The sequence below is a fragment of the Polypterus senegalus genome, chromosome 16 (genome assembly GCF_016835505.1).
Source record: "Polypterus senegalus isolate Bchr_013 chromosome 16, ASM1683550v1, whole genome shotgun sequence".
Classification (NCBI taxonomy): Eukaryota; Metazoa; Chordata; class Cladistia; order Polypteriformes; family Polypteridae; genus Polypterus; species Polypterus senegalus.
Genome location: NC_053169.1, coordinates 24,387,011 through 24,531,189, shown reverse-complemented (window position 1 = coordinate 24,531,189; position 144,179 = coordinate 24,387,011). Strand labels below are relative to the sequence as shown.

The 144,179-nt window shown below is 38.1% G+C and overlaps 3 protein-coding genes across 5 annotated transcripts in view; 2 read left to right on the top strand and 1 right to left on the bottom strand.

The window, feature by feature from the left end:
• The window catches only part of kcnq5a (potassium voltage-gated channel, KQT-like subfamily, member 5a), a 581,699-nt gene extending 545,473 nt beyond the window's left edge, over positions 1 to 36,226 (top strand). For 2 of the 3 annotated variants that reach the window (XM_039739028.1, XM_039739029.1), the window contains 4 exons: positions 2,424 to 2,532; positions 23,953 to 24,084; positions 30,462 to 30,588; positions 33,672 to 36,226. In XM_039739028.1, the coding sequence (XP_039594962.1) occupies positions 2,424 to 2,532; positions 23,953 to 24,084; positions 30,462 to 30,588; positions 33,672 to 34,499 (1,196 nt within the window). In that variant the 3' untranslated portion in view covers positions 34,500 to 36,226. Of the gene's footprint in view, positions 1 to 2,423; positions 2,533 to 23,952; positions 24,085 to 26,541; positions 26,656 to 30,461; positions 30,589 to 33,671 lie in introns of all 3 variants that reach the window. The other variant, XM_039739027.1, reaches the window with a different exon arrangement.
• A 5,728-nt stretch (positions 36,227 to 41,954) lies between these two features.
• On the top strand, positions 41,955 to 106,350 carry ddx43 (DEAD (Asp-Glu-Ala-Asp) box polypeptide 43). The gene is made up of 16 exons (XM_039738369.1): positions 41,955 to 42,295; positions 55,516 to 55,571; positions 62,176 to 62,293; positions 63,718 to 63,843; positions 64,567 to 64,648; positions 66,004 to 66,160; positions 70,385 to 70,503; positions 72,558 to 72,668; positions 73,369 to 73,510; positions 75,035 to 75,135; positions 82,195 to 82,282; positions 86,204 to 86,331; positions 98,026 to 98,135; positions 98,256 to 98,394; positions 98,501 to 98,588; positions 104,887 to 106,350. The coding sequence occupies exons 1-16, from the start codon at positions 41,998 to 42,000 to the stop codon at positions 105,058 to 105,060; spliced, it is 2,037 nt and encodes a 678-aa protein (XP_039594303.1). The 5' UTR covers positions 41,955 to 41,997; the 3' UTR covers positions 105,061 to 106,350.
• An 11,481-nt stretch (positions 106,351 to 117,831) lies between these two features.
• On the bottom strand, positions 117,832 to 139,047 carry cgas (cyclic GMP-AMP synthase). The gene is made up of 5 exons (XM_039738580.1): positions 138,048 to 139,047; positions 135,550 to 135,769; positions 133,043 to 133,315; positions 132,364 to 132,463; positions 117,832 to 120,550 (listed from the first exon to the last, which is right to left on the bottom strand). The coding sequence occupies exons 1-5, from the start codon at positions 138,759 to 138,761 to the stop codon at positions 120,208 to 120,210; spliced, it is 1,650 nt and encodes a 549-aa protein (XP_039594514.1). The 5' UTR covers positions 138,762 to 139,047; the 3' UTR covers positions 117,832 to 120,207.
• Between the last annotated feature and the right edge of the window lie 5,132 nt (positions 139,048 to 144,179).

Here is a 144,179-nt window from a genome sequence, read left to right as displayed (position 1 = left end):
CTTTAGATTGTCCAAACTATTACACTGCTAGATATCCTCAGGCGACATCTTTCTGTCACAGTAATTATGGTAAAGACCATTAGAGTGTCTGCCAATTCTGAGTTTGTCTTGGATCAAACCTTGTCACCTAAAAGAAAGGAACATGGAAGATTTACAGAATATACTGAAGGTATATTGCACAAATGATTTATTACACTTTAGTCTTCTCTAGTGTGGCTTCCCAGTAGACATATATGGTTAAGGGATGAACAAACATGCACGTGCATCCAAATGATACTACAGAGACACTGTGCAATTAAAGAACTCTTGCAAACCCATTATGATCTCAGTGGCCTATTCTGCTTTTTAGTGAAGCGCTGTTTCAAGGGGACACTTACAAATAAAATCAGATAAGTCTATTGAGCTAATCTTAATAAAAATGTGCTATGGTTTAATAATTCTTCAATTGCACAGTTATAGTACACCTTAGCTATGTCTTAGATGAGTTAAGGAGCTCCATTGTCTTTTACATGATGTTTTGTACCCACTGAAGCCACTACTCTGTGTTTTGGTTTTGACTTCCTAAGGAAATTTCCACATTTCTGCACTTGACACTTACTCACTTCCTAACTGCTTTTTTGGGTAAAATATGTGCACACTCCATCATTATCTACTTTTGTTATTTTGCTCATCAATATGTTTTTTACTCCTGTGAGCTGGTCATCCAGGGTGTTTTAGCAGTGATTTAATCAATAAGCACAACGAAAGTTTTAAATGGGTCCAATATAGGCAGGTTAATTGAACTGTCAAAAATTAAGAAAATAAAATAACATAATTAAACCTGCTTAATCAAATTCATAATGGTTGGGGATAGGGGTCTATCATGGCAACATCATGTTCCAGGTTTCAGGATTTAAATGATAACACTTTGCTTATCTTTACCATTTTGTTTTTTCATTTGCTTTTCTGTTTTTTATTGGGCATCGCTAATTTGTTGCTATGACATTTTGTGTTGCTAGTGGTGCTCTGTGCAATGTACTACATCACAGCTGTCCAAACTTTGTGCTAATAAAGGAACAACCTCAAAAAAAAGAAAAAACAAAGGATTCAAAGATAAATAAACTTAGGTTTCTACTAGGGGTAGTTTTACTTTGCCCCTGATTTTTTTTCCAGGCTCCAATCAGCATCATTTCCTTCATGCTGACCCTCAACACAGACTCTCCACAGGGTAGTGTGCCAAGCTCCCTTCTCTACTCTTTGTTCATCTATGACTGTGTTACCAGAGCCAGCTCCAAATCCATTGAATTTGCTGATGAGATCAGCTTCATAGACCTGATTGCTAACAATTAGGACATGAAAATAGGATTGACTTGTAACACAGTTAGAATAGGACATCAATCTCTCCTTTAATGTCAGCAAAACCAAGGAGCTGGTCACAGGTGACCAAATTTGCACGTGTAATAGAAGGGATTCCATGGAGAGAGCCATTAGCTTTATATTTCTTGGGGTTGCCTTCACTGATGTCCTGATGTAGACACTGTACCCTCTATCATCAAGAAGTCTCTAGAAGTCTAGAAACCTCCATCTACATTCACCAACTTTTACAAGTGCATAGTAGAGTCCTGACAGGCTTTATCACATCCTGACATGGCACCTGCTCAGTTTCGAATTAAAAATCTCTGCACAAGGTGGAGAAGACTGCACAGAATATTACTGGCAGACAACAGCCTTCTGTTCAAAATATATACAATACATATTGCCCTAAAAAGACAAATGGCACTTCATCCAGTCAGTATTCACCCTCCTCCATTCTGACAAATGATACAGGACCACTGGGATACCTTTTACCCTCTGATTATAAAGCTCTTCACAGACTGTTCTACTGATACTACATGAGCAGACCTTACACTTACTCAACCAGGCTGCCTTCTGTCTGGTGTCAGTTTCTTTTCTCCTGTTAATTTCACTTTCTTCCCAAATTTCTAAGATATGTTGATTGCTGCAGATAAATCAGCCCAATGTTCAGAAAGTGGCTGAATTGGTCAATTAGCAATAACAATTGTGTTTTCTATTTTGCTCCATGGAAGCACTCTTTTTTGATATACCTTTATTTAAAGTTTCATTTTGAAAATGTCATTTTAATGCTGGCAAATGTAAAATGATCATTTCCTTTGATGGAACATATTACATATTATAGGACAGCTCACAATTCAAAGGAGCTGCCTTTGAATTACACTACAGATTGGAAGTAATGGAGATTGTAAATGATCCATTGGTTCTTAATCATACAGTTTGCAAGTGCCTGCAAGGTTAAGTGTTTAAGAGCCCATTAGAGACACTGTTATAGTGTTCGGAGCAGAAAATAAATGACAACAATCAGGCATTGTTTTACACACTTTGAAATGACATTACTGAGTTATGATCTTTTTTTTTTTATCTTCCAGCTGACACCAATCTGGGAACGGATGATGGATTTGATGAGAAAGGATGTCATTGTGATGTATCAGTGGAGGATCTCACCCCAGCTCTTAAAACTGTCATTAGAGCTATCAGGTGGGTGAAGGGGTTAGGCAGCAGTGCCGTGTCTAGGAAACAAAGTGAGCTGTCAGGATTTTCCTGTGGCACTTTATCACTTGTGAGACTTTCACTATAATATAACCCTTTTTATTTTTCTCTAAACATAATTTGCTTAATTGTAAATCTGCCTCAATTGTTCTTTTGACACAAAAAGACACGTTTGTAAATGTTACAGGACATAAGGTGAGAAACATTATTGTATACAATACCAAAAAACTGTCTTTATTAGACATTTGTAGACACCATGTCATAAACCTTAGTCAAAAAAACTAGTTTTCATGCTCGATGTCAGTTGTGATGATTTAATAGTTTACTTAATAGAAAGGACCAGACTCCCTGTGCCAGGGCTTGCTGCTGTTTTCACAGCTGTCAGCAACTTCTTGTGCTGATGCACAAACCTGGGGAAGTCTCTCTCCATCAGAAGGGTTATTTATTTATTTAGCCAACACCTTTATGGGAGATGACAAGATGGCAACTTATACAATTCATTTAGTTACATTACTTTGTCATTAAAAGAAGCCACATTAGATTACTTTGCAAGCTTATTGGCACATTGTGAAAAAGTAAACGAACGTAAAATAAAATATAACAAAATGTTCCCAACTATCTAACCAGAACTATTCAACAACTGCAGCAGTGTTCAATTTATACTATTTGGAAAGTCAGATAGAACCACTTAGGAGTGTAAGGAAGAAACAAAAATTAAATAGTAGAATCACTGGCTACCAAGTGTTGGATCAAGCAGGGCTGAAAAATGAATGAATGAGGATAAACATCTTGTCTTAGTCAGTCTTGATTTTCTGCAAGTTCTTTCATAGTACATATCATTAAGGCTACCAAGGACATACATAAAAAGCAATAAAACAAGTTCTGAATGAGATAAATTACAAGAAAATATATTAGATGATTTAGGTAGCGTGTGATAATATCTTGACATCAAGTCAAAATATAAAGCAGTGATGTGGATGCAGACAGGAGTCGGCTGAAAGAAAGATCTGACCAACAGTACAGCAAAAAATGCAAATCAGAAAAGAACTTGGGCCAGAAATACAAAATACAAAGGAAGTCACCTTCAGTCATGATTGAAATAATCTGATAAATGCACTAACAATTTACACTTACATTAAACAAGAAAAAAAAACTTACTAAAATAATACATTCAGTCATCTGAATATTGCTGTAATTTTGTACCTGCTTATTTCCTGATTAGGACCACTAAAAGTGAGAGTCTATCCTGGCGATAAAGACAAGGCAAACTCAGGATTATATGACAACCCATCCAAGATTATCAATGTTTATGTATTGATTATTCAGATTCCAAATTGCAGAGGTTCACACATATCTACACTGAAACAAATAAAAAAAAACTTTCCAAAATGTACACAGATTGTTAAGTGAAATTTTGAAAAGTTTCATTGTCAAATACAGTTTGAATAGAAATAGGCTTCTTTTAATTTAGTTTTACACTCTTTAAACATTTTCCAATAAGATTAGGACCAAAATTTCACTAAATTGAATTGAGAGAGGTTTGGAAACTTGCTTTTTAGTTTGCAGCCATCAATTAATCAGACTGCCTTTGGACTACAGGGGTGGAAAGAGTCTCTCTATCTGTTAAGGAAGGACATGCAGAGTGCTTAAGGACTATTGTGAGCAAGAGATGAGCAGGACATGAAAGGAGAGCATGAAATTGTGGTCAAAAGGAAAAGGTGAGGGTCAAAAAACACCAGTGACAAAACGGGATTGAGCAACACAGATCAACAAGCAAAACAAAGCTATAAATGAAAATCAAAAACAGTCAAAACAAAAGAAAGGGCCTACTTGAAGTAGAAACTAACTATCACTAGACATTAAAAAAAGTATGTGCATACCCACTGAGGTATAACCCATTTATGCAAGTGTTTATAGAGAACTTGAGGTCACTAGCATGACAGCCATGTTGTGTGACATCAGAAGACAGTATTGCATGAATACAAGATAACAGGACAGTAATAAAATTAAAAAAAAAACCCTAAACAAACAACAGATTCAGAATCTGCATGTATCAAAATTCAAAAATAATTTAAAAAATATATGCATATATTTGCATGTATGTGACACTAGCAAACAGACCTTCTAGTTGGGCACTGACCCTTATTAGCATATTACCATTGTCTATGTATACAGCCAAAAGGACTCCCCCACATTACAGTTCAAATTGCCAAGAGGCTAGCAGTAGAAAAAAGTTTTAGAACCACTGGAATAATCATAACTGGCAAATCTAAGACATTTGTTGTTTGAGAGTCAGACTTGTCTGGTGAGCCCTGTAGTTAAGTTGTCTTGAAATCTCACCTTCAAGGTTCCTGGCTAGAATTCACTTCCCTGCACCCTGGACATATTATTTCTTAATGGCATTGAAAATGACAGGAAAAGGCATAGCTGAATTGACTACAAGTTTTTCTTTGAATGGATTATTTGTTTTTTATATCTGATTTTTGCATATTACACATATGCTAGTTAATGACGTGTTATTTTAAAATGCATGCTTCTACTCAAAAGTTCCTGGAAACTTGTGTTTTTTCCTTATTTTTCTGGATATTTTATTAAAACAGCTACTAGATTGTAGCACACAATAGGTGGGACAGCTGCATGCTAGCTTGATTTTTACAGTTCAGTTTTAATTGGCTACTAGGATTTCAGAAATATGTTTTTAAATATTGGACTTGAACCTTAACAAGCATATGATCAAAAAAAATAACTGTAATTACTAAGCCGACCTCTCAATAATAAAAGCTGAAACAGCAATAAACATTAATATGAATTTAATACAGAGGTAAAGCAAGGGAGCCAGATTAAGCCATCTAATTAAATGATATGTTCCATTAACAGCAGGAATCAACTTCTAATTAAACAACTGGATAGAATCTGTATTCAATGCAACCCTTTTAAGAAAAGCAGTATGATCATGGCTTTAAGCAGCATAACAATGCGTGCACAATAGCAGAATTTAAAAAAAATGAATTGAACTTTACACACCTGTACTGATCGCAGGCACATATGCTTTATTATCCATCCCTTGGTCTATTTTCTAAAAATGGTTTAGTCATGTCACGCAGGCACCTGTCTAAGTAGCAATAGATGTAAAGCAGGAACCAGCCTTGGACAAAGGAGTCTGTCCATCACAGAACATACAACTAAACACACACAGAGTACTAATTAAGATTCAGCAATTACCTTCACATACATACCTGCAGGATGTGAAAGGAAGTCAGAGTACATAGAGAAAACACACATGAACACAGGTACCACCTGCCAAAAACACCCAGGCAGTGACCAATGTGGTAACTGAACCTGGTTTAATAAGAGTTGGGAGGGAGCAACAATGTTTCTTTATAAGAATTCAGTATCAGTGACTTTAGTAATTGGCATTCATCTTCCTACTGCATTTCTAAAATTAAATTTCTGTTCATTTATCAGATAACCTGTGTGTTTAAAATATTCAGAACTCTATACAGTATAACCATGCTTGGATTGCATTCAATCTTTGCAGCTCCACTTGACTATCACGGTGAGCGAATTTTTTCAGTTTCATATCCAGAATACTGTCTTTTTTTGTGGAACATTCCACATGTGGGACACTCACCTACAGAAAGCTTTAGTATGCCAAACCTATTTACATGGACTCCCAGGACAGACTACTGAGATGCATGTGTTTCTTTCTGCTTTTGTGACCATTTTGAGTGTCTGTCACCAGCTAGATGAACTGATACCATCATTTTTCTGCTGCATGCAAATCAATCAAATCAAACCAGCAAATTAACAGCAGTAGGTATCCCAGAATAATAAAGAAATGGAGCTAGGCTATGACACCTTGACAAGTATAACAAGTATGCGGTGGATGCAAGATGCTGAATCTGTTAGTATTTCACTGGGGCTCTGCTGCTAGGCATTCTTTTTTCCTACAAGTTATCCTGGCCAATCATCACTGCCTGGTGCTGTACAACTTTAGCAAGGCTACACCAGAACAGAGAGCGCCTGAAGTAATTACCTTCTGATGGGAAATTGAAATAAAAATATGCTATATACTAAAATAATCTTACTCAGTTCTAAAAGTAAATGGGACTACAGAGTGGTAAAAATGCTTAGTCAGCCATAGGTGCTTGAGAACATAAAAACTAAGAAATCTGACAAACAAGAGACCTTTCAGTCCATTAAGCTTGTTTGTTTAGCTTATAGGTAAGTTGTCCCCATATCCCATCCGGATACTTCTTAAAGGTTGAGGTTTCTGCTTCAACTTCTTGTCTCTGTAGTTTGTTCCAGATTCTCACATGAAATGCTTCTTGGCTTCAATCCTAAATTCACTTCCTCTTAATTTCCACTGGTGTCCTTGAGTACATAGTTCACCCTTTATTTGAAAGTATTCTGCTGTATCTACTTTATAAATGCCTTTGAGGATTTTGAAGGCCTGGATTAGGCCCCCACGCAAATTCCTCTGCCCGAGACAAAACAAATTTAATTCTCAGTCATTTCCTTAAGTCCTAGGATGTTCCTGGTTTCCCTTCTCTGCACAGCTTCACATGCTGTTATGTCTTTCTTAAAGCGTGGTGACACAGTGCCACATATGCTGTCTCACTAGTGCTTTATATGGTCCAAGCATAACATCCCCCCGTTTATATTCAACAGTTTTTACAATATAATCTAACATGTTACTAGCATTTTTAATTACTTCTGTACATTCATTGGTCAATGAAAATGTTGTGTTAAAATAAACCCCAAAATAGACCCCTGTAGCTCAGTGGATATTTGTAATTGGTGTTCCTTTTGTCCAGGTGTAGCACTGCACTTTTCTATATTAAACTGCATTTTCCAAGTCTTTCCCCAGTTCTGAGGCTGGTGCAGGTCTGCCATTCCTCCAAATTTAGTGTTATCTGCAAATTTGACAGGTTTACTAACTATACCAGAAATTGTGTCATTAATATAAATCTGAAAAAGTAAAGGTCCACGGACAGACTGAGGGCCCACTCTCCACTCTTGAGGGAGCTTTCTCCTCTTATCTGTACACTTTGTCTCCTGTAGGTTCACCAAACTTAGATCTTCATTTAATTATCAAATTTAATAAGGTGCCTGTGATTAGTGTGTGATCATAAAAAGTGAGCTTCTTTAAAATCTATACAAATAAATGTCAGCAAAACATTTCAAAGAACACTCGCATAATATGATATAATTCTCCATGTATACTCCACAAGATATATCTCTTTCAAATATTTAAAAAAGAAAGCACACAGTTTGGTTTTTTTGACATAACAGGTTAATTAAACTAAGTCAGCTAAATACAAGAATTCCCATCTGCTTACAAAAATAGAATAACACAAAAAACATTACAGAACAGAGTCTCCAAGGATTGCAGCCAAGAAACACTGATCTGTATTATTATTTTGCCATGTTCGTAGATCACTGGCATTTAAAAGAGCAGCCTTGACAATGTCTGGGGTCTGGTCCCTCTCAATGACTAGGTTAAAATGGATTTCTTCCAACAATTGTGGATAGACTGTAAAGAAAGATTTCCTGATACCTATCAGAGAGTTGTAGTTGGGAGGAGGTGGACAACACTTGATTGAGAGGAGTGGAAGCATTGAAAAGAAGAAGGAAAAAGGGAATTGTGCATATCATTGTACTGAATAGAAGGAGAAGAGCATGTTAAAAGGTACTGTGTTAAACAAAATAAGTATATTTGAACCCAGTACTGTGTTTGTGCACTTGTGTCCTAGGCTCTGTGGCACCCAACAGAGTCACCAAAGAGAGAAACTGCTCTTAGGTAAAATGCAAATAGACATTCAAAAGGCTGTAAAAATGGACTATTGAAGGAAAACCAACCCAAGGGTTGTGACCAGAGTTCCTCTTTCCTACTACTGTAAGTCTGCCGCTTCTGTCTTCAAAGTCAAAAGACCACAAAAGTGTGATACAAAAACAGATTTTATTGTTGCATAGCTGGGTAGGACAGTGACAGGTACTGATCATGTCAAACTAGTAAAGGCATATTGTCCTATTTCTTGGTAGATTTATTCCCATCCTGTATGACTTTAAAACAGTTCATGTATAAGTCATCTGGTGGTCATGTTTGTGATACTACCTTCAGGTACTGTTTTACATTTGACAATTGAGTTGAGGCCACAAATGTACACCAAGCATGAAAGAGTTTTGAGTACAATGAAACTCAGCTTGTTTGTATTGGTTGCAAGAGAGTGTGCTCTGCTATTAATGCAGTGCAAGATATGAAGTTCATTGAGATTGACTAACGGGTGTTTTGAATGCTGAAGGGGCTACCGAATAGTAAAACAGAAGTGAAAGTTTAAAGAAGAAGCCAGTCTTTTGGTATTTGGCCTGATTACTCTTCCCTGGCCTGTGTCTATATCCCAAAATGTGAAATATCATAATTATTTTGTTAGCTCATAAAAATGTTGGAGGGCGAGAGAACCCCATACTTTCTTAGTATTTCATAAACAGGTCCAGGCCTCAGCCAGCATGGTAAAATGGAAAAGAATGTGAAAGTCTCCATACTCAGTAATATGAACCCATGCAAATTTGTGTATGCCTGTCTTGACAATTTAGGTGTTTTTTTTTGTTAAGTTTTAATTTTTAGTCTGTAGTTGACATCATTTTACCTGAAGCAGTAAATAAATTTGATGCTATTAAAAATATTTTGTACATAAATAGGGCAGAGTCTGGTCATGAAGTAGCAGAGGACTTTTGCCAAGCCGTATTTATTTGAGCCAGGCTAGACACACTTACTGCAGACAACTGAATAAATATATCCCTCAAAGCCACTATACACAGAAAAAAAGCCCCAAAACTGCCCTGTTATTGAAATTAAATTCCTTATAGCAGGAGGACAAAAAATAGCACAGACAGCTAAAAGAACCAAAGTAGTGCCTGAGAGCTAAAATATTATTAGCTCCCAAAATAAGGACATCAAAAAAAAACGTTTTTGTTGGGAAGTTTAAGCCAGCACACTGCCACTCGAATAGCCTAAAGAAAACATCTGTGCATTTTTAGAGTTTAAAAGTCAATGTTTAGAAATCTCTATCTATTATATAGTGCCTTTCATTCTAGCTGTCTATCTTTTTATCTATCTAGCAAGCTTCTACCACCAGGTTTGATTGGTCGCAATGATTTTAATATCGATGGCCTTGAGATCTTAACGACATTTCGTTTGCCAGGTCTTAAATGGCCATCTTTGTTTTCTTTCTTCAGTCCAGTTAATCACAGCCATGGGAATCCAATGGTCAGGTAATCTGAGCATGTGGGGTGTTAAGTACATTCAGCAGCCAGTGACCATGTCTTCCAACTTTGCCAAACTCGGCTGTAGCACTACATCATTGGCGACGCACTTGCGGCACACAATGCCATTTATTCGCTGTAAACACACCTTTGACGGAACAAGTTGAGGTATCAGGACTTATCCTTTGTTTCTCTCCTCGTCTTGCTGGCATATCCAGCAATTGGCACCACAATGCTGTTGTAAAGTAGCACTTTTGCCATGTGTTGGTATGACACCTTTGGCCATATTCAATGCACTCACTGGAATACTGCCACAGCTTGACCAATCGGTGCACATCTTCATCTGCACTAATGTTTCTGCTATGATAGTACCCTAATATGTGAATTCAGTCACCATGTCGACAATTTTATCTCTTACTTCAATATGTAGTTTTGTAGTTTGATTGACCTGCATAACCAGTAGAGCTTGTCTTAGCATTGGTTTCAATGTCAAATTGATTCAAAAATTCTTCTTCAGTCTTAACACAGAAGGTCGAATTTTGGTACAAGTCCTGAAAGATATTAATATAACATTGCAGGATGCCATAATGCTGCACAATTTGCCACATGGACTTATGCTATATACTGTCGAAAGCCTTCTTGAAATCTATGAAAGTGATCATGAATGGCTCCCGATAGTTGATACACTGCTCGGTGACTTTTCGTCACACAAAAATCGTCCCAGACCACGATTGGCCTTGTTGGAAGCTGGCTCTAGTCACAGCAGAATGTTGACCATGTTGCAAAAGTGCTGTAGCAGTATAAGCAAGAACACTGCCCAGGGACAGAAATGGATGTGAGACTAAAACTGAAGTATATAGGGTGAAATCCTGTGCAGGCCCAGTGAAAATGTTTAAGCACCACGCACATGATAACTGCATGCTGATTGCAAACCTAGCATGCTGAATCCACGAGACTGCAGCACTAACCACTGCACCACCATGCTGCACCATCATTAAGCAAGTGTCTACCTATAACAGGTCACATGAAATGTAAATGCTTAATGAAAATATTTCAGTTAATAAGATCATTTGGAAACCTGATAAAGTATGCCAAAAGAATTTTAAATCCTTTTTTAAAGCAACTATAATTACCAGACAGTAGAACCCTGTTTAGAGAAGCTCAGGTTTAATGATTGCATTGGAATAACTTTCTAGGCAAAGTGACAGGAACCAAGCAGAAATATAAACTGATTTGGTGTGTTTGTCTTGGCATATAGTGTGGATGTACTGGTACAATCTTATGTGTGCTGATAAAATTATTATGGAATTGAGCATGTTGTATAAAGGAGGCCCCTGGTGTTTGGATTGTAAATGATGAAATATGCCAGTGCTTGCATTGAGATTTACTAATAACTGCCTTAAAAATGGAAAAATGCTGTTCTGTACTTAGTGGGCTTAGGTCATCTAAGGCATGTCAACAACAAACTACATACTCACCAAACTGTTACACAGAAGCTGTTCCACTGGACATGGAGAAAACTAGCTACATGTCATGTTTATTTATTCATCTGAATTGTATTAGTATATTCATAATTTATTAAGCTGCATGATTTGGGTTTACAATGAAAAACAGCTTTGAAGGTGTTATGTGGCGTCTTCAATATTGTACAGCCTGATTTTATGGGCCATTATCTAAAAATGCTGTAAAATTTAACAAGACAATTATGGATTCCTTCTTCCTATATAAGAGAATAATTGTGAAATTGTGTTTTGGATATCACAGTACCGTATATTCCATAGAAACTTTTTTAATGTTAAAACATAATTTACATAACTTATAAGCACACCATATTTCTTATTGTGGCTGTGGTAGTCTTTGTATATTAAGTCTCAAATGCTCTGCTGATGACATTATAAGATGTAGAAAATAACAGCATGTGAATGAATGACTTCCAATGTGAGTACGTTACCTGGTAGTGACAAACCTTCTTATTTTCTGTCTTGAAGACCAGTGCTATTAGCTGCTGCATTGTTCTGCCTCTTAATGAGTGTGAAATAAAATCGCTGAAGAATAATATAGTAGACTAGTGCTGACAAAATGTAGGCCTTTGCTTTTTCTTAAACTGCTCACACATATTTTTTAATGTAATGCTGAATTTCAGTACACTTTGCCTGCTACAGGACAACATTAGACTGTGGTAGAATCATGGATCCAGCATCCTAGGTTTGAGTCCTGTTCATTTTCATGTTTTCATCCCAATCCAACACCGTCAAACAGTTCAGATTTACTGTCTACCCTATCTGGGCCTTGGATACACTGGTGGGCTGTCCAGAGCTGGTTCCTGCCTTGCATCAGATACTGCCAGCACAGACTCCAGTCCCAGTGACCCAAAGTTCGGTTAAGAGGGTCTGATAAGGTTCTGTCATGTCAAATTTACACGGTAGTAAACCAATGAGATTTTAGGATACTAAAAAAACATTTTCCAAATGTACTGTACCTGCAGTTGTTTTTACTTGAAATAATTTTAAAAACAAAGTCAGGATGCTAATTAATGTTTGCATTTAATATTTCACTTATCATCATTGACAGGAGATGGCACATCATTAAGTTATTGATAAAAAAATAAATCTATTGATAATCTATTTTGTGAACAATACACTTGGATCATAGCTGTGACTTTACTTCTTCCATGTAGATGAAATGTTGTTGATGTGTGCTACTGGTATGTGCTAAATGTGACTATAAACATCTTGTTGACTTTTGTTGTAAGCTCTGTACGTTTTACATGTTTGGCACCTAGGCCATGTTCATCTATTTATGGCATTGCTCAGTTTCCTTTTTTAGTCCACTATTTCTACCTGCTACTTTGTTAAACAACAGTGTGGACAAATCAGAGATTATTAATTCTAGTCCTTAGAAATGACCTATTATCCAGACTTTTTTTTACCCCATACATTATCAAACTTTTATCCAAAAGTAAAACTTTATATTTAAACAGAATTATCAGTTAACATGTTATTTTGTTACAAATTTCTAAACAAAATTACTATTAGATGTTGCCAAGAACTAAAGGTGAGAATTCCTTTCCTAAACATTAACTTATCCTGCCATCTGGAAAATTCTCACTTTTTGGCCTTATGTCTCATTTTTGGGCCAGTAAATCTTTCTCTTCCAGACAGCTAACTCTGACATTCTTGGTTTAATCCAGACTTCACAAACCTATATCAAAGATAGTAAGAGCACTTTGTTTCTTCTAAACTGTGAAAACAAGAAATGGCCAAGTCAGCTGCTATTAATTCTTGAAGCTATTAATACTATTAATTCTTAATTTACTGAAGCACATTATGTTTACCTCACTAGGCTGACCCGCCTTTTAAGGCGACCGACTTTTAAGTTGACCACTTCTTAAGGCAATTCAACATATAGATCAATTTGATATTTTATACAAACTCATTAATTTGGTTATATTGCATTTGAGCAGTATTGCTTTAATACTCGTAGTTTCTGTTATTTTTGTGATGACATTTAAACTTTTTTTCTATATTGAGGTCTCCCTTTTGAATCCCCCTGATATTTACTACGCGGTGAGGCATTTGTACTCCATCAACATGAATTATTTCCAGAGACATAATTTTGTCTATTTTTCCAGCGCATCGCGCACAAAAGCAAGGGAACGATGGGAGCACCAGAACTCTGCTCACATAATGTTGCTTCGTACCGCAAGCTGCAAGTAGTAAGTCTGTGATAAGCGGAATACCACTACACTTTCCACTCACAGGACGGAAGGACAATCCTGACCGTTTTTATATAGCAAGAAAGAAGAAGAAGATATCACACAGTCTGGAGTAGAAAATCATCTTTTACCTGGAAAAATGAAACTACAAATCCCAGCGTGCATTGCAAATTGGACGGGGCGTGTGAAACTCAGCCTGCGTAGCACACACGGGACGAAAGGACAATCCCGACCGCTTTTATATAGAAGGATAGGGCAACTGGCGTCATAAGCTTCTGTTCTCCTAACATAACACCATCCTTTAGAGGTGGACTTCTGTGTGACAAATCTAATAGATCTATTTACACTTTCATTATCAATAGCCATTATAATCATGTCCTTGTTTAATTTTACCAATACAACTCTGCCTGTTTATAATCAGACTGTGTTCACTACCACTGCCCGAACCATATGTAATCATACAAAATCTAACAAATATATTACTGTTCTTTAAAGAACATAATATTATTTTACAATGTCTCTTATTCCCTTCTGAGTGTTTAGAATTAAAATATTTTGCTATATATTTTGCTCTTCAGTCCTGGAATCTGCCAGGTAGGTTTTCTAGAGTTCTCTACCATTGCCTTGTCCTTATAATTATGGGGACCTCAACAGCCAAGAGTATTACAGTTAAGGTGTAAAATTTACTTTTGATCTACACTGTAACTTATTTAGCCATTCAGGTTGTCTAGTACTGGACACTGATGAGTTTACTAGCACTGCCACTATTCTTTCTTATATGGTGGACCCTCTGATCCTCAGATTTTTTTGTGTTCATAATAGTGCTGCTCACCCTCTAAATAGCAAGTATGAAGATGAGTGTGTAGTTTGTCTACTATTTTGTGAAGTCTAGGATTACTTCCTTGGTTTTCCTGTCCAAAAGGATGAGACTGTTGTCCTGTCACCTCTTAGCCAGAAGGTAAACCTACCTCCTGTAAGCCATTGTTGGTGAAAAGGTCTGTGACATCTTCAGCGCATTTATTGGTGGGGTTACAACTGCATGTGGCCACATAGAGTAAGTTAACAAGGAACACTGAAAGGTGCTTAGCACTGAAAGCTCTATTGCAGTGGTGTCAATCTGAGAGGGCTGCAACGGGTCCTTTTTTTTCCTGGCACTTTTTTAATTAGTATCCAATTGTTGTTTCTAATGGAGCAGACTTCTTTCGCCTTAATGTTAATTGACTTGCTATTTAAGACTCAGGGCCCTTATTTCTCTCTTTTTAACCAACAGCCAAACAATTAGATACAAAGCAAGAAACCATATGCGAGTTACATTAACAGGTTTAGGCATATGTGCCCTGTGGTGGACTGGCAACATAGTGTCATGCCTGCAGCATCAGGGGTAACCTTGTCTGTAATAGAAACAATGAGTTTACAAAATGCATGGATAGACATTTGTTAAACTGGCCTGCCTACATGTAATGCTCCAACAGGCAACTGAACCCGGCTACTGAATATTCAGAATTACATTGTATTAGAAAAGCTAATAAAATTACCAGACATCCCATTAACTTTGAATGAGACTGTTTTCTTGTTTATGCACACAATATCAGTTTTCTTGATAAAAATAAGAAAAATTAGTCTATTTACAGAAACAAGATGGCATCAAAAATACCATAAAGACATTTTCAGTTGAGCCACAGTGTGTGGAAATACATGTAAAGTAATAATCGTCTCTCCTTCATGACTAATTCTGTTTTTCATACTGCTCCAAGCTGGAAGTGAAGAGACTTCTTCATTATGATGTATCGTTTGCTTTTTATTCAAAGCTTTTGGTGCTTTATAATCTTGCATTCTTCATTCTCTGCAAAAATATATATTTCATGCTGTAGATACAATGTCAAGATCTAGTCTGATAAAGCCCCTGTGGCTTTCGAAGGTATATCAGCACTGAGTCAGATGAAGCAGAATGGGAGAGTGGCAGAATGCCTCCTCAACAAAGAAAACTTACATACAGTATCTGCACATGGCAGGGGGCTGCTGAAGTGGGTGTTCATGCACTAGAAAGCTCAGTAAATGTATCCACATTGTCACCTTTTGCTGTAACTTGAAACATTTGGCTCTATATAAGCAGACATCTAATTAGCCTCCTTACAGTTTATGAGTGCAAAAGCTGTTTCTTTAAAAAAAGACAATATTGTGCACTAAACAGTATGTCTTCTAAAGTCAGGCATGGTGTTGGGGGTGGGGGAGTGTATGAGTGTGCACAAAGAAGCCCTGGCACTGCTACACCATATAGTGTTGGTGTTCGCCTTGTACTTGATGTTGTCAAAGTAGGCCCTGTGACCATGAAATTAGATTAGATTGAATAAAATAAATGTATGAGTCAATGGACATGCTGACCAAATTATGAAAATGCATTACCTGGGTGGATCTTCTATGAAATTAATGAGGCTTAAACTTTGGGGCCCCTAATCCCAGTGGGGACCCAGAAGCGACTTTAGTCTACATTGCTTAAACATTTTGTGTGTCTTCTGTATAAAAAGGGGGGTTTTAAAACCTGTACATGTGGAGGTTAAATTAAAAAAAATTGTTGCTGTGGGACAACCCCACTGAAGAAGGTAAAAGTCATTACCCAGACCTCATTGCTGGTTGCGAACAGGCACCCCATAACTGTCCAAGTTTCAAAGCTCCAAAAATGTAGGTATGATGAAGGCTCCACACAGAATCATGTTCACTTTTCCCACCTGCCCACCCACTGTATTGAATATTTCAAGGTTCCCTCATTTAGGAAGGGATTGCTAGGGTACAGGTTCAAGTTCAAGTTTGGCACAAGAAAAAGAAAAAGTCCATCATAGTTAACTTGTGCTCTGTTGGTAAAAACTGCAACCAGTGTTATAGAATAAAAATGTACCGTGAAGGATGACATGGATGGGCTAGCATCCCGGCATGGCTGGAAAGAAAACCTTTACCTGGCTGGGAAGCTAGTATAATTGAAGGACTAGGGGAGATAGTCTTTCAAGAGTATATGCTCCCCCAAAATTATACGTGGAAGCATTGCTGGAACGGTGCAGCTATGCATATACCTGCAGGGCATACTGGGAACCATAGTCCCATTGGGCAGCCTTAATCGGTTATATGGGTTCTACCAGGGACAGCTGCAGAGATGCCATATCCCTACTTTGAGAAGCTTCTGCATGATCCAGAAGTGCTTCCTTTGGGCAATGTCCTGGCACCAGAAGTACTCCCAGGTCCAGGATTAAAAAGAAGCCCTTCACCTCACCTCAAGGAGTTACAGTCAGGAGCAGAGGGGTCAGTCTTGTATTGTGTTAATTGTGGAAGATAGACTGTCTAAAGGTACTTTACCTAATTAAATAAGCTCATTTAAACACAGTAAGTAAGCAAGTAATAACCCATCAAAATAAGTAATTGCTATATTTTTTTGTAAGTAGAGTTTTCTTCTGTTTATTACTTTTTGTTTCAAATGTTATTATTTTAGTTGAGTGTATGGCCTTATATGGCCTCTTCTTTTGCTCTATGATGACTCCTGTGAATTCTGACAGCTGTAACGCCTCACAGGACTACTGCCGTTGTATTCACACTCTCTCATTTCTGTACTCTGTATTTAGTTGATTTTTAGTTTTATAGGGCTCTTTCCTATTTATTTTAAAATGTACGAATCTATAAAAACAACTGTAAGAAATGAGTACAAAGATGATAAAAGTTTTATTGTAAAAGTTGAGATAACTGTGTACTATTAATTATGATAACCTGGGTTTATAAGATGAACTGAAGTAAATCGGCACTTTACTGGCAGTTAGTCGCTAAGCATAGGTTAGCATCAGGTGGATTTTTATCACAGCTTTCTCGGTCTTGGTGAAAATAAGTGATATAAAAATATCTGACATGTATATGACCACATGATATATTTGCAAATTCCATTTCAATAAACTTAGTATGGCATAGTTTTAAGGACCATTAAAATGCATCATCATTGACTACTTAAGTTTTTAAAAACAAAACAGAACATTAGTATATAAGGATTGGGAATAGGATGAATGAACAACACCCCCATCTTCTGGACATTTTCATATATTGCTACAGGTAATGCACATGAACTCACTGCACAACGTAAATTCCATTTCAATAAACTAACCAATAAAATGGCTCACTTAAAAAAAACACACACACACACACATTTCAATCCATCTTCTGCATGTTTCAAGGAGCCTTAGAAAAAATCAACCTATACAGGATGATAGCCACAAATAAAAACAGCTAGGGAGGTCACCCCATAGGTACCATATGAGCCCTAAATATGAATACAGTGAGTACACTAGCAAGACAGAGATAGGGATTCAAAGACCAGCAGGGAATGGCCCACTTAAAAACATGGGCAGATTAGAATTTACTTTCAAGTCCTGACCATTTCAGAGGCATTGTGGGTGTAGTGTTGCAGTTAAATGAGGGGCCACTATATGAATCTCTAATCTGATGGCATTGTAGCTACATAAGATGTTACATTTCGACAACACCCTATTAAAGAAAGAGACATCCTTTAACAGGACAATTCAGTAATCAGGCAGGAGAAAAGCTGTTCATGGTATCTTTTAATTACCCCTTAGCAGAATACCTTGGAGGGAGCATTCTTCAGAAGCAGTCCATTACAGCATGGTCAGAGAAACAAAGAATAGAGGTTCATTTTATAAACTGTGGAATTTACATACAGTGTCAATCAATGTCATCTCTTAGTCATCCTTCAGTACATTTTGTATATTACATCATCCTTTCTTCTGGTACATTCTTTATTTACTTGACCATCTCAGTATTTTTCCAAAACCAATTGTTATATTTAAGTGTACATATTGTTGTTCACTTGATCTTTATCTCATTTCCGACATTTCTTAAAGATGAATGCTATGTTACCCTAAAATTATTCTTCCACAAGGTCTGACACTTACTTTATAACTGCCAGAGTTATGCTTAGAGTCAACCTCAAGATTGGAGGAAAGGCAAGTTTGGAGTCATGAGTTGAACTAAGTGAAAGCTCAATGATCGAAGGAACAAAAATGGGCGTCTGTTGAGGGAGAGTCAGACAGGACTTTGTAGGATACCACCTTACCACAGAGTTGTGGTGAAAAACCTATGTAAGGAGGCCTAGTGTTACAGTAGCATTTCTTATAGTATTTAGTTTCTGTTGTTCCCTTCTGTGTTTTGTCAATTGAATATGCCATTTTTATGCTGACTCAGTATGAATTATCCTAGGTGGGAAAAGCTGATGCTAATGAGTGCTTCCTAATCATCTCTGCTTTTCAAGATGCTTTTCCTGGAAAGGGTGACGGCACTTCCCAGTCATGTATGTTTAAACTGGGTGCTTAGTAAATAGAAGGAAAAACATTGCTTATAGAAAAAACGTTTGTGTCAATGTTAGAATGACCAATACAAAACCTCAAAAAGGGAAACTATGAATTAAGACAGTGCCTTTCCATAAAAGTAGATTATCCTGGTGAGATTGAGAAAATTAAGAATATATAATTTGTGGTTTTCTGTTACCCAGTGATATAATAGTTTAGTGTCTGTGGTATTTCAAGTAAACAGGGTGTAAAGCAGCATTATAAAATGTCTTTCAGTAATGAACATTATTCCAGTGTAATTTACAGATAAAGTAAAAATGTTTCCATGTTTCTACATTTATTGCTTTGGTAACCTTTTGCTGTACAATTCAAAGCCTTATCCACTAGGGGGCCACTCTGGCCCATCATTATTATTACCATTTGCTGCTCTGCCTGAGGCACGTTCAAGGCTAGAGTTCTCTCTGCCCATGTAGGTGCTCTTCATTTTTACATCACTTATCAACATTATTCTTGGCATTTGTTTTTCCTTCTAACTTATTGCAGAGTATTGCATTCACCAATATTGCTATTAAATAATCAAAACTAAATATTGGTATGGTAAATATTTTTAAAGAATATGGCTAGAATGGAATTAGCACCATGATGTTACTGTTTGTTAATTGTGCTTACATTCTTCTTCCCAATTTTTAAACCTGTAACTTCATCTGTAAATCCATTATAGTTATATTTAGTAACATTTATTGCAAAACCATTCAAACAGAAGCAGACAGTATTGTGTGAAAAACGGAATGTGTGAAGTTTCACAAGTCCCCATTACAGCCTGCTAGTGGTGGACATGGCATACTCTTTGTGCTTTATGTGCTTGCTTGGAGTAACTAATACCTTTTAACAAAGGGTCATATTGCAGTAAGCAGCATTTAAACGTAATATTATGACTATGAAAATCTTCTGTAGTGTTAACTGTGAATTAAGAAATAGAACTTGATATAACTATGAATGCTTTGCATGCACTTACAGTATGAGTGTTGCAGGTGTCTCTTGGCATAATATCACCAAAGGTTTGATCGTAAAATACATTTAAATTACTGATATCAAACTATTAGCCATATTTTAGGCAGTGTGGCATAGTGTGGCAAAGTCTTTGGAATCTGGACTTCAAACCCTGAGTTTTGGGGTTCAGATTCAACTAAAAGGTAACAATGAGCAAGTCACTTTACCTGCATGTGCTCCAAATTGAAAAAGCAAAAGAAATGTAACCAATTGCATCTCACATGTTGTAAGTTTCCGTGGATAAACGCGACAGGCAAATAACTAAATATAAATAAAAAAAGCTGCTTAGTGTCAGCAACTAACCTGATCTTGGCAGGCAGTGTAGCCTAGTGAGGATGACCTTCATCTTCAATCCCTTAAGGTTGTGGTTTTGAAACCTGCTATTGACACTGTGTGCCAATGAGCAAGTGCATTACACCTTCCTGTGCTCCTACCAGAAAAAAACACAAAGAAATGTAACCAATTGTATCCCAATTGCCATGGATAAAGGTAACATCCAAATAAGTAAATTATAATAAGGATGCAATACTTTATAAAATGAGCTTTAATCTAAACAAAGAAGATGGTCAACTATTTCATTTTTACATGCATGAACCATGTCTCGTTCTCTTGTTTTTTCATCCTCAAGTCATAGAATACTGAAATGCAGGAGTAAATCATACAATCAATGAAAAATCTCAAACTACATGGTATATTGATGGTTCCTGACATTTCCAGTAATTTTATTTGTTTTGCATTGTTTAAATAAAGACTGTAAATCACTATATGTTAAGTGGTTGGTTTGGGCATTTCTTTCTTTTCTGACTTTTTTGGTGTCTGGAATTACAAACTATCGAATGATTGTGCTGTCTCTTATGATAATGAACTGACAATCCCTTAAGCCTCAAATCATCTACAAGAGAGTGGTTGTGCTGCCAAAAAGTCCTCTGGGATTTTGATTCACAAGTAACCATCTCTTAATGATGTAAGCAGTTTATAGACCTGTTGCCTAATGAAACCAGCTTTTGGGATTGGAGGAAAATATGTACACAGCCTGGGGCACCAGAAGAGCTAAATCGCCTCCCTTCTTTGTCATCAGCTACTGATGGAAACTCAGAAAGTCAAAGCAGAGTGACAATATACAGTGCAAAATGTGAACGTGTGAAAGGTATGCATTAAACCAAAGAAATTTGTTACCTTTATTGTTATCATAATCTTTAGGAGCAAATAGTGTAGTATATTGATGGACACTCCAGGCTGTAAATCACAAAACCTGCTTATCCAGTCACTGCCACATTCTCACTAATTATCCCAGAGTTAAGGTATTTAAGCTGCAGGTGCTCCAGTAATACACGTATAAAAACACTTCACGAAATATTCCTGATAAAATTATAACTTTTTTCATAAATTAGAAATAGCTTGCCACAAGAACTGCATGGCTGTATTAAGCTGGTTGTCATATTGCTCTGATATCCTAACTGTACTATGTTTCACAATCATGTCTGTGTATACAGTATATTAAAATTTCTGAGTCACACTCTATTTCTGGCTATCATTTAATGGTGGTGATCATTTGAAAATTGATTCTTTGTCTAGATTCTTCATTCATCACTTCTGATTTGCAAATATCTGACTTTACACAAACTGGTTTTGGAACTGTAGAATTTACACAGTGCCCTCTAGTAGAACCTGAGTCCCTTTTATTAAAGTAACTGTTTGGAAAGGTTTTGCATTCAAAACAGACAGAATGGAAAAATTCATCTGGCAAATGAAAGAAGTAGCTTGTAGTATGGACTACACAATTAGTCTCAACAATAAAGCCCAAACTTGTGAAGCCATTCACAGTTTTTGTATTAACAATTAAACTGTGTCCTCATTCATACAATTCATCTCCAGAATCTCTTATTCTAAAACATGGTTGTGAGGTGCTGAAGCCCATTCTGGCATTATCAGGAACAAGGCAAGAAACACCCTTGACCTGCATGCCAGTCCGTCACACTCACGAACTACGATTCACAAAATAAAATACCAAGAACATGCAGGCTGCATGTACATAGGGCCCAAACCAGGATTTCATTCTGGGACCCTGGTGCTGTGATGTATCAAAACCAGCGACACTGCCCATGATGTATTTATGTAAAGCACTTTGAGCTACTGTTTGTATGAAAATGTGCTATATAAATAAATGTTGTTGTTGTTGATGATTATGTATTGGTAGATAGAATTAATCTTATTAATGTGAATGCAGTAATGGTTATATGTCACTCTGTCCAGGCCTGATTCTTTTCTTGTGTTTAGTGCTGCCAGGGAAAGCTGTGATCCCTGCAACCCTGCATTGGATTAAGCAGGTTTGAGGATGTTGTAACCTTAACATCAATGCAACTTTATGCAAGAGAATTTATATCTTGTAACAATATTCAGAAAACATTGGAAAATATGCCATCAATGCCTCACTCAGTCATACAGAGCTTTGATTAAAATTATTAACATGTCTGTAGCCATGCATGCAGAATTTTCATATTTAAAATTAAAATTTGACAGTCTGTACTTGTCTTGTTATTTTAATGTAATTCTCCCTTTGTCTGACTCAAAAAGTGTTCATGAAGTTTTACATAAATTAAATCAGTTAGGTTCTGGAATAATTTAATGTCTATTGTATTTACATATACTACAGAATTAAAGTATTTGCTCCAGCAATGCAATTTTAGTTTACCAAAGGCCTTTAGTTTTGCCTGCTCCTGATTTTTTTGTCTTTTGTCTACATAGAACATTGTATATTTATAATTTAATATGCTCATAATAGTGGACAAACTTACTTGATTTATATGTACTGTAAATCATACACAGTAGGATGTGGTGCTTTCTATCATTTAGGATCAGAATGTCTTCTGAATAATATTACTGTACTGTGGTACTAGTTTGCCCTCTTGTGGTCATCATTAGGGATAGCTTTAATAGATTTCATTGCATTCAAGTAAATTATGGGAGACCAAATGTTGCCTATAATTCCTTTTTTAGGTGGTTAATTTATTTTTGCTCTCAGCTTGTAAAGTAAGAAATACTCTTTTATATAAGAAAACTAGAATGCCATTAGTTATTCTTTTTTAATTATGTTTTTTGTCTGCTCCACTTTAACATATCAGTTTCTTTTGAGTGACACAGTTGCACCACAGTTAGCAACTTTAAGTTTTGAGGACTTTGGTTCAATTCTAAGTTCATTCACTTTCTGAAATTTTTGCATGTATATTATTCCAGTGCCTGAGAAAGCGGACTGTAAGTTTTTGAGTTTTTTTCTGGCAGTCCTAATATGTGCATGATGAGAGAGTGTAGGTCTGTGCATGAAAGTACCTGATGATGGACTAATGTCCACTTCAGAGTGGTTCCTGCATTGTGTCTGATGCTTCTCGGATTTGATCCATGCTTCTGCAGCTCTGTAATGGAAAAAGAAGGTTCAGAAAATAGGTGAATGGATTGTAGTATGCTACGGATTTGCTGCTTAAGTTTAGAGATTTTAACAGCAGCATCATGCATGTTTTGCTCTTAAAAGATAAGCCAAGGACATTATACTTCTGTGATATTTAAATGTGTCTGCACTACTTTTTCCAAGTATCAACAGTTTTGTCCTTTGAACTATCTGGGAGTGTTTTAAATCAAAAGCAAACACCCTACATTTCATCTTTGTCGGCTACTGTTAACAAAATTGCATAGATGAAGGGTTTTCAAGCTTTAAATTGAGGCCCCCCAAAATGTTGTCCTAAGATATAAGTATATATGACCTTCAGTCACTAAAAGATTAGCTGCTTTTGGTTTTTTTTTTAACTTATTATATTGCACTGTGGGACCTTCTGCTCTCAACTCATAATAATACTCCCTACTCTCAAAATAATACTGGGCACACCGGTTGGCCAGTATTTGGCAAGTGTTTTTGGGTTGAATAGCATGTTCTCATCTAAATGTTTTATTATATTACATAATAAAAAGTAAGTAAAATATCAGTTTTCTGTAATGCAATTGTAAATATAAGATTGTAATTTTATTTTGTATTCTTTATTTCATTCTTGTTAGAATAATGAAATTTCATGTTGCAAAAAGAAAATTTAAAGAAACGCTGAGGCCTTATGATGTAAAGGATGTGATTGAGCAGTATTCTGCAGGCCATCTAGACATGCTCTGTAGAATCAAAAGCCTCCAAACCAGGTGAGTCAAATTGGGATAAGATTTCATTTCAATGTCAACATAGGTACAACATTTATACCTTAAATACATTTATGGAGAAATTAATGCTTCAATTCAATTGTAACTGAAGTGGTACTTTGCCAAAATGGATTCTTCACAGTTTTTTTTATCTTGTATTACCAGCAAAGTTCTGTTTGTGTTTTATTATTTCTATACGCCTTATTATAATATGGAATATTTTGCATAGAAAGTCATTAAAATGTAAAACTTGTATAATTTACTACCTAATGGATTTTGTGTCGATGTCTGCAGTCAGTTTGCTACATCAGTTTGAACCGCTGCATTACCATGCTTAGACTCTATGACCAATTCCCAGGTGGATAGCTTTCTGTATGGAGTTTGCATGTTCTTCTTGTGCACACTAACTTTACAGAGCAGTTCAAAGATGGTATGGTTGTTCATACACCTGCACCTGCAGTGGGCTGGCACCACAAAATAAGTTCAGAAAAATGAAAAACTGTATTTACAGTTATTAATATTGCATTATTTATCATCTACAGGAATAAGTGTATATTAATATAGAAAAGTATTCTTCAGTTATTTTACCAATATAGTCCTATATGGTGTATGCGTTTTATGCAGGTTTACAAATAGGTGGACATTGTGGAATTGTTTTAACATGGCAATATATCCTTTCTTGTACAGAAAACCTACCAGAGGGTGAGCCTTTCAGACTAAGGTTCAGACTTGCTTTTCAAGACAGATGGTCATAGGAAAGTGCATGGAGTCTAGGGGCCAGAGCCTAACCTAGCAGCATAATCACACAATTATCAAGCAGCCCTGAAGAGTGCACCACTTTACTGCAGAGCATACTTGCAAACACTAACTTAAACTGGGCTAAGTAAAAGTTACTAGCAGACTTCATTTATTTAATATCCATCCATCCATTTTCCAACCCGCTATATCCTAACACAGGGTCACGGGGGGTCTGCTGGAGCCAACACAGGGCGCAAGGCAGGAAGAAATCCCGGGCAGGGCGCCAGTCTACTACAGCATTTGTTTAATATGTTATATGAAAACAGAAGCAACCAAAGAATATCTCATGCAGATACAAGAAGAATGTGAGAACACCACAGCACACACCCCAAGTGTGCTGGAGCTTTGTGACAGCAGCACTAATCAGAGGTCTATAGTGCTGCTCTTCACAAGTACAGTAAAAGTCAAAAGTTTGTGGTATGCGCAAAGCATAAGCACAGCTATATTATTATCTGCATATTTTTAAATATGTCTAAATCCTAATTATTAGGAAATCATCCTGATAGAGTGCACTTGAGCTTGTAGGATTAAGTTGACCAAAGCCTAGGATAAGCGGACTCCACTGAGAAGGCACCCCATCCCTCAGATGCTTTTTACCTTACAGCAAATTTGCCATCTCTGTCGGTTGTTGTTGTTTTTCTTTTCTTTCTCATTGACTTTATTGCCCCGCAGCACAAATACTGACTCTGCTGTGTTGTTCATCAGCTATTAGCGTCAATATACTGTAATCCTAATGTATGTTCAATTCTTTTTTTAACACATTGATCTTCTTATTTAATGTATTTTAATTATAAAGAAATGTATTGTATTGCTTCTTCAAACTATAAGGAAATATATAAAATATAGGCCAGTTAATTGATTGATCCCAAAAAGACTCAGCACTACAAGTCAGGGAAAAAACCATCAGCCTAATGTCATATTATAATGCTGATTTACAGTCACGCTGGTTGAACATTGTCATATTTATGTCACTATTTTTAAGTTTCAGTTTTTCTTAAATAAGTATAAATTTTACATTGGAATGCATTGTACAGGGTTGTCCAGATCTAATTATGCAGATCCAGATCGTCTGGATGACTTTGATTTATGCGGGGACGATTCCGGTTCGGCGTGAAGACGATTCTTCGCACACTTCTCGAAGGTCCAGGATTTTTGGGGTGATTTTCTATGTAATAAACTTAATAAGTTATAGCATAATGAAAATTGCGTAATTAGTTCTGGACCACCCTATACAAAACACAATGTGCTACTTGTGTACTTTGTAATGCATAATACTGACAGATTCCTTAATTTTATTATTTGTCCGCTTGTATTAACTTTTTTTTTTTACTTTAAGTATTTTATGATTGCAATCTTTATTGTATCATAATTTTAGGCTTTTGAAATGCCACTTATTGTTCATTTAAATGAAAAGGTACATGTATTCAGAAAATATTTTTAAAGGCACAAAATATTTTATCGAACATAACCTTGTGCAGAGTGGCTAATACACAGCAGTATGGTAGTCATCAACTGTAATACTTTGTGTATGATTTTTACATAACTATTAAATAATTTTGAAGTATTCAGTTGACACGCCGAGCACAATGCTGTTCTTCAAAGGTTGCCTGCATGTTTTCTTTTTTTGTTTTGCTTTGTTTCATGTTATGTTTCTTCATATAGGTTGGATGCCATTGTGGGCCCACAGCCTCCACTGAACGCCAAACTCAAGACTTTTTCTTCCCCCTCTCTGCATTTATATTACAGTCAACATGGCAGAAAGCAGTCCACACCAGGGTTAGGCTCATTATTATAATGCAGCTGTACAGCATTAACAATACCTGAGATATCTTGTGAAAACGTTCTAACCGTCTTCTATCAGGAGTCAACATCTCTAAAGATTGCTGGTTTAAAAGATGAAATGGTTTTTACAATATGATCATTCTAAGCTGCAATAAAAACAAAACACAGAAAATCATGGTATGGTTTATGATTTTCTGCTACACAAGAAAATAATCAGTTTTTAAATACAGATTACAGCAAAAAAATGTAATCTCTCTTTAAAGTAAATGTTAATTTAAAATTTAAAGTATACACTTTGTCACATGCTAAAGGTGCTTTTTACGGATACCATTGGGCAGTTGCACAGTTACGTAGACAATTGACTTCTGTTTCAGCTGAAGTTCTCAATTAAACAAAGCAACATTTCAAACCAGAAAAAGGATTTTGACTCCCAGATAGCACCAATATGAACACTGGCATTGATGAAAGGAATATTCTGTTGCTTAAGAGATGCATACATTGTTGAAATACATGAAAAGCAAAAACAAAAAAAAATGCAAACATATCATTCAAAGCTAGAACATTGCTTTTTTAACAAAAAAGAAAGAAAAATTTTCTTTTAATGCTTACTTTATGATCATATGAAAGACAAAAATATGGGTCATAGGGTATAGCATCCTACAGTATGTGAAGTATGTTGGCATGCATACTGTATCAGACATTAGTGACATTTCCCAGCAGGGCCTACCAACAATATTGTGAAAGGACAAACAAAGATGAGCCCTCTTTAGTTAGAACTCTATAGACAGGGGACTCAAACCTTTTCCCCCATGCCTAGATTCACTAATTCATCATAAACTAAGATTTTAAATGAATTCACAAAGAGCTTTTTATCAATTTGTGGATACAGTAAATGTAATAATGAATACAGAGAAAGGCATTTCAACTCTTGGACTTCTCACGGAGCCCATTTTCTCCAGTGTCATTCCTCACATGACCAGAAATGAAATTACAGATCATGACAAAAAGAAAATAAACTGCTTTAAGGTTTGGAAGACATAAAAATCTTATGCATGTTTAACAGGTCTTAACTAAAAATATTCCTTAAGTTATTGCCATTGTCGTTTTGACCTTTTATTAACTACAAATTGACTTACAGTAGGTGTGCAAGTGCTCCATTCTTTGCTTTTCATTCTACAGAAGTCTGCATTTCTTAATTCCAAAAACAATGTCATCATGAGCTGAATATGACAAAGTGACTCACCACTTTAGTTGTCAGCCCAGAAACAGCAATTACCCTGCCAAATGATCAGAGAGTGATTAATCAGTTATATGTCTTCAAACATGAACAGCTTTACCTCTAATATTAAATTGATTATGTACTTTTTTCTGATAACTCTGTTAATCATTAACTTTGATAGTAATTAACCAATCTCATTCAATACATTCACCTCCCCTCCCGAGTTCTTTCAATCTTAATAAGCAAGCTTTGCTGCATGTTAATCTTAATTGAAGAATACTTATAATTTTACTAAACTGCAATTCTTCTCTACATTCCTCTAATAGAAACTCTGAAATATGTACCTGTTTCAATAATTAAGATGAGTGTTATATATAAGGAAGTTCCATTTATCTTTTCACCCTGATCAAGTTGTATAGCTCACTCCATGTGTTTAGGTAATTGAAAAACATTTTGATTTGGATTGTACCATTGAAAATTTGTATTTGGAAATCAATGTACATATAAAAAGATCTAATGCTACTGTATATATAAATATTTAGCTATAACATTAAATCTAATTCCATCCATCCATCCATTTTCCAACCCGCTGAATCCGAATAGGGTCACAGGGGTCTGCTGGGTGCAATCCCAGCCAACACAGGGCACAAGGCAGGAACCAATCCTGGGCAGGGTGCCAACCCACCGCAGGACACACACAAACACACCCACACACCAGGGCCAATTCAGAATCGCCAATCCACCTAACCTGCATGTCTTTGGATTGTGGGAGGAAACCGGAGCGCCCAGAGGAAACCCACGCAGACACGGGGAGAACATGCAGACTCCACGCAGGGAGGACCCGGGAAGCGAACCCGGGTCCCCTAACTGCGAGGCAGCAGCGCTACCACTGCGCCACCGTGCCGCCCTTAAATCTAATTCCAAATTACATTAATGAATTAGCCTCTAAATGTCCTTTTTTATTGGATTTTCTTTTAAAATATGATTTTTAATTTCAGTAGCTTTTTCCAGGGCATACAGTAAAAATTACATCTCAGCCATACCTGTATACAAAGAGTAACAATTTTGAAGTACAATGCATTAACACAATTGAAAAGCACCAGATTCTTCACACACCCTGTGACCTTTATTCCACTGTCATGCCATTGAACTGGTACATGTGTGTGTTTCTGTCATGTCGTCTTACACCCCATACAGTCAGCCTTTCAGTCTGTTGATATTTTCTTGTTTGCAGGCAGTATGGTGGTGAATTAGTTTGTGATACTGCTTCACTGGTCCTGAGGAGGGTTAATTCGGCCTGTGTCTACAGTACGTGAGCCTGGTTAATCTGTAGCAATATGCTGGCCTGGTGTGAGTAATTGTGAGTGGCTAGATGAAGATGTATTTGATCTTTTACAATAGTTTGAATGTAAACCATACTTTTACTAATTTTAGAAAATTTAAACACACAACACACCCTTGGGCATTTCTGAATCAGTGCAAACCCTGAATAACTACTATATATTATGGGGGTTCAGTAAACAGGTGGATTTGGTTATTGGTGTTCATGGATTGTGTGGAGATATTATGAAATCACAGATACAGATATCTTGTGTTCTGACACAGTCTCTCAAGCAAGCTGTTTTTATTGCACACTGACTACTTGGCTTTGACTACCTGATGGATCACACAAATTGTTGCTGCATGGTGCAAGCTTAGGCTCAGTTTATAGATAGATAGATAGATAGATAGATAGATAGATAGATAGATAGATAGATAGATAGATAGATAGATAGATAGATAGATAGATAGATAGATAGATAGATAGATAGATAGATAGATAGATACTTTATTAATCCCAAGGGGAAATTCAAAAAGGCTTTTTGCTGGGATTTCCCACTTGATGTAGTTAAGGTGCTTCTGCTGCATTATTTAGGCAGCCCACCGTCATTTTCCTCTGCCTATCCAGGCACATGGAATATTCCCAAAAACAAGCATGTGACCCCAAATTACATTAAGCAGGTCTGAGAATGCTATGTTATCTCAGTGTACCTGGAGATGCTATAACACATTTATTCAAGTTGCATTATAAGAGTTGGACTACTAATGCATTCAGTTTCAAACCAATTACTACATATTTTTATATAGATATTAACAGAACACTTGGGGAAAAAAAATGCCACCCATGAACAAGCCAAGTGATACTTGATCAGATGTATAGGTACAGTGTAATAGGACACTGGAAAAGGCTATTACAGTACACTGGCCACACAGTCACAGGTCCACTCTTGATACCAAGCTGAATTTTCTTAATCCAGTTTAAAAGAAGATTAACTTCTGTGACCTCATGTTTATAACACTTCCTATTGCATTTTGCATAACCATTATTATTTCTGAATTGATTCTCCTAACTCAGCTTTCCAAAATAAAGGCAACTACTTGGACAAAGCCTGACTTATGGTGAACATATGCTGTTCTACTGCTGCTTTCTTTTCCTCACTGTAATCAGTAGATGCCTTTACTTACCTCAGAGTCTCATATGGGTGATTGTATGCTTTGGTTTTCCTGTTGCTTTAGTTATGACACTCAATTTGTTCTCCAGGGTGGATCAAATCCTTGGCAAAGGGCAAATCCCAGCTGATAAAAAAAACAGAGAAAAAATTCCCCCAGAGAATGAGGCAGTTGAAGACCTCAGCATGCTTGGACGTGTCTGCAAAGTAGAAAAGCAGGTAAAGTATAAATATATATTATGAAAGATATATAATATAATATAATATAATAGCGTGACTGCTATGCAATTGGAATTTCTGCATCATTACCATTTAGGACATCATTATCGTGTCCTGTCTGCTCATGCGATTACAACATGGGTGCATAATTTCGAAGAAACGGGTTCAGCCTTAAAAAGGATGTCCCCAGGTGGTGTTTGGTCGGCCCAAACACCAGAGAATATTGAGGCTGTTCAATGATTGTTTGGAAGGCGCGTCTTTTCACGCAACAGTGACATTCCATGGCCTCCACTGTTTATGATTTTTTTCTGTGGGGACATTTTAAAAGCCAAGTGTACTGCACGCGTCCTACAACCATTGCTGAACTAAAAAGGAGGATTGAAGAGGAAATCGCTGGCATTCCCCTTGACATGTTACATCGAGCAATGCAGAACTTCCACAACAGACTGTCAGAATGTGTACTGAGAAATGGACAACACCTTCATGATGTTTTCTTCAAAACATAAAATGAATATTGATTACAATCATTAATTGCATATCCTGTACAATACATTTCATCATTAAATTTATTTTGTAATGTGTTTACCGTATTCGTGCATTGAATGTGAATTGAAAATTTCCCATTACCCTGCGCCACCCTGTATAATACAAGTATATTATGCATTTTAATCAGAACTCTATGTACCACCATTCATTAAAGTGAAGTTTAAATTTTATTAAAACTAATCACAAGCTACTGGAAAAAGTGTTGCTAAAGGTGTATCAAAATTAGATTCATGTCGACCACTACCTGTCTCAGGGTAGTATAAGCCATAACTGAAGTTCCTTATTTTTGATGTTTTTCACTTTGCTATAGATCATCTCAGATTTGATTTATATTTCTACTTTAAGCTATGTTAAATAAAAGCATTTTCATGCTGTACAATTGCAAACCAAAGTAATTTCCAAAAGTATTATGAAGAAGTGGACTGCAGACTATAAAAAAAACTCTTTAAGAGATCAGCAATCTTCCAATAAACAAAATAGCCAGCAGGTTACATGTAACTTAATTAATCTCAGACATTTTGCCTTCATTTTTATCATCCTGATGACTCATGATAAAAAGGTGATTTGTATGTTACGGCATCATGTACTTTATGGATCAAGCAATCAAATTCTCACAGCCCTGGCCAATAATATAAATTGCCTTTCAACTGCCAAAATAAGCAAACAGAAATTAGAGACAGAGCTTTCTTTTAATAGGTCAAAATGTACAGAACTTTTTCTGTTTCAAATTTCTGCTCTTATCTATTATTAGCTATTTACAAAGTAGTTCTAATACATGTGAGGAGTGTATGAGAGAGCTCTGTTTCAACTTCCTGACACCAGAACTATGAAGAGATATATACAATTTATAAATAAAGTTCAAATCTATCTATCTAAATTGGTGAAAGTGCACATTAAATATCTTTCACTCTCTCTGTATGTGGGTCAGTTGTGGTGATGAACTTTTTTTAACAAATAACCCAAACACGCTTACTGCAATAAACCAGCTAATACAATTTTTTCATAACAGAAGGATAGCGGAAGCTGGCTATATGCAAATATATACAGACAAAGGACAATGACAACATAAAACATAAATCTGTGCTAGCATAGATTGATCTTTTCACCACATAACATGAATTCTATTCTTTCAATTAACTGTGATGGTAGCGTTGATTTGCTTACAGCTTGTTCGCATTGGTGTACCCCCGCCCCCCCAAAAAACACACAGCTCCTCTGTGTGTGGGTGTGAAAGATTCTGCTCTCTGCTTTCCTGCTGAATTTAGGAAGAGAGATATATGTTAGCTAAAGACATATCCTTCACACAGGTTATTACTTTTCGATCACGGTGATGCCAATAACCACAATACACCAGCTGACTTTATCATAACTACTGTTAGTTAAATTAGTTCAGAGTGGTTGTACTAATGGTTTGGTTCCCATTGACTTTGGAAGCAGGCGATGCTTTGTTCCATTCCTTCTAGGTGGGCTTTTCCTGGCACCTGTGGAACAATGTTCAGCAGGCTTTTTCTTTCTTTGTTCAGGAATTCTTCTTCTTCATTTTGGTTGCAACGGTACTGAAGTTTTCTTAGATGTTTTGTACACAGCGGTCCTCATTTATTAGCATTACATCTGCTGTAGAGTCGGTGATCAGTCGACTCCCATCTTTAGCAGATGAACATGTGGCTTTATATAGGTTCCTCTTGCTTGTACACCTTACTTTACTTTAGCAAGGTTTGAACTTGTGGCATCGTCACCCACATCTGTTAGAGATGCTCTTCCACTCTTACAGTCCGGCACCAAGTTGTCCTTTGGAGTAAAAGGGATGGCTCCAGCCATTGTTGCAGCCACACCATAGCCAACGGGGTCTTCCAGTGGAGGAGAGTTACAACTAGGCCGAGAGCAATGAGCATAGTGAGAGCACAGATCCAGTGCTGGTATATAAAGTTGCTTGGTTATAAAGGAAGCAGTGGAGGTTTTGCCATTAGCTTCTTGGGAACACACAAATCCAACATTTTGTTTGGCAATTGGTACAATGGTTTGTCCATTATGGTTGCCAATTGTTATGTAATTTTGTTTACTGATCAAGTGTTTAAATGTTGCATCATAGAGACGTCTCTGCATGTCCGCTTGTGATTGGTCATTCTTATCAGATGAGACCCGGAAACTAAATTACAAACGTAAGCCCAGTGAGGGGAACTGACTTTTGAGCTGAAGTTAAATATCAGTGAGAAAGGGGATCTAGCAGTTGCTTCTTAAGCAAAGAACTTGCGTGCCAAAGCAAAGCAGAATGGGCAATGCCAGTCTGTCCTACACATGCTTTTTCTTTCCTTTTTCACGCTATCCTAAATAGTCTGTGTTGAGAAAAAATCCATACAGAGTTCATTCATTATACTGACTTATCTCTCAAATTGAACTTATTCTTTAAATGGCCAAATGTAAGTTTAATTTATGTAAAATAGAAAACTGGCTGCCTTAACCCTCCTCCTACCTTCACAAATGTTTGCCTTATAAAGTCAACAACCTGAACCTTTTTGTCTTTTTGTCATACACTGCAGGTACAATCTATTGAAACCAAGTTGGACTCGCTCCTGGAAATTTACAGACAAGTCTTAAGAAAAGGGTCAGCTTCTGCTTTCACGCTGGCCTCTCTGCAGACACCTCTATTTGAGTTTGACCAAACATCTGACTATCAAAGCTCTGTAGACAGTAAGGAGATGCCAAATTCAGCTCAGCTCAGTGGATGTGTGTCTCGATCTGCCAGTGCAAACCTACCAAGAGGTCTGCAGCGAATTCTGTCGCCAAATGAACTGAACAATACAGCTTATTACTCTTTTTCACCAACTATGCATGGATTTCCCACACAGGTGCAGTTGAGCCAGAATGAAGGGGCTGTCCCTGTCTCCACTCCCAACAATTTATCAAGCCAAATAACTCAGCCATCTAAGCCAGCAGCTCCAACTACTTTACAGATCCCCTCTCTGACATCACTCAATCATAACAATAGGTCTGTAAATATTATTCCCGTCACAACACAAGAGAGTGTTGATGATGTCACCTCTTGCCTTGTTGCTTCAACAGATAGTGGACAGGTTGGAAAACCAAATGCAAAAGAGGAAGGTTCATGGAGAAGACACCTTGAACTGGAAAAGGATGCATTGGTTTCCATGTCCCCCGTGAATGAAAGGGAGCTAGAAAAGTCTCTCTCTGTGCAAAACCTAATGCAGTCGACAGAGGAGCTAAACACACAGCTCTCAAGTAGTGAGTCAAATGGATCTAGAGGAAGTCAGGAACTCTACCCAGACTGGAAGGGGTCCAAGCTGTTCATATCAGACAAGGAACTGGACACAGAAAAAGAAGCTGAGAGTTTTGAGTTTCTTTCCTAACCCACCATAGAAACAATACTCTCCACACAGACTGGAACTGGAAGATCATCTCAGAGTACTGGCAGAGACAGGGACACTTCGGATTCCCTCAGCCTGCCACATGTCCTGCTAAATACACACAGGTTTTGTTTGCAGACTTCCTTTACTCATACATATCATTGCATGTATAATTCTGAAAAGAAAACAGAAAAAGTATAAATTCTTTGAAATCAGAAAAATGTGCAAGAATCTGAAAGAATAAGAAAGGCAGTTGTATGAGCCCATATTCTCTTAGCTGCATGTAAAGTGCATGTTTTCAAATAAAAGTATTATACACAGATTGAGCCCTTCCAAATAGCAGTGGCACATGGAAACTCTAAACGGCAGTAAACGTTTTGCTAATCAAACAGGGATATGCCAGATCTAATAATTGGACTAACGTAAACCAATGCTCATGATTGGCTACATCCAACTCTAAAGAACATTACTATTTTACTTGGGCAATGACCGTAGCTGGGTAATAAATGATGTTTACACTTATAAATACCTTAAGTCCAGCTGCTATTAGCAAAGGATCGAGGAAAACAAATATTCAAATAGTATGGCTGCTACAAACAAAATGCATTAGGTCATTATTGATCTGTCAATGGTTATATTTCTTTTGAATGTTCATTTCTGTATATTTTTGTAAATCAGAGTTGCATATAACACAGCACTTTCAAGTCGTCCTCGAGAAACATGCTTTTTTAGTACAAAACTTTTGAATTTGTTACACAGCCTTCAAGAGGAACTTACTGCAGTCTTAACTGAGGTGAAATGCTTTGAATTGTTTTGAAAAGGACTCAAAACTGGTGTAATCTCCCCTTTTAATTACCAAACTTTCTGTTCTTAAAATATTCATGTGTGTTACACAGCAGCTTTGCAAAGTTAATGACATGTAGAATGTCTATACTTTTATTATCATATGTATGAGAGTACAGATTCCAAGTTATAGTGGGCTGTAGTTGACGCATAAGAAAAGATTGCAGGAAAGCTGTCTTGAAGCACAATTTGCTAGACGTACCGAGTGTACCAAAAGAGACAACGGTGCATATAAGTTTTCTAATGATCTGCTATGAACTGTGTACTGTGTTTACAAAGCCATCTTACGACCCCCCCTGCCCCAACATAAATCCAGAAGATTCCCAGGCTGGTGAAAGCAGTACAATAATCTCAGAACTGCAAACTTTTACATACCGTGGATGTTGCAAAGATTCAGATGAACTTGAATTTTTACATTTAACCAAACAGTTCATAAAACTGAAGTAACACACAGTACATGATGTAATTACTAATTTATTTTCCTTATTTTAACAAATATGCTTTTACAGTGCCTTTTTTTGCATATTATTTTTGTTAATTAAACTGTTACAGGTCGGCATTTGACTCCAGTAACTTGGACTTGGCTTCATGAACTGTGATATCAATCAATCTGTTATGTGTTAGGAAATACTTTTTATTTTATTTTTTTTCTAGCAATCCTAAACCAACAAGTGTTTGTTAATCTTGATACACATGTAATGATTTATTTGGTAATTTGTTATACAGAACTGGCCTTAACTTACATGCTTGAGAATGAGAAGGTTCTGTTTAGTTGTATCTAATTTATTTCAAACCTTTGTGCACATAACAGAAAGATTCCAAAAACTGTAAGACAAAATGCAAAATGACCTTTTTTCTCATACTTCAATAAACAAGAAAAAATAAAATGATGGTTTGTGTTATTTCTAGATTTTACTGAAGGATACTGCAAAAAATGAATTCAGTGAGAAAACTGTGTGGGCTCCTTAATGAACTGTGATAAAAAATTAATATGATCTTCATAAGAATATTGCATTTTGTTTATAACTTGGCCTACCCCTGCTCCAAATGCTCCAAAAAGGACAAAACCAGAGTATGGCTGTTCACGTACCAATGTGTTTAAAAAGTGAGCCACACACAGGGCAACTGACTTGCTTAGAATAACAGTGTGAGTCAGAGATGGGGACTGCATGTTAGTGCTCGGAGTACCCTCTGATGCTTAGACCAAAGCAGAAATGTGCAACTTGAGCTGCTTTATTGAGTTATGAGATCACCTGTGCTACACACCGACCACAAAAGGGAACAGCTAGGGATGTCACTATACCACAATTTTTGTATTCAACACTAATATCCACAGCAAAAACAGAATTCCCTTTCACCGGCTTTTAATTAAAAATACCTCCATTATTCAAGTGACACATCATCTCTAGTAGAATATAGAACATAAAAAACTAACTAACAGTAACAGCAGCTCTAACATTGTGAGTTATCCATCAAGTAGCTACCCAGCTATCATTTAAGTATAAATGAGGATTGGCATTCATGCATATCAGAATACAGTGCAGGGCTTGAATTTACTGTGTGATAAACATGGACATTCCACCAGTGTAAAGTAACAACAGGAGAAATTCTAGCACAGGATTTATAAAGGATGACATCATAATGGACTTTCTGATTTATCTTACCATGGGCACATTCAATGAGAAGTCAAGCAAAATGACACCTCCTACTGGCTAACTCAATTTTTTTTGTTAGCCAATGAAAAAGGGTCATTTTGCTTAACTTCTCATTGCATCCATAATGGCTAACACGGCACAACCCCCCTACCACTACATGGACACATTCCAAATGTATTTTCAGACATTTTCTCCAAAAATACCCCTTAAGATCAATGCTAAAAGTAAAAAGTTCAAATATTATCTATTCAATAGAATTAGTAAATACCACAATAATTCAGGATGTTTTCATTTACACAAACTCTTTAAACTTTTCTTTCTAATAACAAGCATTTAAAATCTGCTCTATCAGAGAATCTCTCTGTTAGGGATTTAACATTTGATATTGTGAGATTTACATTTGCATCACTGGCTGGTTAAAAAAATATTATGAAGTAATATTTAACAGATAAATCAAGTTAATTCAGTCTTTTAATGTTACAAACTCCTGGTGCTTTCATTTTCTAATTTCTTTTTTGCTTTTATCCCAACTTTAAGACTTCATGTGTCAGTTTAATGCAGAACTTCTGCGAAACTGCATTTGTTGTACTCTTTTCAAAGTCTCCTAAAGGAGTGGTCTGACTTTGCTACTGCTTTGAATGTGTACAAGTCCAGAATTAGAACATTAACAAGACTTATATTATCTTCAGTATATGTAGTAGACTGCAGAACATTCACCATGACATGTGTGCTTTCATTGTGTTTGTCTCACGAACGGCTTCAAAAACAAACGGATGGCAGACGTTTAGCTTTTACAGTTTTATATTTGGCAATGAAGTATGCCATTTTGTCTGTCCTGCTAACTGGCATGTCCCTGCAATGCACCTGAAGCACTAAATTCGTTTTATTTTGCTATCAATGAGTGGAGGGGCTCATTTCATCACCATGTAGACAAGCCAAAGAGCCACTTCGCTAGGAATGTGCCTCAATTTTCATACGCTACTGATGTCAGCATGTAGTTTGCTCCCATATCCCACAGTCCCATGCATAACTGTGGATGATACCCGCCACCTTGGCCTGAATAAACCAGTTAGATAATGGACGGACAGACATCGGTAGATCTGTGCTCAATTCAATCGAAAAATGCAAAGTCCTCCTGTTCCTATTTAGAAATGGTGTAGGACACTTTAGTCAAAAGCGATTCATCTTGTCATCATTTCATCCCCTCTTACGAATTTGTGACACTACAAGTTAAACAATTACAACTCACATCTGATCAGTGACATGACTGTACGCCCCCAAAGCACACAAATCTATTTTGAATGCAACTCCATAATGTTATAAAAATTACAATACCAAAACCCTATTAGTGTGCGTTTTGCCTTTTTTTAATATATCAATTAGTACTATTCATGCAATCGTGAACTGAAATTCTGTAGCCTCTAACCCAAAGCATTTCCAGATATGATGTTTTTAATTTAGATGTGTGTTAATGCAGTTTTGCACATTCACTCACTACTGTCAGCCATGTTCAAATGTAGCTTTGACTTGCGCAATATTGTGTCTTCTGAAGTAATTTATCTATGTACACACACAGTCACACATATGTGCAGTACGGACTTACACTCAGTACTACTGACGCCGTAAAAAAGCTGGTACCTTTACATTTCCAGAATTTTGGCAGTGACTTGGTATCAAAGTATTGGTTCCTGTGACATCTCTAGTATTAATATAAACTCTATAGATAAGGGGTGCCCAATGCGTCGATTGTGATCGCCCGATAGATCACACAGGTAGTGCAGGTAGATTGCGTTGCATTCAAAAAAAATATTTTTAAACGTTAGTCTATCATATATCCTCCCTATGGCATTTGTCACTTGATTGACATACAGGGCAGCCGGTTTGAGATCTCTTCTCTTCTAACACACTGGTCATCCTGCACGCACGATCAAACGTGCGAGCTACTGCAAAACTCCGGCTGTGATCTAGTTAGCTTTCCAATTTATATCGACTAAAGAAGGGATTTTAAAAAAATTTGTTTGGGGAGGGTAAGGGCTGGATGTGGAATTGGAAGAGGATTTTTTTCTCACAATGTCACAATCGAAGTGTGTTTGTCTGATCTGTCAATCTTATCATTGCTATTCCAAAGAAGGAAAATTTGGAAAGGCACTTTCGAACTGTTCATAAAAAACAACGAAACTGACGTCCTTCCAAAAAGAGATCTGAGGAAGAGAAAAGAAAGGAAACTAAAATTGCAGTTAATCGAACAGCCGTCATTTTTCACTTGGCTGAATTCAAAAGCTCCTTGACTGCATTATTCAGCTCTACTTATTTATGCGAGTCAGCCTTTTCCTACATGACGATTATTAAATCCAAATACTGTAGTGACCATAAATGTATTGAATTGTTATTGTGCCATAAAGGTTATTCAGTTATGCAAGGTCTTAGATTCTTTTCTGTAGGATAGGAAGAAATGCCAAAACCAGCTCTACCACTGCGACCAGTAACCTCTTACCGGTCTCATTGTCCATATTGTGTCCCAACCTTGTATTCAACCTTAGGGACCTCTAAGGCACTGGGACCGTCTTTACTTTTAAAGCTTTACTTCAGCCCAGTTTATACCACCTATAGATTGCTTCACAAGAGCATCCTCTTGAGTCCGTAAGAGACCCCAGCTAGGCAAGGAATGGACAATCTAAACTTCACAGCAATGCTAGTAACAGAAATACATGCTGACTATAAGATTTCACTCAATTATATTTATATATCAAAACTATTAACGGCAAATATAGGGAATACAAAGAATTATACAACCTGGGTGGATTCATGCAATCTTCATTTAGCCCCAGATGACAATTCCCAGATGGTCCAGTTCCTTAGTTACAGGTTATATACCCAGTAATCAAGAAAAAAAAAGAAAAAAAATTCTTACTGGAGAAAAGCTCATTGAAAACAATTGCCAGTGCAAATCCCTAGCCTCAGAGTCACCACTCCACCCAAAACACACAGAATCATAAATAAAAAAATAAAATGTGTATTTATTCATAGTGAGGAGCATAATGCTACAAAAACATATTTACTATAAAAGTTTATTTAATAATAATTAATTTTCATTAAAAAAATTAGTTTGCCCAACTTAAAAACATTAAGTAACGATTTCATCACACTTTTCAAATTAGCATAAACCCTGAAAATGTTGCACATAACTAAAATATCTAATTAACCAAGCTTATAAAATTGTTTTAACATTGACTCTTGTGAAATCACAACAAAATAATTCGAGTCATTCCAACTCATTGATTTTTCTGCGCCAAATTTTGTAGATTAGGCTTTTGAATTCAAAAAATCAGAAGTGGTCTCCTCTAGGCTTTCTCGTATACTCAGATATGGACATGGATATTTGAGGAGTAAACCGCAAGACAATGATTAGATTTTTGTACATTAAAGAACCATCAACAACAAATAAAATCAAATTAATAATGTATCGAACAATTATAAAAGTTGAATAAATCGGACTCTGCAACTGTATGAATGAAAGGTAAAGTACCACTTTCGGTTAACGGAAATAGCCCAAACGTGGATAGAAATCTACGTTTTGTACCTAATACTTGTGTGCAAAGTTTGGTTGACCTAAGATAAAGCGTACTCAAGTTATCGTGTTTACATACACACACACACACAATTCCAAAAATGGTATTTTCGGACTCAGGGAGGTCTAAAACGTCGAGACTCATCAAAATCTCGACCTCGAATTTTTGGACGATTACACTACTTTCCCTATACAGCGTACACGAGAAAATTAAGACAATAAAATAAGTTACAGAACCGTTTTTGGGTGGCGCAGTGGTAGCGCTGCTGCCTCCCAGTTAGGAGATCCAGGTTCGCTTCCCGGGTCCTCGCTGTGTGGAGTTTGCATGTTCCCCAGTGTCTGCCTGGTTATTGACCCCCTTGTTTTTGACACCCACTGCACGCCCAACCAACCTGGAAAGGGATCTCTCTTTTTTTAACTGCCTTTCCCAAGGTTTCTTCCATTTTTTTCCCTACAAGGGTTTTTTTTGGGAGTTTTTCCTTGTTTTCTTAGAGAATCGAGGCTGGGGGGCTGTCAAGAGGCAGGGCCTGTTAAAATCCATTGCGGCACTTCTTGTGTGATCAATAAATTGTATTGTATTGTATTGTATTCTGCCTCGCGGTTAGGAGACCTGGGTTCGCTTCCCGGGTCCTCCCTGCGTGGAGTTTGCATGTTCCCCAGTGTCTGCCTGGGTTTCCTCCCACAGTCCAAAGACATGCAGGTTAGGTGGACTGGCGATTCTAAATTGGCCCTAGTGTGTGTTGGCAGCCTGGAATTGGTTTCTGCCTTGTGCCCTCTGTTGGCATGGATTGGCTCCAGCAGACCCCCGTGACCCTGTTTTCGGATTCAGCGGGGTGGAGAATGGATGGATAAAAGCTTTTATTAGGGTTACGAACTCTAAAAAGAAAGTTCCGTATTACTGTTAAAACACGGCACTGGCTGGAGGCCGCCCCTCAGCTTTAACGAGCAACAGTGACTGTTTTTAATTCAAGAGAAATTCATGCTCTATTTGAAAAAAATATAAATAAGCAACATAAGATATTCCATTTCATTATCCTTTTATTAACTGCCACATGTGATTTCACAGTACTTTTACTTACTGATGGTTTGCATCTGAAATACTCCTCCGTATGTTTTAAGTGATCCACCTGTAGAGTAACTTGACTATCCCAAAACTGTCATATCCCATCACATTAATCCATAAGTCCATTTTCTAATAGGCTACAGTACGAGCCAGCGAGCCACTGCGTTAACAATTCGAATTAGAGCTTCAGGGCAATGCTGTCGAGAACGGGCCATTCAAAAACAATCAAAAGCTGTGCGGACGAACCGAACTCCTGACAACTGGGCGCCGCGAACGCAAATCCATTTTCGAGTGGGCGTGGCCAGCAAACAGTATTTGGATTCCGCGCTTGAAACTGCGCGCGTTGCTTTTCCCTCCAAATTTGTTCGAGTCATGTCGGACTGGGAAGCGGAGAGCGACGAAGACAGCAAAAATGTTAGGCAGAAGGTGCCGGAGTTTCAGTCATCTGGGGTGGCATCTTTTGCCTTTGGGAAAAGTATAAGCTTCGAAGGAGGAAGACGGGGCGGAGGATGGGGACGGAAGCAGCGCAGAGGGCCGCAGTGGGAGAACTGGAGAGAGAGCGAAGGCAGAAGTGGGAGCCAAGAGAAATTCTCCAGGAGCAGGCGTGATAATGAGTCGTCCACGGCGCGAACCTTTACAGTGGACAACGCCGTGGTGGGGATGGTGATAGGTATGGATTAACGCCTTACGTACTTAAGTGCTTTGCACACTCCGCGTGGTACGTAGTACGGGAATCGCACACTCTTCTTGAATTGCTTCTTTTGACGAGCGGTATCTGTTTGGTTTGCGATGTGTTGTTTTTAAGTCCACAACTTGTAACGCATCGGTTTTAGTTGCTGGCAGAACAACAGTGACGGTGGGCCCATATATTGGCGCATTCAGAGCTTAATTTACTCGAAACTTGAGAGTTTCCCCGCATTCTGCGCTTAAGGGACCGGAGTGCTCGGAACTTGCAAGCTCTCAAGTTCAGTTGTAGTGTGCATTCAGTTGGCGAACATCTCAAGATGACGTCGTATACTTTTCAGAAAATTAAACTTTTTCTAGCGACTGTGCTCAGAATTAACGGGTTTTAAAACTGCTGGAGTTCCAACTTTTTTCTGTAGTAAAGTACTGTCGCGCAGTTCTGAAAGTGGTTTATAATTATATACATCTGATTTATTTATGCATTCCCGTTCAGATGGTAGCCACGGATGTTCGCAGGGAGGAAAATTTTTCTGTGAACCTGAAAGTTAGGGAGTTGTCGGAGGCCAGTAGAACTAGTAAGAAAGAGAAGTAAGCTGTATGTTTTGTTTTATTAATCTACATATATGAATAATAAAAAAGTAATGCAAACTTGGATCACTCACTCACTCCTCAGCTATAACACTATTTCTTGTTTAGTTAAAAAGCTGAATTTCGACAAGTTGCACATCTAGTTGAATAGGTTTCTGCTAAGAAAGACAACCAAGTGTAATTGCAGCCCCCAGTAACCCTGCATTCAGTCTTTTTAGCCCCCCAACATCCTGAAATACTCACAATGTCAGTCACGAAGCACCCATCTTGTTCCCAGTTAAGCTGTGGTTGATACAGAGTGAGACAAAAGTATGTTAACATTCGAATGGCGGAAACGGTTTATTCACAAAGCATACTTCATATGTGCAAGATGAATTACAGGAATGTGTCACCCAACCTGCAACCAGAGGGGACTGGGCGGTCTCATGGTCTGGAATCCCTACAGATTTTATTTTTTCTCCAGCCGTCTGGAGTTTTTTTTGTTTTTTCTGTCCCCCCCTGGCCATTGAACCTTACTCTTATTCGATGTTAATTAATGTTGATTTATTTTGTTTTATAATTGTGTCTTTCATTTTTCTTTTCTTTAATATGTAATAATAATACATTTTATTTGAAAGCGCCCTTCAAAACACTCAAGGACACTGTACACAGTAAAAAATAATAAAAGTAAGAAAATAAAAAGCAGGCAAAAGAGCAGGTAATTTACAAGATCATAAAAACATAAAACAGTTCCAAGATAGGAAAATGGAGAAAGTTATGTGGGATAAGCTATTTTGAATAGGTGAGTTTTTAGTCTAGACTTAAAAAGAGAGAAAGAGGTGATGTTTCTTATTTCAGGAGGTAGGGAATTCCAAAGTCGAGGAGCAGAGCAACTGAAAGCCCTGCTCCCCATAGTGACAAGACGGGGGACAGGAACAGAGAGAGAGAGAAGAGGATCTGAGACACCGAGATGGGATGATGATCTGTACCAAATCAGAGAGATATGGAGGAGAGAGATGATGAATAGCCTTAAATGTATACAGAAGTATTTTAAAATTAATGCGATATTTGACCGGAAGCCAATGGAGCTGCTGGAGAACAGGGGTGATGTGGTGAATAGAAGGGGTCCTGGTGATAATACGGGCAGCAGAGTTCTGAACACGTTGAAGCTTATGAATTGATTTTTGAGAAAGACCAAAAAGAAGTGAATTACAATAATCAAGCTGAGAAGTAACAAGGCTGTGAACAAGAATGGCAGTGGCCTGTGGAGTAAGAAAGGAACGGAGACGATTGATGTTACGCAACTGAAAATAAGCAGACCGAGTGACATTATTGATGTGTGAATTAAAAGACAGAGTACTGTCAAGGATGACACCCAAACTTTTCACACATGGGGAAACAGAGACCGGCAAGTTATTGATAGCAATAGAAAAACTATTAGTTCTGGATAATTTTGATTTAGAGCCTACCAGGAGAAGCTCTGATTTATTGCTGTTGAGTTTCAGAAAGTTAGAAGAGAACCATGTATTTAGCACTTTGAGCTACTGTTTGTATGAAAATGTGCTATATAAATAAATGTTGTTGTTGCTCGCCATCATGTTCAACACACAAAAACCAACGAGCAGCAGTACCATTTAAAGCCCGGACACACATTTCAAAGGGAGTAGATGATGCCACAGTCAGTCCATATTCTGTCCTTCAGGTCAGATCACGAAATTTCCTGCTCTACATTCACCATAACCAGAAATTACAGGGTGTCAAATCAGAGGAGTGTGGAGGCTATAGAGATTGTCCACCACGACCTATCCATCGACATAGAAAAGTGTGGTTGAGATAAAAATAATCCATTAGTGTTAACATAATTTTGACTCCCCTTGTATTTGAGTTGTGTGAGGGTGCTGTGACTCAAAGGGCGATTTGTGACTGAGGTTGTGGATATTACGTGACCTTCGTCATAGGTACTGCAGGCTGCAGTTAGACCCATCTCCAGTTCGATGTTTGTTTTTATTGTTTAGGAGTAAATTTCCCCCCCTGCAGTACAAAACTAAACACCTCAGAATTTAAAAGAAATGCCTTGACGGATTTGATTGAAATTTGGTTGTTTAGCTGGCATGTGTTTTTTTTTTTTTAAAATTGGTCGAATTTATTATTAGGCTAACCTACTGTACATGCTCTGCCCTGCACTGAGAGTGTGCTTTATGCACAGAGGAGGCCACAGAAGTGATTGACGGGCCATGCAAATAGCACCGCTGACCAGTAAGGTGGACAGACGACTGAAGAAGGGATGGTGTCCTGGATGGGAAAAAGTGACGTGATCACTTTGTAAAATAAAAGTTGAACGTTCAGTGAAGGCCAAGGAAGGTGCAAAGCTCAATGGTTAGCAAGCACTGTTTTTGCTACTGGCACTCTTAGATGCATACAGGCACTCATGTTGGTAATCCGTTCTGCTCTGTCAACCTCCAGGACCTGGCCGCACTTGACAAATAATACCCAACCTCCTGCTATTTGATCGCAGTGTTGCAGACTCCAAGGGAGAAATGTTGGTCATAGATAGTGTCAGTTTTTAATGTGGCAGCCATATAAATTGTCTCGTAAAACTTGATGCAATTGCTCTGTGCTCCTCGTGATTCATGTTAATATCATTATAACACAGGGTCCTGACACATACTGTAAGTATATCTACTTCAAGCACTGCTTTGCGTATATATTCACATCTGCAGACATTTAGCTGTGGGCTACATAGAACTGATGAAAAACTCAATAATTAATATTAATACTATTAATAATTTTCCTAATTTATTATTTACTGTACATATGATGTACATAATTTGTGAGTATATACATGTGCCTGTTGGAAGTAGTGTTCTTAATCCAACCTTGTTAATATGAGAGTTAATCATTGCTGCTTGAACAGCAAATGTAGTTGGTATGCATTTTGTCCAAACTTGTATTAATAACTTTTATCAATTCATTCTTGCACTCAAAAGTCTTTCTTTGGTGGACACATCATGCACGCCCAGATATACTTGCATTTTCTTTTCCTCAGCCAAGTTTTCACATTTCTTATTGTCCTAAATAATCTTTCCACTCTGCAAACTGTTACATGTAACATTTGAACAGTCCAAACTAAATACCAAGACTAACCTCCTCATACTCGAGCAAATACGCAATCTGTCATTTACATGTCAAAGAGGCTGGAAACTACTGCTGTTATAAAGATTTTTGTATAATATAAACAAACCATCTAAAGCATCAACTACTTACTTGTTTAACACTTGATTATGTTACATTTCTTTCTACGTTGGGATATGTATGTGTTGTGATTAGGGGTGTGCGATATTGAGGGAAAAAAAATATCTCGATGTTTTCTGGGACATTGACGATAACGATAATTCCAAGATAATGTAATGTATTATTTCAAATTATATTGAATTATATTTTTGTCCTCTATAACTTATCAGGTCTTTTTGTATTTTTAAACGTCATAATAAATAAGATCAGTTTAACCAAAGCTGCATTTTATAGAGCAACCCCAAATTACACACCAATCACAATATGAAGCCTATGCCCAAAACAAGGTAGCCCCTTCCAGTTATTAATTTGTAGTGCACTGACAACGTTAGCCCCGCTGTCTGTCATGCAAACCATGCGTTCTTCTCGCAGTGACCATGATGCCAGCGCAACTTTTGGACCTTGCGCAGTGATGTGTGATCTTGTGGGAAGTAGGATGTTTGCAAACAAAAGCTTTGCAGTTGCCAGTTTTCGTCAATATAATGCACCATCATGGAAAGATATGGCTCGGATGTTAGGCTTGGCCATAAATCCGTTGTTGTGGCAAAATGTGAAACCTTTTGCAGTTTATGCGTCAGAGTTTGGCGACATGAATCATACAACTTAGGCAGAGCTGTTTGTCTTAAATATTTTTGGCCAGGCAGTGTGTTCCTTGGGTCTAAAGTATTTAATAGCTGTTCAAAACCATCTCTGTCAACAACTTGAATTGGCACCATATCTTTTACGATGTAATTGGTGACGGTGTTTATGTCATGCCATCTGTTGCTTTTCTTGTCGTAAGGCACTTTTTTGCAGAATGATTCCGCCAAAGTTTTTTTTTGTGCTTGTACCTTGGTTACTTTAGACTTGTGCTGGACAGTTGGCTCCTTAAGCTTTTCGTATTCTTCGTATGCTGTCCGGTGGTTAGTTCACAAATGGTGAAACACGTTAGTTGTCGAGCTGTCTTTAACGGCAACCGATTTACCACATAGTTTGCAGATTGCCGTCTTTTGAGCAGCATCAGTCTTTTCAAAACCAAACCACTGCCATGCGAGTGAGAATGAACGATGTCTGGCAATTAACTCTGAAGACGTAGATGGCATGGCTGTTCTATCATCTGGTGCTGTTTGTTCACTCATTTTGAGGCAGGGAGCAACGCTAACTTGCGGCTTGCTGGACGTTCGCCTACGCAGCTTGCTTTGCGCACACGCAGTGGTCTATACTGTTGCATTTGTGAATGAATGAACTTTTTTTTTTTTTTGCAAAGCGAGTTGCTCGATGATTTAATTCCGAACATCGTTAAAACAGCAATTAAGATATAATCGTAAACGATGTATATCGCACATGCCTAGTTGCGATATACATAAACAGGGAAAACGTATAAATGGATACGATGCTTAGTAATATAAAATAAGGTCATTGTTAAAGAATGGTTACTGACTGAAAGTTTGATCTTTGTTTGGGTGGTAAGAGGAGTTTTTGTGTCCATTTTCTTTGTAAACATTTCTATTTAACAATGGGGTAAAAAAAAAAGTACAGCATTTTTAAACTGTAAAAATGCCAAGCATAGCCATATAAACAGACATGACCACCTGTAGCAGGCTCTTCATCATTTTTTTATGTTGGTGGGCAATTTAAATATTTCTTTGGTACGCTTCTGCTCTTTTAAATTTTTTTGGGTGCAGTAAAACAATATGGGGTTTTGATATGAATGTTGAACTTTGGATGCAAATATAATTGCATATTTTTGAATTGATAGATTGCAAAAAGCAATGAGCTGGCGTACGGTTAAGTAACAAGTCCAAAATGCAGAGTAAAAATTGAATATGCAATACAGTTAATAGTTTTGGCACAGTAATTCCAATCCGTAAACCTTTCTTACAACAGTAATACAGGGAAAAGTATATACTGTAACTTCTTCAAGGGGTCACCCTGGGCACACACCCAAGCCACGTGCAAGTAGTCCTTGTTATTTATTACAGTGCAAATCCTGATGGATTTTCATTTTTTGTCTGTATTTTCACTTTAATATTGGAGTTTGGGTAAGGAATACATTTTTTAAATCGGTTATCATATATACTAGTTGGTTCGATCAGTTTCTAGACAAATTTATTGAGGTTGGCACACTTTAGAAAAGAGAGTAAAGTAGAAGTGTAGGTTTATCTGGGTTAAAAGTTAGTGTTGACACCTTTGCAGGTGGATTGCAGGCATGTGAATAAGCATCAAGTAAAAGGACAGTTCTTTTTATTTTATTATTGTAGCATTCTGGTTTCATTAAACTGAAAACAACAATAGAAAACTGTTTAGTAGTGTCAGTTTCATTTGCAGCCTTGTGGAATACCATATCAGGTGGTGCTCCAAGTGGATTACACTGATAATGGGTGGACATTTAATCAACATTGTGTAATGCTCAAAATTGCACTGAACGTTATTGGCGGGTAGAATAACCGATGTTTAACCGTGTTGATAGCAAGGATCTGATAAGGAGTAGGGACATCCTTTCCCTTTAGAATCGCTCAAGTCCTGCTTTGGAATGCTCTGGCACAAGTTCTGAAATATGCACAGTATGACATTGCACCATTTGTGCAGATGAAATTACTACAGTCCTTTAGGGAATGAAGAAGGTAAAGGTTTAGTGATTTTTTAAACCATCAGATTTGAATATGCTATGGAAGACATTCAAACTTACTCTGGTGTTCATAGGAGCATTCCTGATTTAGATTATCAGTGTACATTGTGGAGAGAATTTGCCTTTCTTAAAGAATTGATTAACTTGATACAGATGTCTATGTGACGACTTTATTAGAAAAGAGTATCAGGCCTATTACAGTCTTGATAAGCAGTTCTAATCAATGAGTCAAGGTCAGTTTAATTGATCCAACTTTAGGCATATTAAAAAAAAAAATCAACTTCTGTGATTCAGTCTCCACAGCTTAGACATTACTCAGCAGTGCTCCAGTAAATGAGGAAATAGCCAGTGTAATTCTAAGCAAGTTATCAGCAATGTTGTGTTCCTTTATTAGCATACTACTGCATAAGCACTTTTACCAGTATCAGTCACAAAAAGTATTGCTTACTTTGTTTAACTTGTCTTGATATGACTATAATCAGCTTTTAACTAAATGCAGTCCGATCCACAAGCTTTGCAATAAAAGAAAACCTTTATTTTTCGTTCAATGCGGGGGCATTGTCATTCTTTAATAGTGGGACATTATATGACAACAGTACTGGCACCATAGGATGCTTCAGGTCCTATTAGGATGAGTGTACACTTATGCGAGTTTTAGCCTAATTTGCAAGCTCCTAAATGGTTTTCAAATCTGCTCAAAATTACAAGAAAGCTCTCTAAAATTGTATGATCACTATCTGCAAGGTAAGAGATGTTCAAACACAATTATGAGTGACTTTTGGGCGCCTAATGGCTTTTTGTCATGTCAAAAAATTTTTTTTCTTTTTAAGTATATTAGATCCAAAATACTATTCATTTTTTGCAGTGAACCTGTGCAGCTTCCTAAGCTTGTACTCAACGAAGAGAACAATACAAAGTAAATTAAAATCCAAAAGCATTTAATTCTATTCCTCTCCATTTTTGCATGTTAACTTTGCAGCATTTGTCAATCGAGAATATTCAGCTCAGCATGCTGGAGATGTGATGGTTGTATTACAGGTTTGTAAAAAGATGATTTGTCTTCGTTTCTCTTTTACATTTAGATAGAGGTATACTTACTTTAAAGGGAGACGGAATGTTGAAAATGGCCTGTGTTGATTTCATAGGTAAATGAAAGACCTTCAACTTTGTATATTGTTGTTTTGCGGTCGGGGGCTTGTTGTGTGCAGGTTTTAGTGTTTTTTTTTTAAATAGGCAGTTGCTTCTCACATAAATTGTCTTAATTTTTCCTGAAAAATGGCAATTTTTTTATGACAAATTTATGTAGAGCAGTGTGATAACATTGGGTCATTATTGTCGCATGTACAGAGTATAGTGAAAATTCTTACGTGTGTACTGTAGTAGGGGAGTGGATTTGAATCCTGGACCATTTACTGTGTGTGGAGTATACTGCACACCAAGAGTTCCCAAACTTTTTTTCGACCGCAGACCACTTTACCAAAAACATTTAAAACCGTCGACCCCCTAGTCATTTAGTTTACTTAAAATAATAAATTTGTATGAACTTGATATTAAATATTTCACTAGATATCAAACTTTTTATTTTAATCACTTGTAATTAATGATTGAAAAAGATAAAAGGACTACAGAATATGGCATTATCTTGTGTAACATTTAATATCGAAATCTGCACTAATGAAAATTAAAGCAAAAAAATAAAAGCAGTTTTTTTACATTTTTGATATTTATGAAATAAATATAAATTCAAAATAAGTACAAATAGTCCAAGCTGTACTGTCTGAATTTCTTTTTTGGTTCAGTCATATTATTATCTGTGTCCTCTGATTTTCTTTTTCGTGGTACTGCTCCTCAATAAATAATTATATTCAAAGTTCAAAACATATAAGTACATGTCACATCAAACGAACCAGTTTATAGTGTTTTATGAAAGCATGACTGTACAAGACTGATTGATTCTGCTAATGTCAAATACACGTCCGTGTTCTCCCCAGACATTTTTTCCAGCTGGGTGGCAAGAAAAAGTAGCCGGGCGAGACGGGGAAATTTGGTTGTGGGGAAAATTTAAATATGCGCTATTTTTATTAGTTGTTGTTATTTTCCAAATCTCAATATGACTTCCTTTTTTAAGGTTTGACACTTGTGCCAGAATATTTTTATTAAATTTAAGAAGTATCCAATTCAGGATCCTGCAACCTTAACAAAAATTTTAAATAACAATTGTTATGACATAAACCAAGAGGCACAAGTAAGAAAAGTGAAAACAATGGAAAAAAGTATGGGAAACCTAATGAAGAAAAATTTTTAAAATATTCTTCAAAGCCAACTTGCATATGCAGAAGGTGTCTTCTGTTAAATATTTATTTATTCTTTTCTTCCTAGAGGCCCAGTTGTCTGAAGCTTTCCCATAATCAAAGTCCCCAGGATCTGGGCCCTCCAAGGAGATCACTCATCATACACTGTTGTAGTGACTGTACTGCAAAGTCATCCGACAGAGATCTAGTGTAACTGGCCATTTTCAGCTTAATCTGGGGAATGTTCAGAATATTTTGAATTTGCATTAAGTCTTTTAGGACTAATTTTTTTTTTGCTGTTTCTTATCTCCCAGGGCTGAATATTTTTCCAAAAACTAACATTTTTTAAAAAAGAACACAAAGCAATTGTTTAACATATTAAATCAACAAAAAATATTTACTTTTGACAAATGTTACTGTCTTGCATGTTGTATGAGTCTGCATACTCTATGATTTCACATACATATCACATACATTCTACACAGCAAAGTTCTGTAAAGTCTGATCTCGCTCAAAGCAGCCAATTTCAGTCATTGCCACATTTCATGCATGGCATTATAGCCTGGCTCACCCCATGGGATTTGCTTCTGTTTATTACAGAAGTGAATAAAACTTTGCAGCAGCACGTACCTATCACCATGCTGCATAACCTGTCCAAAGCCACCAGGGGACAAAGCACGTTTGGACCAGTGCTACCTGAAGTTATATCACCAGTTCTGTCTCATCTCTATTTGTAATACCACAGCACGCTTCATCTCGTCTTTTGTTGTGGGTTTACACTTTGAAAAACGAGAATGCGATGCAAACGCAGCCCGCGATTCAAAAAATTTCTCTGCCTACCTGTTTGTCTCGTCTGACGGTAGCTGAAAAGCAGCATCAGGAGAGAGCAGCCTGAAGTACAGCAGCTGGTGATCTGTCGTGTACAACAGCGAGCCATGCCGTCTTGTGAAGTCCAGCAGCCAGATCAGCTCTCAACGGATCAATGTCTGTGTATTTATCCCACGCGAACCTTGCCGTAGATGCATCGGCTGCGCGCGCTCAACTGGCAGCAGATCCGCTGGCGCGGCATCGGCTGGTGTTTGATCAGCTGATGCCGACTTCTCACTCTCTTGCTCAATCTCCTGATCACTGTCAATAAAATCCGATTCTGAAAAATCAGAGTCCGACTCCGCGATAATGCGCAAAAAATTGTCTGCCAAGTGTTTTCTTTTCTGCACTCACTTCGCTCCCTTGTCACATATCGATTTCATCTTGCCATTGTTTACATTTCGCAACTCTTGCACACGCTAGGATTAGTTGCCGAGTCAATGAGTCTAGCTTTCTTCCAAGCACAGAGGGAATGCCTGTGACGTGACAGTGAGATTTGTCGCCATTAACAGCTGATTATCGCCCTCTATCCCTGGATGTCGACTTTAGTCAACATTCGCCCTCAACCCCTCCTGTCGACAAAAGTCGACATCCGCCCTATAAGAGTTAAACCAGCCATCCTAACTGAAGAATTTGGAAGAAATAGAATAGCTGCCTTAAGATGTTCAGTTTTGTTAAATAAGGTACAGCAGCTGCTGCTTGGGCACTTGCAAGGGCCAGTCGGTGGTTTTAAAAAGTGGCAGTTGACCAAGAGTCCAGATGTTTTATCTCTAAGCAGTTTTGCCACATCTTTCTGTTTATCAATCATAACGGCTGCTCCATCTGACCCTAGTCCAACCAGGTTAGCAGTTTTCAAGCCTAGAGTGTCCATAGTCTCACTCCGTGCGTTGCTTATAGTCTCCGCTTTGCCATCAATCATATTGCGGGTTGATACAAAACTAACTCTGACCTCTTTAGTGACCTGGCAAACATATTTAATGTAAATAATTGTTTTATATCTGAGATATCTGTGGTTTCATCACACAGAATACTGAAAAACTTCAGCGTGTATATTTTTCAGTATGTTAGATTTTATTTCTGATGCTAAGACATCCAGCAGTTCTTGCATTATACTTTTAGAGTTGTAATGTGCATTGAGGTGTTGTAAAAATGAACAACCCATTTCTTTGCAGTGTTCCAACAGCTTTTCAAACAACGTATGTGGCAACTCATTTTTTGCCAAACAATGCATGGATCTTAAAGCTCCCACAAAGGCATCTCTCTGTAAGTTATTTAACACAGATACAGATCTTTCAATTTGACCAATTCAAGTTTGCTGAAGTACACACTTTCCTAAAAGGTCAGCAGAAGACTCCATGTGCGTTTTACTTTTATCATGGTCCAGCAAGCTTTCTTTTCAAATTCTTGTGTATGGCACGTTTACCCAAAGTAACCCCTCCTTGGGGGGAGTGTGTGTTTGAGTATTTCATGCACAATGAGCACCACGTAACATTTTCTTTGACCATTACCCAATCACAATCTTTAAACCATTGTTTGTTTATGCCGGATAAGCGGTGCTTAGATTTATTAATTGGCAGAGTGTGTGCTGAAGAGACTTCCCCTGATTGATCAGCCTCTGCAGTGTCTTTGTCTGAAATTGCCACATCAGGAGTTGACGCCGCACCTTCATTAGTTTGTGACGTCTCTTTTCTGAAATAACTGAGTAGTGGTGTTTTCTGAACACTTCTTTTGCTCATGTTGGTAAAACGTTTGAAAAAAAATGTAAAGTACCTATGAATAAGACTTTTGAGTGGAAAAGGGAGAGCCTGTTGGATATTCAATTCAAACTTGCACTATGGAGGTATGCATTCTCGACATTTCTACTTTATTCTTGCCGTTTATCTCAAGATTAAATTCGACATGTTGACTTTATTCTCCTAGTTTGTCATTAAAGTAGAAAATCGTAAACTAAACTTCATCTGAAAATGAATGTTTAATTTACTAGATTTTCTCAAAACCCGTCATAAATTATGTAGCAACATGTCGACTTTATTCTCGTCATAAGCGTCAAGGTTAAAGTGCAAATGTCGAGAATAAAGTCAATATCTCGACATATACTGTTTTTTTTTTTTTTTCTTCACTTTGTCCATTTTTTTTTTTTTTCTTCACCATGGCCCTAATACGCTTCCGTACAAAACCCTCAGCAATTCAGTGATAAAACTTTTTCTCAGGACACAGTGTGCAGTGTGTGCTGCAAGGGTTTCTACACACTTTTTGCAATATGAACGCAGGTCCAAATATGAGCACATATAAGAACGGCAGATGGGGTCACTTTAAACAGGAACCGCAGTGAGTGCTACAAGGATTTTTGCACACAGAACACACCTAATGCTTAAACAAGTGTGTGTGTGTGTGTGTGTGTGTATGTGTATATATATTTTGCTGTTGTTGACCCCCAGAACTAGAAAGTTCAAATTGACCTCAGGGGGTCGATATCGACCACTTTGGGAACTCTTGCTGTACACCTTTCCCTTATGGTTGTTCTAGAATACCTACACAATAACTATAATCATAATAAACGAACAATAAAACAGCGGAGAAGCCATGGATTAAATAAAAAGGCTGTAGTTATCAGCAGGGAGACGTGAATCCCGTGGCGAAGCAAGGAAGGGAATGTAGAGACGGAGCGCCGGACGGCCTTATATAGGCAGGCAGCCAGCCAACAACGTGGAAGGCGTTGGGATGGGGGACCCAACGCCGCCTCCCACGGTGACTGAGCTGCAGGCTATGGACGTATATATGTACGAAAGTAGAATTCAGTTAGTGTTGGGAATCCGCGTACCAAATTTCTTGAAGATGAGCCCATAAGTAACAAAGACCGTTGAAAAGTTCAATATGGCGGCCTACAGTGGCGTCATACCACCGAAATAAGTGCGTACATCGGTTTCGTTTAGCACAGGGAAGCTGCCTACCAAATTTTGTGAAGATGGGGACATAAATAAGAAAGTTCAACATGGTGGACGTTGTCAACCGTTAACATGTAGAATTTCTAAATGAAACCTGCTTAACTTTTGTAAGTAAGCTGTAAGAAATAAGCCTGTCAAATTTCAGCCTTCTACCTACATGAGAAGTTGGAGAATTAGTAGTCAGTCAGTCAGTCAGGGCTTTGCCTTTTATTAGTATAGATAAGCCCCTTTTCCCTTTCATTTTTAAGGGTCTCCTGCTTTTTTATTTAAACCACTCTCGGTGCCTTAAGAGCAACTTTTATGCTAGTTCTGATTAAAATTCCATGGCTCTTTCTATATTATGCTTTTTATCCATTTATGTGCTTTATAAATGTTCATGTGACTTTGCTGGAGTTGTCATCTTCTGGATGTTTTGAGTCATTTATGAGCCTAAAATAGCACAGTATATCACGAGGAAAAAAAGATTACGGAGGCCTTTCATCCAAAAGGCTTTCTGTTCTTAGGAAGCCATAGGTTTTCAAGAGGACATAATTATTACTTTATGTAGCTTAAGATGAAATTTAATGTTGAATATTCTGTTAATTAATTTCATTGTTTTAAAGCTATGAGACTGTTAGAAAGTTCTGTTTTTTCACAGGTCGTGGAGGTTCCAAAATCCGCGAGATTGAAGAAAACACTGAAACGCATATCAAGGTATATATGAATTTGATTTTTAACTTGTTTATAACATTTTTTTCATAAACATTCTTAAAAGTACAGTCTCTTGTTCATGACAGATTAGAATGACTGCCTTGTCTTTTTCTGTAAATATGAAAAAGGTGCCAACAAAGCCATTAAGAGCAGAGTATAGTGCAAAGGATGCTAGAGATGAAATCTTGCCATTACTGCTTGGTATATTGGGAAAATGGTCTGTAACTGAGGAACAAAGGATTTGAGTTATTTAGGAAACCTTGCTGGACCAGTAATCTGCAGACCTCACTATAGGCTGCAGACAGAAATTTCAGCCACCGTGATTTGAATAAACTGTCATTAAATAGTATAATACCTGGAAAAAGTTTTGTCTTGCCATCTTAACTATGCACAAATTGTAATAATTTAGGATTAAACATGGAACATGTCCAGCAATAAATCTCCTCAAACTGCCCTCTAAATACTTAAGCACCATTTAAATGTTAGAGCTGACTTTTTTCGATGTTTTAGCTAGTGATGGCTCAGACTTTTTAATGTATATAGCTGCTTTTGGACCTCAGTTTCTGCACCCAAATGGTTCTAAAGCAAATAACAGATAACTCCAAAACTTCCCCTTTTTTCTCCATCATCCATAGTATACTACACACTGCCTCCCTTTTGATAGCTGTGAAATCTCCATCACCTTAAAGCAATAAGGGGGATTTCTTTGTTGTGTCCTTCCGAGCTTTTTCTTATAATCCAGTCAACTATGCTGTTAGAAAGTAGCAAGGTAGCAGTAACGCAAACAGTTTTGTTAGGACTTTCTTTTGCCAGAATGGCTTTCCACTTGAAATTCCAGAGGGTATATTTTTGCCATAAATCAATGTTTGGTCAGTTCAGCACCAACCAAGACTGCACCCACATTATTGTTCATAGATGGTAGTGTCTCACACTAGGATTAGGATTTTTTTTTAATACATGGGCAATATCAGCCAACTTCCAATCTCAAGGATCATACTCTTTAGCCTTTAGGGTCTCCACAACAACTTTGTTAACTGAAAATCCTCAGTGTTGGTGTGTCAGAGTGGGATTTCAGCATTGTTCACAATGGCAGTTTTGTTTTAATTCCCTCCTTCGCTTCTCCCTCAAGGGTGTCCATAGTGCATCCTATAACTTTTTACTTAGCCTGTTTCGGTGGGCCTCCCATGAAGTGATGCTATCCAATCTGCACACCACATCATAGAAAATCACACTGGCCATCACAGAGTTGTAGATGATGTAAAGGATGTCACTTCCCACATTAAAGGGATGCAGTTTCCAAAGGGGAAAACAGTCTGCTCTGCCCTTATATAGTTTCTTTGTATTCCAAGGCCTGTCCAACTTGTGGACCCACAAGTACTTGAAGGAGTGGACCCACCTATGCAACCACTCCTTGAATAGTGACCAGACAGAGAGGCTGTTTGATGTGGCAAAAGTCAGTAAGCAGTTCCTTGGTTTTGCTGATAGTAAGATTGGGGGGACTGGGCAGTCTAATGGTCTGGAATCCCTACAGATTTTATTTTTTTCTCCAGCCATCTGGAGTTTTGTTTTTTTCTGTCCCCCCTGGCCATTGGACCTTACTCTTATTCTATGTTAATTAATGTTGATTTTTTTTTCTTATTGTGTCTTTTATTTTTCTATTCTTTATTATGTAAAGCACTTTGAGCTACTGTTTGTATGAAAATGTGCTACATAAATAAATGTTGTTGTTGTAAGATGCAGACAATTCACTTTGAACCAAGAATAAAGTTTTCCACCTCACTCCTATACTCTTGTCTCATCCCATTTATCAGTACATCCCATAAGTGCAGAAAACGGGGTTTTTTCTGCCTTCACCAGTTTCACAATCTCACGGTTCTGGAAAACACAATGCAGCAAGTACTAACTGTAAAACTATACATTTTTACAATCGGAACATATTGTAGCTATATGAAAAGATGCAGTAATTCAATGCATTTTAGACAGTGTACAGTGGAACAGAGCAAATGGCTGCAGTACATGTAGGTGTTATAAGAACAGTGTGCATTACCTCAACGTTATAGTAGACCGCAGTATGGAACGGATTTACCTATTTTCATTTCTAAAGGTTCATATTATAGAAGTCCACTGTGAAGCCGGTCATGTTTGGTTGCACTCTTTGACCAGTTTCTGCCATAGACATCCCATGTACGAGGACATGGTTAACATGAATTGCATGAATCTCATTTGAAGCCATTTGTTTCCTTGCTCTTGCTTTTATTCTTCCTTGCCCTCTTCCACTTTGCCTCCTGTTTCTTCTTCCTGCAGTGGTTGATCCATTGTTCCAAAAGAAGTGAACTGACCCATGGCCATTTTATGTATCCCAAGACTGACTGTGAACAATTTTGACTTGTAGTGTAATACATTTAATATGTTTAAATTTGAGAAGTGACGTTTGATCTGATCATCCTAATCCCCAGTAACACTAATAATTAAAAGGCTTTATGGTGCTTTTAAAATGGGCAAGCTGATGATGCATGGTTATGTGTGCTGCACTATGGATGTACAGTGCATGAAACCCATAACCTGTTTTTTCAGTTTGACTAAAAAGAAATGCCCTGTATATTCTTTGCTTGTTTCCTTTAACCTTGAGCTGAAATTGTATCCTCACAAGAACCTTCTTTGGAAAAATGCCAGTTTTGGTTGATGGAAGGAACTGCAGGTTCACAAGGTGAAACTTCGGGGCATCAACCTAGTTGTTCCCAATTTCATTGAAACAAACCATGAAACAAAAATTTGTGGTCGATGGCGACAAACTGACAAATCCAGGGGCCTCATGTATAATGCCGTGCGTAGAACTCGCACTATAACATGGCGTAAGCACAAAAGCTGAAATGTGCTTACGCACAGAAAAATCCAGATGCAGGAATCTGTGCGTACTCCAACTTCCACGTTCTTCGTTACATAAATCCCGATCAGCGTGAAAACTACGCTCGTGCGCGCATTTTGTAAAGCCCCAAATCCTCCCAGAATTACGCCTATTTGAATATGCAAATCAATATAAATCGCCCTTAAGCGCAGCCTTCTGTGAAAAGACAATTGGTAAAGCACGGGGAAAATATAAGAATTTCAGCGAATACCAAGTGGAGGCAAAGGAAAAACATACTATTTGTTCAAATAAACCGTGGTATAATCAACAAAAGGAAGTTGATCGAGTGACATAGCGTGTTGGAGAAACTTGAAAGCTCACATTCACAAAATCGCACAGTGCGGAAATAAAAAAGTCACATATCAAAGTTGCCGTGAAAAGAAGAGTTGTAAGCCCACTGTCTGAGTGTCATATGAAAGCTTATTAGGGTACAGAGAAAAAGGCACACGGTGGGGAAAAAGCACGAAATGTCAACTTTAATCTCGAATTTTCCACTTTAATCACGTAGTTTATTTTGTCATTTAGTAGAACATTATAAACTTCATCTTAAAATCGTTTAATTAACCAGTTTCTCAAAATTACATCGTAATTAAAGTAGCACGTTAAATGCTTTGTTTTGTATTTGATCTTCTACTCGTATGTGATCTATGTGTGTGAATCACTACTTGCTTCTTAAACTGGCTCTCTTCCTCCAACTGGACACAGAGTCCATTACATTTGTGATATTACAGCTCTCTGAATAACTAAAATACTGAGATGTATACGTGATGTCATTTTCATGATGATAGGAGCTAAAGCACATTATTAAACATGTGTTTCATGAGCCTCGTGCTCATGACAAGCATTTATCTTTTGTCGAAATTTGTCGCTGTGTTTTTAGCTGTGTTATTTTCTCTTTCTGTTTTATATTCAATATATATTGGCGTGGCGCCCAAGAGTCCTTGCTTTTCTTTCCCCAAGTAAACGATCGCCATACAATCAGCTCTGTAATAGAAGTTAGGCCATCTATAAGCTTAGCGCCGATTCTTCAAAACGTTTAAAGAACATTGAAATATCTTCATAGTACATGTTTAATTATTCTATCCTTCACGACACTCCCAGTGAAGAATATAGATTATTTAAATGAAGTTAAAGTTTTATGTGTATAATTTAACAAACATATTTTGCTGCATTTCACCTTAAAAATGATATCGTCATCATATGTAAATCGCGCTTTATAAAGTGGCTCAGGTTGTGAGATATTATAACTGTAGTGCAAGTTTACAGTGGGGTGATTGTACTTATAAGTACAAACCGTTCTACAAGGAGCAATTGATTGAGTGCATTTAAAGTTCTTGGGATTAAACTGTTTCTGAACCGCGAGGTCCGTACAGGAAAGGCTTTAAAACATTTTGCAGTGGCTGAGACAGTGTGTCCTTAAAGCTGTATACCGATAATTCTCTTTCCGATCAGCTGCTGCTGTGATTCACACTCAGATACAGTGATATAAATACTCCGAGTGGTGCAGTGAGAGTAATATGGAAAAAGATGATCCGCTGTGGCAACTCCTAACGGGAGGAGCTGAAAGAAGAAGAAGAAGAAGAAGTGAGAGTAACAACGCTAAAGCAGTTATGGTATTTGGAATACTATGGCTGTTCCCTGGACCATTATATTGTTACGAGTTAATTACAATCAGATGCATTACACTAATAAACAATATGCGGTTAGTTTCTGTGTATTTATAAAGCCGCGTCATGAAAATAATGTGTAATCACACAAGAACAGTACCATTGCTTTGGCGCTGGGTGCGCCAGTTTGCAAAACCGAGCGGAGAACTTGCGTACGACAAGGCATGAGGTACTGTGGAAAAGTGCGTGGCTTTACGCCAAGTGTAGGTTTTATACATCGCGATTTGAACGTGGAAAAGTTCTTACGCAACATTTCTGTGCGTACGCACCGTTTATACATGAGGCCCCAGGTCATTGCTTCTGGAAACTTTCTTGGCTGATTAAAGCCTCATAAAGTCCTGATGGAAGGGGAGCTGGATTCTCTTAACGAGTGATACCTCCTTCTAAGACCTGCAGGTAGTGTGGTTGACCGGATGGGGCAGAGTCAATTGCCCTCACTGGGCGTCTTCTCGGCACTGTGGATGGCGCAAGAGGGTAATGTTTGTGCCAGCATCCCATCTTGACTCGGGGAATAAGTACATTAAACCCTCGTTTATCGCTGTTAATCCTGTTCCAGACTCTACCGTGATAAATGAATTTTCGCGAAGTAGGATTCTTTATTTATAAATCGAATATTTTCGCAGTTAGAGTATAGAAAACCTGTTTACGACCTTCTAAATACGTTTTAACATTATTAGACCCCTCTAGACATGAAATAACACCCTTTAGTCACCATTACACTGGTATTACCCAATATATTAGACAAAATAAGAGAAAATAAGACATATTAGACTTTACAAATATCATATTACTAGGCTCACCCGCCTTTTAAGGCAACTGACTTTTATTCTCAATTTGTGTGCGCTGCATGTGTACATCAGGCATGTAAGTGTAGGGAATGAGAACATCAAAGTGCCCATTCATAACATCTCCCGAAAACCTACGTTTTTTTTTTTTATCCCCTCAAGTGCCTGTCCAAAGTTGTACAATGGCAGCCCGAATCTGTACTGCTAAAGACAGAGTTTCATGCACTAAATTACCTATAGATGAGAATAAGCAAGCACCATCTCCCCTGGCATTTGTACTCCATCAATATTAATTATTTCCAGAGATCTAATTCTGTCTATTTTTCCAGCGCATCGCGCACGAAAGCAAGGGAACAATGGGAGCACCAGAACTCTGCTCACATCGCATCGCTTCGTACTAAAAGAGCAAGTAGTAACTCTGTGATAAGCAGAATACCGCTACGCTTTGCACTCACGGGACGGAAGGACAATCCCGACCGCTTTTATATAGTAGATTATTGTACTGTACATTTAATTACACACACACAGTTCTTACACACAACCACTAACCTATGAAGGCACAACCTCAGTAGGAGAGTCTTCAGGTGGTGCAGTATCTTCAGCAGGTGCATCGTTGTCTTCTTACGCTGAAGGAGTACTAAGAGTAGGCAGTGGGTGTCTGGGTGTGCGGCTGAAGAACATCTTGATAGGCAGTTGCTGGCGCTGTCTTTTCATATGCGTGAGGTGGCTTTTGTAGCATATTGCCACCTTCTCCTGGATAGGAAGCATCTTCCTCCGGTGCTTAGTTTTATTATCAGAAGGCTTAGAAAAAGCAGCACGTTTAGGAGCCATCGTGGGGCTTAGATAAAAGTTCTCAGAAAGCGCATGCGTAGGGACGTAAGCGTGTATGAGAAATAAATCGTGATAGAGTGAAGCCGCGAAAGTCGAGGCGTGATATAGCAAGGGATCACTGTATGTAATTCTGAAGAGCCCAGAAGTTGAGCCACTGACACCTGTGTATAACACAGTTCATTTCAGGGAATGTTTGTGCACGTGCTCACCCTCTCACACTGGGCTCAAGTATAATCAAAACATTGTTTTGTAAGTGAAATGTTTCTTTCATCTTTTTGCACACATTTCAATCATGGTTAAGGGAGGATTTGTCAGTTCTAGAAAGTATTTTATTTCATTGGTTTATTTTAACAATTATTTGTAAGGCCACATATTAAAGTCAGTATCACTGACACTTAACTTTTCATCCTGATTTAAAGATAATCAAAGGAGATTATGAGAGTGAAGTAAGGATCTTTGGAAATGAAGAAGCCCAACTTAGAGCAAAGGAATGTATTGATGAATTGATTGGTCATGGCTCTCATCACTCTGGGCAAGGTACTAGACTATATACACTAATAGAAAAAAATACTGTTTATGTTGATCCATTTGAATGGTTATTAAAGTATGTCATAATAATAAATTTATGAAATAATTTAAAAATAAAGGATGAACACCAGTTTCATTGAAGACTTTCCTGATATTGACACTTTCTTGTAAGAGAGCAAAACTATTACTGTTAACACCAAGCAGATGTTTGCACATCCTACATTTTCATGTGGTAATACTGTCTCTACTATTCAATCTAGTTCAGGTCAAAGTAAAAAAGGCATTGTTTTTACTTTAGGTATAAATCGGGGAAGAATACTGTACATCAAAACATCTGTTTCTTATGTAGGTGCCAAAGGGTTGGTGAATTGACAGGGCAATGTCTTGATAGGTTCCACACAATGTCTTTTTGTGGTGTCTGCAGCTTTTGCTGTACTCCAGCCACATTGGTTTCTGTTTACAAGGAAGAGACTTAAATAAATTCATCATTTAGGTTAACTAAAATCTTAAAGTTAAATATATCCCAAGTATAGTTTGAATAGAGATTGAGTTCAATATTTGTATTACCAGTTTTAAAACTTGTGCTGGTAGTGGGCCACTCATGAATTTAATGGTAGTTCAGATTCTACCATTTTAAAGATTCTACTTGCTTTTTTTAAAAAAAAATTGATGTGATATATAATTCCCCAAGGGGAAACTCGTTTAGCATGACCACTATGTTGGAAAAACTGGATGCTGTACACTACAGAATTGTTTTCATTTCTGTTAAATCATGCTGAACAAACACATTTTAACAAAAAATGAAGCAATACAGATTTATTTTGAAGGTCTGCATGCAAAAATGCAGCATTGTAATATTTCTGCATAAATAAACACTATACTCGGTCTAATTGGAGATCCCAGGGGAAGAAAATAACACTTGGGTTATTAGAAAATGATTTTCTGAATCTAATAATGGAGTGTGAGGAAGCTATCTTAAGAATTTTTTATATCAAAGTACATTTAATGAAGGATTTTGCATATCTAGCTTAATAATTCAGTGTTTTAGGTGCAATGAGAAGTGTCTACCATCATTTTGTTGACAAAATGAAATACTCTTCTTAAGATCTATTAATAATAACAGGAGTTACTTTGACATGTAATATGGGATCATTTGGGCTATGCATGGTTGCCCAGTCCTACCGGGAAGCCTCTTGCTTGCAGTTGCTACATAGATGCATTAAGGATAAGCCAAATCTTCTACTTTAGCTGGGTGGCCTTGATTTAGCTTTGCCATTCTGCTATATGTAGCAATTGTATTTTGGGGTACTTGCTGTTTCCTGCAAAATACTTGCATACATGTACAGTACTTTTAAAATACTTAAACCTGTTTATCCTCCATAAGCAGCTATTCAAGGATAAAGAACCTACTTTGAATATTTCAAATTTTGTAGGACCAGTGAAGGTATCATGTTGGGCTAAATCAACAGAAAAGTCTACAGAAGGTCCACCAGTTATACCCATTGATTGGGAATCTTTGAGACAAAATCGTGCTAAGTATGAAGCTATGAAATGGCAAGGTAAGTGTAAAGAATTGCACCTGCTATGTTATGTAGGTGGGTCTCATGTTGCAAATGACTTCTATTCCCACCAGTGTTTGTAATATGTGTTTTTTGGAAGTATTCAAGTTGTAACTTGTACTAAAAAAGCCATAAATGGGACATTGGCAAAAATGTATAATACTTTATTGCTTACCTAATTCTACTGCTCATCTCTAGGGGCAGCTGCCGATCTGCCTGCTTAACTTTGGAGGAGTCTATTGCATGGCTGCCTGTTCCACTGGTTACATTTTGCCCCCTGTGTGCACAGAAAGTATAAAATGATTGAAAATGGTGACAAAGTTAATATGGTATTGTGTTATGTCTCCACAATAGTGATAGTAGCTACATAGACATCTGTGTCAAACTACTTTGCTTTATGTCTAAGTGGGGGAAAAAGCATGTTGCTAGTGGAAAATTGAATTAATTCAGTTGAACAGAATAATTTTTTTGCCTGTTATTCTCGTTTGTATCGGCAGAATTACTGTGAGTCACTGTATCCTGAAGCCCACCTTTTAGCTGTTACTCAAAAGACCAAACTAAACTAGAAGTGTAAAGTTGCACATTACTTTAATGCAGCTGTGTGTAATAATTTTAAAGCTAAGTTTGTGGACATCATTCTTTTTAACTTAAGGGTTTTATGTCTTTTAAACAATACTTTCGAACTCTGATTAGGACCCTTACTTTTTGTCTTATCTTTAAAAGGACTGCCACCAATTAAAAAACATTTTTACATGGAAGCACCAAGTGTGACTAACTTGACTCCAGAGGAGGTGACAGTATGGCGGTAACTACATTTACTTGATCAAAAACTAATAAACATCGGTGTTGGTTGGTATGTAAATCATGTATCATGGAGTCGAAGGGGGAAACCATTTATATTTTAATTGTTTGCATAGCTTTTATTGAATTAAGGGTTTATGTCTGCTTACAAACCCAAACAGTTTTTCTACATTTGAATAAATTAAACTGGATAAAGTCTTTACATCTGGTAATGAGATTTCTGTTTTTGCTGTGTTATCGAAAGATAATGAGCTGTTGTCACAATACCAGAAGTACTGTATTCAATACCAATACCAGTGAATTTTTACATCTCTAGTCTTCATCTTATTGTATAATGAATTATGTGATTGGGTTAAAACAAGCAGAATGATAATGGCAGTTTTGCTGGCTTGGCATGATGAACCATTTTTAATATAAACCCATACTATGGTAGCAGAGAAGGATGGAATCAGAGTGGTATCAAGAATCAAGTGGAACTTGCTTGTAACCTTTCCTAGCTTCAACACCATTGACCTGAATTTACCTGGCTTGAAGCTCATATGTACCCACTCCATCAGCTCTTCCAGGCCATTCAATGTCCATCTGCTCTCAGGGATTAAGAATAACAATTTGAAACTGACCATAATAATTGTACAAATTAAAATAAAACAAACCAGTACACAGTCTTATTACTAGTTGTGATCCACTTTAATAACTGCAGTGAAACTTAAACACTGCAGACCTGGACCTGTATTAATGGGACCAAACAATTCCATGACAATTTTTTTTCTTTAACACCATTTTTTTTGTTGTTCTTATAAATGCTAAATGGGGGTTCTGCTGTATTTTAATGCTAGTAGTTGGCAAATACCCTGTACTATGATGTGTGTGGTTTACTTTTTAATATACAAGGCTTCTGAACTTTTTTTTTCTGGTATTCATGTACATCAATTTGCACAGCAAGTATTTGTCAGTTATTCACTAATAGAAATTTCCATCAAAAGGGAACAATTTTATTACCGCTGTATTGCATCTACAAACCCATATTTTCGTTTGACCCCCTTAATGACAAGCTTCAAGTTCCTGAATAACTCTGTCCCCCTGTTGACATTCATCAAGTAGCCTCCTGTTCAAAATGATACTTATGCAAGGAAAAAGTGCTGTTTTGAACATCAGATATTTACTTGCTACTGTTTATTTTGAATATCTTTGGTCACTTAAAATATTTTAGTCATTTTTTTTTAAATCTCAATGTAATTATACATATTACATGTCAACACAAAACTATGCAAAGTAAGATTGAGCTAGAAAGTCAAGAAAAATGATTGATTGTTTTGAAAATCGCATTGGGTTTCCCATTACTTTGTTTCTTTTTAACAGAAAGGAAAACAATAACATTATTGTTGATGATTTAAAAGAAGATGAGAAACGTCCTATACCAAATCCAGTGCAGACATTTGAAGAAGCTTTTGAACAGTACCCTGAAATCATGAAAAATATTTCAAGAGTGGGATTTCTGAAGCCCACACCTATTCAGGTACTTGGCATCCAGAGTAAAATGAATTAAAACCTTCTTAGGTATTGTTTAGACAATCAATGCTTGATATGAACCTGCAGAACTAAAGTTACTATGGAGAGAGATTATTTTGCTGGCACAGTTTGTATTGTGCACTTGGGTTAAAAAGATTTTAAAAAGATGAGCATATGTAACAGCATATAAAAAATCTCATTTTAAGATTGTACCATCCACAAATTAATTACAAAAAATTGGCACCCAAAAGGCTCTTTTTCTGTCCTTCCCTACTACTATACTAAGAATTTTAACATAAGTGTCATGCTTGAAAAGTGACTCTTACTCATACACAGTGGAGTATATTTGCATTACCAGAGATTGAAGAATTGGCAGACCAAAGACATCAAGAAAAGAGACAAAACAAGGAATGCAAACCTAGTATGCTATCAAAATCTTACTGTAGTCCTAATATCTTAGTAAAAAAAGAATACTGAAGATGCTTAAAAGCACTCATGAAGTTGGTTTTGTATCCACAAATTTGGGCAGTGATTCTTGCATGATGCCAGTAATGTCTTGTATCATGACTTCCAAACATGGCATCTTAACAATGGTAGCTTAAAATTGCAATGCAATTGAAGAAAAATGTCACAATAAAATATGACAATGAAAAAGAAAGTGATTTTTAGAAAGAAAATATATGTGTACATGTATGAGTGTAACAGCAAGGTGCAGAGGACAGGAAGATATGGAACAAGATGATCCACTGTGGCAACCCCTAATGGGAGCAGCCGAAACATGATAATTTGTATTTAAATATAAAACAACCAGGGAGCATACAGCTTCCCGACACAGACCAGCTGAGACACAAGTTCAACACAGCACACGTTTAATTTTTCAGTTCAGAAGTGTTTTCTGTTTCTTTCCTACATCACAACATGATGCTTTATACTAAGAACAACACCCTGTCTTTTTTTTTTCTTTCCTCGTAAGCTTTGTCATTCATCTCCTGACTCTGGCTCTCCGACTAGTGGTGAGGCAGTTCCTTTATAGTTCACCCGGAAGTGCGCCAGGCGTTTCTGGCTGCACCTCCAGAAGTGGTGCCATATGGGTCTCGGCTGTACCTGCAACACTCCCTGGCAGTGCTCACGGAGCCCAACTGGGCTGCTCCAAACTACAACCCCCACCATGCCCCTACAGTGATCTGTGATGCTGTAGCAACCCATGGGAAGTGCCCTGTAGTGTCTCTGGGAAGAGTAATGTCCCTAATGTGGTATGTCCCTTGGTCCTTCCACCCAGCTTGTGTGTATGTGTGTCTCTCTTTTTTTATTTATATATATATATATATATATATATATATAAATAATGCTGACTTTATATATTCAAGTTTTGACTTTATATAGTTAAATGTAGTCATCGTTGCATAACTTTTTCTTTAACATAGAAATTTAAAGACTAAATTCAACTTCCATTCCTAACAAAGATATTTCTGGCGACTAAATAGAACCTACTTATATCCAAATACGAGCTATTGAACTGTCGCCAGCCTGCCTGAATAAGTCACCCTCGCTTCGCTCTTACTATTTTACCGTTCATTTAATCATGGCTAGTGGCGGAAAAATTATAAAATGGAAGGAGGATTACACTGAGTATGGCTTTACCAAAACAACTATTGATGGCGAATCGATTATTCATAAAGCTTCAATTGGTTATCTGTTTTTCTGTGTTAACCTCATATTTTTTCATACTTCTCAAACCAAGGGGGTGCGAGGGTAAAATGAATCAGGAAGCGCTGATCAATGTAATCGGTGTACCATGAAATCATGCATTGACATAAATTCCCCTTTGCTTGTATTGCAAAGTGTGATTAAATGCGTGATTTTTTTTTTAACGCATTATGGAGCACATGCATCGAAGCTTCTCAGCTGTGCTTGTGCTAAGAAAAGGAAACATTTTGAAAATAACGTAACACAATTGTCAATGTAACCTTTTGTAAGTAGTGCCTGGAGGATTCAGTGTGGAGAAACTGTACAGACCGCGTGTATTAACTTGTGGATTTATCTGTGAATATTTGGTGGCAGCGTCGCAAAGCTGCATCCGTAACACTGCGTGCATTAGCTGGGAGCTCAGCTCAGAGCTAAATGAGGTGAATGGGAGGGGAGATGATGACATGACTCCCCCACCCGCCTTAACTGTCAATCCCCCACACGCACAGTCTCTCGGAATTTGCATAAGCACAGCCCTTCACGTGCAATTTTAACTTAGTTACAAAGTGATCAAAACTCTCGTTTATATCCTGCGTCCTCTCATTAAACTTGTATCCCGCATTACCCGTGGGCATGACATACGCCAGCGGCAGCCTGTCTATGAACTTAATTTAAACTTTAGGTTTACACCTTGCTTTGTTTCCGAAGTAGCAGCACTCATGAATATGGTTGTATGTGTCATTCGCTCGCTTCTTATTGTTTCGCTGCCTTCTCAATTGTATAATGCATGTTTTCTTCAGTGCTTTTTGGAGCTCTTCCTGGTTTTCTACGCACTGCGTTGACAGTCCGTTCACATGATTACGTGGGAGGCGTGATGATGTCACACGAAACTCCGCCCCCCACGGCTTTCAACCTCAACTCCATTACAGTAAATGGAGAAAAATAGCTTCCAGTTATGACCATTACGCATAGAATTTCGAAATGAAACCTGCTCAACTTTTGTAAGGAAGCTGTAAGGAATGAGCCTGCCAAAATTCAGCCTTCCGCCCACACAGGAAGTTGGAGAATTAGTGATCAGTCAGTGAGTGAGTGAGTCAGTCAGTCAGTGAGGGCTTTGCCTTTTATTAGTATAGATTATATAATTTATTAATATGTTTTAATATCTCGGGCTACAAATTCTAAGTTTGTGAAATCCATACTTTCTCTGCAAAGAATTATTTATTTGTTTTTTTTTTGTTTTTTTAAAGTCCCTGAAATTATTTTGTTATGGCACTTATTTGTGCTTAAAATAGACCTTTTCGGCCGATTGTAATGAAGAGCTTCCTGTTTCAATGGGGCTGCGAGACGTGAACTCGGCTCTTCGGCACACCTCATTAGATTTTATTCCGGCAAACAAATTTTTAAAACAAACCATATTTTCCGACTCTAATCAGAGTCGGAGTAATAATTATGTTGACGTGGTCATTTTAGATCTGAGATTGGCTAAAATTTAAACAATGACCATTGTTAATTCCCAACTGTCATTACTCCGTTTGCCAATAGATATCAGAAGGACGGATGCCAAAACCGAACTGCCCAAAGATAGATTTCGATGTACCAAGCAAATGAATTTGCTTACTTACGGTTCCGGAGCTGTTGAAGGGTTTAAGTTAGTTGATGATGTTAGTCTAGTAAAATACGCCCCACCAAACCAACGTTCTAAAAACCAACCAAACTTGCTGTTATCTGCTTGAACCAACATCGACTCACTGTACTTGGCTGTCCAGCGGTGTCACTGAAGCATTTGAACATTCTTAGCCAATCATGCAATACTGTGTCTGCGTTTGCCATGTTATGTTCTAATTACAGAGGCAGAGTCCCAGTGCATGGTTCTAACTTGCATTGAGTTGAGGTATTGACGCGAACACTCTACATACGAATAGTATCAAATTATATATATAATATGTATATATTATAATATTAAGCTGAGCTTCTGACGATATTTTTAAGCTCATTTTAGTGCTTCCTGTTGTGGAGAATGCTGCAGTACTTTGGATATAGATATGTCTATTTTGACACAGCTTCGCAACATCAAATAAATAATGATGATTCAGTCAAAGCAACTATACTAAAATAATCACTTTCTTGTATTTTGTCTACATTTTTACTTGAAGAAAATGACTGACTGGTGTATCAATGTTTACAAAATGCAATCAGAAACAAACTGCGAAATGTACTGTAAGTTAATTCAGTTGTCTATCTGACCATATTTCAGTTTGTTTTGGAGTTACCAAATGTATGAAGCTTTTACATTATGATCCATTGTAAATTTTGTTGTGTGATATATTTTCCACTCTGGACTCCTTCTCTTTTTTTTTTTTTTTAATTCTCAAATAAAAAACAAAAATTGCAATTATATATTTAAAAGTTTCATTCAGCATTTCTCTGTTGTGGATTGCACCTGGGTGCTCATCATCCTCTTTAGAAAATGCACTGTTGATTCTTCAAATCTTTATGGGTGAGTAAAGAAGATTGATTATGGGTTGTGTGTTTTTATTTTTTTAAGTCTCAGGGATGGCCAGTTGTACTTCAAGGATTTGATCTGATCGGCATTGCCCAAACTGGTACTGGAAAGACATTGGCTTATCTTCTCCCTGGTTTTATTCATTTGGATCACCAACCTATGTAAGTAGCATTGAGTCACATTTAACTAAAATTGTATTGTACATTGTTTGATAGACGGACAATTCCCATATTGTAACAGCTAAAAAGTGTTATCTGGTTTTGCTTGGATACTTGCTCATACTTTTTGAGAATGGTGCTTCTTAATATGCCATTCTAATATATAGCACAATGTTGTGATGTCTTTGGTAAATTGATGCCTAAAACTGGGAATTTGTAAGAAGATAACCAAATGACACATTCTTCCTGATGCTGGCATTTGTACTGATGTGCTAGAAGTATGTATCACATGCTCCAAGCTCCACTTCCTTCATTATTAAGAATTGTTTGGCTGCTAAACTACTGAAAATTGAAAGCTGGTCATAAAAAATAAGGATGGATAGAAGGTGTTGAAGGCCTTTTTTTGTTTATATTAAAAGAAAAAGTACAGGTAGTCCCCAAGTTAAGGACATCCAACCTACGACTTCTGAACGGAGCTGCAGCTGCACCTTCATCTGTAAGGGGGACGCGACGCAGGCACCTCAGTATCTGCCGCTTCGTCATCTTCGGCCTGGGGAAGCTGCAAGTGGTGGCTGGACGGAGGCTGGAGGGGAGGGGGCGTTTTACTGCTCACGCATTGTAGTGTCCCTCGGGCGACTCCCGACAGCAAGCAGTGACCCATAGTCCATAGTCACCAGGGCCACAGCTATCGCTCATGTGCAGGGCTTGATGGGGCAGTTCACTGTCTGCCCACCACGCTGCCGCAGCAACTGCTCCTGACTGGACTCAGGCTGGATGGAGCAGAGGGGGGGCATTTCACTGGCCACCCACCACACACGTCTGCCCCGTTCGTTCTCGGTGGGTGGTTGGTAATGCTGCAAGTGGTGACCAGGTTGTGGCTGATCGGAGGCCATTGAGGGTGAACGGGGTGTGGGGGGGGTAGCATTTGGCCGCACTGTGTTCCTTCTCGGTGGGCAGACGCTGCAGGCAGCATACTGTAGTGAAGGTGACTGTGTGGTGGGTGGGTAGTGAACCGCCCCTCGCCGCCCCCATTCATTCTCAATAGCAAGCCTGCTTGTACTGTTGTACATAGCAGGAAGTTGTGTCTCGTTTATTACATCAGATGTGCTGACGATGGGTGCCTTCCTGCTGTGATAGCGTGTACGGTGCTATGCAGAAGAGCTCATCTTAACCTTTTGTCTTCACCCTTCAAGAATGTCACTGAAACATGAATCTGATGCAAGTGCTGGTGATGCACTAAAGAAGAGAAAGACCATCACCATGGAAAAGCAGAAATAATAATAAGGTCAGAGAGGTGAAACTCCATCATTCATTGGCAGAGCACTTGGTTACAGTCGGTTAACAATAGCATTTATTAAAATACTGTAATGTACCTGTTCCGACTTACATACAAATTCAACTTAAGAACAAACCTACAGTACCTATCTCGTACGTAACCCGGGGACTGCCTGTAATTGCTAACATAGACTTTTGCTGTTCCAACTATTTTTTTAACATTCATTTTGAAATAAAGGCTTATTTGTATAGATATTAAAACTCTGTGTACATAACACAGTGCTAAGGTGAGACTTAACACTATTTTCTGATTGCAGTATTGGAGGTCAAACACACAGTTTTAGAAGGTATAAAGAAGAGAGCCATGTTATTATGGAGTATGGGTAAAAGTGTGCAATTACCTGTTAAATACGTGCGCAGTTAATTAAATGAAATTCTGACAATTTAGAGTGCTTTTTATTTTGCTTTTGTTTTGTCGATTCACGTACTTGCACATATATAAATACTGCAACAGCTTTTGACAAAAAAAAAATGCAGGGATTAGTCTGTGCTTAAACACTGAAAGAGGTGTAGTAAGCTATGGACATTCCAACTTTAACTGTCATTTTGTAGTAAGATGAGCTCTGATTGCAGTGACATATGGAAAGTTTGAACTCTTATGAATATAATTGTCAATTTCAAAATTTAATTGCAGATATAAATTAAATGGCGTTTTTAACTCATTTTTTTATATTTATAAACCATAACATCATTTGGATATTTTGTTTTGCATGTGACAAAAGTTCAAAAGAAGAACGAGGTGGTCCTGGGATGTTGGTTCTTACACCAACTCGAGAGCTGGCATTACAAATAGAGGCAGAATGCAGCAAGTACAGCTACAAAGAAATTAAAAGGTATAATCTGTATTTTATACAAGTGTTTTCATAAGAAAATCAAGTCAAATATCAAACTATTTTACTTTAATCTTAAGAAATTTCTTTTATTCTGCATGTTTTTCCTATACTAAGTTGCATCTTTCTCTGACCTGTATCACAAAAATTACCAGCTATTGTAGAGTTTTGTTGGAATGTACTCACAGCTTTACAAATCAAGTTGTTTTTTGGTCATTTTGTAAAGTTATCAGTAGATTAGTGTTTCTTCTTTGACACTAAGTAAATTGATCTTTATAGATCCTTGTGTGTTTAAAAATTTGTTTCATCATTTATTCTGCCATTTTCAGGAACAATATGTAACATACCAAAGATTTAAAGTCTATTGAGATAGCATCCAATACTTTAGATTGGATTTGGGCACAAGATCTATGTACAGGGTCTTTGAAAATGAAGAGGAAAAGGTCTTTAGGTCAAGTCTACTAAGTTAAAGGATCAGGGGAGTAGCATTGATAGGGAGCTGGTTAATGGAGCAGTAAACCTAAACATTGGCCCATTGGTTATGCATTGTAGTGTACTTTCCATAAGTTAATCTTGGATTTTTGTTCACTACCAGATTACGGAGAAACAAGAATTGTTCATATGCGGTAAATGAATCTAGCTAAAAAGTAATCTTTTGAAGGCATTTTTAAAATTTTGTACTTTTACAATTTTCTATTAACAGTATTTGCATATATGGAGGTGGGGACAGACGTTCACAAATAAATGTTGTAACCAAAGGTGTTGACATTGTAATTGCAACCCCTGGTCGTCTCCATGACCTTCAAATGAACAACTTTGTAAACCTGAAAAGCATCACATATTTGGTATGTACTTGCAGAATTTCTGAAATTTGTGATTCTAACATGCCATACAAGAATAATGTGCTGTTAATACATCAAGTGATAGTACGTTTTTTGTATTTTGAAATTGAAAAATTTTATTTTGGAGGATATACCTGAATTGATGAAGTTTATTTTTGTATACTATTCTTCACTGAGTGCATGCAGAGAGCACTGTGACAGGTTCTGAGATAAAATGCAAGTATACATTTTACAAAGTCCTAATTGCAGTATGAGTACACACAAAGAAAGTTTTGTTTAAACAGACAGGAAAACAAGGTAGTTTGAAAATGATTTTTATCATTATACTGGTGATGATTTATTTTGTTTAAAATAATTTAAACTTGAATTTATATTGAAATCGGTGACCTAGTTAATTTACCTAGACAACTTCTTGGAATTCCTCAAAGCATAAAGTAGTTGGCTAATTAGAAAAAGGGTCAGCCATGGTAACTTACATACATGCATACATACATGCATACATACATACATACATAGAAATTGAAATGGAAATCTGTTTTTGGTCCATTATTATTTGTTCTTCTACAGGTACTTCTTTAATTACACATTGCTAATATGGACAGTACCATTGTATGTCAGTCATCAATAACCACTGTTGTTTTTAGCACAGTTTAATTTTAAATAAAGTTAATCTATAACCCTCTTGCCATTAACCCTTAACTTCTCTTGGGTTTTATGTTTATCAAATACGGTTAAGCAGAGTGTCTCATGATCTCGGAATTCCACATCAATACAGTTAAGACAAAGTGTCTCTCGGGTTAAGCTGTATAGTTTGCATGTACGGCTTTAAGCCTGAAAAGCATTTGGGACAAAATTTTGCTGCATTCGAGTGTATAAAATAACATAACCACATAATATAGCAGACATAACTTCTGCTGTTTTTCTTTTTTGACACATGTTGATATGGTGCTGTATAATCACCACCTAGAGCTTTTTTATACATAGTTTTACTCACTAATTTCTCCTGCATTATTGTGTTTTCCGAAGTAATTTATATACTTGCAGTCACACATGAGCATGGTACCAATTTTCTCAGTTCTGTCAATATTGAAAACAAGCTGGTACTACTACGTTTTTGGAACTTTGGTGCCAAATTATTGGTTTTTGTGACGTCTCCAGCAGCCATAAAAGGTATTGTTGCATTCCTTGTAAATATTTAAGAGTGATAAAAGTGGTTCTGTTTTCTTCCTAACATATTTGAATTTCTAACTTCAAATCAAAGCCTGGGCAACATTTTTAAGAGGTTTACATTTAACTTGTTGCTGTAGCTGCAATTTAATTAAATTTTATTTCTGTGTCCATTTCCCCCTTTTCTCATAAAAGTGAAAAAATGGCAAAAAAGACAAGTAAGATAAGCCATGGACTGCATTAATCTTATTACTGATTGTATTACTGACTATAAAATGTATTTGCCTTAAAGTGCAGTTGCTCATTTTATTCCCCTCACTAGGTTCTCTTACCAATGAATTATTGAATCTTGTATTTTAGGTTTTAGATGAAGCAGACAGGATGTTGGACATGGGCTTTGAACCACAAATCATGAAGATTTTGATTGATATCCGATCTGACCGCCAGACTGTAATGACAAGGTAAAATTCTGGTGTGTCATCATCCTCCACGCTTCATTCACAAGAATTATTAATTCTTGTGAATGAATTATTTTTCCAAGTATTATATAAAATATAATATATCTCCTTCTATATAAAAGCGGTCGGGATTGTCCTTCCGTCCCGTGAGTGCTACGCAGGCGCGGAGTTTCACACATGCCCCGTCCATTTTGCAATGCACGATGGGATTTGTAGTTTCGTTTTTCCAGGTAAAAGATGATTTTCTACTCCAGACTGTGCGATATCATCTTCTTCTTTCTTACTATATAAAAGCGTTCAGGATTGTCCTTCCATCCCGTGAGTGGAAAGCGTAGCGGTATTCCGCTTTTCACAGACTTACTACTTGCAGCTTGCGGTACGAAGTGACATGATGTGAGCAGAGTTCTGGTGCTCCCATTGTTCCCTTGCTTTTGTGCGCGATGCGCTGGAAAAATAGACAAAATTATGTCTCTGGGAATAATTAATGTTGATGGAGTACAAATGCCTCACCGCGTAGTAAATATCAGGGGGTTCAAAAGGGCGACCTCAATATAGAAAAAAAGTTTAAATTTCATCACAAAAATAACAGAAACTACGAGTATTAAAGTAATACCGCTCAAATGCAATATAACCAAATTAATGAGTTTGTATAAAGTATCAAATTGATCTACATGTTGAATTGCCTTAAGAAGTGGTCGCCTTTAAAGGCGGGTCAGCCTAGTATATATTAATCTGAGCTTGTGGTATACTTTGTTCCTTTGTCCATTAGTGTGAGAAAGCACAAAAACTTTGATATCTTGATCCAACATCAGCATAGCAGTGTCATAAATCACCTGTTTCCAGGCAGTAACAAAAATCAGATGATGTCCCTGGTGTTTTTCCCCCTACAGTTTCAGTCCCAATCCTCAAATGTGGATAGGGCAGGAATTTTGAAGCCTGTTAATTTCCCTAACCTTTCTGATTTAAACACCTTGGGCTGTTCACCTATTCAGATATAGCTAGTTGGTTACTGTATAATGAGGTAATGGACCAGTTAACAAAAAAATTATAATATAGTTTCTGCTTAAAGATGCCATACTGTGTTATTTTGTATATACAGATATGACACTGCAACAAAGGTTTTCTGTTTTTTTCCAAAAAATACTTCACTTGTCCCAAAGAAGTATAGAAATAGCTTGCATCAGAATATTTTTGGCAGTATTACATACAGAATTTGTATGACTTCTTTGTAAGCTATTCTAAAGGTAAAAGATGACCCCACTCCTTATTAGAACCTTGATATTAATATATAGCTGTTTGTTGTTTTATCTCTCTCTCTCTCTCTCTCTCTCTCTCTCTCTCTCTCTATAATATATATAAAATACATTGGTACCTTGGTATACGTCTGCTTTGGACTAAGTCCAACTTGGCATACGTCCTGTTTGGACACGAAAAATTTTGCTTGGTATACGACCTTTGTTTGGAATACGACTCGCGTGCTAACCCTGTTTACCTCTCTCGAGACAAAGCCACGACTGCCCACGAGCATTAGTGCACCAGTTGCTAGCATTCAGTGAACAACCTGCGCTATAACTCTCTGTGAACTTTCACGTGTGTGATATAGCGGGTCCACAGCTCCTGTCAAAGTCCAGCTTTTAAATAAATAATCACCGCGCTCGCAACTTGGTGAGGGGGCATGGTGGTTATGTGGCTGAAGGTTGTCAGGGCGATTAGCGATGTGGGCGTTTCTCACCAAAGTGCACTTGTGAGGGACCGTCCGCATTCATGATTGTTCCTGGGGCTGCTTATCTTGATAAACAGAAGTGCGAGTCAGCTAGAAGGGGAGTAAAAAGAAAGAACGGACGGGAGGTTGAGTGATTGAATGAGAGAGAGAGAGCGAGCGAGCAAAGTTGCTGAAGTAGGCAGAGCTAACGTCAGCTGCAAGTAGGGCGACTCCCCTGTTGGGAAGCAGGGGGGCCGCCAGGTAAAAAGGCACCGGCCTTCTTCTTGTGTGTGTGTTTTTTTTTTTTTTTTTTTTTATTTTTAAAGAATGCTTCCTGCTCTATTTTAACTTCGTTGTTTTTAAGAAGACTTTTTTCTATTGTTTTTAACCTCCACGTTTCACTTCTGATTTTATGGATTATTTATTGGAACTTTGGAGACTGCACTTTAATTTGAACACCTTGTTTTGTTAATTGTTTTAATAAAAGCACTTTGCACTTTTTCACCATCCCCTTGCTTTACCGATGAGGTTAGCAGTGTGGCAGCAGATGGGAGCATACAGCAAACCTGCATCGTCACAACGTGATTTTGTGTTTTTTTTATGTAAATTTGAATTGATTGTTGAAAAGTATGAAGGTGGCATGCGTATCTGGGACATAGCTGTTGTATACCGTCTGCCGCCTTTGTGAAAAACAAGGATGTTTTTAAAAAGTAAAGTTAGGTAAAATTTTCCTTTATTTCATCGAATTGCTTTTGTATTTATGTATTTTAGTATTAAGCAGTGTTTTAAATTATTTTATACAACCCCATCAATGTATAATATGCCAATAGCAATAGGATTTTTTTTTTCATGGGAACAGATTAATCATTTTCCCATTATTTCTTATGGGAAAAATGGAGATTTGTGGGATGCACATCCAGGACACGAAGCTCCCGTTCCACCACATCCCAATGATGCTCTATTGGGTTGAGATCTGGGGACTGTGAGGGCCATTTTAGTACAGTGAACTCATTGTCATGTTCAAGAAACCAATTTGAAATGATTCGAGCTTTGTGACATGGTGCATTATCCTGCTGGAAGTAGCCATCAGAGGATGGGTACATGGTGGTCATGAAGGGATGGACATGGTCAGAAACAATGCTCAGGTAGCCCGTGGCATTTAAATGATGCCCAATTGGCACTAAGGGGCCTAAAGTGTGCCAAGAAAACATCCCCCACACCATTACACAACCACCACCAGCCTGCACAGTGGTAACAAGGCATGATGGATCCATGTTCTCATTCTGTTTACGCCAATTTCTGAATCTACCATTTGAATTTCTCAACAGAAATCGAGACTCATCAGACCAGGCAACATTTTTTCAGTCTTCAACTGTCCAATTTTGGTGAGCTCGTGCAAATTGTAGCCTCTTTTTCCTATTTTTAGTGGAGATTAGTGGTACCCGGTGGGGTCTTCTGCTGTTGTAGCCCATCCACCTCAAGGTTGTGCGTGTTTTGCGTGTTGTGGCTTCATAAATTCTTTGCTGTATACCTTGGTTGTAACGAGTGGTTATTTCAGTCAAAGTTGCTTCTATCAGCTTGAATCATTCAGCCCATTCTCCTCTGACCTCTAGCATGAACAAGGCATTTTCGCCCACAGGACTGCCGCATACTGGATGTTTTTCCCTTTTCACACCATTCTTTGTAAACCCTAGAAATGGTTGTGCGTGAAAATCCCAGTAACTGAGCAGATTGTGAAATACTCAGACCGGCCCGTCTGGCACCAACAACCATGCCACGCACAAAATTGCTTAAATCACCTTCCTTTCCCATTCTGACATTCAGTTTGGAGTTCAGGAGATTGTCTTGACCAGGACCACACCCCTAAATGCATTGAAGCAACTGCCATGTGATTGGTTGATTAGATAGTTGCATTAATGAGAAATTGAACAGGTGTTCTTAATAATCCTTTAGGTGAGTGTACAGTGGTGTGAAAAACTATTTGCCCCCTTCCTGATTTCTTATTCTTTTGCATGTTTGTCACACAAAATGTTTCTGATCATCAAATACAATTAACCATTAGTCAAATATAACACAAGTAAACACAAAATGCAGTTTTTAAATGATGGTTTTTATTATTTAGGGAGAAGAAAAATCCAAACCTACATGGCCCTGTGTGAAAAAGTAATTGCCCCCTTGTTAAAAAATAACCTAACTGTGGTGTATCACACCTGAGTTCAATTTGCGTAGCCACCCCCAGGCCTGATTACTGCCGCACCTGTTTCAATCAAGAAATCACTTAAATAGGAGCTGCCTGACACACAGAAGTAGACCAAAAGCACCTCAAAAGCTAGACATCATGCCAAGATCCAAAGAAATTCAGGAACAAATGAGAACAGAAGTAATTGAGATCTATCAGTCTGGTAAAGGTTATAAAGCCATTTATAAAGCTTTGGGACTCCAGCGAACCACAGTGAGAGCCATTATCCACAAATGGCAAAAACATGGAACAGTGGTGAACCTTCCCAGGAGTGGCGGCCGACCAAAATTACCCCAAGAGCGCAGAGACGACTCATCCGAGAGGTCACAAAAGACCCCAGGACAACGTCTAAAGAACTGCAGGCCTCACTTGCCTCAATTAAGGTCAGTGTTCACGACTCCACCATAAGAAAGAGACTGGGCAAAACGGCCTGCATGGCAGATTTCCAAGGCGCAACCACTGTTAAGCAAAAAGAACATTAGGGCTCGTCACAATTTTGCTAAGAAACATATCAATGATTGCTAAGACTTTTGGGAAAATACCTTGTGGATTGATGAGACAAAAGTTGAACTTTTTGGAAGGCAAATGTCCCGTTACATCTGGCGTAAGAGGAACACAGCATTTCAGAAAAAGAACATCATACCAACAGTAAAATATGGTGGTGGTAGTATGATGGTCTGGGGTTGTTTTGCTGCTTCAGGACCAGGAAGGCTTGCTGTGGTAGATGGAACCATGAATTCTACTGTCTACCAAAAAATCCTGAAGGAGAATGTCCGCCATCTGTTCGTCAACTCAAGCTGAAGCGATCTTGGGTGCTGCAACAGGACAATGACCCAAAACACACCAGCAAATCCACCTCTGAATGGCTGAAGAAAAACAAAATGAAGACTTTGGAGTGGCCTAGTCAAAGTCCTGACCTGAATCCAATTGAGATGCTATGGCATGACCTTAAAAAGGCGGTTCATGCTAGAAAACCCTCAAATAAAGCTGAATTACAACAATTCTGCAAAGATGAGTGGGCCAAAATTCCTCCAGAGCTGTAAAAGACTCATTGCAAGTTATCGCAAACGCTTGATTGCAGTTATTGCTGCTAAGGGTGGCCCAAGCAGTTATTAGGTTCAGGGGGCAATTACTTTTTCACACAGGGCCATGTAGGTTTGGATTTTTTTTCTCCCTAAATAATAAAAACCATCATTTAAAAACTGCATTTTGTGTTTTCTTGTGTTATATTTGACTAATGGTGAAATGTGTTTGATGATCAGAAACATTTTGTGTGACAAACATGCAAAAGAATAAGAAATCAGGAAGGGGGCAAATAGTTTTTCACACCACTGTATATATGTATGTATATATGTGTGTGTATTATATAAATAAAATACACACACACACACACACATATATATATATATATATATATATATATATATATATATATATATATATATATATATATATATATATATATATATATATATATATATATATATATATATATATATATATATATATATATATATATATATATATATATATATATATATATATATATATATATATATATATATTTAGTTAGTTAGTTATATATAGTTATACTCCCAGGAATCCCAATGCCTTGACTGTTCAGTTCTTTACTAACATAACATGCCAAGGGGTCAATGTAACAAACAAAAAGCACAGGTGAAAATGGGCTTCCTTGTCGCATTCTGCTGTCAACTACTACAGTATATGTTCACTTAATATGTTTATATTATTTTTAATACGCATTGTGGACTAGTAAAACACACAGGAGGATTCCAAAGGAGAGCTGGCATGCCAACTGGCTCGCCCTTTTAAACTGACATTTATCTGGACAAACGGATGCTTAAGGGCATAAAATAAAGAAAAGAAGATAGAACTTGGAGAATACAACCACCTTCGCTTTTGTGATTCAGTGGCTCAGTAGAGGGGGTTTTTGTTTAGGAGCTCCATTCTACAGAAAAATCGGGGACCAAATGAGACTCCTCCTCCTTCTGGGGATGTCCAGGTCTTAGAGCTCAGACCAGAAGGTGTCTTATACCTTTGAGTCTGGAAAGTGGTCCTCTGACTCACATGGATTGACACCTTGTATATGCTGTAGAAAATGAATGCTCCACATGAAAACATGTGCCACTTTTCTGAACATTTCCTTTAAACCTAGGTTGACTAAAGCCACTTTCCAATCTCCGTCTTATGTGTGTTTTATAAAGTCTGTTAATCGGTATAAGTCTGTTAATCAGTATAACTTCTGTTGCTTTCTTCCCATAAATTGCAAATGCCTGGATGTGCTATTATGTCTAGGCTTACTTTTTTCTATTCATGTTGCAAAGATCCTTGGTAACATTTTATCCAGTCTTATACCTCCTTGATTTTTTTCATTTTTGTGGATGTGTATTATGTCTAATTTTTCTAGATTCTAAAGCCTTTTTTATTGCCATAAGATCACATAGAAGTTGTTTGAGAGTCTCATTTCCAAGAGACTTGGAACTTTTTTAATAGCCTTTACTAATTCCTTCATACTTTCATGTTTGTTTGTTCCACGTTCACTGTCTTGCTGTCTTCACTGCTGATTTTACTTCACATCTCTCATACCTGTTTATGTCCCATCTCCTTTTCCCTTGTACATTTTTGTAAAGTGATACAATTTAATTATACCATCGTTATCATTTGTCAATTTTTTAGTAATTACCTTTTCATCATTCTATCATGTTCCCCTCTTTTAAATCGGTATTGTTTTTTCCAATGCATGTATACTTGTTTCCTCCGACAAGTCTTATGTTAATTCTTGTATGTTTTAACTTGACTATTTAATTCGAAAAATTCTTTCTGTAGAATTATTATAACATGATTGTTCTGAAATTCTGTTTTAACTTGTAAAATGATTACATTGCATTAAGTGAATTAGCATGTATATAAGCAAAAAAGTTACATATTTTTATACATTGTGTCATGCTTTTATGCTGATAATGCACTACTGTACATTTATATTTAGTTGCTATATTTAGTTAAGCCAAACTGTGCAATTTTATATTTTAAAATATGAATGGTTTTTGGGAATTAGGGTGGGCGTAGGTTAAAGTTAATGATGATGATTTTCATCCAACAGTGCAACCTGGCCACCTGGAGTTCGTCGATTGGCAAGATCATACTTGAAAGACCCAATGATGGTATATGTTGGAACATTGGATTTAGCAGTACGTTTTTTTCTTTTTATTTATATACACACACACACACACACACACTAGGCATTAAGCCCATTACAATAACGGGCGCTAGAACAGTAGTGCATAAACATTAGTAGGAACAGTCTATATTAAATGGCAAGGGACCTTGTATGTGGCTATAATACACATCACTGTATTGTGTGCCTTTTAATTTTCTCTCGCAGTACTACTGGTTTGTATTTCCGTAAAATGCCTGCAATTTTCTCTGACAGTAATACAGTGGAACCTCAGTTCACGACCACAATTCATTCCAAAACTCTGGTCGAAACCCGATTTGGTCGTGAACCGAAGTAATTATCCCCCATAGGATGGTATGTAAATACAATTAATCCGTTCCAGACCGTATGAACTGTATGTAAATATATATTTTTTTTAAGTTTTTAAGCACAAATATAGTTAACTAGCAAAATACCCGCGCTTCGCAGCGGAGAAGTAGTGTGTTAAGGAAGTTATGAAAAAGAAAAGGAAACATTTTAAAAATAACGTAACATGATTGTCAATGTAATTATTTCGCCACTGTTATGAGTGTTGCTGTCATCAGGGATTTGATTATCATTATTTCTTTCAATCGGGTTCGTATTTGGAGGACGTGTTGTGTTCAAGTTACATTCCTTGTTTGTCAACCGTTGTAAAGATAAACGGTTTCATTCATCGAAGTGTTCACTACCCAAATCGGTACTCGTAAATCTAAGATGTTTAACAGGCATTCCCGGTATAAAGTTGTGGATTTGTCTGCAAGTATTTAACGACAGCGTCTCTATGAAGTTGTGGATTTTTCTGCGAGTATTTGGCGGCAGTGTCACGAAGTTGTTTCCATCTAGCTGCATCAGAAAATGTACCACAATGTCTGACACGCCTCCTTTTTACTGTTTTCTCACAGCTTGGATTGCTGCTGTTATAATCAGTTTGAGTTTCGGTAAATGACAGTTCTTTGATCGATGGTCGATAGACATGTTAATGGGGGAACGGTTAGAACGGTAAAGGAAATGGGTACCTGAACAGTAAACTTTGTCTAAAATACCTACACAATAACTGTAATCGTAATAAATGAACAATAAAACAGCAGAGAAGCCATGGATTAAATAAAAAGGCTGCAGTTATCAGCAGGGAGACATGAATACCGTGGCGAAGCAAGGAAGGGAATGAAGAGACCAGAGTGACGGGCCGTCTTATATGGGCAGGCAGCCATCTACGTGGGAGGCGTGAGGATGGGGGAGCACGTAAAGCCGCCTTACACGGCGACTGAGCTGCAGGCTATGGACGTATATATGTACGCAAGTAGGATTCAGTTATGACCGTTTCATGTAGAATTTCGAAATGAAACCCGCTTAACTTTTGTAACTAATCTGTAAGGAATGAGCTTGCCAAATTTCAGCCTTCTACCTACATGGGAAGTTGGAGAATTAGTGATGAGTGAGTCAGTGAGGGCTTTGCCTTTTATTAGTATAGATTATACCATAGAATGCACAGCGTAATAGTAAACTAAATGTAAAAACATTGAATAACACTGAGAAAACCTGAGAAAAAGAACAGAGAAAACTAACACTGCAAGAGTTCACGCTGTAGTGCTACAAACCGCTCGCTAAAAATACTTTTTTTTTTCTCTCTCTCACGCGCCTGTGCGTGTGTGTCTGTGTGTGTGTCTCTTTCGCGCACACCTGTGTGTGTGTGTGTGTGTCTCTCTCTCACGTGCGGCCTCGTGCATGTGCACTCCTCCAGAAGACACATGCACACAGGGGTTTTATTAAAGAGGATATATAGATAGATAGATATAGATACTTTATTAATCCCAAGGGGAAATTCACATAATCCAGCAGCAGTATACTGATACAAAGAAACAATATTAAATTAAATAGTAATAAAAATGAAAAAAAAAAAAAAAATTTTAATAAAATTAATGTTAGCATTTACTCCCCCGGGTGGAATTGAAGAGTCGCATAATGTGGGGAACGATCTCTTTAGTCTGTCAGTGGAGCAGGACAGTGACAAATAAACTGAAGCTGTGATTTTTAATTTGAAGTTCACAGAGTAAACCTGTTGTTTTATAGTGAAACTGTAAAGTTTCACCAGAGTGAAAATGTTAACACCACAATGTAGAAAGAAATAGATAGAGAAAACATCTATTTACTGTGTGTTGTATTTACTTTAAATCTAAAACGCATAGTACCATGACATATTTTGGACCTGAAATAGTTTAACCAGCTTTTGACAGAGTGAATGCAGAATAATAGGACCAGTGACATAGCAAGTCACATTGCTGCTGTACTGAAATTATAAATCATTTTCATCAATCTTGCCCATAGTGCATGTAAGCATAAGGCACATAATAAAGAATACACTTAACTAGCATTTTATGTTGGTTTTTCATCCACCGAAGTACCAGGATTTCATATTATGGTGGATCATAATTTGTCATGGGTGAGCCCAATGTTGTTCTTGTTTTTATTACTGTTAAATATCCATTTACTTAAAAAAAAAAAATTAATAATAATAATAAGTCCAGTCATCATAACGCAAATGTTAAATTGTGCATTTGAAGAAAATTGTGTGCTTTTCATAATGTTCTTAGAGTAAGAGAAAGCTGCTTTTAGTTAAGGAATAGTGAAAGAAAGTTGCATTGGATTTTATGACTTCTGTATTTACTAATTTTTGTTTTAACCAGTCTTTTGATGTAATGGGCTAGCTCAGAAATGTTACCATAAGATTATATGTAGGTTTTATTTCCCAGGACAAAATAAGATATCCCCAACTCCACTAATTCCTCAATTCCCAAATCCCCTATCCGCAAAAAAAACCAAAAAAACTTATGAATGGCAAAAACACTCTAAAGACACAAACAGTAAATATTTATTCAACAAAAAATCCATTCCAATTCCTCTGTCTGCTTTCAATGCAGATAAAATTATTAAGATACAGTGCTTATAAATATTCTATATAAACTTGAACTGGTATACAAGTTAAATGACTGAAATATACAATATATGTAACTTTTTAGAAATGCATATTTCACCAGGAGAGAACTTATTTTTGCCATCTCGCTCTAAAGTCCCAAGTGTGCATTAGACTACACTACAAATCATGATCGTAATAGTCCTTTTCCTTTATTCTGGGTTGAGCAACACCAGTTTGAACAAAAAAGTGAATCTGCACCATTAACGGATGTTATGTTGAGAACAGAGAAACCATAATCATTATACAAAGCGGTATAATTACTCGTTAATTTTGGTAATGAGATTTTTGGGCTTGCTTTCAAAATAGTTGTTGTTAGGCTTCATCCAGTGTTATAAGACCTTAGCAATGGAAATTGCATGAAGCAATAGTCAATTTAAAGTGCCTAAGATATAGATGAGTGCATTGTGTGTATTTCAACTTTAAGACCTTTATATTTGTGTCACTATTTTCAAGACCAATGCAAGCAAGCAGAATGCTTGTATTATTTCGCAAATAGGATCCCATATTATTGTACTGCATTTCAAACTTTTACGATGTTCGATATTCTCATTTCCTTAGGTAGACCTTGCATGTACTGTGTCTGTTTGTATTTAAGAGTATAATACTGTTAACAACAACTGAGAATAACTGCTAACTTGAATACAATAGCATTAGAAGATCATTAAACACAAAATTAAAAAACACTGCTATTTTTACTGGTATGACTGTCCATCTTTTTCATACTATGTTATTTTAAAAGTGATTGTATGTATTATAGTAACTTTCTCCAAAACTTATTCTTTCTATAACCTGAAATATAACTTAAAGAACAGAAATATTGGTGTTTTTTTGGATAACTCAAGGTTTCTTCAACCTAAGTTCAATTGTGGTCAATGAACTTTTTTTTTTTCTTAAACCTTTGGAAATGTTACAAAGAGAGGTTTTCCATTCCCTCTTTAGGCTGTGAACACAGTGGAACAGACGGTGCTTGTAATTCCAGAGGAGGAGAAAAAACTTTTTACTTTCAGCTTTATTCAAAGTATGAAACCTGAAGAAAAGCTTTTAATATTTGTTGGAAAAAAAGTCATGTAAGTTTTTCAAACTTATCACTTTATTTAGGAAAGATCTTTGCACTGATTTAGTATTGCAAGTTAATTTTCTTTCACAGGTATTCATCCAATCGCATAGTTGTCCCCTAAATACAATTTCATAAGTGACAAAATGGGGGGGGGGATGTTATTGGAGGTGTTTGGCTTATAGCTTAATTTCTAATTTTTTTCGTTAGTTTTTTCCCCAGTACTTCTCTTACTTTAACGCTAATGACAACCTTTTTCCATGTCTTATGTATCCACAAGTATGTACTGTATTTCCAGTAGAGAGAGAGAGACTATATCTGTATTTGGTTTTCACATCAAAAGAATTTTGGTTTGTGGTTTTTTTAGCTGTTCATTTTGCAAAATTAAATTTAATGATTTTGTTTAACGTTTAGGAGAACATCTTTCAAAACAGATGGCTTTAGGCCATAAGTAGATTTGGTTTTTGGTTATGAAAATTGAAAATTATGTTGGTAGTGTTTGGTTGATGTCGTGAGAGTCTTTGCTGAGTATATCAGATGTTAAAAGTGGAAGTACAGTAATCCCTCGCTATATCGCGCTATGACTTTTGCGGTTTCGCTCTATCGCGGATTTTATATGAAAGCATAACTAAATATATAACGCGGATTTTTCGCTGCTTCGCGGGTTCTGCGGACAATGTGTCTTTTTACTTCCTGTACATGCTTCCTCAGTTGGTTTGCTCAGTTGATTTCATACAAGGGACGCTATTGGCGGATGACTGAGAAGCTAACCAATCGGAGCACGCAGTTAAGTTCCTGCTTGCTGAATGCAGTGTTAACCAGGAAGTCTCGTCTCGCTCATTCAGCATCAATGTGTTTCGCTGTGTAAAGAGTTGTGCTCTTTTGTGTTTATCTGTGCATAGTCAAGCCCTTTATTATGGCTCCAAAACGATCTGCAACTGCTTCAGGGGCCGTGCTCAAGTGCAAACGGAAGATGTTAACGATTGCCGAAAAGGTAAACGTTTTGGATTTGTTGAAGGCTACGATTCTTTTTATTTAAAAAGTAGGAAAGGAATACAGTAATCCCTCGCTATATCGCGCTTTGACTTTCGCGGTTTCGCTCTATCGCGGATTTTATATGAAAGCATAACTAAATATATAACGCGGATTTTCCGCTGCTTCGCGGGTTCTGCGGACAATGTGTCTTTTTACTTCCTGTACATGCTTCCTCAGTTGATTTCATACAAGGGACGCTATTGGCGGATGACTGAGAAGCTAACCAATCAGAGCACGCAGTTAAGTTCCTGCTTGCTGAATGCAGTATTAACCAGGAAGTCTCGTCTCGCTCATTCAGCATCAACGTGTTTCGCTGTGTAAAGAGTTGTGCTCTTTTGTGTTTATCTTTGTGCATAGTCAAGCCCTTCATTATGGCTCCAAAACTATCTGCTACTGCTTCAGGGGCCGTGCTCAAGTGCAAACGGAAGATGTTAACGATTGCCGAAAAGGTAAACGTTTTGGATTTGTTGAAGGCTATGATTCTTTTTATTTAAAAAGTAGGAAAGGAATATAAGATCTACGGCCGCAGTGTCCTTTTAACCAGGGTGCAAAACAAGTTGTAAGTGGATGTAATAAGGCAGTAGTCTGGATGGAATCTGCTTTAGGGATTTGGATTGAAGACTGCCAGAAGAAGAACGGCAGTGCTACACAATCGCCTGAAGTGGCTCCTTTAAGGGCTGTAACGCTCTCCTTTGTTGTGCAGTAAAATAAAACTCATTGTTATCGGACAAGTCATCGTGTCATTGTTGGTGAGTAACCATAATTAATTTTCTACTTATAGTACTTAGTACATGTATGTACGTTTAGTGTCACTGTACACACACATTTACTGTATACTATTTTTGTTGCATTGTACATATTTATTGCTGGTGGCATGTCTATCGTAATGGCTGTAACGTGATATTGGAGACACTCAATATCTTTAAAATATTTAGATTTTACTGTATATAAACAGTGTGTTTATATACATATTTTCAATGAATCTTACCTAATATCTAAGAGAATACAAAGGGATTATGCTGTATAACTCTGCGGGGAATATTTATAAACAGTGTGGGAGAGTTTATAAGGGCTTAAAATATATAAAAATAACCATAGAAACATATGGTTTCTACTTCGCGGATTTTTACCTATCACGGGGGGGTCTGGAAAGCAACCCCCGCGATCGAGGAGGGATTACTGTATTTAATATGCTAGTATTCATTTTACATTCAATATATAATGTCGGATCATTACAAGCAAGAACAAGGTTTGGTAGGGCATATTCTAATTCCCTCTTTTTTATCTTAATGAATTCATGTATTTAATGTTCATCTTATTAATCTGTTTTCTTGAAATCAAATCTTGCAGCGAGTTTAGTTTTTATATGTTAATTATCAGTTGGTGACTTATACTTGAAAAAATTTCAGGGAAGAAAAGGGAATATGGTTTTATACATGTTTATATTTGATAGCATCACTACATTTGCAAAAGTCAACATTTCGATCATAATTCATTTGTGATTGTACAAATTTTGTAAATTTAAAATATGAAGGTTTTAGGCTTTCTAATTTTTATTCATTACCAAGTCATGCTATTGTTCTTGCATTAAAAAAAAAAAGTCAAAGATCAGATGTACCCAAGAAAAACTAAAATGACATGTACAGCTACCCAATAAAATGTAATCACATTTAAAACTGTAATTGCTTGTTAAAATCCACATGTGCAGTATTGGGAGGAGGGGTGGCAGTTAAGAAATCTCACTTTTAGTTGTGCATAGTAAGAGTTTGTATTATAAGACTGGAAGAAAATGTTTCAATTCCTGGTGGTGGTATGCCATATAAAAAGGTTAAACTCCTGGGGCCTCATGTATAAGCGGTGTGTACACACAGAAATGTTGCGTAAGAATGTTTCCACGTTCAAATCGTGATGTATAAAACCTAAACTTGGCGTAAAGCCACACACATTTCCACCGTACCTCATACCCTTTCGTACACAAGTTCTCTGCTCGGTTTTGCAGACTGGCGGCACCCAGCGTCAAAGCAGTGCTACTGTTCCTGTGTGGTTTATCTTACTTTCTTAGATCCACATTCCTGACACTGCTTTAAAAATACACTGAAACTAAATGCATATTGTTTTATTAGATAGATAGACACTTTATTATTCCCAAAGGGAAATTCACATAATCCAGCAGCAGTACACTGATACAAAAAAAAAAAAACTATTAAATTAAAGAGTAATAAAAATGCATGTAAAAACAGACAATAACTAATGTTGTTGTAATGTTAGCATTTACTCCCCCTGGCGGAATTGAAGAGTTGCATAGTGTGGGGAAGGAACAATCTCCTCAGTCTGTCAGTGGAGCAAGACAGTGACATGGGTCTGTCACTGAAGTTACTTCTCTGCCTGGAGATGACACTGTTAAGTGGATGCAGTGGATTCTTCATGATTGACAGGAGTTTGCTTAGTGCCCATCACTCTGCTACAGATGTTAAACTGTCCAGCATTCCTACAATAGAGCCTGCCTTCCTAACAAGTTTGTCCAGGCGTAAGGCGTCCTTCTGTATGCTGCATACCACCGCACAGAAGAGGGCACTCGCCACAACCGTCTGGTAGAACATCTGCAGCATCTTATTGCAAATGTTGAAGGACGCCAGTCTTCTAAGGAAGTATAGTCGGCTCTGACCTTTTTTGCGCTGAGCATCAGTATTGGCAGACCGGTCCAATTTGTCATCCAGCTGCACTCCCAGGTATTTATAGGTCTGTACCATCTGCACACAGTCACCTCTGATGATCACGGGGGTCAATGAGGGGCCTAGGCCTCCTAAAATCCACCACCAGTTCCTTGGTCTTGCTGGTGTTCAGGTGTAAGTGGTTTAAGTCATACCATTTAACAAAGTCTTTGATTAGCTTCCTGTACTCCTTCTCCTGCCCACTCCTGATGCAGCCCACGATAGCGGTATTATTGGCATTATTAGATATTAGTGTAACGCATCTGATTGTAATTAACTTGTAACAATATAATGGTCCAGGGAATAGCCATAGTATTCCAAATACCATAGCTTCTTTAGCGTTGTTACTGTCACTGCACCTTTTCTTCTTTGAGCTGCTCCCGTTAAAAGTTGCCACAGCGGATCATCTTTTTCCGTATTACTCTCACTGCACCTCTCGGAGTTTTTTTATCACTGTATCAGAGTGGGGAATCATAGCAGCAACTGATCGGGAAGAGAATTATCAGTATATAGCATCAAGCACACGCTGCCTCAGCCACGGCAAAATGTTTCAAAGTCTTTCCTGTACAGACTTCGTGGTTCAGAAACAGTTTCATCCCGAGAATTATAAACGCACTGAATCAGTCCATCAAGTGCTCCTTGTAGAACAGTTTGTACTTATAATTGCAATTACCCCACTGTAAACTTGCACTACAGTTATAATATTGCACAACCTGTGCCACTTTATAAAGCGCGTATTTACATATGATGAAGATATCATTTTTAAGATGAAATGCAGCAAAATATGTTGATTATATTATACAGATAAAACTTTAACTTCATTTAAATAATCTGTATTGTTAATAATTAAACATGTGAGGACACAGTGCCGCAGCACTAGCAAGTTCACATATTGTTCGTGCCTCGCGCAGTATATTTGCTGAGGCTGGCACAACGCTGGAAGGATAGATGGATGTTTCAATGTTCCTTAAAAGTTTTGAAGAATCGTCATTGTAAGCTTACAGATGGCTTAACATCTATTACAGGGCTGATTGTGTGGCAATTGGGTATTTGGAGAAACAAAAATAAGGACAGGAATTGGAGGTTAGTACGTTTGAAAGAGACAGTACTGCTACAATAAATTATTTCATTGAAGGTCGCACATGGCACAGCAGCATCTTGTATGAGACATGAACAATCACTGCGCCACCGTGTTCCCATGTTTAATAACCTGCTTTCATTCCAATCATCATGAAAATGATATCACGTATACATCTCAGTATTTTAATTATTCAGAGAGCTGTAATATCATGAATGTAATGGATTCTGTGTCCTGTCGGAGAAAGAGAACGGAAGCATGTAGTTATTCACACACACAGAGCACATAGAAGATCAAATACAAAACAAAGCATTTAACTTGCAACTTTAGTTACGATGGGATTTGTGAAACTAGTAAATTAAACAATTTTAAGATGAAGTTTAATGATGATCTACTTTAATGACAAAAATAAACTATGTGATTAAAGTGAAAATTTTGAGATTAAAGTTGACATTTCATGATTTTTTTCCCACTGTGTGCATATTTTTTCTTTTGTCTGTACCCTAATAAACTTTCATATGACACTCGGACGGTGGGCTACAATTCGCCTTTTCACGGCGACTCTGATATGTGACTTCTTTTTTTTATTTTAGGCACTGTGCGACTTTGTGAACTTGAGTTTTCAAGTTTCTCCAACATGCTATGTTACTCGATCAACATCCTTTTCTTGATCATACCACTTTTCAATTAAACAAATAGTATGTTTTTCCTTTGCCTCCACTTGGTATTCGCTGAAATTCTTATATTTTTACCCCGTGCTTTTCCCATTTACTTTTAACAGAACGCTGAGCTTAAGGGCTATTTATATTGATTTGCATATTCAAAAAGGTTTAATTTTGGGAGGAATTGGGGCGGGACAGCAGGCGCGTGCATATACGCTACTTTTCACGCTTACTGGGATTTATGTAGTGGAAGAACGTGGAAGTTGGAGTATGCACACATTCCTGCAAATGGATTTTTCTGTGCGTAAGCACATTTCGGCTTTTGTGCTTATGTTATAGTGTGAATTCTACGCACGGTGTTATGCATGGCTGAGAGATTAAATTTACAATGTTATCTTAAATCAAAAACCGCCCAAATAGTTCAAAGGCAGAAATAGTCGATACTTGTAAACTTAGTATGGGCAAATTTAAATATCGCAGAAGTGCAATATCCTTGGCTTATTTATAAGCAAAATATGCATGGTGCTGATGTTTAAACTTTCTAATTCTAGGTAGAAAAATATATAGCAGGCTAGGATCCTAATTAAACAAAGACAAGAAGAATGAAATAAATTCGGGTACTCAAATACACTCTGATTCCAAAGTCTTTCCCTATCACAATAACCCCCCAGCACCACCACCCAACAAGCCACCACTGTCAAACTGTGGACACCCATTGTCACTCTGGAAGTCAACTATTGGATATTCTTTGGATCTTTTAAAAACTACTACTAATAACAAAAGTCAAAGTAAAACTAAAAGCATAAGTAAAATAAAAGCTGTTGTGATGAAAATAAGTTAGACAAAACTTAAAGAGTTGGGGAATTGCCCCGTATAATTGTTGGTTTGTTGTTCTAAACGAATTGTAAAAATCACACATTTGACAGAATACAGTGTTGACATGATTGTTTATATAAGAAAACTAGCTGATTACCCAATGGCTTCGCTCACTGAGTGCAAGAAAAAAAATGTATTTATAAAATAAGTTAAGTAGTAAAACATTTTGATAAAAGAATTTGATGATCATATAAGAAGAGTATAAATTACTAAACAGTACAACATTAACATTTTAAGAAGTAAAGATACATTGAGTACTACTGCAGTGGTTTCTGGTAAACTACCTGCATGACAACCTTGCACTATGTGTCTGTGATTTAAGAGAAAAATTATTCTGAGAAATGAGGACACTGCCCTTCCGTGCTTAACGTGCAGAAGGTCCAAACAATTCCCAAGTCCAATACTTTACATGAAGAGGTCAGTACATATTCTTGGATGTCACCCCTTCATCTTCTTTAAAGAATTCATCACAAAAGCAACCTTGAATGTTGCAGGGTTTTAGTGACCTGAACTCGCCTTAAGGGACAGTAAGTAGCCGTGCACCGCAATTTACCAAGAGTCTCACGCTTCGATGGCGCCAATTACACTCATTTGCAAAGATTTCCACTGTCCAAAGAGCCTACAGGGCACTTGGAAGTGTCGCAAAAGGTGCGAAAAGAGAGGACACTGCCCGAAACTACAAAGCTGTTGACCCAGCAGAGCAGCCCGACATTCCGCGCCTTCCAGCGTACACTTTGTTGTCACAACCCCTCACCGCTGTAAGCGGTCTTCTACAGCTTGGCACAGTTAAAAAGAACAAAGACGCAAAGTTGTTTTGTTCATCTCTTCTACTATCAAGTACTGCCAATTAAAAAAAACTTAGAATGTGGTAGTTTCCGCGACAGTCACTTGGACAAATAAATAAAACATCTCTGTTAGAATGTGCCTGGCGGCGGACGGCTCAGCACTGGAGTCCAGAGAGGTGGGCTGGGAGAGGGAGACATGGGGCACACTTCTTTGGGATAGATTGGCATGTTTGCGTTTACTTCTTTTCAATATCAGTAAAATAACTCTCACACAAATAATAACAATTCGTAAAGATGATAACAAAGTGATTAGTTCCTGTATTATGGTCTGTGGTCATACGTAATTTCCGTTTCGCGTGGTCACGCGCAATTTCCGTTTCAAACGCGAAAATATTTTTTTATATAAATATAGATAGCTACAAGATATGAGTTGCCAGGAAGTTAGTGGATAACGGTAGTGAAATCATCTGGACTGGCTGGAATTGACATCATCATTGAGGAAACCGGAAAGTGACATCACGGAAGAAGTGGTTGGTATGGAGCCATTTTCACTTATCGGTAGTGTTGTTGGTGAGTGGGAATTGTTATTTTTCTTCTTTTGTTCTGTAGATATAGAGCGTGATATCAGTACGACAATTCAACCCCTCGTCTGATAATTAATCGCTCACCTTCGGGCTTGTTGACTGCCTCCTAAGTGCAATTGTGTAACATGACCCCCCACCCCCTCTCAGCCCAGACCCATCGGGCCAGGCGGCCTGAACCGAGAGGTTGTAGATCTGGGAGAGGGCTTCAGCCTGTAGAGAACCTCTTCGATAAGGGACTCTGAACCCGTAAGGTTCCCATTTTAGAAACCACCTAGTGACACGAGGATTAGACTCCCGATTCAGAACCCATCTGATGCATCGGTCTGGAGGATAAAAGGATATGAGAAGTTAGGTGATTTCAAAACAGGTGCTGACATAAGGGCAGTTTTTAAGTTCCAAAATGCAACTTCAGTATTTTCATCCCACACCATTTTAACAGGAGCCCTTTTTTTGTGAAATATGTGAGAGGCGTGGCCCGCGAGGAACAAAGCGACAGTAGTAGCTCGCTAGCCCCAGGAAAGCCTGTACTTGCCTCTTAGTAATCGGACGGGACCATTTAATGATGGTATCAATTTCAGAACACTCCTACCAGATAGCCTAAATATCTGGCCTCCTTCAGATTGATCCTCAGCCCGGCTTGGGCTAGTGTGACGAGGACAGCCATAACCTGCCTTACATGGTCATTCCACATGCCAGAATAGATGACAACGTCAGCCAGGTAGGCGGTACTGTAAGAATTGTGGGGCCGTAAAAGTGTTTCCACCAGACATTGAAATGTCGCTGGTGCCCCATGCAAACCAAAGGGAACGACCGTCTATTGCCAGTGTCCACTAGGTGTATTAAAGGCGTTTTTTTCCTTAGTGGAGGACGTTAAGGGAATTTGCCAGTACCCTTTCGTCATATCAAGAGTACTTAGTGCGATCTCCTTGAACAGCTAGGAAATGTTCACTTGAGGCATCTGATAAGCATCAAATTTGGATACCTGATTGAGTTGTCGGAAGTAGTTACAGAACCTCTACGAACCGTCAGGATTAGGAACTAAGACGATTGGACTGGACCAGGGACTGTAACTTTCTTAATAACCCCCAACTCCAGCATTCATCTAATTTCCAATTCCACTTTCATCTTTTTTGCCTTGGGAAGTCTATATGGGTGTGTTCTGACAATCACATCTGGGTCAGTAACTAAATCATGTTCAATCGGTGCAGTGCGACCTGGTTGCTCGCTTATTACTTCGAGAATTGACAAGATAGCTGTTTCCAGCTCCTGTCGTCGTTGCCATGACCAATCAGATCCAAAATTAAGGGGTTGATGTTCTACAAAAAGTGAGCGTGGCTGACCAGAGGGAGGCATCAGTGTGTTGATCATCCTGAAAGTGCACTGGAGTTTTCATATCCTGCTTCCAGCACAACATCTTTTTTGCCTCACTGAGAAAATTCTTCCTCCAATGATGTCCTGAGCTTGTAAAATATGATTGTATTAATTAATGTATTCATTTATCAAAAAAATATATAAGTAGAGATGTATTGTCTACGAAAACAAAAATATTGAATGACCTCATACAAGCAGATGGGCCTCTACCTCTCATTGACTGCCTGTATAGTGGAGCAGTTTTTTTTACAGGCCTGAACCGAGGAAACCCTGGCAATATTGGCCTTCACCAGGTATTTGACATTTGACCGTAACCTGTTTAATTAAAAAGGCAGCATGCATTCAGAATCATTTGTGTCCTTACGAGCAGATACTTGATTATTTTACATCTTTCAATGATAATCACTGTACTGGTTCACGCATTAACATACCTTCCTAGACTGCTATCCATCAGAGTCCGGCACCACCATCTCCTGATCTTTGAGAGAATGATTAAAAAATAAATTCTTGTATATAAAAAGTGATGAAAACATGAAGTATTAGTTCAATAGAAAACACAAAGAGAGAAATTTCTCTTGCACCTATATATGAAAAGCCACTTGCAGTAACTTTTATCCAATTTATATATGTCTGACAACTTTGCCCATCAATCTACATGCAATATCCTGTCATGGAAAAGTAAAAACATGTTTTCAGAAAGAAACCTTTCAATCATCTAAGTATTCTGACCATTAATTCAGTATTTTGTAGAAGTTCCTGGGCAGCAATCACTTCAAGTCTTCTTGGGTAAGTGTCAGCAAGCTTTGTCAATTTATCCTGTTTGTCCTGGAAAATCTTCTCAAGCTTTGTAAGACTAGATGGGGAAACTGCCATCTTCAGGACTCTCCAGACATGCTCCTTGAGATTTAAGTATGATCCTTTGTTGGGCCACTCAAGGACAATTGAAGACTTGGTTTGATCCCACTCTAGCGTTGTCTGGGCTGTATGATTTGAGTCATTGTCATGACGAAAGGTGAGCCGTCTCCCCAGTCTGAGGTTGTGTGCACTCTGGAGCAGGTTTTCTCTGAGGACCTCTCTGTATTTGGCTGCATTCATTCCTAACTGAGTTCTTCCCAATCTCGCTTGCCCCTGTTGCTGAGAGGCACCTTCATGGCATGATGCTGCTGCCATAATGCTTAACCACAGGTATATTAGGCTGGTAATGAGCAGTGCCTGGTCTTTGCCAGACCTAGTGCTTGGGGTTCTGTCCAAGGAGTTCAGTTTTTGCCTCATCATATCGGAGAATCTTTTTCTTCATGCTCGGTGTTCTTTGAAAGCCATTTGGCAAATTGCAAGCATGCTGTCATACACATTTTACTCTATAGTTGCTTCTGTCTAGTGACCACCTTCAACATCTGATTGGTGGTGTGCTGCTGAGTTGGTCATCCTTCTTCTATTTCATGAGGGGATTACTAAAGCTCTGTTAGAGTAATTGCGTCATGGTCACCTCCATGACCACGGCCCCTTGATGTCCAGTTACTCACTTTGGTTGGTCTGCCAACTGTACAAAGAGCCCTAGCAATTCCAGACTTCTCCATTTCACAGTTTCATCACAACTGTCTATTGAGGGTTCACTGGATTTCATGACTTTTTTTGTCCTGACATGTAGTGTGAACTGTGGGACCTTGTATACTTGGGTTTGTGACTTTCTAAATGATTTCCAAGCAATACAGTTTGCCACAGGTGGAGAACAATCGAGTTTTCAACACATCTCAAGGATTATTAACGCAACGGGATATACCTGACCACAATTTGGAGTGCCACAGCAAAGGGTCTGAATACCTAAGTAAATGAGGCTTCAGTTTTTAATTTTTACTTTGCCATTATTGGTTTCTGAGTGTATATTGAAGAGCGGAAATTGAATTTACAATATAAAATATTGTGAAAGTGAAGAGGTTCTGAATATTTTCTGATTCCAGTGTGTATGTATGTTTTTATATTTACTGTATATGTATGTATAAGGCAGCACTGTGGCGCAGTGGGTAGCGCTGCAGCCTCGCAGTTAGGAGACCCGGGTTCACTTCCCGGGTCCTCCCTGCATGGAGTTTGCATGTTCTCCCCGTGTCTGCGTGGGTTTCTTCCAGGTACTCTGGTTTCCACCCACAGTCCAAAGACATGCAGGTTGGGTGCGTTGGCGATTCTGAATTGTCCCTAGTGTGTGTGTGTGTGTGCCCTGCAGTGGGTTGGCGCCCTACCTGGGGTTTGTTTTCTGCCTTGTGCCCTGTGTTGGCTGGGATTGGCTCCAGCAGACCCCTGTGACCCTGTTGTTAGGATATAGCGGGTTGGATGATGGATGGGTGTATGTATGAAGTACATTTACAGTATGAATATATATTTAAGTGTGTGTATAGTGTAACATTTTCAAATTTATTATTTTTATTTTACCTGAAAGTTGTTACAATGGACTGAGATTGTACTCTGTGAAAAGTGTTCTACAAAATGAATTAAATACATTCCCTGCTGGGTTTATGTTAAGACTTAAACATAAACTGAGGTACTGTATATAAATGTTTTGTGCATGGTGGTATCAATGTATAAAGTTTCTGTCTGTTCTTGCCAATATCAGTGCAGATGATCTGTCAAGTGATTTGATACTTTCTGGCATACCAGTTCAGTCATTGCATGGTGACAGAGAACAGTGTGATCGGGAGCAAGCCCTGGAGGATTTCAAAAATGGTAAATGCTAGAATTTTATTAAATGTTGGTCACTGTTTGACAACTGCCAACTTTTAAGTTTTAAGTGCTTACTGTTTCAACGTTACCTTGAAACCTGAAAATGTATTTTTTCATTTGTAGGAAGGGTTCGAATATTGGTTGCTACTGACTTGGCTTCCCGAGGACTGGATGTTCTTGATATTACCCATGTTTTAAATTATGATTTTCCTAGAAATATTGAGGAATATGTACATAGAGTTGGAAGGACAGGGAGAGCCGGGTAAGCTCTTTGCCTGTATGTAGAATAATTTGTGATAATTGTGTATTTTGTTTATTTTAAAAAAAAAATTCCTTGGTAAAAATATTTTCTCCTTTGTTCGAAATAGGCGCTCAGGTATTGCACTGACTTTAATGACCAGAAACGATTGGAAAGTGGCATCAGAACTCATTCAGATACTAGAAAGGGCTAATCAGGTATAATTTAATTTATATTCATTTTTAAGTAGTTTGTATTTTGCAGGAAAGTCCTGCATGTTACACTCAATATAGTTGTTCAAACGTTTTCTCAAAAAAAAAAAACATTTTAAATGAGACCTATTTGCTACTGTAGTAACTTGTGCTGTTCATATTATACATTGCAGTTTGCGAGGGATGCATCAATCCCCTCTGTAATTATCATATCTTCTAACAAGATCTAACCATTCGTTTTTCTATTAGCTGCAGAGCTCATTCCTGTCCATGCACTTGCTAGTTAGAGAACTTGCTTCAACCAAAAATGTGACCTGTAAAGAGCGTTGCCGCACCCACCACAAAATAAAACAGCTTGGGGTCCCGGTTGGCAACCCCCCCAGGCAGACACGCGATCCAGTCCCACCCTCTGGAAATGCCCTCTATCTACTGCAGCCAGGTGTTATGTGGGCAACCCCTTGGCCTGGTCCAGCCACTCCGGTCCCCAACAATGAGGATCTTACAAGCTGGATCACTCTTTTGGTGCAGGGGGAACGTGCCACATGGCCATAGTGCCGTAACTGACACTTCCTCACAATGTAGGTAATGTGCCTCATTTGGGACTCCATGAGACACCGCTCATTCAACACAAAGTCAAACCAACTGTACCCAAGGATTTTCCAGAGAGATACAGTAGGACTCCAGTCTTCATCTCGGGTCACTGGATAGCGTCTGTGTCTCTCAACCATATAGCAAGACAGGAAGCACCAGGATTTTAAAGACTAAAAGATCAGTTAATTGAAAAATGTGGCCCTCTTGAAAAAGACAAGCTCTACTGCTACAGCTAAAATTTACCTTTAACTTGTTTTATATTAGCTACAGTGCATCCGGAAAGTATTCACAGCGCATCACTTTTTCCACATTTGGTTATGTTACAGCCTTATTCCAAAATGGATTAAATTAATTTTTTCTTCAGAATTCTACACACAACACCCCATAATGACGTGAAAAAAGTTTACTTGAGGTTTTTGCAAATTTATTAAAAATAAAAAAAAAATTGAGAAATCACACGTACATAAGTATTCACAGCCTTTGCCATGAAGCTCCAAATTGAGCTCAGGTGCATCCTGTTTCCCCTGATCATCCTTGATGTTTCTGCAACTTAATTGGAGTCCACCTGTGGTAAATTCAGTTTACTGGACATGATTTGGAAAGGCACACACCTGTCTATATAAGGTCCCACAGTTGACCGTTCATGTCAGAGCACAAACCAAGCATGAAGTCAAAGGAATTGTCTGTAGATCTCCAAGACAGGATTGTCTCGAGGCACAAATCTGGGGAAGGTTACAGAAAATTTCTGCTTCTTTGAAGGTCCCAATGAGCACAGTGGCCTCCATCATCCATAAGTGGAAGAAGTTCAAAACCACCAGGACTCTTCCTAGAGCTGGCCGGCCATCTAAACTGAGTGATCGGGGGAGAAGGGCCTTAGTCAGGGAGGTGACCAAGAACCCGATGGTCACTCTTTTAGAGGTCCTCTGTGGAGAGAGGAGAACCTTCCAGGAGGACAACCATCTCTGCAGCAATCCACCAATCAGGCCTGTATAGTAGAGTGGCCAGACGGAAGCCACTCCTTAGTAAAAGGCACATGGTAGCCCGCCTGGAGTTTGCCAAAAGGCACCTGAAGGACTCTCAGACCATGAGAAACAAAAATCTCTGGTCTGATGAGACAAAGATTGAACTCTTTGGTGTGAATGCCAGGCGTAACGTTTGGAGGAAACCAGGCACCGCTCATCACCAGGCCAATACCATCCCTACAGTGAAGCATGGTGATGGCAAGACTAGTCAAGATAAAGGGAGAGTTGACTGCAGCAATGTACAGAGACATCCTGGATGAAAACCTGCTCCAGAGCACTCTTGACCTCAGGCTGGGGCGACAGTTCATTTTTCAGCAGGACAACGACCCTAAGTACCCAGCCAAGATATCAAAGGAGTGGCTTCAGGACAATGCTGTGAATGTCCTTGAGTGGCCCAGCCAGAGCCCAGACTTGAATCCGATTGAACATCTCTGGAGAGATCTTAAAATGGCTGTGCACCGACGCTTCCCATCCACCCTGATGAAGCTTGAGAGGTGCTGCAAAGACGAGTGGGCAAAACTGGCCAAAGATAGGTGTGCCAAGCTTGTGGCATCATATTCAAAAAGACTTGAGGCTGTAATTGCTGCCCAAGGTGCATCGACAAAGTATTGAGCAAAGGCTGTGAATACTTAAGTACATGTGATTTCAGTTTATTTTATTTTTAATAAATTTGCAAAAATCTCAAGTAAACTTTTTTCACGTTGTCATTATAGTGTGTTGTGTGTATAATTCTGAGGAAAAAAATTAATTTAATCCATTTTGAAATAAGGCTGTAACTTAAAATGTGGAAAAGATGATGCGCTGTGAATACTTTCCGGATGCACCGTATATCATAGCTATCACTGATACTTCTGTAAAATTACAGCCTGATTTTGATATAGGGTGTTAGTTTATGTAAACTTGTCTGTGTTCTGTAAGACTGCCTCCTTTATCTTGTCATAGTTATGGCCAGCAGCCTTGCCACATGCACTTCAGAACAGATCCTCCATCTGAAGCTAAGCATGTCCAACCCAGCCATTACTTAGGTAGGAAACCAACCAGGAAAAGCTTGAGTTTCTGCTGGTAGAGGAGTTGGCAAGACCAATGTGATGCACTTAGCCTGCAGCATGATTTGTGAATCCCAAAGCCACTGTGCAGTAATAGGGATACTGTGCTGTAAATATGGCGTTGTCCTTCAGATAAGGCCAAAAATTGAGGTAGTGACTCTTTCTGGTCATAAGATCCCTGGGCAGCCTTCATAAAGAGCAGTGTTTATCCCAATGTCCTGGCTAAATTGCCCACCATCATTCTGGTCCACTAATAATCCCCCAACTGGCTGTCTGTCACTCCTTCACCACCTAACAGCTAATGTGTGTTGAATACTGGTGCAAAATGGCTGCTGTCACATCATCCAGCTGGGTTCTGCACATTAGTGTTGATTGAAGTGGTTCCCCACTCGCTGTGCAATGTACTTTGAATAGTTAGAAAAACGCTATAAATGTAATGAACTTTTAGTTCATTATTAATTATAGATTGACGGAATATGTCTACACTGTGCTAATAATGTAACCTTCATGATCAGGGTGACCATCTGGGTTCTCCTCCCCATTCTGTGGAGTTGTAATGTGCAGGCACTATTAATGTAGGTGAAATAAAAAGTGTGTTCTAATTACCAGCATTCTAGAAGACAATTCTAAAATATGAAAGCAAATTTTAAATATGAATTCAAGACCACTCGGACACATACCAAACTGTCACTTTATGGTGAGTTTAAAACCTAATAGCAATTAAAATACAATGAATAAACCAAAGAACAACGTTTGTTTCACATGTATCTTTGTGTATGTTAAGGGTAGCAACAGGGCACATGCCCAAAAAAAGGTTTGCTTTAAGATCTAGCACACAAGAACTTTAATTACAATGGGGAGGTACCTTGTTTTAATGCAATTCTCATATATAAATCCAATTTGCCTTAAGTTAAACTCCTTTAAGTATTTTAACTTTTTTATGTCCTCATTTGTTTATTTCATAAATTTGTGTTAATTTGAACATGAAACAAAAGGTTTAAAATTAAATTTAAGAAATTTTAAAAATTGTTGAGGCTGACTTGGAATGTTAAGGAAGCTAAATGTAAAAGAGGAAAATTTGTGTGTTTTTTGTTTTCTGTACAAATGAGTCCTCTTGTTTCATTGACTTTACCATTTTTCTGAAAATTTTCAAAATGTCCCTGCTTTTAATACAGTATGGGCAGCACATAATTAGGATGCAGACTTAAATTTGGTGTGTTTTCAAGTAGACAATACTACTTCACAGTCATGTTGTATATTAATTTGCAAAACTGTGTTCTAAAGTGAAGCATTTTTTATAGATTTTTTTAAAATTCCTAGTCTATTCTTGTGTCTTACAATGTAGCTAATGGATACACAGGTCCATAGGTGAAGGAAAAAGCCTTAACTTACCAAATACATCCATTTTTCAAGCCAAATATCTTATTGAGTATTGATCTATGTCTTGAGATTGCACACATAATTGCAATACATTGTATCCATATTGTTTTGAAAAAGTCAAAAAGCAAATCATTGTTGTGAGATTCAGCTAATTTTAAAAGGAGACTGCGCCTTGCTCTGCCAGTCATTGTTTTGGTGGCATCTTTCACCATCGATTGTGAATTCACCTTGGAAAGTAACTGTCAGTTGCTGCTATTGACAGTAAATGTTGATGTCCTGATTTTAATTGCTGTCTTTATCCTTTACACGACTAGGCAATAATAACTGAAAAGGGCACACTTAAGCTTCTGTATTGTGAAAGAATAAGAGAAATCCTGTTTCATTATTTCAGCAGAAACTTCAGCTACATGGTGACACATGCTCCCAGCTCACTCCGCTTATTCAGGCTCAGAGACTGCCTATAAGCCAACCTTTTACTGGCTATCCTTCACGGCTACTCATCAATAGCACAATCTCGGGTACCATGTCTCTGCCAAATCTGCAAACTGTACTGGTAATCTGTCATGTGAGGCAAGGCTATTGGAGACACCAAACAGGGTAGTTTACAGGCTCCGTAAGTGTTGTGTCTGCAGTCCGTGCCTCTGCTGCTGCTCACAGAACTCCTTTTATGCCAGCTTCTGCAGGTAGCAAGATTTGTCATTCCTTGTTATTTGTACAAAGTACAATTAAACTCTTGCATGTTGTTCTCCCTGTGCTGCCACTCATTGTGAATCTTGCTGTGTAGGCTATGTAAAAATGGACAAAAAGTAAGCATGTTTATGCTGTAAGCAAGCATTGTGTCTGCTTTTACAAGTGTTGGATAAACATAACTGTTGGTGTGAGAGAGAGAAAAGAAATGCAAAGACAGTAGGATTCTAAGGAGAATATAACTTGGCAGTGGAGGCAGGTTGTGTTGTTATAACTCCACTAATAGCGGATGCTGTTAGCAGACAAGCGAAACGGAAATGTATTCTTACCTAAAGAAAAATAGTTCTAAGAATTGTTGATAAAATTAGTTTTTCTAGTTTCCTCTTGTTTATCGTAAGAATGCTTCAAAAACGCGAAAGGCATGTTTTCTTATATCAAAACATTGACTGCTTTAAAGTGGACATTATTTGTTAAGTTTTAAGGCTTTTTTCCTTCACCTGTGGCCCCATGCATCTATTAGTCCTACAGTATTGTAAGTTGCACAAACCGACATGGTATGTTCATAAAAAATGAAAAAAAAAAAAAACTTCAGAACACTATTTTGTGGCAAATTAATATATATCATTATTGTGAAGGAAGAACTTTGATTTGAAATATACCATAACTTTTTAAACTAATATAGAATAACGTGAGTAATGAGAACTAAGTTTTGCTTACTTTGTTCATGATGATGTTATGTATACAGACTGGTGATTTCTTAATGTAACATTAAGTCTGTATGTTGAACATTTTTCTACAAATGTTTTTAAGAGTACCTTTAACACTGCCAATTTGCAGCATACCTAGAATAGGTGAATGTTTTCTCCTTTTGAAAGTTTATTGGTTTCCTATAATGTAGAGTAAGCTGTAGAAAATATCCAGCTATTGAACTGAAGTGTATTGGGGGGACCTACTATGTAGCAACACTTTGAAAACTAATTTTTAAACTTGTTCTTTACTGTGTGCCATATGTTCTAGATGTAGTTTTCTTTATCCATTTTTCCATTTGATGATTAAGACATTTCTTTACAGAAAGCAATTATTTGCACCTTTCTTTTTGAACTGTTCCTGTTCATCTGTCTGGAATGTGTAAAGTCCAGTAATCTTATTGTAACTTCTGCATGCCTGCCTGGCATATTGAGGTTCTGTATGCTCTGAATATTAAAATTGAGTGATGGGTGGAAGGCAGTCATCCAAGGAGTGTCGGAACCTCATGAGGTTACTCATTGACTGTCTCTCCATGTCTAGTTTGAACCTCTTTACTTTTTATAGCAATTAACTTTTAAGACCATGAAAATGGTTTAGAATTAACAAAGATGCCTTTTTCACTTGATACTTTCTGTTTTTGTTATAGGGCAGTGCACAAAGAAATCGATGGATATCTGTTTAGATTTTAAAATGTTTGGTAACCTTTTGAAAGTAGTAGATTCAAGTGAGATTAGGTTGAACAGGTGCTGCAGAATATATGCAAACCTTGGAATGAAATGAACAAAACAGATTTCATGCTGCTTTATTCTCCCGCCAAACCCAATTATGTAGGTGGTTCCAGAAGAATTGGTACTAATGGCTGGCCGCTATGATAAATATAAAATGGAGCGTCAGAAGGAGCGAGAGTTTACTGGTCCTCAAGGAGGTGGTGGCTTTGATAGAGGCAGTGGAAGAAATGGTCCCAAGTGGAGCCGAAGCAGAGGTCGTACCAGCAGCAGGTTTTAACCTGGCATTTAATTTTACACTTCACATTTTGACCTTTTTTTTCTTTTTTCATAACGAATACTAATAAAATGTAATAAAAGTACTTTTTTGTTGTTCACATTTTTATATTGTACTCCTAAATTTGGAAATGTATATTAATAATACTATAAATGCTTTATAAGAAATCATTCTGGTAAAATAACAGATACCACAAGTTGCATGCTTAAATATGAAAACCCACAAAATCTTTTCCAGGAAAGATGTACACAGTCAAATATCCTTATTGAGAAATCAAAAAATAACTTGCTTTAGAGGATTACCTATTAACTATTGTACCTTGATTTTTATGGTAATAAACACTTTTAATGCACTGCTAAATGCCCCTTGAATTGTGAATATTATTTACATGACAATCCTCTGCCTACAGTAGCAGTTTTGCTTTGGTACATTTGCATTATGTTTAATTACAATGGTTGCCAGATGTATGCTGCAGCAGAATCACCTTTTGCTAAATTTTGAATGTTCTTTAATTAGACATTATATGCCTATAATTTAACTGGTAATAAATGTATTCATGAAGATAATGTTGGATTAACACATTGTAGTGGTGCATTTTAGTTTATTGTTGCCAAGGAATTCTCTTGGTTTTTTTTTTTTCTGAAGCATACATTGAAATAGAGTCTTTGAGGGTGGATATTATTCCCAATTATGGGGACTACGATATGTTTTACTTGAATTGGTTAGTGTTTGCACCATTTAAATGTGTGCTGACATAAATTTGGAATACATAAGAATTCAGCAAAAATAATTATCGGTTCAATATTCTGAAAGAAAACCTTGATTTTATTGATGTTCTGAAGGTGCCTTTAAATTTCTTGGTGTGTATTTTGAGCTAAAGTGTGAATAGTTTTGACTTTAGAATCTTAACATTGCCTTGAATGGTCTCGATTTAAAGGTGATTGCTTAAAATTAAGTTTGTTTTATAAATAAAATGATAATGTAATACATTTCTTTGTAGTTGTTTTTTTTTTTTAATTAAATATTTGTATGATACAGTTGTAAAATGTCCCAAATGGCTTCTGCTTTGTATCCATTACTATCAGGCTAGATTCTTGCACTTGATAACCCTGAAATGAGACAAACACAGTAAGTGATTGATGGATGGATGTCATTGATATTTTACCTGTTGTCCTATAAAAAGTAATTGATATGGCCATAATGTTTTTGTGTGTCTTAATACTTTTTCTTAACACTTTAGTGTAAAATCAGTTTTTTGTGAATTATGCATTTTTATACTGTATATGCGTTAGGGAGTACACATTTATGACAAAAATGGACAATTGTCTTTGATATTGTAAATGTTATTAATTTCAATTAACAGCATTTCAATAAAATAGGTACTTTGTCTTACCAACTGCATATGCTGTATTCTGTACTGTAAAACCTTCATTTTGCAGAACACTTACAAATTATTAATGTGAAATTGTTCAATGATATATAGTAAATACAGTCAATTACTGATATTCAAGTATAGCATAAACATCCCTTTTTTCCCTTCACAGATATGCAAACAAAATTAATAGAATTTATATATAACAAGCTCAGGAAGTATTGAGCAGACTGATGCAGACTCGGTGCTTGAGCAGTTGCATCCCAGTTTTTGAGGAATATCTTGTGGTTTAAAAAAAAAAATGCACATGATGCATTTAAAGACCCAGTAGTGCAAGTTTCTGTTTTTCAGTGTAAGTTGTTCATCAACATAAGGTTGATTAATATTATGCTTCCATAGTTCATTTAACCACAAATTGGTTGGGTTGCATTAAGCAACATTTATTTCAGATCAATTTCAGTTTGAAATAAAGTAAAGGCAGTACTACTTTGGGGAAAAAATACTTTCACGAAGGGATGATGATTCTGCTGTCCTGCGTGTTTATTTTTATTATTTTCAACCACAAGGTGCACAGTTTTAATTCCAGGCTGGCATTTTGATAAATAAAAGATCATGACTTCCTTTGTATAAATGTACTTTTGATAGCTGTATACAGTTGTCCTTGCCTGGCAAGAGCATAGCAATCATCAACAAAATGCCCTCTAAATGGCAGCTCTCATAAAAAAATCAAAATAGTGTCCTTTGTGATTGTTACGTGTTGTAAACATCTTTTTAAAAGAGTATTAGGCACAAAAATTAAATGTGACTTTAATATTCCTTGACAGCTGAAACCCCTAAAACAATGTCTAATTTTTTGATGTCAAGGAGAATAATTTAAAAATTAAGAAAATTAAGCCTGATCATGGCAGATTCCTGACTGAGCAGAACTACTAAGTGGAATGAAATAATTGACATTGTGTGTGATTAGTATATTGTGGCAGTCATAATTGCGATTAATATGATTAATTGTGCATTCCTAATGTGTGTAATATTTGTATTTAAATTGATATGGGATGAGTTCATCAAAATGATGGCTTTTGGAGGGGGGGATAGCAAGGAGTTTTATGATGCACATACAGTGCTTTCAGAAAGTATTGACAGTTTCACATTTCATTAACAACTTTAGCAATAAAATGTTAAAACCTCCAATGGGGATACTTTTTATAGGCACTGCAAGAAATGCTTTTTTGAACCCCTTTTTAATTGGCCACTTTATAAGTGAGACCTTCATCTGTTGGTGGTCATGTACAGTCTTGGCCAAAAGTTTTGAGAATGACACAAGCATTGGTTTTCACAAAATTTGCTGCTTCAGTGTGTTTTAGATATTTTTGTCAGATGGTTCTATGGTATACTGAAGTAGAATTACAAGCATTTCATAAGTTTCAAAGACTTTTATTGACAATTACATTAAGTTCATTTCAAAGAGTCAATATTTGCAGTGCTGACCCTTCCTTTTTCAAGACCTCTGCAATTCGCCATGGCATGCTGTCAATCAACTTCTGGGCCAAATCCTGACTGATGGCAGCTGCCCATTCTTGCATAATCAGTGCTTGGAGTTTGTCAGAATTTGTGGGTTTTTGTTTGTCCACCTGCCTAATGATTTAGGTCTGGGGAGTTTCCTGGCCATGGACCCAGAATTTCGATGTTTTGTTCCCTGAGCTACTTAGTTCTCACTTTTGCCTTATGGCACGGAGCTCCATCATGCTGGAAAAGGCATTGTTCATCCCCAAACTGTTCTTGGATAGTTGAGAGAAGTTGCTCTCAGGGATGTTTTGTTCCCATTCTTTTTTCATGGCTTATTGCAGAGGTCTTCAAAAAGAGAGGTCATCACTGCAAATATTGACTCAATGCATAAACTTAATGTAATGGTCAATAAAAGTCTTTGAAACTTATCAAATGCTTACAATTATACTTCAGTATACCACAGAAATATCGGACAAAAATATTAAAAACACTGAAGGAGCAAAGTTTGTGAAAACCAATATTTGTGTCATTCTCAAAACTTTTGGCCACGACTGTACACATTAAAAAGCCCTGTTATGTAACCGGGGCTAGAGCTATTTAAAATCTGATATATTAAAAGGAGAATTTTGAATTTGGCCCTTCCGTTCAATGGCAGCCAATGCAAAGACTTCAGAATATGGAATTAATAGATTTCTGGAGCTGAAAACCATTGAGTCCTGTGACTTGTAGGACCTGCAGTACATTATGGACCCCCCCCCCACTCCCTTAATTTTATGCATACTACAAAAATCTAATTGATTTCAGATTTAATCTGTGAAGGAGAACTGTTAACTGTACAAGTCAGGCGTATGTTGCCGTTTATTTTTGGGGTTCTTCAGCTGGCCCCCTCATGTCTGGTTTTTGCCATGCAGCTGTAAGTTGCATTTTCTAATGTGAACGTAAAGAAAAAACAACAACAACAACATTTATTTAAAGAGCACATTTTCATACAAAAAAAATGTAGCTCAAAGTGCTTTACATAATGAAGAATAGAAAAATAAGAGACACAGTAAGAAAATAAAATAAGTCAACATTAATTAACATAGAATAAGAGTAAGGTCCAATGGCCAGGGGGGACAGAAAAAACAAAAAAACTCCAGACGGCCAGAGAAAAAAAATAAAATCTGCAGGGATTCCAGGCCATGAGACCACCCAGTCCCCTCTGGGCAATCTACCTAACATAAATGTAACAGTCCTCTTTGGATTTATGGTTTTCACGGAAGGATTTGATGATGATGATGATCACATGGACTTCTGGCTTTTAGTCCATCAATGCTGGAGCATCATGGTGCTTTGAGTAGGTTGGTGGTGGCGCAGGCCACCACCACAGAGAAACCGAAAAAAGAAACAGAAGAGAGAGTAGGAGTCAGTACGGATTTTAGAGCCACCATGAATAGTTTATTATGATGAATTGAACATATAGAGTATCAGGATTAAGATAAAGTGAAGTTATAAAAAGGCCATGTTAAAGTAATGTGTTTTCAGCAGTGTTTTAAAGTGCTCCACTGTATCAGCCTGGCGAATTCCTATTGGCAGGCTATTCCAGATTTTAGGTGCATAACAGCAGAAGGCCGCCTCACCACTTCTTTTAAGTTTAGCTTTTGGAATTCTAAGGAGACACTCATTTGAAGATCTAAGGTTACGATTTGGAATATAGGGTGTCGGACATTCCGATATATAAGATGGAGCGAGATTATTTAAGGCTTTGTAAACTATAAGCAGAATTTTAAAGTCAATTCTGAAAGACACAGGTAACCAGTGTAGTGACATCAAAACTGGAGAAATGTGTTCGGATTTTCTTTTCCTAGTTAGGATTCTAGCAGCTGCATTCTGCACCCGTTGCAAATGATTTATGTCTTTTTTGGGTAGTCCCGAGAGCAGTGCGTTACAGTAATCGACTAAAAACAAAAGCGTGAATTAATTTCTCAGCATCTTTCAAGGATATAAGAGGTCTAACTTTACTTATGTTTCTTAGGTGAAAAAATGCTGTCCTAGTGGTCTGATGAATATGTGATTTAAAATTCAGGTTACAGTCAACGGTTACCCCTAAGTTTTTTACTTCCGTCTTAACTTCTAATCCTAATGCGTCAAGTTTATTTCTGATAACCTCACTGAATCCGTTTTTGCCAATCAATACAATTTCAGTTTTCTCTTTATTTAACTTGAGAAAATTACTATTCATCCATTCAGAAATACCAGCAAGACATTGTGTTATTGATTCGAGAGAGTCGGTGTCATCAGGTGCTACTGACAAGTACAGCTGTGTGTCATCAGCATAGCTGTGGTAGCTCACGTTGTAACTTGAGACAATCTGACCTAATGGGAGCATATAGATTGAGAAAAGAAGCGGACCTAGGATAGAACCTTGTGGAACCCCATATAGAATATCATGCGTCTTTGAGTTGTGATTACCACAACTAACAAAGAATGTTCTCCCTGCTAGGTAAGATTCAAACCAATTTAAGACATTTCCAGAGAGGCCCACCCATTGACTAAGGCGATTTCTAAGAATATTGTGATCAATGGTATCAAACGCGGCACTCAGATCTAAGAGGATCTGAAAAAAAAAAGCCATGTTAATGCCCGTCACAAGTCGTGCACCTCCATTGTATAATAGTAGTACAATCTAAACTAAAAGTGAGAGGACAATGCAGCCAGAATGTGGAATCACTTCCTGTGCAAGAGCTTTAGAAATTTTAGAGCAAATATTGGAAGCTCTGGTAGAAGTTAATAACCCATCACATAATAAGTCCTATATGCATATGGTCAATAAAAATAATTAAAACCATTTTTTAGTCTCTGAGTGCAAGCAAGAACAGATTGCCTGCATACTGTAATATCTGAAGTCTTTACTCGTTGTACTACTCTAGCTAATGCTCCCAGCATTGCCCATATATTTGTATGGTGCATTTAGGTAATAAATCAATTATTTATGCATTTTTAAATGTTGACCATTTTTTGTCATTGTTGGCTAAAATGCTAGTGTTCCATCCATCATCTTCATTACCTCTATCATTTTCGCTGTTAGCATGAGTTGAGAATTTTGTTCTTTTTATGTATAGTTGGATTCAATAATTACGGTAACTCCTTTCTGAATTGGAATCGTCAGCTCTCCTTTGTATATCCTGTTTTATTATGGTTTCACAAATTGATATTTCATTCAACATTAATAAACTGGATAACTTGTTGAATAATTTTATCACTGATGTGGCATATAAGCTGGGCAAAACCGCTTATAATAATCCTTTTTTATTTCCTCTATTAATGTATCGCCACTATTAATGATGAAATTTTTTAAACTTAATAAACTCCATAATGTTTCTTAAGTTGAGATAACTATAATAAATTTGCAATATTTCATGAATATCCAATATTTCAGAGTAATATGTGTTTTTTCAGGTGTTGTCCCTGACATTGCGATTCCAAAATGAAATTCATAAAACTCCACAAAGTCTTAAATTGCATGAACCAAAATTTAAATTAAGTGTTGTGAATGCAGATATAGCTGTATTTGAGGGATACCAGTCTGCATCTTTTGTCTGATGTGCTGCATTGTAAGGATGTTAGACACGGATGATAAGCTGTACTTTGGAATATTGAGTGGAAAGTAAAAAGCATAGTGTCTTTAGTCATGTAAAGGTGGAGAAGACTGCACAGAGTATTGACAGAGAATAGTGCTGCGTAAGCGTTTATGAGGGCAAAAAAAATGTAAAGCCTCACCAGTAGTGCAGATGTTATTTTTATGAATATTCACATGACTCTTTTGGCTCATAAATAGCAAGGAATTAATTGAAATCAATCAAATCTGCAACAGATAATATACTAAAAATGAACTGAAGCATTGTAGTTGATAGAGGTGATGAGAAATGTGTTTAAATGGTATAGTAGATACATGGTTACAAAAAAAAGAGATACATTAGAAATGCAGATGGATTCATGACTTTAAAAATGTTTATGAAGAGTAGAGATAAAATAGCTATGGAAAGATTTTTGCACGACAAAATAATATGGGTTATTAAAAGTTTTCCCAGCAGGTTTTATTTTCATTAGTGAGTGTATTTATATAACTGGACTGCAAAAATTGGAAGGTGGGTGATGTGCTTCTGCATTTCAGGGCCTTTGAAAGGTGGGTGAAATTGCTTAATTTGTATACTTGCCAGCAGTACATCATTACAAGCTGCTTCTGCAATCAAAGAATAGCCTTCTATGATCTCCTCCTACATAAAGTAACATTCTCAGACCCACAAAATCTAGTTGATATGAACAGGGCAGGAAATAGCACTGGCATGGGAGCCAGTACATCACAAGGTCTCCTCAAGCACAAGTCCACACTCCTACAGGGTCCAATTTGGTATCCTCACCTCGCCAAATATGTGTGTGTGTTTGGGGAAGTGTAAGGAAAGTCCGCATACCCAGGGAAAAAGCCCATACAGCAGGGGTGTTGAACTCTGGCCCTGGAGGGCCGCAGTGGCTGCAGGTTTTCATTCTAACCCTTTTCCTAATCAGTGACCAGTTTTCACTGTTAATGAAATTCCTTGCCCTTAATTTTAAAAGCCCTGTTTTTAAGGAGTTGGTGCTCTGAATTGATTCCTAATTAGATGGCAGACAAACAGAAATTAAATGTGAAACGAGCCAAGAGATGACCAGCTATATTGGGGCTTCAAACTCCAACCAATTTCACTTCAATCACTTTCTTAATGAGAAGCTGATTATTGCTGTTAAACTCGTTCTTTAATTCTGTGGCTGCTTACTGCTCTCATTCTGCCACAGCAGACATCTCCAAAACTGTTCTGTTTTTTCTAAGAACACCATCACAATGTTTTGGTGACCTGAGAGATTATTTTTTAGATATTGTGTGATGGGCACAGGTGAGCTGGTCATGTGGGTGGCTTGTTTTGTGTCTCATTGTTTGGCTGCTATACTAAATGTATAGTCATATAGCCTTGTAACCCATTTTTCTTTAAATGCATTGTTTGATTTTTGTCCTCAGTATTTTTGTTTATCAAAGTTTTGTTTTCCTCTTTATTGTGAAATACAGCAATGAATGTTCCTTCTTTGCAGAGGCACTTTTGGTGACAACTACTTTTAATCTTCTTGGACATCCCCTGACATTTATCAGTTATTCCTTGCAGATTTGTTCAGGCACTCCAAAAGAGCTGGAAGACAAAGATATTCTTCACAAATGTTATACCACCTGAACCTCCCAGAGAAAAAGGTTTCAAGTCTGAGTGTAGATCGGTCCACTCAAGAGTATTTAACTTCAGCATCAGAAGCTTCACCAGCCATCCAGGATGGGCATGCTTTTGGAGTCTTTGCAGTGCTGCAGTAGGTTCTCTTAGTTGTATTTCCTGGATTTAAATCAACATTTATTATTCTGTCTATATTTAGAGTTACTTGAATCTTTCTCACTTAGCAAGCTTGCCTGTATAATAAATATAATTTTGCTACTTCTGATATGCTGCATGGTAAATATTGTGGACACCAGGGGGTGCCCCATCCCACAAAACTGCCAATACAAACTGGCACAGACAAAAGGTAAATGCCCAATACAGTAATACAAACCGGATTCCAAAAAAGTTGGGACACTATACAAATCGTGAATAAAAACTGAATGCAATGATGTGGAGGTGCCAACTTTTAATATTTTATTCAGAATAGAACATAAATCACGGAACAAAAGTTTAAACTGAGAAAATGTATCATTTTAAGGGAAAAATATGTTGATTCAGAATTTCATGGTGTCAACAAATCCCAAAAAAAGTTGGGACAAGGTCATTTTCACCACTGTGTGGCATCTCCCCTTCTTCTTACAACACTCAACAGACGTCTGGGGACCGAGGAGACCAGTTTCTCAAGTTTAGAAATAGGAATGCTCTCCCATTCTTGTCTAATACAGGCCTCTAACTGTTCAATCGTCTTGGGCCTTCTTTGTCGCACCTTCCTCTTTATGATGCGCCAAATGTTCTCTATAGGTGAAAGATCTGGACTGCAGACTGGCCATTTCAGTACCCGGATCCTTCTCCTACGCAGCCATGATGTTGTGATTGATGCAGAATGTGGTCTGGCATTATCTTGTTGAAAAATGCAGGGTCTTCCCTGAAAGAGATGACGTCTGGATGGGAGCATATGTTGTTCTAGAACCTGAATATATTTTTCTGCATTGATGGTGCCTTTCCAGACATGCAAGCTGCCCATGCCACACACACTCATGCAACCCCATACCATCAGAGATGCAGGCTTCTGAACTGAGCGTTGATAACAACTTGGGTTGTCCTTGTCCTCTTTGGTCCGGATGACATGGCGTCCCAGATTTCCAAAAGAACTTTGAATCGTGACTCGTCTGACCACAGAACAGTCTTCCATTTTGCCACACTCCATTTTAAATGATCCCTGGCCCAGTGAAAACGCCTGAGCTTGTGGATCTTGCTTAGAAATGGCTTCTTTGCACTGTAGAGTTTCAGCTGGCAACGGCGGATGGCATGGTGGATTGTGTTCACTGACAATGGTTTCTGGAAGTATTCCTGAGCCCATTCTGTGATTTCCTTTACAGTAGCATTCCTGTTTGTGGTGCAGTGTCGTTTAAGGGCCCGGAGATCACGGGCATCCAGTATGGTTTTACGGCCTTGACCCTTACGCACAGAGATTGTTCCAGATTCTCTGAATCTTCGGATGATGTTATGCACAGTTGATGATGATAGATGCAAAGTCTTTGCAATTTTCGCTGGGTAACACCTTTCTGATATTGCTCCACTATCTTTCTGCGCAACATTGTGGGAATTGGTGATCCTCTACCCATCTTGGCTTCTGAGAGACACTGCCACTCTGAGAAGCTCTTTTTATACCCAATCATGTTGCCAATTTGACCTAATTAGTGTTAATTGGTCTTCCAGCTCTTCGTTATGCTCAAATTTACTTTTTCCAGCCTCGTATTGCTACTTGTCTCACCTTTTTTGGGATTCTTGACACCGTGAAATTTTGAATCAACATATTTTTCCTTTAAAATGATACATTTACTCGGATTAAACGTTTGATCTGTCATCTACGTTCTATTACAAATAAAATATTGACATTTGCCATCTCCACATCATTGCATTCAGTTTTTATTCACAATTTGTTTAGTGTCCCAACTTTTTTGGAATCCGGTTTGTAGATGTTGCTCTTTGTAATGTGCTGAAGAGCTGCAAGATAGCAGGATCAAACCACAGCACTGGCTCACAGTGACCCTGTTCTTGGGGGAAACTCTTCTCAACAAGCATTTCCCACCACCACAGGTATGTGCAATAAGCAGTGTATAGCCCAATAAACACACTCTTCCTTCTTTTGGTCTCTCACTGCCTCCTCCACTCCTCCTCACAAGCTTCATCCACATTCCAGCCGACTCTGGCTCAATGATGTGAGGTTGGTAGTTCCCTTTATTTTAGCTGCCCCTGAAGTGCTCCTGATCTTCCGCACATGTGGTCTGTAAGCACTTGCGGGTAAGGTGAAACCCCATGATTTAGGGACTCCTCAATCCTACAGCTTTCTCTAGTGGCCCCTATGGAACCCAACAGCGCTCTCCCTAAGAACTACAATAACTGGCATCCTCATGTGGGGATCCAAACCATCACTTACTGCCATCCAGCATCCTGGGGGAGACAAAGCCCTGTGTAAGCTGGCTCCTGCTGTCCCTCCATCTTAAGGACGTTCTTTACAATATATTAGACATAGAAGATAAGCCGTATGATAGGACATGCATATATTTTTTGGGTCAGTAATGTATATGTTATTACTCGGCATCCTGAATAACTTTCCTCTTTGAGTGTAGCTGAAATGAATGCATGTACCTGTGGGATTTGTTTTGTTGGTCATTAATAAATTTATTTATAAATATTTGTATAGTTTATGTAACGATTCAAAGCAACTACAAAGATCATTTTAGAAGTGACTTTCAAATGTGATCTGTATAGTTTTGTGACATGGTGATTATCAAGTTCTTGATCTTTTTATGTGATTGCTTAGTCTGGGCGGACATCAAAAGAGATAAGAATTACTTAGACTTTTGCTTTGGATTTCTTTTAACAAACATTTGGTGAGGGTGGAAGGCTTTTGGCACTGATGTCGTCTTCGGCAGTAATATTCAGTTAAACACCTTTAGGGTAAAGGGGAAAAAACATTTTTGTGATCGAATTTTTATTAAAGCTTGACCAAAAAAAAAAAAAAACAGCTAAAGAATCGCAATCTTTTTCATCCAAACACCAACAGTAAGACCACCCCCAGCACCCCGAGCTAAAGTTTTCATTTCTTGACAATTAAGGCAACTGTCATTAGATATGTGGCAAGAAAATATAATTGCCGTCGTTGCAGTTTATTTTCACCAGATGGCAGCACTTGTCTAGGATTCATAATTCGTTCTTCAGGGTTACTCACGTTGCTGTGATTTATTGGTTGGCAGTGCAACTTTGTGCAGAAATTGCAGCACTTTGGGACAGCAATAAACTTTTAGAAGGATAAATAATATTCTGTTTTGATGGGATTTGTGGAATGATCAGCAGATGCATATATTTGAATAAACACCCTGCTGCACCTGTGTGAATCTCTGTATTTCTGACTCGAGTGATAGCCAGCCTATATGTAGCAAGGTTGCCAACTGGCTTTTTTAAAATTGTCTGCTTTGAAGACCACTGGCTTTGTGCCAGTGTATGGGTATAAAGTATACCGCAATTGAAAACAGTATTTTGAAACAACCCACATGATTGCTGTACTTTATTTCTTACTAGACATTAAGCCCGTTACAATAACGGGCGCTAGAACAGTAGTACATAAACATTAGTGGGAACAGTCTATATTAAATGGCAAGGGACCTTGACCTCATTCTGTTTCTTGTCTTAATTTTTTTTTTTTTTTGTCAAAAATATTTTTTCAAGAAGCCTAAAGTAAAATAATAAAAATAAAATAGAAACGTACATGACAATACAGTAAGTATATAATATTGCCTTAGTGTAAAACTTTAACAATCTGTAAGACCCAATATCTGAAGAAGATATTTAGGTTAAATTTTCAGTTTTTGTACCTCATGAAATTTTTCTGTACAATTTCATTATAGACAACATTTCTTGTAAATATTCTGTCTGAGTTTAACAGTTTGTCTTGTTCGGGAATCTCTACAACCTTGACAACAACATCTGGAAAACTTCTAACTCTTGATAATGCAACATAAAACTGACCATGGCTGAATACTGGTTCTGGCAAGTAAATGCCAACCTTTTTAAGGTTTGCTCTTCTGAGTCTTTCTCTTTTGGCGTTTTTCTGACAGTCATTTTCTTTTTCTTCAATCGATCTATTTGCTCGTATTTTTCTTTGTCTTTCAGCCTTTCTTTTGTTGATGTTTACTTGTTGTGCTGACCATTCTTCCAGGAGATGTTGCTTATGTAGGATTTGATTGTCTGTGTCTTTTGTCCTACTTGACGTGTCCTTTTTTTGGGTGGCATGTTGTTAGTAGATACTTCCGTAATATTTTCTCCTGCAGTAATACTGGCTTGTATGTGGCTGTAATATGCATCGTTTAATATGTCTTTAATTTTCTCCCGCAGTAATACTGGTTTGTACTTCCATAAAATGCCTGTAATTTTCTCTGACAGTAATACTGGCTTTGATGTCCGTAATATGACTTTAATTTTCTGTCACAACAGTGGGCAATCAGCAGAGTGTCCCCAGCAACTGATGTAATGTGTGGCGTGCTGCTTATAATCGTGCCTGTGGCGTCTCCCCAGCAAGTACTGTGCAGTTCCTCAGCAAGTGTATTAATCTGTGGGGGCGTGCAACTGATTATTTTGTGTGGCGTCTCCCCAACAACGGATTTTATGTGCGCTGCCGCGACTACCCAATCGGCACTCTCCCCAGCAATGGTGTCCTTTATATCTTATGCGCGGCCGTGGAAAGACCATTCATTGTGTGCCCAGCTTCCAGTATGTGTGCTTTATTTGCTTATCGTGCGCGGCCTCTAGGCCATTCACTGCGCGTCCAGCTTCCAGTGTGTGTGCGTCCACGTGCCGAGCGCATGCGCACTTCACCAGAAGACACACACGGACACCTGGACGTACACAGAGGTTTTATTAAAGAGGATTTGTGTCTGTTTTTGTGTCTTGCACTTATAGTTGAGATAATGAGGGTTTGTGAGCTTGTTATGGTTTATTTAAGTCTTCCGTCTGCCTGCTGTCTTTCAGTCTGTACGTCTATTTAATAAATCAGTCAATCTCTACTTGTCTTTAGTGAAGGAGGAAAAAAAACATCCTGTAAGCTGTGCAGGAAGGTACATAAATGAGATAAGAGAATGGCAGAAACGGCACCTTCTCATGTGGGTTACCACCACAGCCAGATTTCTTGTGCTCTCCTCCAAACCACCGTAAGTGTCTGCTCAGTCAGTCAAGCTAAAGCTTAGCTTCTTATTAGAACTGGATTTGTTTTGATGATGTTGAATTTTTGTTTTTGTTTTGTTTTTTTAAGCTGCTTCATCTACGTGACTTTGTTACTTTGTGTGATAAAATGCTTCTCTCTTAACTTAAAACTTTTTCTTTCCTTTCTGTTTTATGTCCTTGAGCATTTTGTTTTCTACTGAACTAAAAGAAAGTTTCTTAATTGATGATTTAAGGATATTTGTTTAATTAAATGAGGTCAAAGATAACCTTTTTCTATTCAACAGTAAAATGGAGAGCTTACTGCTACAGAAGACAACCCAGTTTTCAAATGCAGACTAGGTGGTGCTCAGTGATGCTTTAGCCTCCTTCAACTAAGAAGGTGACTTGGGTCCTGAATTAACCATCGCTCAGTGTGGAGCAACAGCAGCTACAAAATGTTTTTTTTTTTCTGCTGAACTTTTACATCTTTTAGAATGTACTATCATTTTATTTTATTAATGTGTAGCACTAGAAGGACTGCCATGGTCTTTGGAGAGCCCCGAGAGACCCAAACAGCTGATACAGCAGGGATGAAAACTTTCATGGAGAAGAAACCTTGGAGTCATCAGGACACGGCAGAAGTGGCGCTCCGCAGGTTGCTTACTGAGAAAATTTATCAGCCAGTTGTGATGATCTTTGTACCAGTAAAAGGAAAATGATTATAAAGCCATTCAGGAATTAATCAAATTAAGCACAGTGTACTAGAGAAATATTTCTAGTTAAGTACAAAATTAGTCCAGTTCAAATTAAAAACGCAAAAGGTAAATTTAACCAAAGCCACCTTTAAGGCCACTGCTTGAGATTAAACAATGAACTAATGAACAGGTCTAAAGATCACGCAGAACAGATTTGTAAAAAAACGAAATTGAATTTTGCTCCGAACATAACAGAACCCAGGATTTCAAAAGAATCCTGTTGTATAAGATGCAGACAAAGAAGAACAAACTGGATGCCCCAGTGAGTAAACTGAAATGTAGAAGGTTATTAAAACAGAGGGAAAAGCTTTTAATAGAACTTTACAATAAAAATGACAATTCATAGAAAATGATACTCTACAGACGGGCTCCTCAGTCACAGTCCTGGAGGGCCACAGTGGCTGCAGGTTTTCATTCCAGCCCATTCCTTAAGTGGAACTCATTCATTTACTACTAAAGCAATACGCTTTTTGGGCTTCATTTTAGTTATTTTGCCCGTTACAATTTAGAACCTTTTTGTTGCCTATTTTTAGTTTTAAGCAGCTGCGTTTAAGATTTAATTGTTGCCTGTTTTCTTAACCAGACATTAGTTAATAATAAAATGCATATAACCAATAAACCAGCAACTCTCTAGCTAACATGCATATGCACCATGAAGTATCTGTGTTTTAAAAAATGTGTTTAGAAATTGGAAGGACCATTAAGTTTAGCCATGTGTTTTGTGGACTACAACAGATTTAATGTTCTCAAAGAAGGAAACTCTACAGTGCAATTCAGATTTCTCTTAGACAAGCCAATATTTATATTGTATTGCAAATAGTGTCTTATAATTAGGAAACTAGCTAGAACGGAAATCTGCAGCCCTCCAAGACCATGATTGAGGACCCCCTGCTCTACAGGAAGGTAATTCACTGTAAACATAAATATAAACTAATGGAAACTACATTAATTGACACTAAACCCAAGCGTGGAGCTCCATCATAATCTGGTACCAGCAGAAGCAGATGATCTTCACACTGGATGGGTGTCTAGTTGTGCAGAAAACATGCAAGGTGCAAAGAAGCAAAGTGCACAGAGTTGTGCAGCGCCACCAACTTTTATTATCGCCTCACAATGCCCTAAAAATGGGAAACATGTTGTTAATTTCATATTCCAGCTTACTGACTAAAAACATTCTGTTTGCTGGGGTGGTAATGGTTTCTAGAAGATTATGTTCTGGAATGAAGAAATGAGGAAGGTTCCCCAAGCGCAAGTACTCAATGAGATCAGTCAGAAGCTGCAGAAAGCATTGGGAGAGATTGTTTGAACTCCATTGTGTATCTTCTGGCTGCTTTGCACAAGCATGCAGCAAGGTGGTCTTCATAAAATATGAGGAAAATTTGGACAGTTCCCGGGGGTGTTTTTCCTTTAGCCTTTCCAGTAAATATTTCAGCAGTTTAAGGCATTCTTTCCTATGAATGAAAAAAAATATATATATCCATATATTCATTAAGATAAAACAAGAAAGAAATGTTCTATACAGCTAAATTTTTAAAAAGTACATTTTTGATAAAGACATAGATCCGAGTGTGCTTTCCTCTTCACTTATCTTAAAAATGTAAAGTCTGCCTGTTATTCCTCAAAGCAAAAATGTGTTGAGACCTGAATTATTAAGAAAATAACTTTCAGCACCTTTTCAGCCAAAATGTGTGTATTCTGTTTAGTAGAAGTACAGTATAGTGATGGCACCATTAGTAAACATGGTATTGAATTACTGGCTTCTTCCTACACCGGGGTGTCCAACTCCGGTCCTGGTGGGCAGTAGTGGCTGCAGGTTTTCATTCTAACCATCTTAATTAGTGAGCCATTTTTGCTATTGATTAACTTTTTTTGCCTTAGTTTTAATTGACGTGACTCCAACCCCTTTGTTGTTTCATTTTTCCTTAATGAGCAGCCAAACAATTAGTCACAAAACATTCTGCCACATGACCAGCTAACCTGAAAATAGAGAAAACTGAAGGTATTGGTCATGTTGGTCTGCTCAGGTCATCAAAACATCTTGACAGTGGTCTTAGAAAAAACAGAAAATCAAAAGTCTGCTGTGGCAGAATGAGAGCAGCAACAAGTCATGATATTCAATTAACAGAAAGAATTGGCTTCTCATTAAGAAACTGGTTGGAGTGAAATTGACTGGAGTTTGAAGCCCCAATTTGGCTCGTTTCATATCTCATTTCTGTTTGGCTGCCATTTAATGAAGAAATAAATCAATTCAGAGGACTTAATCCTTAAAAACAGGGCTACTAAAATGAAGGGAAAAGGAGTTAATTAGCAGTGAAAACTGCTTGCTGATTAAGAAAAGGGTTAGAATGAAAACCTGTGGCCCACAAGGACCAGGAGTTGGACACCCCGTCCTACACTAAAAATGTTTTTGTAATATACAAACTTGGTATGACAATGCAACATCATAAATTATTACACTCGCACACAGCTTTAGAAAAGAAATCCAATCGTATATGGTACAGTCACGTGAAAAAGAAAATACACCCTCTTTCAATTCTAAGGTTTTAGATATCAACACATAATTAAAAGATATCTGGTCCTTAGCAGCTCTTAAAATTTGGTAAATACAACTTCAGATGAACAACACCACCATGCCATTATTTATTTAACAAAAACTAAGACAAAACGAAGAAGCAGTGTGTGAAAAGAGAAGTCCACCCTTACTGCTTTCATAGGAATTAAGAAAGTAAGTAGCAGCCAGGTGATCAAATGCATTTGATTAACCGATCATCAAAAAGTGAGACCCTCTCAATAAAAGCAGCAGTTTGCTGGGCTGCAGCATTCAGGTTTGTGTTAACACAATGCCAAGGAGGAAAGACGTCAGCAGTGATCTTAGAGCAGCGATTGTTGCTGCCCATCCATTTGCGAAGGGTTATAGGGCCATTTCAAACAATTTGAAGTCTGTCATTCTACATGGAAAAAGATTATTCACAAATGAAAAAACACTCCAGACAGGAGGGGCCATCCCAGCAAATTCACCCCAAAGTCAAATTGCAAAACTCTACAGGCCTCAGTTAGCATGTTAAATGTTAATTAGAAAAAGACTGAACAAGTATTGCTTGTTTGGAAGAGCTACTAGGAGCAAGCCTCTTCTCTCTAAAAAAGAACATGGCTTAGGTTTGCAAAGTCGCATCTGCACCAACCACAAGACTTCCTTTGGAGAGAGGAGACCAAAGTGGAGATGTTTGGCCGTAATGTACAGCGTCATGTTTGGTGAAAACCAAATGCAGCATCTCAGCACAAACACTTCACTCCAGTTGTCGAGCACGGTGGTGGATGGCTGAGGATTTGGGCTTGTTTCGCAGCCACAGGACCTGGGCACCTTGCAGTCACCGAGTGAACCATGAACTTCTCTGTATACCAAAGTATTGTAGAGTCAAATGTGAGGCCATCTGTCTGACAGCTTAAGCTTGGCTGAATTTGGGACACCCTACTCTACAACGGAATGGCTGAAACAGAAAAGACTCAAGGGGTTGCAACAGCCCAAAGTCCAGACCTCAACCCGATTGAGATGCTGTGGCAGGACCTTAAGGGAACTCCCCGCAAACCTCCATGAACTGAAGCAACGCTGTAAAGAGGAGTGGATCAAAATTTCTGTAAAATGATGTCAGAGACTGATAGTCACACAGATAGCGAAGACGTCAAGTTATTGCTGCTAAAGGGGTTACTACAAGCTACTGAATCCTGGGCAGTGGAATCTGTTATGTGTTGTTTTACACCTGAGGGTAGATTTCAATAATTAGAATTAGAAGGACCAGATTTTTTTTTATTTTTAATTATGTCCTGATGCATAAAACCGTAGAACTGTAAGAGGGTGTACTTTCTTTTTCACATGACTGAACAAGTCACAGCCTTTCTATTACACATTTACATCATATCCTAATTGAAATATTCATGCATTGTTTGCAATGTAAGCTAAATCTCACTTACATAACACATTTACAATGTTGTACTACAATTATGTAGTAATTACAGTAAGTACAATTCACAATATTAAATTGACACACAACTCTTAGTTTGCCAATTTATTGTAATTGTGGCAAAATAAGCACATTCATATTTTTTAAAACACAAGAAAATATATGCATGGTGCAACATTCGGGCACCTTCTGACATTGGATTAACTTTTGATAGCTGGAGCATGTTTAATGTTTTAGTTGTTTCATCAAAGAGACATTTTTGTTTATGAGATATTTTGTGACGGAGCTGTGTGTCATTTGACAGGTTTGTTCAGACAGCTCACTCGGGCAGAACTGGCTGGCCGTGCGCACACAAGTCTGCGGCTGGTTCAACAGCTCAGACTGCTGAGGGTCTGTGTACCAAATGGATCAGTTGTCTGACATGCAGAAGAGCAGTATGCTGTACACCAAATATCCGCGCTGAAATAATCTCTCATGAGCTTTTCCCTCAACTACGATGCACTGCTGCTAAACTAGCACAGCACAGGAATCTCATACTCCTCAGCTTTTTTTGTGAGGTGCGTGAGACTAAAAAGAGAAAAAAAGTGGCGACTGCTATTTGGCACTTTGTGGAAATTTCTGCAGATATGTGAAGACTATCAACAATGTTTATTTGCATCGAGGCAAAGCCCAGCTTATGGTTGATATCATCAGCAATGAGCTCAGCTCTACTTTCCACACGTTGCTGATTTGCTGAGTCATCTTGCTGCTCAGATTCTGTCTTATGGCAAGGGAAGTTACACAAAGTGCAAATGTGTAAATATTAGCAGTCTAAATGATTTAAATGTATTTAAACACTTCTCTTGAGTATAAATCTTAATATTCTAAATGTCCAGAGAGCTGTCATAATGTGAATTTAACATTTTTGTGTGGCAGCTGTGGTCAGTGCTCCAGGTAGTAAATATATGAAACACTTGAGGGTTAATGTATAATGCTGTGCATAGAACTTGGCATACGAACCAAAACAAAAATGTACATAAACACAGAAAAAGCAAATACATAAAACTGTGCGTAGTGTGCAAAGTACTACACATTTTCCCTTTATAAATTCCAATCAACATGAATTTTAACGTGCCCCCACATCTACAGACCCACTTCGACTCATCTTAGAATTTTGCATATTTGGATATGCAAATCAATTTACAGTAAATAAGCCGTTCCATTTAGTGGTTTGTTAAAAGACAATGGTGAAAGAATGTGTAAAAAAGAATTTCACTGACTGCGAAGTGGAGGTCCTACTCAGTGACGTGTAGGCAAAGAAAAAACGTATTGTTTGGAGGCTTAGGCAGGGGTATGAGCAACAAAAGGAAAATGTTGGAGTGGCACTCAAAAGTTCAAGTTCAGACAGTCACACAGTGTCTGAAATAAAAAAAAGAAGCGGTCAGATGTCAAAGTTAATGTGAAAAGGCGAGTGGCATACAGAAGCGTGTTAAGAGCCACAGAGAAGAAAAAAAAAAATAGGGACGAGTGATGAAAAAAAGGTCTATGTCGAAATTGAAGTCAAAATGCTGACTTTAATCTTGAAATTTCCACATTAATCTCGTTCTGCTTTAATGACAAAGTAAACTACATCGTAAACTTCATCTTAAAATTGATGTTTAATTTGCTAGTTTCTCAAATCCCATTGTAACTAAGGAAGCACATTAAATGATTTATATTCTATGTGTTCCCTGATCCACTCGTTAATCGCTACATACTTCTTACATGGGCTTTCTCTTTAGTTGACAGGAGCACACAGGCAGTGATCGCCACACAGAATACATTCATATTACATATTACATTCATGATATTACAGCTCTCTGGACATTTTAGAATACTAAGATGTATACTTGGCATAATTTTCATGATGAAATGCATTAAATATGTGGGGGCACTTTGCAGTAGTGGTAGCAATGAGTTGGCGCCCCGTCTACTGATTGTTCCTGCCTCCCTCAAGATGCTTGCTGCACCGTGCGGGACCCTGGATGAAATAATGTATTGCAGCAGTTCTGTCTCTGTCACGCATACCAACCCCCAATTCCTGTCCTTCTGTTTTCTTTCTCTTTGTAACCAATAAGTTACAGAATAAGTGAGTGTAGACACTTAGAATAAGCTACCAAGTAGTGTGGTAGACAGTAAGACTTTAGGGACTTTCAAAACTCAACAATGTTTTCTTGAAAGAAATAAGTGGATAGGCCTGGCGAGCTTTGTTGGGCTGTATGGCCTGTTCTCGTCTAGAGTGTTCTAATGTGTAATAAATGTGAAACTAGCTATAAGCTTAGAACACCGATTCTTCAAAACATTTAAGGAACATTGAAAAACCTTTGTTATAAGTTGGGACCATGTACTGATAGCACACTGCTGCACCCACCAGGAGTAGAGTCACTTCTGGCATTTGTGAGATATATGTTTAATTATCCCATCCATCCAGGGTTGTGCCAGTCCCAGCAAGCACTTAGTGCAAGGCAGGAACAATCCCTGGATGGGGCGCCAGCTCATCGCTACTGCCGCCCCACCATGCCCCCACATGTTTAATTATTAACAGTATACATTATTTAAATGAAATTAACAATTTACCTGTATAATGTAATATACATAATTTAATGCCTTTTATCATAAAAAATATCAAGTATACATTGTAGTCTTCTAACAGCATACAACTCCAAGAGCACAGCTCTCGGAAATCTAAATTGACTTAGATGCCAGTCCTCATCATCTGTAAATACGTGCTCTCTTCTATTGAATTGAATTGAACTGAATTCCCTTATTGTCATTGTTTGGTACAATGAGCTTCAATATGCAACTCCTCCATTAAATTATTTTGCTATAAAATGATACAAAATAATAATACAATAAAAAAAAATAAAAATATGAAAGCATAAGTACAATATACATGTATATATAGTGCAGATAGTACAAATGTTTCTGCGCCTTAAGGTCTGTGCCGGAAAAGCTCTGAAGCATTTGCCGGATGGAAGAAGTTGAATAGACTGTGCTCATTGTTGAGCGGAATCCTTGCAGATGTCGGCATCTTTCCTGAGGCAGTGTGTGCTATAAATGTCCTCCAGAACTGGAATATGTATCCCAATAATCCTCTGCACTCTCGATACAACGCACTGCAGAGCTTTCCGGTCAGCTGCTGTACAGCTGTGATTCCACACTCGGATACAGTGGCTTAAAATACCCTGAGTGGTGCACTGAGAATAACAACACTAAAGCAGCTGTGGTAGTTGAAATAGTTTGGCCATTTCATGCACCGTTATATTGTTACAGAATGATTACAGTCAAGTGACTTAAATTTGTTAACGATAAGCAATTAATTTCAACGTATTTGATAAAACCCATGTTGTGGATGCAAATCTAAAATCAAAAAGAAAATGACACATAGCACTGTTTTGACTCTGGGTGCTGCCAGTTTACAAAGCCAAGCAGAAACGTGCGTACGTAAGGCTGCCTTAAGAATGTGTGTGGGTTTTGTTTTTTTTATCGATCTCAAAGTGAGCGTGGAAAAGGGCGTACGCAAGATTTTTGTGCATACGCTCCGTTTATACATAAGGCCTTTGATGAATAATGAGTGGGTTGGAGAGCACATAGATTACAAAATATTTAACACACTACTTTAAGTATGATAAGATTTAAGAAATACTAGTAAATTAACAATCAGTCTGAAAATGGATTTTAAAATGATCTCACATGGCTCCACTCGGGTCCTAATCGGGGATCCCAAGTTGGTTCGTCATGTGGTGGATGCACTTAACCTCTCTCTCTCCTTAGGGAAATATTTCATTAATAAATACCCAGTGAAGGTTCAAACCCTTCAGGACATGAAATGAGCAGTTAACCTAAAAAAGAGGCTGAAACAAAACAGCCAAGTTTATCAACTGATGCTCGCCTGCCTTTTATAAAAAGGATGTTACTACTTTTAATATAATGGGGTCCATATTTGACTCGCTTATTATAGGAATCCCTACAATCAAAATCTTTGTCAGACTTGACTCAAACACATTAGCCAACAGGAATCACCTCAACGGGAACTTCTGGTCTGCTGAAAGGTTTTTTTTTTTTTACCAAAAGTGATCCTAAATGTTAAATTTTTCAAAAGTTACTTAGATAAAAGCTGTATAAAACTGAAAGGTCTGCAATATGTGTTCACAGCATTTTTGATATTATGAATTATTTTTTCAGTTTGTCATTTCCACATTTTAATTTCTGTGACATTTCAATTTTATTTTTCAAAAAGACATTTTACGTGGAATCAGTTTGGAACCAAAGAATATCTACAATATGTGCTTAAAACATTTTTTTTTACAATTCTAAAATACAGTATTTTTGAAACGTGTAAGAAACTGGCAGGTCTTTAAAGAAGATTTAATGAATTTAGATCTTTGAAGATTTAATGAATTAATAACACTTAATTACACTTAAATGAAGTGTACACTGGGATAACTGCTGATGTTGCTTTTTGTTATTTAGGAATTTGGACCATCAAACACAGATGTGTTAATTCCACCTCACTGCAATCTCATGGCAGGAAAGTCAGCATGAAAATGATCAGATAAACTAACGTAATTTAGGAACAGATCCTTATATATAATTTGATACTATCCATATGTTTGATGTTCGCGTCAATACCTCGACTCAATACAAGTTAGAACCATGCAATGGGACTCTGTCTCTGTAGTTAGAACATAACGTGGCAAACGCGGACGCAGTATTGCATGATTGGCTAAGAATGTTCGAATGCCTCAGTGACGCCGCTGGATGGCCGAGTATAGTAAGTTGATGTTGGTTCGAGCAGATAACAGTAAGTTCAGTTGGTTTTTGGAATGTTGGTTTGGTGGGGCGTACTTTCCAAGATTAACATCGTCGACTGACTTAAACCCTTCAACAGCTCCAGAACCGTAAGTAATTTAGAACATATCGCCAATTGCTTGGTACGTCGAAATCTATCTTTGGGCAGTTCGGTTTTGGCATCCGTCTTTCTAACATCTATTGGCAAACTGACGGCTGGGTATTAACAACGGTCATTGCTTAAATTTTAGCTGATCTCGGATCTAAAATGACCACGGCAACATAATTATTACTCTGACTCTGATTAGAGTCGTAAAATGCGGTTTGTTTTGAAAATCTGTTTGCCAGAAAAAATCTAATGAGGTGCGCCGAAGAGATGAGTTCATGTCTCGCAACCCCGTTTAAACAGGCAGCTCTTCATTACATCAGCCAAAAAGGTCTATTTTAAGCTCAAATCAGTGCCATGATAATAAAATCATTTCATTTGTTAAAAAAACAAATAATTCTTTGCAGAGAAAGTATGGATTTCACAAACATAGAATTTGTAGCCCGATTCGATCAGGCTCCCAGTCGCTACTAATAAGATATGTCAATGAGGGGGTTGCTGGGAGTACTTGAAGGACTGCAGTAGTCCTGGCGAGTTTGAGGTTCTTCAAAAAAAGAAAGTCACTTCCAAATTTAGAGATTGTCTTGAAATGACCTCATGTTATTATTTTAAATAGACCCAACTCAACATGCTCTTCAATTGTTGTGTAAAAGTGGGCCTTTATGAGTGAAGTTCTTGCCTAGAGCAGTGGCTCTCAGCCTTGGTGGTATTCATGGTAACACACAGGAAAGAAAAGTGGGCCTTAAAAGGACCACTTGTTACACAGCAGTGTGGTGTAGTTGGTCCACAGCTCAAGTCAAAAAGGCCACTTTTTAAATAAATAGTCGCCACACTCGCAGCTTAGAGAGGAGGCGTGGTAGTGTTGCCGGAGCAGGTTCCCGGGTGCATTCGTGATGCAGGCGGTCCTCGCCCAGGTAAGGAGTCGTCAGCATCTATAATGGATGCCGGGAGCTGCTAATTGCCACACCTGATCCACGTCCCCGTGATAAATAATATAAGCGTGAGGCAGCTAGGGGAAAAGAAAATAGAAAAAGAGGAACAGCAGTTACAGGAGAAGAAGAAGAAGGCAGGAACCAGGAAGGAGAAAGACAGTGCGTGATTAAGCAAATGCTCGCTCACAGTATATAGCGGTTGGCAGCTGGACAGTGAGCCCTCGTGGGGTGTTTGGCCAGCACCCGGGGCAGATGGTAGTTGTTACTCCCGCTGAGCATTAGTGAGGAGCAGGAGTGATTGAAAGGGGATGGCTCGCCACATAAGGCCGAGAAGGCAGCAGGAGTCGGGACTTGGGAAGTGAAAGCCCCTGTGTGAGCGCCCTGGTCGCTGGGGAGCTCAAGTCACGGTCAGATGATGCCCAACGGAGCCAGGGGTCGGAAAAGTGAACAGACCAGCAGTAGAAGGAAGAAAGAAAGTCAGCTGCAGGTAGGGTAGCTCCCCTGGAGCATAGCCTGGATGGGAGAAGCAGGGGAGTCACCAGTAGAAAGGCACCGGGATCTGTTTTTAAAGGACTGCTTCCAGCCATTGTTTTAACCTCATCGGATTTTAAAGGAATTATTTATTGTGTTTTTTCTTATCTTCCACAGTTCACTTGTTTTTATGGGATTATTTATTTGAAGATTTGAGACACTACACTATTTGTTTGGACACTTTGATTATTGTTGTTTTTAATAAAGGCACTTTGCACTTTTACACCATCCCCTTGCTTCATTGTTGTGCTTCACTGTCCAGCTCATTGGTGACATAACTGACGGTGTCGGGTTTAAGAGCTCCCAGAAGCTGGATGGGATCATGGAGTAGAACCCACATCGTCACAAGCAGCCCAACCCAATCACGGGCCACACTTCAATTCCACGTTGTTCCTGCCTTTCTCACCTGTAGCCCGCCCCCACTCCTCTTCCATGTACACCGCCCATACCCATTTGAAGTCTCCCACTGCTCATATGGGGTCTGAAGTAACAGCTCCCCCCCAGCTCCTTACATTCTTAAGGTGATCCATGCCAGGATCCCAGAAACTTCCCAGAAACCATGCGTCAAGGAAGGTGGGTTTTTATGAAAGAGTGCATATTGTTAGGTACTGTAGGTAGTCTCCTTCTGCTCACACACACTCACACCAGCAGCCTGCACAGCGTCTCACTCCCAGGTTGATGTTATAAATAGTTCTAGCTTTGGTTTACCTGTTTGGTTAACTTTCACCTTTAAGACAGATTAAGAAACCGTAATGCAGAAGGATATTTGATGTAGAACAAAGGTAAATTTTGATGATTATTAAAAATAAACGTATCTAACATTTAATTTTAGTGTTAATTGAATTAATATTACTGGATAGGGGACAGCTTTTGTTTCAGAAAGATACCCTAATGTTCAGTAACCTTCATCCATACTTAAATACTTAACTTAACATACTGTAGGGGCAGAACGGCGCAGCCATTCTGCACAGACTAATCCTTCACATTGACTTGGAAACATCTGTGACTTATTTTCCTTCTTTTCTTTTTTGGAGTTATTTTCATCCTCCTTTTAATTTGACTGAAGAGTTAATTATAGAATTTTTTTAAGTCCCATATTAAGCGATCATCCTGTATCAAATTAGACTGATGTTCTTGTATACATAAGTTAAATTAAAACACACCCACAGACCATCTGTAGTCCATTCTTAAAATTCCAGTACAAGTAGGGCCGGGGAAAGAAGGATGTGGTTAAAGAGGTATCATCTCTAGTTGTGCATACTAAGAGTCCTTCCTTAATAATTTCAAATTGAGAAAATAGTGGTATGTTAAAAGATTTCAATTCTTGGAGACAGTTAAAAACAAAGGAAGAGAATCCTAGGCTTTAAGACACCCTGTGCCATCTGCCTACATGTGAGTCAGTTATCTGCTATACTTAAGCATTTGCTTTGTTTAATGGGTCTTCTATTACCCAGAAGCCATGTTGTATGACTACTATTTGTTTGAACTAATTAAGAGCATACACAGATTTGCATTTATATTAGTGGGGGCTCTGACCAGATGGTGAGACATTTTCAGGGTCCTTGGTTTTAAAAATGTTTGAGAACCCCTAATATATCGAATAAAAATGTCTATCATTCCTACAGACATTTTAATTTGCGAACTGTCCTGGGTGGGTATTCACTATAGAAAGGCGTTCTAATAGACAGCGTGAGTGTAGTGAGGCCACAGGCAGGCTAAGCAAGCTGTTTGCTCATAGACGTAACAGGATGCTGGTGAGGACAGAACTGTCAGCAGTAAGAGACAGAAGGCGTATGGCAAGTGACTGGTTAACAGAATGTGTGTGTGCTGTGCATTACAGCTGATCTGACGGCTATCCACATTGGACATGTGGAACTGAACAGATTTCAGTTACCATATCTGTGTACCTCTTTGATCATCTGGTGGTCCAAAACAAAGCCTGCCACTCTGCCTCCACCCTGTTGCTACTTCATTGCTCTGAAGGTTGTTCTGATTGTAACATGGGAAGATATATTATAGATAATTTGACCCAGTGCATTTAACAACAAATAGTGACAAGATGAAAAACATTGCTACAAATGAGCAATGGAAAGAAAGTAGCAACGTTTGGGTGACATTAATACAGTATATTATTTCTTAGAGAGACATTGTATGTTGGCACCATTCTGTATCATTTTATCCAAGTACCAGCCATACTACCCATCTGAGATGGGTTGTAATACAAGTAATCAACACAAACCTCAGCGTTAACATATGCAGTGCACCATCTATTGAAATGTATTTTGTAATGCATGTAGTAATAAAATGCATTGCATTTATCATTCCAACAGATGGCACATTAAAAACATTATTAATAATAAAATGATTTTCCAAAAATATGTGTAATGCACCTTCTGTTGGAATGAAAAACACAATGCAAATATCTCTGTTATATGCCTTTTAATGTGGGATTCATTAAAGCAGTGTTAATATTTGTGATGTGCCATCTATTAGAATGATAAATGCAATTCAGTTTATTACTACAGATGTTTGTGATGACCATCTGTTGGAATGACAGAGACGTAGCAACTGGATGGACACACAGTTACACAGATAAACAGACATGTATCCTTTAATTAAGGTGGACTAGCTGTGCTGCCCATCTAAGATGAATTGAAATCTAAGTATTCAACTTTGACCTCAGCGTTAACATTTGCAGTGCACTATCTATTGGAACTTATTTTATAATGTAGGTAGTAATAAAATGCTGCATGTTAATCATTCCAACCGATGGTGCATCACAAACATTAGCACTTTAAGAGCATAAGCATTTTAAAAATCCCATACCAAACGGCATGTAACAGACATAGCCTCGGACGGACACACAGATGCACAGACACTTGACCATTTGTTAAGGTGGATTTTTAGAAATGAAGGGGAGAACATACCTGCAACATTTTACACCGTAAGCTTCACAGCATGTCCTTGTTTGACCATGTTCTTTTAAAATCTTCTTCTCAATGTTTGAAAATGAAATGCGCCATGCGTCTGAGAAAAAAAAAAAAATAAATCTCAATTAAATAACACCATTTTTTGTTTGCCACTGAGAACTGATCGTTCCTATAAACACACATTTAACATTTATAATCAGAGATTTTAAAGTCTTTTTAGTGAAAATATTTATTTTTAGATTGCAAAAGAGCAAAGGAATAAAGCCGTGCATTGCTGTCCCCATTCCAGACTGGCTGTGGCTTTCGGGGCTCAGTGACCGCTTAAGCAGGCTGTTTGGTGGCTCAGCTGATCGCCGCCATTGTTCAATGGACTGCAGGACATAGAGTTAATTGTGTAAGCTCTCTTTTGTGTTAATGTTCTATAAGTAAAGCTCTTATTTGAATCAAAAAGTCTGCATTATTTTTAGAATTGCTGATAGCTGAAAGTTGTAAATGCAAACATTTATTCTCTATAATACTGCTTATTTTCAAACTGCAAATAATTATCAAATATCTATATGAATACATTCTGTACAAAACGTGCTTAACAATAGGAAGTTCTTTTCTCAAGTTATACTAAACAGTCATTTATGATCACTGTTTATAACACTGGGATTAAAAAGAAAAGAATGAGCACCTTTTGCCAAGACTCCGTTTCTTTCTGCATCTCCATCACCCACATATTTAGGTACAAGGTAAAATGGTTCCTGTTTGAATGTTCTCTTAACTTTTAATCCAAGCCATGTATCGATTTTTTTGAAACCTTCATTTGTTGCAGAGGGCCAGCTGCTATGCACTTCCAGTCCAGGAACAATGTCCACTTCAATGTCTTTTCCGTTGCCTTTTGCATTCTTTATTGACAGGGTGATGGCAGGACAGCCTGGCTTCTTTCTTTGAACATGAGCATCCACTGAAGGTGAAGAAGGAGAAAGAGAGGACATTCACATAACATGGGAGTAGACACAACTCGGGACTCTAAATGTGCAGTAAGTTAGAATGACTTGATCTCAGACATTAGAAAATGAACTGAACCAGAATTAACATGATCACTTCAGGCAACATTAATTAAGAATTTTAAAAACCTGACACTACAAGGTTATATTTTACATATGAGTGACATTTTGAATTCTAGGGAATTATTTGATATTTACCTGACTTTTTTATGAAAAAGGCCATCCCGGCGGCACTTCAGAACAGACAATCTGCCTGAAGCTAAGCACATTTCAGCCCGGCCACTACTTGGAAGGGACACTGACAGGGGACAATAGTCTGTATCCCCAGTTCACTTTGTTAATAGAATATGAAGTCTCTCAGGACTCCAGCAAGTCTGAAAGAAATTTATTTAACAAAGACGCCCCTGGAGCACCCCAGGCAATACTGTATGTGTTTTTGTACCCATGTTTTAAGTTATGCTAACAATTGTTTGTTCGGACAAAACTTTTATAGATATCAATATGCAAGAACACATTTAACATATAGCTGATAATATGCTAATTACAGGTAAGATTGTTTACTTAATGAGGTTTAAGAGAATGAACTAAGCTTGGAAAATGTAATATATTCTTATTGCCGAGACTCAATGTCAGGGGTTGCTTTCTGCAGAAACATCTGCAAACTTTAAAGCAGATAGACACAAGTCAGTATAAAGTGCCTTTGTTACACTGATAATCCTATGGCATCCTTTCAAGCATAGCATCTCTTAGAACAATATTAGCTTATTTAACAGTGAAAAATCTTGAGAGCCTAAGAGTCCAAAATGCTAAAAGGTTATGAAATGATTTTCTCCAACAAGACCTTGGATAAGCTTGGGTTGCTGCTTGAAGTGGCATTGGCACTAACTGTACATTGGGGTCTTGTGTGTGGATTTCAATGCCCCAGTGCTGTAAAAATTGGTGCCATCTTTCAGATGAGTCATAAAGTCGAGGTCCTGACTCTCTGTGGTTATGAAAGATCCCCTGGGCATCTTTCAAAAAAGAGCAGGGGGTTTCCCAATGTTCTGCCTCTCTAATCATTCCCTGTCCCTTACTGACTGAGTGTGTGTCTCACCCTTCGCCACCTAAAAACTAATGGGTGGTGAGTGCACTGGTGCAGAAAATGGCTGATGTCATGTCCAGGTAGCGCTGCTGCCTTGCAGTTAGGAAACCCGGGTTCGCTTCCCAGGACCTCCATGCGTGGAGTTTGCATGTTCTCCCCTTGTCTGCGTAGGTTTCCTCCCACAGTCCAAAGACATGCAGGTTAGGTGCATTGGCGATTCTAAATTATCCCTAGTGTGTGCTTGGTGTGTGGGTGTGTGTGCCCTGTGGTGGGCTGGCGCTCTGCCCAGGGTTTGTTTCCTGCCTTGCACCCAGTGTTGGCTGGGATTGACTCCAGCAGACCCCCGTGACCCTGTAGTTGGGATATAGCGGGTTGGATAATGGATGGATGTCATCCAGGTGAATTCTCCACTGTCTAAATAAAGTAAGTTGGAAAGCACTATGTAAATGTAACTCATTATTATTATTATTATTATTACTTTGCTTTGTTATGCAGCTAGTGGAGTTCAGAGGATCTGCAGTGTGTGTCTTGTTATATTATATAAAATAATCTTAATCTTAATTCTTGTTTTCTCACTTTGGTAAACCACAAATGGCAGTAAATAATTGCATGCTGAAAATTCATTTTGATATTATCTGGTCCTTCTCCTGGGAGGAGATATCTGACATTCACAATCCATTTATAATTTGAGAATTTTGTGATAAAGAAGGAAGGCTCTTTAATTGAGGTTCACATTCTTTGTTTCTCCCCCTACCTTGAAAAATTTGTAAAAATGTTCAATATGAATATCAAAAGTGTACAACTTTGTATGGTACTTTGTTTGCTCTCACTCTCATCATAGATAAAGTAATAAAGTTGTGCGCCATCCATCAATCAGATACCATCCATGAAAAACTATTTAGCTTCATGTACTATTGAAAAAGCATTCCCAGTTTTCGTTCTATTTCTTCCAAACCCAGAGTGTAATACCTTCTCATGCAAGGGTCCATTTAATGTGGTTGACTTGATCATATTTAGGATGTTGGACGAAGGAGAAGCTGAACGAGTAGATAAATAAATAATGAATGATCAAACTCTTGTTTAATTATTTGTCAAGTACTGTCTACTGACCTTTAAATTCCCGTAAAATCTTCTTGATTTTTTCCCTGAAATCTGTGAGCATTTTGTCCGCTGACAGCGTCGTCTCATCCACTACAAATTTCCGGAGACACTTTATTGGGTTTCTCTTCAGAGAGACATGGTAGAAGGCAACTTCCTTGCCAAACGTTTCCAACGCCACTCGGGCCACCGGCATGGTCAGCATGAAGTCGAACTCATCCACGTCTGAAATCTGTGCAAGACGGCAGCAAAGAATAAGCATTTTTTAATACAGTATTACGGACATCACATCTGAGTGTATAGAGACGATTACAAAGATAAAGATAGGGTTGCAGATTAGAAAATTAGAAACACGGGACACTCTTAAAATTTCTCTCTATATTACTATATATATATAAATTTAGGGATCCTACTCGCAATAACTATAAGCAAACCCTTTTCACGTGAAAAATATTGCACAATCAATGGGACAATTTTCTCAGTATTGTGATTACTTGCAAGTGTAGATATGCCATAAAAAGAAGTTACAGTATTTATATCTTTTAACAATCTCTGTAATAGTGTATAGCGCCACAACATTTTTTATTATTGCAGCACATTTAGTCCTAGCACTTGAAAATTTGCTTGCAATTTTAGAATCAGGAAATACTGTTGGTAGTAGTACAGTAGTACAACCATTTGAACTGAACGACTGATGATTACGAACACTATGGAAGGATATTGCAACTTCTGAGACTATTATTTTACTTTCTTCATCTGTGTTTTTCTTGATCAAGGTGTTTATTTTAGCAGCTTCTTTTGAAGTGGAGGCAATACAATGTTTGTGCTTTGCTGTGCCTATGTGGTGCTTGATATCAGACTTCCCGCCATGTTCAGTACTGAAAGTGCAATTACATACACCAAAATCCTCCTTTTAACATATAAAGCATTAAATGACCAAGGTCCGGCTTATTTGTCAGAACTTATCATGACTTACAAACCAGAGCGCACATTAAGATCTCAAGATGCCGGTCTGCTTATGATTCCAAGGATTAATAAAATAACAGGAGGTCGAGGTCGAGCTTTTAGTTACAGGGCCGCTAAACTATGGAGTGGTCTGCCTGCTACTATAAGAGATGCCCCTTCGGACTCAGCTTTTAAATCCCAGCTGAAGACTCACTACTTCAGTTTAGCACACCCTGACTAGAGCTGCTGATTAACTGTACAGACTGCATCTCTGTTGTCAGTCATTAGCACTAAAGCATAAGTAACATGATTGTTATAATTATAATTGTTAATTGTTAATAACATAGTTATAATTGGATATTAACCCTCGCCTATTCTGTTTCTCTTCTCAGTACTCAAATGTGGCACTTGGTGCCACAGCCCACCTGCCAAGTTGTTTTGCCTGCCTAAGGTAAAGTCATCCCTGATGGAGGATCACAGGATATGTGTGGTAGAGGGGTCCTTTGATCGGATTGGCTGGCCCAGCGCTGTCTCAGCTGTGCAACGGCCAAATGGGGGAGGCAGCTTGATGGCCGAGGTCTCCAAGACTCTAAACAAATCCAAATCATATTATGGGATATCATCTACTGTTAAATTCTGGTCCGTACTTGTAATATTTTTATTTTCATACTGTATTGAGGATTTGTTTGGTTCTGTGTATTGTATTGACCTCCTTCTTTTTGACACCCACTGCACGCCCAACCTACCTGGGAAGGGGTCTCTCTTTGAACTGCCTTTCCCAAGGTTTTTTCCATTTTTTCCCTACTAGGGTTTTTTTGGGAGTTTTTTTGTTGTCTTCTTAGAGAGTCAAGGCTGGGGGGCTATCAAGAGGCAGGGCCTGTTAAAGCACATGTGTGATTTTGAGCTATACAAAAATAAATTGTATTGTATTTTATACACCCACAGTTTGCTTCTAAACAGCTTCTGCCTTGTTTGATAAGTGTCCATTCGCTGGAATATTCATCATGAAATTTACACTTACGTTTTGGCATCTGGGTGGATGGATGGATGGATTAGTTTTTAAGTTAGGAAAAAAGCGGGCCGTGGCAAGCAGTAACAACACGGTGATCCAGAACTGCACAGCAGCGCGGCTGGAGAGCACATACGGCGTGTGTCGCTGTCCTCAGCCAACCATAGCAAATGAACAAGTTGCAAACAGGCAGCTAACACTCATTTCCTGGTTACATTTGGGTTATTTTCATCAAGAGAATATGAGAAAAGAAAGTCTAATTACTTTTAAAGTTACAACTAAGTACCATAAGAAGGTAGTAAAAATATATTTTTATTACGAAATTTGAAAATTAACTAAATACGGGACATTTGGGTGTCCCTGAAAGGTCAGTACGAGACAGGGGACAAAATGATCAAATATGGGACATGTCCCGTATATACGGGACGTCTTTCAACCCTAATTAAAGAGCAACCTAAAACAAAGTCAGAAGTAAACCTGCTAGACCGAACAGCGCACAGTAAATTACCGAAAGCACAAACACAGAAACCGGGACTCGGTCGTTTTTCGGGGTTACCTTAAGAAATTCATAGTAGCTTCCCATGTTCAGCTGCGTGACCCCCAGGTCCTTAAGCTGCGACGAAATCTTCTTCATGATATCATTCACTTGCATCGACGCCTCGGATATGTCCTTCTTGCGTATTTTTATGCTGTCCAGAACTCTTAGCAGCATTCGATTGAGGTTGATCTCCTCAGCTGGGACCTGAAAGTCGGGCGAGGGTGGAGGTGTCTGCTCGGGACACGCTGCCTCTTCCACGATCGGGTCCTCAGTGCTACCTTGGCGAGAAGACGGTTTGTCGCGAAAGCTGCCTCTTCGAGTAGTGGCCGAATTCGTCGCCCTACCCTGGGATGTCCCCGAGACTCGGCCTGGAGGTAACCGCTGACCTCGGGGCGCAGCCTCGTTGGCAGGAATGGGAGCAGGAGGTGGCGGGCTCGTGGCCCTTCTACCAGCCTCGCCGGGGCTCTTGGCTCTGTTGCTAGTCTTCGAAGCGGCACCGACTTTCCTGCCACCTGCAGCGGGGCTCTTGGCTCTTGTGCCAGCTGTGTCAGGGCTCTTGGCTCTTGTGCCAGCTGTCTCGGGGTTCTTTGCTCTGCCGCCACCTGCAGCGGAGCTCTTTGCTCTGCCGCCAGCCGCAGTTTTCTTCGCTGCTTTTTTAGTTGCTGCAACGTTTTTTACTTTGCTTTTGTACAAAGTCTCTTTCTGACTGCCGGTTGGATTTTTGCTTGCCATTTTATGAATTGATTTATTTTTGCCAGGAAGTCCCTGTTATCTAATGTACGACACCAAAATGATAACCGCGCGTAAGGTTTGCTCTTAAAAGAATCGTCTTAGTTTCTGTTTGAGTAACACGCCTTAAATGGCAATTCCGCCCGTCCGTTCCTCATTAAGTATGTCCCGCCTAATCAGTTCAAAATTTTTAAATAAGTTGATTAGCACACTTCAGTCTCCTGCGCTCGGTGAGAATATTAGCGAGGCTTCGGGTTGCCAGAGGGACGTGTCCCATATTTGATCATTTTGACCCCTGTCCCGTACTGACCTTTCCGGGACACAGAAATGTCTATTTAGTTCATTTTAAAAATTCGTAATAAAAATATACTGTATTTTTACTACCTTCTTACGGTATTTAGTTCTAACTTTATAAGTAATTATACTTTCTTTTCTCGGATTCTCTTGATGAAAATAACCCAAATGTAACGATGAAATGAGTGCTGCCTGTTTGCTACTCGTTCATTTGCTGCGGTTGGCTGAGGACATCGACACTCTTACCGTTTTGCTCTCCAGCCGCGCTGCTGTGCAGTTCTGGATCAGCATTGCAACATACAGAGACTATCAACAAAGTGTGTTGGTCCTACTTGCCACGGCCCACTTTTTTCTAACATAAAAACTAATCCATCCATCCCAAGATGCTAAAACGTAAGTGTACATTTCGTGATGAATATTCCAGCGAATGGGCATTTATCAAACAAGGCAGAAGTTGTTTTGAAGCAAACTGTGGTGTATGTAATTGCACTTTTAGTAAATAATTTTCAAATGATTTTACTTTTGTTTTCCTCATAACCCATTAAAATCCTTGCTTTATGTTTTTAACTTAACGTCTCTACTTTTATATAATATATATACACTCACCCAAAGGATTATTAGGAACACCATGCTAATACGGTGTTTGACCCCCTTTCGCCTTCAGAACTGCCTTAATTCTACGTGGCATTGATTCAACAAGGTGCTGAAAGCATTCTTTAGAAATGTTGGCCAATATTAAAAGGATAGCATCTTGCATTTGATGGAGATTTGTGGGATGCACATCCAGGGCATGAAGCTCCCGTTCCACCACATCCCAAAGATGCTCTATTGGGTTGAGATCTGGTGACTGTGGGGGCCATTTTAGTACAGTGAACTCATTGTCATGTTCAAGAAACCAATTTGAAATGATTCGAGCTTTGTGACATGGTGCATTATCCTGCTGGGAATAGCCATCAGAGGATGGGTACATGGTGGTCATGAAGGGATGGACATGGTCAGAAACAATGCTCAGGTAGCCCGTGGCTTTTAAACGATGCCCAATTGGCACTAAGGGGTCTAAAGTGTGCCAAGAAAACATCCCCCACACCATTACAGCACCACCACCAGCCTGCACAGTGGTAACAAGGCATGATGGATCCATGTTCTCATTCTGTTAACATCAAATTCTGACTCTACCATTTGAATGTCTCAACAGAAATCGAGACTCATCAGACCAGGCAACATTTTTCCAGTCTTCAAATGTCCAATTTTGGTGAGCTCGTGCAAATTGTAGCCTCTTTTTCCTATTTGTAGTGGAGATGAGTGGTACCCAGTGGGGTCTTCTGCTGTTGTAGCCCATCCGCCTCAAGGCTGTGCATGTTGCGGCTTCACAAATGCTTTGCTGCATACCTCGGTTGTAACGAGTGGTTATTTCAGTCAAAGTTGCTCTTCTATCAGCTTGAATCAGTCAGCCCATTCTCCTCTGACCTCTACCATCAACAAGACATTTTTGCCCACAGGACTGCCGCATACTGCATGTTTTTCCCTTTTCACACCATTCTTTGTAAACCCTAGAAATGGTTGTGCGTGAAAATCCCAGTAACTGAGCAGATTGTGAAATACTCAGACCAGCCCGTCTGGCACCAACAACCAAGCCACGCTCAAAATTGTTTAAATCACCTTTCTTTCCCATTCTGACATTCAGTTTGGAGTTCAGGAGATTGTCTTGACCAGGACCACACCCCTAAATGCATTGAAGCAACTGCCATGTGATTGGTTGATTAGATAATTGCATTGATGAGAAATTGAACAGGTGTTCCTAATAATCCTTTAGGTGAATGTATATATATATATATATATATATATATATATATATATATATATATATATATATATATATATATATATATATATATATATATATATATATATATATATATATATATATATATATTTACTAGCTGAAGTACCCAGCATTGCCAGGGAGGAAAAGAAAGTCAGTATCCGACCCGCTATATCCTAACACAGGCTCATGGGGGTCTGGTGGAGCCAATCCCAGCCAACACAGGGCGTGAGGCAGGAACAAATCCCAGGCAGGGCGGCAGCCCACCGCAGGGCACACACACACTAGGGACAATTAAGGATCGCCAATGCACCTAACCTGCATGTCTTTTGACTATGAGAGGAAACCCACGTAGACACAGGGAGAACATGCAAACTCCACGCAGGGAGGACCCGGGAAGCGAACCCAGGTCTTCTTATTGCGAGGCAGCAGCACTACCACAACGCCACCGTGCCGCCCGGAAAAGAAAAAATGTGTTGTTTTTTTTTAATTGTTTGAGAAAAACATAACAAAAAAAGAACTATAAAAATAAATTAACAAACAATAAATACTCCCTAATGTCTTTGTCTTGCGGTCTTGTATGTATGTTATCATCTAGTTGACGCTCGGAACCCATAGACATAGAATTACTAGACGCCGCATGACCAGCAGCATCGTACGTCAACATCACTGCCATATTGCGAGTGGCACTGCTATGGAGTGAAGTAATGGATAAAGATGCCTCATGCATGTGCTGCTTGGGATTGTTCAAACTGCTGTACACTCCAAACCAGATCCCAGGGGATTACATTTCATAGGTAAGGCTGAACAATTGTACAGAAGCGTCTGCTGCAGCATGCGTCGTGCCGCTTGAAGTATCAAAACGGCCTTAGGAGGTTTCCTTTTGCCGGTGTGCTGGCTTCGCTTGCGTATCCTCGGAGCTGGAGCCCTCACTCCGACTCTACGTCTCACTTCCGGGCCAGACAGACAGACTCACACACACACACACACACACACACACACACACACACACACACACTTGCACGCCTAGAACTCTATTTAATTTCAAAACAACAGGGGCGCGGTGGCGCTCAAACCTAAAGAAAGCTGGCAGTCACCTCCAGTTCGTCCTCTGGTGGTCGTTCAGAGTGTCAACTGAATGATAACATGCATACAAGACCATAAGACCACCCCCAAACCGTACCCAGAAGGGGGAGGGTTAGGGCTGATTTGACTCTACAGTATTTTTAGTCGACCAATGAGAAACATGTGTACCAAATTTCATGAAAATCGCTCCAGCCTTTCGGACGTGATGCTGGAACATACATACACACATTGACTTTTATATATATTTAAACTGCTCAAAAGAATTAAAGGAACACTTTTTAATCAGAGTATAGCATAAAGTCAATGAAACTTATGGGATATTAATCTGGTCAGTTAAGTAGCAGAGGGGGTTGTTAATCAGTTTCAGCTGCTCTGGTGTTAATGAAATTAACAACAGATGCACTAGAGGGGCAACAATGAGATGACCCCCAAAACAGGAATGGTTTAACAGGTGGAGGCCACTGACATTTTTCCCTCCTCATCTTTTCTGACTGTTTCTTCACTAGTTTTGCATTTGGCTACAGTCAGTGTCACTACTGGTAGCATGAGGCGATACCTGGACCCTACAGAGGTTGCACAGGTAGTCCAACTTCTCCAGGATGGCACATCAATATGTGTCATTGCCAGAAGGTTTGCTGTGTCTCCCTGCACAGTCTCAAGGGCATGGAGGAGATTCTAGGAGACAAGCAGTTACTCTAGGAGAGCTGGAGAGGTCCATAGAAGGTCCATAACCCATCAGCAGGACCAGTATCTGCTCCTTTGGGCAAGGAGGAACAGGATGAGCACTGCCAGAGCCCTACAAAATGACCTCCAGCAGGCCACTGGTGTGAATGTCTCTGACCAAACAACCAGAAAGACTTCATGAGGGTGACCCAAGGGCCCCATGTCCTCTAATGGGCCCTGAGCTCACTGCCCAGCAGCATGCAGCTCGATTGGCATTTGCCATAGAATACCAGAATTGGCAGATGCACCACTGGTGTCCTGTGCTTTTTACAGATGAGAGCAGGTTCACCCTGAGCACGTGACAGAAGTGAAATGGTCTGGAGAAGCCATGGAGAACATTATGCTGCCTATAACATCATTCAGCATGAGCAGTTTGGTGGTGGGTTAATGATTGTCTGGGGAGGCATATCCATGGAGGGTCACACAGACCGCTACAGGCTTGACAGGCTTCCTTTAATTTTTTTGAGCAGTTTATATATATATATATATATATATATATATATATATATATATATATATATATATAGAGAGAGAGAGAGAGAGAGAGAGAGAGAGAGAGAGAGAGAGAGAGAGAGAGAGAGAGAGAGAGAGAGAGAGAGAGAGAGAGAGAGAGAGAGAGAGAGAGAGAGAGAGATTTTAAGAGTGCCCCATATTTCTAATTCTCTCATCTGGCAACCCTATATCTAATCACAACTGCAGAGTCGGAAAGTAAAGTCCACAAGGGGTTTGGCTCGAGCCCCACAGACCTCCAGCAACACTGCAGTGCCAACGATATAGCGCCTTGGTGGTATGGCCCACTCCATTTAACTGCACATGTTTAACAGACCAAATGTCAAAAGTATGTAAGGCATCCGACTGTACTATTATTGTTCATGATGTGATTTAGGATTTTATTTATATAACACATATTACTTTAATTCACTTTTTATTTTGAAGAAAATTAAGTATGTAACAAATAAAATGGTGATGCTGTGTGGACGTTATGTTCTTAAAGATACAACAATGGCATTTTCTAGTTAAACGGATGGCATATATTCTAAATTCTGAACACTGTAGCATTCTGTTCTGTGGGTGATGGTGTCCCCTGACGTGTACGCACACACAGTGTAACCAGGGAGCCGTAATGACAGAGTTTTCTAGGAAATGGAGTCTCCAGAGCTCCAACCGTACACCTTCCAACTCGACATGTTTAATTAACAATGGCTTTGCTTCGTTGTGTGGTGGCTGCAGCAGCACGCTCTATCAGTACATGCTCCCAACATCTCCTCCTCCTCCTCCTATTTCTCATAAACATTGTCCCTTTTCAGATCAAGGCAGTGCAAAATCATTTGCCTAAGCAAATAGGGCTATGACTACAGGAGTTGCACAAGAACAACACACACGACACATTCCTCCCCTTTAAAAGAAGAAGGCCATTTTTGCTTTGCACAGGGTCAATGAAGACAATGTTGCATCTTTTTTATTTTTCAAAGGAAAGTCTGTAGATTACCTCCCAG

Excerpts from the sequence above, each read along its gene's own strand:
- cgas (XM_039738580.1), bottom strand. The coding sequence starts at position 138,761 with ATGGCAAGCAAAAATCCAACCGGCAGTCAGAAAGAGACTTTGTACAAA. Across the intron at positions 135,770-138,047 it reads GCTACTATGAATTTCTTAAG|ATTTCAGACGTGGATGAGTT; the intron begins GTAACCCCGAAA and ends CGTCTTGCACAG. Across the intron at positions 132,464-133,042 it reads AAACGGAGTCTTGGCAAAAG|ACGCATGGCGCATTTCATTT; the intron begins GTGCTCATTCTT and ends TTTTTTTCTCAG.
- ddx43 (XM_039738369.1), top strand. The coding sequence starts at position 41,998 with ATGTCGGACTGGGAAGCGGAGAGCGACGAAGACAGCAAAAATGTTAGG. Across the intron at positions 72,669-73,368 it reads AGCTACAAAGAAATTAAAAG|TATTTGCATATATGGAGGTG; the intron begins GTATAATCTGTA and ends TTCTATTAACAG. Across the intron at positions 73,511-75,034 it reads TGAAAAGCATCACATATTTG|GTTTTAGATGAAGCAGACAG; the intron begins GTATGTACTTGC and ends CTTGTATTTTAG.